We start from the raw sequence: 144179 nt of genomic DNA on the forward strand, positions 1-144179 counted from the left end.
TGGCGTGAAGGCTGCGCACTCTGTGCCTCACAGTCCTGCCTGCCCTACCCCCCGTGCCGGAGCGAGAGCCCAGCATTCAACTCCCCAGCCCGGGTGCAGGACGGACTCGTGAAGGCAATGCAGGCAACACGCTCCCATTGCCCTGGTGCAATTGCACTTGGCCCGCTGCTGCATACCAGGGACTGGAATGGAGAGCGCCCATTTCACCTTACGACTCTTTGAATCCTACCCTGCCCGCCACCCCCAGATTGCGCCCTCTCCCCCTTCTACACCCAAACCTGGTCGGCTTCCCTTCCCCTCCCCAGCCAAACCTGATCCTCCCAGACAGTGATCGAACCCTGTCTGCATTGTCTGCTCCCCTTGCACTCCCCAGCCAAACCTGAACCCCTACTGACCGAACCCAGTCTGCTTCCCAATTCCCCACCTAACCCGATACCCCACTGACTCAACCGGGTCTGCTTCACTTCCCCACCAAACCCAATCCCCCAGTATGACGGAGTATCTGCCATTCTAATTTTATAAAAACAACAAGGAGTCCAGTGGCACCTTAAAGACTAACAAATTTATTTGGGCATAAGCTTTTGTGGTAAAAAATCCACTTCTTCAGATACGTGGAGTGAAAGTTACAGATGCAGGCATTATATAATGACACATGAAGAGAAGGGAGTTACCTCACAAGTGGAAAACCAGTGTTGATAGGGCCAATTCGATCAAGGTGGATGTGGTCCACTCCCAATAATAGATGAGGAGGTGTCAATTCCAGGAGAGGCAAAGCTGTTTCTGTAATGAGCCAGCCACTCCCAGTCCCTATTCAAGCCCAAATTAATGGTGTTAAATTTGCAAATGAATTTTAGTTTTGCTGCTTCTCTTGGAAGTCTGTTTCTGAAGGTTTTTTTGGTTCAAGAACAGACTTTTAAATCTGTTATAGAATGTCCAGGGAAACTGACGTGTTCACCTACTGGCTTTTGTATGTTACCATTCCTGATGTCCGATTTGTGTCCATTTATTCTTTTACGTAGGGACTGTCCGGTTTGGCCAATGTACATGGCAGAGGGGCATTGCTGGCACATGATGCCATATATAAAATTAGTAGACGTGCAGGTGAGTGAGCCCTTGATGGTGTGGCTGATGTGGTTGGGTCTTCTGATGGTGTCCCCAGAGTAGATATGGGGACAGAGAGAAGGCAACGACCCAGGGATTGGTTCCTGGGTTAGTGTTTCTGTGGTGTGGTGTGTAGTTGCTAGCGGACTCCTTGTTGTTTTTGTGGATACAGACTAACACGGCTACCCCCTGATACTTGACACCATGCAAGGCTCTAATTTTATAAATTGTATTAATAACAATAATTGGATATTATAAAGGTAGAATAAAATGTAGTAGACTTTGATATGAAGGAAGAAAGTGACAATGTATTGTGTATAATGTATGTGATTTATTTTAAGATCCATGCTATGTTGTGCAAAGTGAAAACAATAACGATGTCAATACTGTCAGGTTATTCATTTATTTTCATTAAATATGTAGACTAATAAATTTTCAAGCCGAACATGTATTAATTCTAATGAACAATGCCACATTATGCAGTATTCATTTTTGAAAGTTTATAATAAGCAATGCTACGGGGAGGGGGGAGTGGGGCGCAAGGTGGAAGTTTTGCCTAGGGCGCAAAATATCCTTTCACCGGCCCTGATGGTGAATACATAAACACCAGCAGCAGACACAATTTTCTACACTCTGGGTCCTAGTGGTGGTGCCCCTCTCTCTCCCCTCTCCCCCTCCCCCCCAATCTGGCACCTGAGATGGCCGCCTTAGTTCGCCTCATGGTAAGGCCAGCCCTGACAGTACCTCGCACCAATTGGGCGTGATGTTAGGGGCAACTGTATCTGGTTAAAACTGGCTTAAGCTGGGCCATCATGAACTCCCTTTCTGTCATATACAAGAATTGTGCAGGCACTTCTGTACTGGGGGCAGGATCAAACCCAAAATCTTATTTTGCTCTTTGTTTGCTCACCATAACTTTACCAAGCAGAATTGATCCTTTATTACGTCTCTGAAAATATTTAATGCGAGGGCAGTAGAGTAGAGATCTGACAGGAGTGGACTGAAACTTTTTATTCTTTGGTCATATAGAATAAATGATGCAAATGTAATTACCTAGAACCTAAAAAGATTGAACAATCCCATTAAAGGAAAAAGTTTTAAATTTCTTATGCAAGGCTGATTGCAGAATGGCTCTCCTGGAAGAAATCCATTTATCAGAAATGAGCATAAGAAAAAATGGCAACATGAGTAAACCAGTAAAATCCAGTATTTTCCCTACATAAATGCAGTACCTTATTCAGAATAACTAGTGGCATAAGTATTATGCCACTATACTTTTTGATATAGCTTTTAATCTTCTTCCACTTACTAGGTTTAGCTAGATGCAATATTAGAATCATCACAGAATCATAAAAATGCAAGGCTGGAAGGGACCTTGGAGGTCACCTAATTCAGTGGTTCCCAAACAGCAGTTTGGGGCCCCCTGGGAGGACGCAGACAGGTTTCAGGTGGTCTGCCAAGCATGGCCGGTGTTAGACTCACTAGTGCCCAGGGCAGAAAGTCAAAGCTTCGCTGCATGGGACTGCAGCCCGGGGTTCTGAGCCCCACTACCTGGGGCTGAAGCCAAAGCCTGAGCAACTTAGCTTTGTGGTTCCCCCTTTTGGCATGGGGCCCCAGGCAATTGCCCTACTTGCTACCCCTTAATGCCGGCTCTAGCTCTTAAATGCAGAAAAACAGTTGTGGCACAGCTGGGCCATGGAGTTTTTATAGCATGTGGCGGGGGGGAAGGAGATCAGAAAGAAAAGAAGTTGAGAACCCCTGACCTAGTTCATAACCCACCACTGAGGCAGGACCAAGCAAACCTAGACCATTCCTGATGGGTTTGTTTAACTTTTTCTTTAAAAAATGCCAACAATGGCGATTCCACAATCCCCCTTGGTTCTTGCTCTTCTACTAATAACTATCATTATCGTTTATTTTTTCCCTAATATCTAACCTAAATCTTCCTTGCTGCATGATTACTTCTTATCCTACCTTCAGTGAACACAGAAAACAATTGATAAGTGCCCTCTTTATAACAATCTTTAACATATTTGAAGACTGTTATCAGGTCCATCTTGTCTTCTCTAATACTAAATATGCCCAGTTTTTAACCTTCCTAATAGATCAAGTTTTCTAAACCTTTTATCATTTTCGTTGCTCTCTTCTGGACTCTCTCCAATTTGTTCACATCTATCTTGAAGTGTGGTACCCAGAACTAGATACAATACAGTATTCCAACTGAGGCCTCAACTGTGTCAAGTAGAAAGGGATAATTACCTCCTGTGTCTGTCTTAGGATACTCATAGTATGCCCCAGAATGGTGGGTTTTTTTTGTTTTGTTTTTGTTTGTTTTGCAACTGCATCACATTGACTCATATTTCAATTTGTGATCCACTATAATCCCCAGATCTCTTAAGCAGTATAACTGCTATAAGCAGTTATTTCCCATTTTGTACTAGTACATTTGGTTTTTTCCTTCATAAATGTATTTTTGCACTTGTCTATATTCAATTTCATCTTGTTGATTTCAGATCAATTCCCCAATTAACAGACATTTTGAATTCTAATCCTATTCTCCAAAATGCTTTCAACCCCTTCCTAGCTTGATGTCCTCTGCAGACTTCATAAGCATACTCTCCACTCCATTATCCAAGTCATTCATGAAAATATTGAATTACACTGCACCCAGGATAGAGACCCCTGTGGAATCCCACTAAATACATCCTACCCACTTGACAGCAAACCACTGGTAACTACTCCGAGTATAGTTTTTCATCTGATTGTGTGCTGACATTACAGTAATTTTTGTCTAGACCACTTTTTCCCTATTTTATAAGAATGTCATGTAGGACTGCTAAAAGCCTCACTATGTTTTTAAATCTTAGATCTTTTTTGTGAATCTGTTAAATTCATTAGCTTATTTCTGTTTAAAATTGACCCACAAGTAGACTTCTAACAATATTATGGATGAAAGTTGTCAGTCAAATGTATTTTTATCAGTAGATTTTTTTTTCTGCAATTATTGGTATGAAAAACTAGCAAGACAGATCCTCAGCTTGTGTAAATTGTTAAAGGTCTATTGACTCTAGATTGGCCACCCTTAATTGTATTTTTAGGCTTCGTATCCCAAAATAGTGTGTGTTAGGTGCCCAATTCATAGTGAAAGTATGCTCCCTTAAGGCCTCTGAAAATCTCACCCTAAAACTGTCTAGGAATGGTCCCCAATCTTCAAGCCAATGTCTAATTTTAAATAAACTGATTAATAGTTGCTAGGTATTTTTATTACAGTTTGAGAGGCAAGGTGGGTGAGGTGATACCTTTTATTGGACCAATTTCTGCTGACAGAGACAAGCTTTCGAGCCACACAGAGCTCTTCAGGTCTGGGACAGGAACTCCCAACATCACAGCAAAATGCTGTGGGAACACACTGTTTAGCACAATTGCTGTCTCTCTCACCAACAGAAGTCGGTCCAATAAAAGATATTATCTTGTCCACATTGATTCTAATATTCTGGGACCAACATAGCTACAACTACAGTGCACATAGTAACTATTAATGAATAAGCACATAGTCATATTGTTACCAAAGGTACAATGTTCTGAAGCCTGTTAGTGCTGCTATTTTTAATGCTTTGACACCATTTTCATTATAAACCTTGTCTATAAATCAGAAACAATAAGGTAGCTTTTGGTTCTAGTTTTGGAAAGTGTATTTTTCAACTGATAAGAAAGCATTTAAAAAGAAGAATGCTGATCTTGCAGATGTTGCCTCTTAACCAGTAAAGCAGGCCTGCACAACATACGGCCTGCGGGGGGGTGAGTAGGTGGGCTCACTGTGCGGCCCGCATGGGGTGAGTAAGCAAGTCAACGGCTGGCTGGCGGGTGGGCGGGGTGGTGAAGGGGCCAGTGTCAGGCTGGACTCTGGAGAGTGAGGGTGAGCCAGTGGCAGGAGGCGGGGGCAGCGGCAGAAGGTAAGAGGCCAGTGAGCTGGCGGTGGGGGAGGAGGGCTGAGGAGGCGAGCGGAGGGGCGGGTGAGCCGGAGGGGGGGGGGAGGGGAAGGGGCTGAGGAGGCGAGTGGGTGGGGGGAGGCAGTGGTTGGAGGGCAATTAGGAGAGGGAAATGGCAGAATGCCACTGACGGTCCCAAATGTTCAAGTAACTGCCCCAGGGTGGTAAAGAAAACTGGGTCATTAAGGCTTGACAGTGTCTGGGGGGAATCACTGCTAATTCCAGGACCAGACAGGCTGCTGTGTTTGGATCAGGGGTTCATATGGCTGTCGTCACTGCAGGAACTGCTTCCATGGAAAAGCCACGTTAGGAGGACCCTTAAATGTATATTTAGCTTCTTTCTATCTCGCAGTCAGAAGAAGCTGGCCCCATGAGCACACACCTAGCTCTCTGGACTCACTCCCACCACACTTTGGGAACCTGTGCAGCTGAGTCTGTCTCCAGCAGTGCAAAGGCAAAGTGAGCGGCGAACAGCAGAGGCTAACAGAGGGAGTTTGCCTGGGAGCTGTCCGAGAGGAGGTACGCTAAGTGCTGCATTAGGGGGGCTGTGTTGGTGAGTATCTGAGTGTCTGTTGCTGGGACAGTTTGTCAGTTTGACCGTGTGCTTGATTGCTTGCTTGTTTGTTTGAAAAGTGTGAATTGGGAGTGCTTTGTTCCAGGTAGGCCTTGAGTGGGCCTGACTGGTATATAAGGGCAATCAGCAGCGAACCAGCTGAGCGGCGAACAGCAGAGGCTAACAGAGGGAGTTTGCCTGGGGAGAGCACACTGAGGCTTTCATCTGTGGGTTTCTCTGAGTAGTTACTGCAACAGCTGAGGAAGCTCTTAAGAGGAAGGTGATATGGAAAGTGAGCGATCAGCTGTTGTAACCTGCACAGGTTGTGCCATGTTTGTCTTTCTTCCACAGGACAGAAGCGACTGTCTGTACAAAGTGCAAGCTGGTCTCCGTATTTGGAAGAGAAGGTTCGAGGTCTGGAGAAACGAGTATCGACTCTGTGTTGCATAAGGGAAAATGAAGATTTCCTGGACAGACGTCAGGAGATGCTTCTATGGCCACAATGTTCTGAAGATTCAGAGCAGGCGCAGCAGGGACAGAAGGATGGTGAAGAAGTTTGGCAGCATATGACCTCCAGAAGGAGAAAGAGGAGCGTCCATGTACAAGCAATGGAGATACAGGTGAGCAATCGTTTCCATGTTCTCTCTACAGGTACTAATGCGGAGAGTGGACTAGATGACACATCTGAAGGAAGGGAGCAGAAGGAGACTCCACCGATTGGAAGGCAAAAGATGCACTGTCCTAGGGATGAGGGTTCCACAACCACCACTCCCAAGAGGAGGAGGAGGGTGGTGGTGGTCGGGGACTCCCTCCTCAGGGGGACTGAGTCATCTATCTGCCGCCCCGACCGGGAAAACTGAGAGGTCTGCTGCTTGCCAGGAGCTAGGATACATGATGTGACGGAGAGACTGCCGAGACTCATCAAGCCCTCAGATCGCTACCCCTTCCTGCTTCTTTATGTGGGAACCAATGATACTGCCAAGAATGACCTTGAGTGGATCACTGCAGACTACGTGGCTCTGGGAAGAAGGATAAAGGAGTTTGAGGCGCAAGTGGTGTTCTCATCCATCCTCCCTGTGCAAGGAAAAGGCCTGGGTAGAGACCATCGAATCGTGGAAGTCAACGAATGGCTACGCAGGTGGTGTCGGAGAGAAGACTTTGGATTCTTCGACCATGGGATGGTGTTCCAAGAAGGAGTGCTAGGCAGAGACGGGCTCCACCTAATGAAGAGAGGGAAGAGCATCTTCGCAAGCAGGCTGGCTAACCTAGTGAGGAGGGCTTTAAACTAGGTTCACTGGGGGAAGGAGACCAAAGCCCTGAGGTAAGTGGGGAAATGGGATCCTGGGAGGAAGCAAGAGCAGGAGAACGCAAGAGGGGACGACTCCTGTCTCATACTGAGAAAGAGGGACGATCGATGAGTTATCTTAAGTGCCTATACACAAATGCAAGAAGCCTGGGAAACAAGCAGGAAGAACTGGAAGTCCTGGCACAGTCAGGGAACTATGATGCGATTGGAATAACAGAAACTTGGTGGGATAACTTACATGACTGGAGTACTGTCATGGATGGATATAAACTGTTCAGGAAGGACAGGCAGGGCAGAAAAGGTCGGGGAGTTGATTGTATGTAAGAGAGGAGTATGACTGCTCAGAGCTCTGGTATGAAACTGCAGAAAAACCTGAGAGTCTCTGGATAAAGTTGTGAAGTGTGAGCAACAAGGGTGATGTCATGATCGGAGTCTGCTATAGACCACCAGACCAGGGGGATGAGGTGGATGAGGCGTTCTTCCGGCAACTAACAGAAGTTGCTAGATCGCAGGCCCTGGTTCTCATGGGAGACTTTAATCACCCTGATATCTGCTGGGAGAGCAATACAGCAGTTCCCAGAAAATCCAGGAAGTTTTTGGAAAGTGTAGGGGACAATTTCCTGGTGCAAGTGCTGGAGGAACCAACTAGGGGCAGAGCTTTTCTTGACCTGCTGCTCACAAACAGGGAAGAATTAGTAGGGAAAGCAAAAGTGGATGGGAACCTGGGAGGCAGTGACCATGAGATGGTCGAGTTCAGGATCCTGACACAAGGAAGAAAGGAGAGCAGCAGAATACGGACCCTGGACTTCAGAAAAGCAGACTTTGATTCCCTCAGGGAACTGATGGGCAGGATCCCCTGGGAGAATAACATGAGGGGGAAAGGAGTCCAGGAGAGATGGCTGTATTTTAAAGAATCCTTATTGAGGTTGCAGGAAAAAAACATCCCGACGTGTAGAAAGAATATTAAATATGGCAGGCAACCAGCTTGGCTTAACAGTGAAATCCTTGCTGACCTTAAACGCAAAAAAGAAGCTTACAAGAAGTGGAAGATTGGACAAATGACCAGGGAGGAGTATAAAAATATCACTCAGGCAGTGAAACTGGGAAGGCCAAATCGCACTTGGAGTTGCAGCTAGCAAGAGATGTTAAGAGTAACAAGAAGGGTTTCTTCGGGTATGTTAGCAACAAGAAGAAAGTCAAGGAAAGTGTGGGCCCCTTACTGAATGAGGGAGACAACCTAGTGACAGAGGATGTGGAAAAAGCTAATGTACTCAATGCTTTTTTTGCCTCTGTCTTCACAAACAAGGTCAGCTCCCAGGCTGCTGGACTGGGCAGCACAGTATGGGGAGGAGGTGACCAGCCCTCCGTGGAGAAAGAAGTGGTTCGGGACTATTTAGAAAAACTGGATGAGCACAAATCCATGGGGCCGGATGCGCTGCATCCGAGGGTGCTAAAGGAGTTGGCGGATGTGATTGCAGACCCATTGGCCATCATCATTGAAGACTCATGGCTATCGGGGGAGGTCCCAGATGACTGGAAAAAGGCTAATGTAGTGCCCATCTTTAAAAAAGGGAAGAAGGAGGATCCAGGGAACTACAGGCTAGTCAGCCTCACCTCAGTCCCTGGCAAAATCATGGAGCAGGTCCACAAGGAATCAATTATGAAACACTTAGAGGAGAGGAAAGTGATCAGGAACAGTCAGCATGGATTCACCAAGGGTAAGTCGTGCCTGACTAAACTAATTGCCTTCTATGAGGAGATAACTGGCTCTGTGGATGAGGGGAAAGCAGTGGATGTGTTATTCCTTGACTTTAGCAAAGCTTTTGATATGGTCTCCCACAATATTCTTGCCGCCAAGTTAAAGAAGTATGGGCTGGATGAATGGACTGTAAGGTGGATATAAAGCTGGCTAGATCGTTGGGCTCAACGGGTAGTGATCAATGGCTTCATGTCTAGTTGGCAGCTGGTTTCAAGCGGAGTGCCCCAAGGGTTGGTCCTGGGGCTGGCTTTGTTTAATATCTTTATTAATGATCTGGAGGATGGTGTGGACTGCACTCTCAGCAAGTTTGCAGATTACACTAAACTGGGGGCGTGGTAGATACGCTGGAGGGTAGGGATCAGATACAGAGAGACGTAGACAAATTAGAGGATTGGGCCAAAAGAAACCTGATGAGGTTCAACAAGGACAAGTGCAGAGTCCTGCACTTAGGCCGAAAGAATCCTATGCACTGCTACAGACTAGGGACCGAATGGCTAGGTAGCAGTTCTGCAGAAAAGGACCTAGGGGTCACAGTGGATGAGAAGCTGGATATGAGTCAACAGTGTGCTCTTGTTGCCAAGAAGGCTAATGGCATTTTGGGCTGTATAAGTAGGGGCATTGTCAGCAGATCGAGGGACATGATCATTCCCCTTTATGCGACATTGGTGAGGCCTCATCTGGAGTACTGTGTCCAGTTTTGGGCCCCACACTACAAGAAGGATGTGGAAATATTGGAAAGAGTCCAGTGGAGGGCAACAAAAATGATTAGGGGTCTGGAGCACATGACTTATGAGGAGAGGCTGAGGGAACTGGGATTGTTTAGTCTCCAGAAGAGAAGAATGAGGGGGTATTTGATAGCTGCTTTCAACTACCTGAAGGGGGGTTCCAAAGAGGATGGAGCTCGGCTGTTCTCAGTGGTGGCAGATGACAGAACAAGGAGCAATGGTCTGAAGTTGGAGTGGGGGAGGTCTAGGTTGGATATTAGGAAACACTATTTCACTAGGAGGGTGGTGAAGCACTGGAATGCTTTACCTAGGGAGGTGGTGGAATCTCCTTCCTTAGAGGTTTTTAAGGCCTGGCTTGACAAAGCCCTGGCTGGGATGATTTAGTTTGAATTGGTCCTGCTTTGAGAAGGGGGTTGGACTAGATGACCTCCTGAGGTCCCTTCCAACCCTGATATTCTATGAGGACAGGATCAAATCAAATATCCATCCCCTCATTAGAGAAGAGAGAATTATGACATACTACACATAAATCCGAACCACTTCGTTAGCTGAAGAGTTAAGCTGTAAATTTTAGAAGACTCCAGTTAGCCCATCAACAAATCTCACTTACAAATACTCGACAACTTCCCTAAAAACCTAAAGGCAGGACAGTCTAGAAATGAACAGTTCAGCTTAGGCTGCGTTTAACTAACTTCCACATTTGTGTAGAGTTGAATTTCTTCATAGATTTTTGTTAAAGCAGTTACAGGGATTGCTGTCCAGAATATGCCCGTAGCTATGCGCTAATGTCAATGTTTACCCCTTAAACTTCTCCAGTGACGCTGGTCATTCGCTTAGCTTTTGCCCCCTTTGGAGTCACATTGGGTGTCCCATTCTATTTTAATAGGGTTTGTGTCTAAACACTGGTCAAATCAACACATTGTGTATTGCAACATGAGTAGTAGAGGATAGAAAATGATTTATAGTCCATTCTGGTGGTTTTGTTTGTTAAGTAAATGAACTTGTTGAAGAACTTAATCTTAAAAATGCTGCTGTTAGGCAAGTACAGCTAGGGTTTTCAAAAGATCCTAAGGGAGTTAAGCACCAATTTGTTGCATTTCAGTAGGAGCTGAGCTCCTAACTCCTTTAGGTTCCTTTGAAAATCTCAACTTGAATAACTAAACTTGGAGGATTGTCCTAGTGCTGACATAACTGTCAATAGTAGGGAAGCTCATTTCTTTAGTAAATGAAGAGCTTTGTGGGAGGAAGGACGGCAATTAATGCGATGTGAAATTAATAGAGATGTATCCTTAATCCATACTGACATTCAAGTTTGCATTATCTGTGGAGACAACTATTCTATTGGAGTTGCTGATGGTTTGGAATGTTAGCATTGCCCTGGTCTGACACTTTCTCAAAACTAGAGATGAGGCCAAGCTATCCATCTTGGATCTGGATCCAAACTTCATCAGCATTCAGTGCCTCTGAATGTCGACAGTTCTGTTTCAGCCCATCTCTGCCCACCACTACAGCAAATGGCATGGTAAAAAATTAGAAAGAAAGAAAAAAAATAGAGAATAAATCTGTTCCATCTTGTTCTGCATCTACTCTGTTCTGCTTTTTGGTAATTTATTGATCTGTTAGTCTGACCATGCAAATTAATTTTTGCTATCAGAAGCTCCTGCCCTCTAGGAAACATGCTTACTAGCCAATAGTAATCATCTCTCTCAATATTTGGAATATATGGCATATGTGAAGTGATGGCTCTGACCTTCTGTGACTGCACATTCATTAGTGGTTCATTACATTGTGCCTTGTACTTACTGCAAATATCAGAAAAGATCAGTGTTGGTGCTTAAGAAATCTGTATAATTAGCAGTGGTTTCATTCATTTCAGACATTCAGCACAGACTGTTGCAGAGGCAAGTAAGCCCTGAAGGGGTGTGTTACTAAAATACTAATATCAAATGAGAAAAAATTAGCAAGATGCATATTGCCAAGTCAAACTTGACATTCAGCTATTGACCTAAAATGGGAAGAATAAATACTGGAAAATTAAAAGTTGGTTTTAATAATTAATCCATGGAGTGTCCAGGATGGGCAGCAAACATCTAGTAAAGGGGTGCGGATAATTTCAGAGAATGATACTAGAGGAATTGCTATATTAGAACAACCTGATGGCACATCTAGCCCAATATTCTGTCTCCTACAGGGACAGATCTTGTGTACTTCAGATGAAGCACTCTAATCTACAAAATGTACCTAGTAATACAGAACTATATCATAAGATGACATTTTTTCCAGATGCTAGCTGGTTAGTTTGCCATGAAGTATAAGAATTGCTAGCCTTAATCATATAGGTTTGACTGTTTTATACTTTATAATATATTTAATCAGATAGTATTGTAAATTTAAATTATTAATTTAGTGAAAATAGGATAATTGCTAAGGTATGGCCCCTATGAATAGGTATGTGGCACTCAAGGGGGTTAAAATATGGAAACATGAATTCTGGATTTATCTAGGTTAATAACTGCTATTACAGTATAGCTTATACTAAGCATTTAATTATTTCTAAAAAGTATTATCTGATGGACAGCCACTGACCATTCAAAGAACCTCCTTTAACAAATGGAAATTATTACAGAAGCTAGCCTAGGAGAGGGTTTGAAAACTTCTTGATTTCTTTTGGATATGATGAATAATAATTTAGAAACTGATCAGTGGCCATTCTACCTCTGTGGCCTTCCATGGCTCAGTGCATGTACAGCTGAATAACAATATTTTCTGCTATGTTCAAAGGACTATATAAAAATTCTCAACACTTAAAGTGAGCTAGAAAAGATTATCTTTTCATCAAGGTCTGGTAACTTTGACTCCAGTGTATACAATCACATATCCCCCAACTCACTAAATCCGCTATCTGCTCACATTCCTTTCCAGTGGACAAAAGCATGGCAAGCTTCTTCACACAGCAACATTAACATGCCTCCACTTTGTTCTGGAGGGACCATCTCTAGGAGCGGAGTAAAGTTACTCTGAGATTCCTTGGTCTCTAAGTTGCAGCTGTCATTCAGGATGCAGATTGATGCCAATTTAATGAAGTAAGAATTGAAACAAAACAACACAGGCCACTGATGAGTGGCTTCGGACAGTCACAATGTTTGGTCATTACTGATTTAGACTGAATTTGAACTAATGATGGCTAATTTTCATCATTAGACTCTAGTGATCATAGAGGACTCTGAGGCTTACGGACAGTGGGGACCGGTGACCATTTTACAAAGAACTCCTATTGAAACAGTTAAAAATTCAACCTGGTCAAAGTGTAAGCATTTAAAAAGTAGCATGTCAGGGAGCACTCTAATTTTGCCAGTCAGGGACTGGAACAATTTTGGTTATTTCTGGGTCTGGTGGGCAGGCAGTCTAGATGTTCACTTAATTCTCTGTTTGTTTGTTTTTAATTTACTTTTATGGAGTCAATTTTATGTATCTAATGAATAAAGGATAAGTTCCCTCGGGTGGTAAAGAAGGTTGACCTGGGTTAAAACACTGGATTGGGCTTAATAGACGTAGATTCAATTCCCGACTCTTCCACAGACTTCCTGCTTGACCTTGGGCAAGTTACTTAATATCTCAGTGTCTCGTTTTTTTCTGTCAAGTACATTAATACTTCTGTACCTCACAGGGGAAATGGGAGGCTAAAGGCATTGTCTGTAAGGTGCTTATACTACCTACAAGCCTCTAAGTATCTGCACAGGACTGCTGTCCTTTAATGACTCTCACTAGTTTACATTCCAGCCTTTGTTTTCTGTCAATAACAATTGGCCTACTGCTTCATTTAAACTTGTTGTGTACTTTACTTCTGTTATAATTCAGATAAAAGCCTAGTAAAAGATAGAGGTCCATTGAGTCCATCCAACTGATTATCTCTAAATCAAGAACTGTAAGCCATTTAGGTCAGAAAGCATGGTTCCTGAAACATTTATAATGTGACACGTGCATTCTGACCTAGTTTGAGAACACAAGGACTAAAAAGGAATATGGGCTTCAGTATCAGTCAAATGGAAAATAACTGAAAGTGTACTTCAGTATGAGAACACAATGAAAGGGTTTTACACTAAATGCCTCCTTTAATCAAAAGTTAAAGTAAAATGAAACTTAGAATCACTGTTTTCTTCACATGCGTTCTTTACTACTCATCCTAAAATTAGAAAAATATAAAACTGCATTCCGTGTTGTTTTTATTTATTATACTTCCTCCTAAGGGTGTCTTTAGCAGGGGTTCATGGGTTCAATAGCACCCACAGAAATCATTAAAGCAAGAGTGAAAATACATAATTCATGAGGGAGGTGAGACACTGTCTCCATTGCATGAGAAACCATGCATGGCTTCAGAGCTGGGCCCTCTGTCACACTGGCCCTGCTCCTGGCCACGTCACTGCACGATGAGATCACAGCTGTGCATGTTTACAGATGCCTGAAGGGCAAAATCTGTGAGGGGGAGGAACAACTGCTGCCTCTCCATGTCCTGATCTCCAGGAAACAGGAATATAGATATGGGGTGCTGGGCTCATGGCCACCATGAGTGACCAGGACCTGTCGCAGGATGGCTGCATGGAATGGAGCATGCCCTGAGATGAGGCTAGGCTGAGGCCCGGAACTCCCTTGACCCCCTCCCCTCCATGCTATCTTTGTATCATGTGTGACAGGTTGGATTGCAGAAACCCCCTTGGGGCTGCCAACTGATATGCTAAGACTACTTCTGCCCCTGCTTTCCCTGCCAGCTTGGGACTCCAGCACCCTGTCTTGTTGAGCCAGACATGCCAGTCTGCTCCAACACAGACCCAGGGTCTGAACCATGTCCCCTAACAGCTGTAGGCTTAAACTGAAAGCAGCTTAAGAAGTGCTCCTGTCTTTAACACTCAGATGCCCAACTCCCAATGGGGTCTAAACCCCAAATAAATCCATTTTACCTTGTATAAAGTTTATACAGGGTAAACTCATAAATTGTTCACCCTCTATAACACTGCTAAAGAGATATGCACAGCTGTTTGTCTCTCCCTCCCCCCCCCCAAGGTATTAATACATGCTCTGGGTTAATTAATAAGTAAAAAGTGATTTTATTAAATACAAAAAGAAGGATTTAAGTGGTTCCAAGTAGTAACAGACAGAACGAAGTGAATTACCAAGCAAAATAAAATAAAACATGCAAGTCTAAGACTAGTACAGTAATAAAAATGAATACCGAAAATCTCACCCTCAGAGATGTTTTAATAAGTTTTTCACAGACTGGACACCGTCCTAGTCTGGGCACAATCCTTTCCCCTGGTATAGCCCTTGTTCCAGCTCAGTTGGTAGCTAGGGGATTTTTCATGATGGCCGCCTTCTTTGTTCTGTTCCACCCACTTATATATTTTTGCATAAGGTGGGAATCCTTTGTGTCTCTCTGGGTTTCCATCCCTCCTTCTAGATGGAAAAACACCAGGTTAAAGATAGATTCCAGTGTAGGTGACATGATCACATGTCACCATAAGACTTCATTACTCACTTGCCAGCACATAGGTATACAGGAAGACTTATAAGTAAAACAGAGCCATCTGTAGTCAATTGTCCTGGTTAATGGGAGCCATCAAGATTCCAAACCACCATTAATGGCTCACTTTGTATAATTACAATAGGCCCTCAGTTATATTTCATTTTTCTAGTTTCAAGTACAAGAATGATACATTCATATAAATAGGATGAACACATTCAGTAGATTATCAGCTTTGTAATGATACCTTACAAGAGACCTTTTGCATGAAGCATATTCCAGTTACATTATATTCACACTGATTAGCATATTTTCATAAAATCATATAGTGTGACATCACGCCATGCTCTTAAATTTTTTCATACTGTAATTACAGTACAGTTTAGTGTAACTAATTTAATGGGACACTCATTGAATTGAGTAGCTACATCTGCCACTGCTTCCTACCTTTGGTATTTTGCTCAGCAGAAAAACTACCAGTGCACTATCAGTCTTAGATGTATATTAATTACTGTGGGTTAGATATTTTGGAGGGAGAAAAAACAAGCTAGAACCTCATGCCCAAGCACCAAACCAACCTAAGTCCAATTTTTCCATACTCATCTCATGTTACAGTCAAGCTAACCAAAAGAAGCAGTGTACATAACATAAGAACAGCCGTACTGGGTCAGACCAAAGGTCCATCCAGCCCAGTATCCTGTCTACCAACAGTGGCCAATGCCAGGTGCCCCAAAGAGAGTGAACCTAACAGGTAATGATCAAGTGATCTCTCTCCAGCCATCCATCTCCACCCTCTGACAAACAGAGTCTAGGGACACCATTCCTTACCCATCCTGGCTAGTAGCCAATGGACTTAACCTCCATGAATTTATCCAGTTCTCTTTTAAACACTGTTATAGTCCTAGCCTTCACAACCTCCTCAGGCAAGGAGTTCCACAAGTTGACTGTGCGCTGTGTGAAGAAGAACTTTCTTTTATTTGTTTTAAACCTGCTGTGGTCAAAGTGTGGTCTGGTGATAGCTGGGAGACTGAGTCAGGACCAAAAAATCTACATGTGCTGTGACAATGGGCCTCTCTGGGCTATATTTCTCTTCCTTGTAATAGTGGGATAACAATGCTTACCCATCTTGGACCACTTTGAGATCCTCAAATGGCAGGCACTTTACAAGTACAAATTTTCTACCCACACCCACAAACAGGCATCCCTCATTTATGTTAAGGTATCTGAAGGACAGGCAGTTTGCATCTGGCTGACTAGCATTATTAAAATTTTCATGCTTTGGAGTTTCCTTTGCGGGTCAAATGCATGCCATGCATTTTGCAGTGTGTCTGACCCAGGGAAGCACCAGGTCACATGCATTATGAAAAGTATCAACTGGTTGAGCAGCGATTGCATGACCTGCTTAGACCCACAATGAGACTTACAAAATATCAGCTGCACACTACTAGGTATCTGAAGGCTATCAGGGATCTCCTTTCTGTGCTCAAGTCCCAGTGTAATTCTTACCATTTTGGGGAGTCTTGCAAGAGAGAGGATGAGTAGTTGGTTTGTTGTTGTTTGTGTTCAACACTACAATACAGGAGTCTCTGGTCAATTTTTAGTTCCAGTTACAGCTCACCAGGTATGAACAAATTGAGACCTTACCCTCTTGTCACTAAAGAAACCTGAGTTAGTATTCAAGTTAGTTAGTGAGTTAGTATAGCCTCCTTGAGACTTTTATCTATCAGTAATTCAAAAACAACAATATAAATCACAGCCTGAGGTTCCTACAAGAATTAAGCTATTCCTAGTGTGGCCCTTTGGGACTCCCTCTGTCTCAACAACCTAACTCCCTTTTTCTAGAGAGCCATTCCTATCTCCCTTATATCAGAGGTGGTACGAATGAGTCAGTAGGACTTCATCAGTTTTATGTGAGGTTCTAGCATCTGCTGACAGAGTATGTCAACAAAGCGTTACTGCTAGAGCTGCCAAAAAAAAAAATTGGTGAACAATTCATTTGCCAAAAAATGTGGCTTTGGTCAACCCAAATCTATTCGTCACGTTTGCCAAATAGAATATTTTGATTTTAGTTTTGTTTAATTTTCTAATTTTGTCCCTTCTTCTACAAGCATGTAGGGAAGAAAATTAGAAAATGAGATTAAACTAGCTAGACATAAAGAGTAACAAAAAACATTCTACAAATACATTAGAAGCAAGAGGAAGACCCAGGATAGGATAGACCCATTACTCAATGGGGTGGGGGAAAGACAATCACAGAAAATGTGGAAGTGATGGAAGTGCTAAATGCATTTTTGTGTGTGTAAGTTTTCACCATTTGGATGTCTAATATAGTGAATGCCAGTGAAAATGAGGTAGGATCTGAGGTTAAAATAAGGAAAGAACAAGTTAAAATTCACTAAAACAAGTTAGGTGTCTTCAAGTCAGTAGGGCCAAATGAAATACATCCCAATTTGAGGAGCTGACTGAAGAGATATCTGAGCCATTAGCAATTATCTTTGAAAACTCATGGGAGATGGGCGAGATTCCAGAGGACTGCAAGAAGGCAAAGGTAATGCTGATCTATTAAAAGGGGAATAAAGACAACCTGGGGAATTACAATAAGTCATTTTAATTTCAGTACCTAGAAAGATAATAGCACAAATAATCAGGCAATCAATTTGCAAACACCTAGAATATAATGTGATAAGTAACTGTCAACATGAATTTCTCAAAAACAAATCATGTCAAACAAACCTAATAGCTTTCTTCTGACATGGTACAAGCCTTGTGGATAGAGGAGAAGCAGTAGATGTGGTAGTATCAAAAAGCCCTACAACATTCAAGATATGTCTTACATGACCTCAGAAACAAATGAGGGAAATATAGCCTAGGTGGAGCTTCTATAAGATGGGTGCATAATTGGTTGGAAAACTATTCCTAGAGAAGCGTTATCAGTGATTCATTGTCAAGCTGGAAGGGCATAACGAGTGGGGTCCTGCAAGAATCAGTCCTGGGTCCGGTTCTGTTCAATATCTTCATCAATGATTTAGATAATGGCAGAGAGAGTAGAGTAGACTCTCAAAGTTGCAAATGCCCCAGCAATAAAGTCTGTTCGTAACTCTGAACAAAAGTATATGGTAGTTCTTTCAAAAGTTTACAACTGAACATTGACTTAATGCAGTTTTGAAACTTTACTATGCAGAAAAAATGCTGCTTTCCCTTTATTTTTTTAGTAGGTTACATTTAATACAGTACAGTATTGTAATTGCTTTGTTTTTTGGTTTGTTGGTTTTTGTCTCTGCTGCTGCCTGATAGTGTACTTCTGGTTCCAAATGAGGTGTGTGGTGGACTAGTCAATTTGTAACTCTGGTGTTTGTAACTCTGAGGTTCTACTGTATAAAGTTTACAGATGATACAAAGCTTAGAGGGGTTGCAAGTGGTTTGGAGGACAGGATTAAAATTCAAAATGATCTGGAGAAACGGTCTGAAGTATAGGATGAAATTCAATAAGGACAAATGCAAAGTACTCCGCTTAAGAAAGACCAGTCAATAGCGCACGCACACACAAAATGGGAAATGACTGCCTAGGAAGGAGTACTGTGGAAAGGGATCTGGGGGTTATACTTATCACAAGCTAACTATGAGACAACAGTGTAATACTGTTGCAAAAAAAGAAAACTTCATTTTGGGGTGGATTAGCATGAGTATTGTAAGCAAAACATGAGAAGAAATTCTTCCAGTCTACTTCACACTGGTAAGGCCTGAACTGTAGTATTGTGTCCAGTTCTGGCTGTCACATTTCATGAAAGATGTGGACAAATTGGAGAAAGTCCAGAGGAGAGCTAAAAAAAATACTAAAGGTCTAGAAAGCATGCCCTATGAGGGAAAAATTGGTCTAAAAATTGTTTAGTCTGGAGAAAAGAAGACTTGGTGGAAGGGAGGGGGCACATAGCAGCTTTCAAGTACATAAAAGGTTGTTACAAGAAGGAAAGTGGAAAAAATGTTCTCCTTAACCTCTGAGGATAGGACAAGAAGCAATGGGCTTAAGTTGCAGCAATGGAGGCTCAGGTTGGACATTAGGAAATACTTCTTAACTCTCAGGATAGTTAAACACTAGAACAAATTGCCTAGGGAAGTTGTGGAATCTCTGTCATTTGAAGATTTATAAGAACAGATTAGACAAACCTGTCAAGAATGGTCTAGTTATTACATAGTCCTGTCTTTAGTGCAGGGGCCTTGACTAGATGACCTATTGACATCCCTTCCTGTCCTAGACTTCATTGAGTCTATGATTCTGGAAATGCTGAAAGAAAACACTGTCTTGAACTACTTCAAAAAATGTCATGTAAATGTTGGGCAGTTTGACAAAAGTGGAGGACTAGATTCACAAAAACAAGTATGGGGTCTGGGGTGGCGTGAAAATAGTAGGCAGCCTTCCTTATAACATTTAACCCAGTGGTTAGGGCACTCACCTGGAATATGGGAGACTCCACCGTGCTCAATGTGCAGAAAGGACTTGAACTTGGGTCTTGCACACAACAGGACACCACCATAGCCACTGGACTATGGACTATTCTGGGGTGCAGCTTTCTCATTCTCCTGTTGAAGCTCTTCCACTTTTTATAAATAAGTAATAGTTTGAGCAAGGACTTGAATTTGGTTCCTCCATAGCCTCAGTGCTCTAACCACCAGGCTAGAGTCTCTCACTTTTCCCGTGGCCCTATGACTATTCATTGTCATTTGTAGTTGCAATTCATATTTATTCTTAATGTTGACCTGTGCATACTGTTGCTGCAGCTGTTGTTCCACCATCCATTTGAGGACTTCCAGCATTTTCTCTTTTGTGGGATGAGCTGAGTCCCTACTTCATTCCCAATAAACCATACAGTCCTGAGTTAGGGTGGATCAGTAGAAGAGCCTACTACCTGTTGCATCAGGTTTGGAGTGATATGGAACACTTGGTGAAGGCAGAAGAGATCACTGAAGTGGTAATTGATAGGTCAATTGAGATTAGCCAGCAAGCTGTTTTTATGGTGACTCTCAAAACTCAGTACAAACATTTGGGGAGCGTGGTATTGTACCCAACCTCTGTCTATAATCCTAGAGTAACTATAAACTGTTAAGCTGGCTTGCAAATCTTGTGACTGCCTCTCATGCTGGTGTTCTGAACACCCAATTCTGTTCCCATTGGAAATTAACAACAAAACGTCCAGGATCAAGCCTCAGGCCAGGCCATGCCCTTAGGCCCTGTACCTACAATAATCTCTGCATGGAAAGCCCAGTGCCTGGTGGGGTTTTGGGTAGGCAGAGGGTTCTACCAGCATGGAGCTCTTTGCAAGATTGAAAGCTTAGTTATTTATGTGTATTATTGTAGCATCTTGGAGCCTGAGTCATGGATAGAGTTCATTTGTCAATAAGGAATCAGATTTTCTGAAGTCTAAATTGGAACTAAAATATTAACACATGAGGAGGGGGAGGGGGAAATATTGTCCCTGAAAAGTTACATGTTCAGTGAAGTATAATTTTTTTGTGAAGGGATTTAATACTTATTCAATTAGATCATTTGGTATTGGATCCCATGGAACATTGTCTGAGTGCTTGGGCCATTAAGTTTTTTGTTTGCTTTTTTCTTCTACTCCAGCCATTATATCACCATCTAAATTTCTCCAGTAACTTTAGTATGTTTTTTCTTTGACAACCATATCTACTAAGACCTTCCTTCAATGTTGAAGACTTTGTGTGAACAAGCAAACCTGAAGTCTGCTCTAAATTAGTTTTGATCTACTGTATTTTCCATTTATTACCACTGATTCTATCCTCTGTGATATGGTGAAAGGGCTAACTCAGAATAACATTATCTTTGCTATTTCAGATTTAATATTAATAATACATTCCCTTTCAGGGATTTGGAATCCATGTTATTTATACTTCAGTTGTCCTCAATGTTGATACATGTTTACCCTTGCTACAGTATTAATATTGTCAAGCTGTTTTTTTCTCCCCAAGAGTTCTGCAACATCTTTTATCATGCAGTGACCAGACATTAAACATTACCATGCAGAATCACCTGCTAACCCAACTGTAGTTGGTGCAGATTCTGACACAATATTTCACTAGGCAGTGAAAGAGTGTTCTGGACTGAAATGTAGTAAACAAGGTCTTGATTAGGAACAAGTGGGTCTTTTTAAAAAGTTTTGAAATAAATCAGTTTGATTGTTTCTCAATAATATGGAGCAAAAAAAGGATTTTTATCTTGTAACTTAAAATGGCTGTAGGATGGGATTTAGACCAAGTGGTTGTAGCACCTAACTTTTAGGTTTTAAGAAGAATTCATGATCCTGTTATGGATCCCTAGATACCCAGACTCCCTATATTATGTAGAGGAAGAGTTAGATGCCAAAAACTAGCACACTGAGCAGACAGACACCTAAGCCAGTAGGAAATGATGAGAAGAAGGTTGTGGCCTGTGCCCTAAACCTCAATGGGGAGTTAGGTGCACAACTGTAAACCAGAGGGAGACTCCCTTCACAACCGTGAATCTTCAAGTCCCTGCTTGACATCAGGCAGAGCGAGGGTTTGAACTCCATTTTCCCCCATATGCCGGATGACTGCTCCAACCACTGGCTATTAAACAAGGGGGTGGGGAGACACCAGTTCCTTCTCTGGCTGTGTTTTCTGATGGGACTGGTCTAGTGAATGTGCTATAAGATGGCCTCTGAGCACAGCTTTTAGATAGGTGCAGAAGTGCCTGTTTGTGAACTCCACTGGGATTTATGCATGAGTCTTAGGGGTTGAGCAGCTTAGTAGTGTCAGGACTAAGCTGTGCCAACTGGCAGAAATATAAGGGCCTAGGGCACTTTACAAATAGAAATTGAAGCCCCTCGGGAGTTGAGATGTTCACAGGGTAAGGCATCAGATAAGCAGTTTTGAGGATCTAAATCTTGGAATTCTAGTTTTCAACTTCCACTTTAGGTGCCCAAGTGCCCCTTGCAATCATACTTCTAGTGTTTTTACAAAGAAAGGGGAAGACAAGTGGCTTCCTCTTAATAGTTTAAGAGAGGGAATATCACCCTACAAAGTGATGCACAAGTTTTGAGTCCTACAAAACCCAGGAACTACATATATTTGAGTGCCAACTATTGACACTTATTGGCTATGTATGTACATTTATTATGGAGATCTGTAATACTTATACTAGTGTAAATCAATTGTAATGCCACCAAAGGGTAAAACCTGTATAAGCATGAGAAAAATCTGGCCCAATTAGTCCATAGCATCATGAAAGCTCCACTGGTATTTCTTTTAAAGATTAAATATCTGTTATTTAATTTAGAAAACTCATTGGTTCCCATGCAACAACCACAGTTCATAAAAAGTCATGTGACTTTTTTCAGCACAGAGCTATTGTACTTGTGAGAGGCATAGACTAAAGGTTCCTTCTGTAATCTTTGATATTATAGATCATAATAGCTCCTTTTGAATCTACTAAAAAGAGACACTGAGATAAATGGAGGTTTGAGAAAAGTTTTGCAATATTTCCCTTGAAGTATCCTCAAAGCACTTCAGACAAGATAGCGAATATGTTTCAAATGAGCTCTCCATTGCATAATAATATATATAATATCAAATTTGTTAATAGAGCTAGTTGCGAAATTTCTGTCTAAAAATATTTTGACATGGGAAAATTTCTATGAACACTTCTACACCTTTTTTCCAAGCTGCTTTTTGCTGCCTGCCAAAAGTGCTTAATCTACAAGAAGCAAGAAAGTTCTTTAGACCTTTAGTCTAAAATGTGGGTCTGAGTCTGATATCAATTACATTGGTGTAAATCAAGAGTTACTATTATTGCTGATGGGGTTATGAAAGGTAAAGCTAGTCAGATCAGAATCAATTCCCGTGACTACAATATTGCTGGGCAAGACATTTCTGAGGCGTTTTTAGTTGGCTCACATATGGTTTCAGCACTATCCAAAGAAGTACCCATCCCTTCCAGGAATGGATGAAGAAATTCCTTACGAGAGGCACAGATGCCCCAATAAGTAGTAGAGCAGTAAGGATTCCCATGCTATTTCCTCTGCTGACTTCAACAGGTGTCAATAACACTGAAACATCTTGTCATAACAGATAACTTTTGGGTACAAGAGACCTGTTGTACCAAGTCTAAGTAAATATCCTTTCCTCAATACAAATGTTTCTTAATATTGAAAAGCCCAATGAGGCCTAGCTTAATTTAACATCTACTACATGCACCTGGGAGCCTGCTAAAATTATTCTTCATAGCTAGCTCTCCACTAATACCTGTGTTTCTTTATCTGGCTTTTCATTTTCTTTTCTTTTCCTTTATCACCTGGAATTTAAGACTTACCTTTCCCCTTTTTCTTTTTCAATTTAGTCATTTCCTCTGGTTCCATTGAAGGCAATGACAAAACGCTATCTACTTCAGTGGGGCCAGGGTTACACACTTGGTCTGTTTTTCTTTTGACATCTGATTTTTAAGCTTTGCCTTTTCCTCCTTTTCTTTTTTCAGTTTGACTTTTTTTTCTTTTTCTATATTCTCTAATTTAGGATTCCTCTTAGGGACTGATTCAAAATGCATGGATCTGAGTAACCAGACAGGCAACTGCCACCTTCACAACCTAATCATCAGATTTTGCCAGAGTAAGCTCTAGTGCCCTCATTACAGCCTTTCCCAAATGCCCTGTATCCTTGTGTCTGTGGAAAGAAAGATCATTGTTATGAGCCATAGCAGTCTGTAAGCTTGCCAGTGAGGTCTCAAGTTACACCGATATTTTTGCTGAGTTTACAAATTCTGTCCTACCAGTGAACTAACTTTGCTTTCATCTGTCACAAATTTCATGCAGAGCTTAGATTTACTAAACTGTGATTATGATCTGCCATAACCTCTTTTTTGGATAGTGCTGGCAAAGGAAGCAGAACTTCATTTTCTGCACTGCAGGATCAGACCTCAGAAGTGCTATAAAAATTCATACTGTGATGTCTACACTTCATTGGTTCTTTTTTGCCATTCTCAGTATTCCCAATCACACTTCAGCAGCTTTTTCTCCATATTTACTGTGACCATTTCACCAAGGAATATAATCTCTGGTTCTTCCACTATTCTTTCTTGTGATGCTCTGCTGTGAAGATCTACAGTGTCCCTTTATTTGGCACTTGGATTCCTAGGCTATATATATTGTCCAGGAAAGCTGGGATGGTTTAACACATAATGCTCTTGCTTTCCAGCGTTGTTTATTTCTGAGCATTTTTGTTGAACTTCACTACTCAGTAATTTTCATTTTCATGTTTCCCTGTGTTATTCTGGAGTGCTCAGTTTTCCCAGCAACATAGACTTCAAGTAGTTTCTTTGTTTCATACACACTTTTCTGATCTGGAATTTAGGCCTGATGCCAAAAATCATCTAACTCACTTCCTTGGTGTATATAATGAAATGTCTTTGGTATTCCCCACTGCTACCTGGCACCACTGCCTTGATGCAACATGAAATAGCCTAACCATTTTGAGTAATCTGAAGCTATCTGCAAATGTAAAGCTCCTCAACGGGATCAAGGGAAATATTGGCTGTATTGTTCATGACAAAAATTCTTCAGTTCCTTTGCAAACTTCTAGTTTAACTCCCCCCACACCTCTCCCTGCTGTTTCTGTCCTACTACGGCACCTTGTCTTTCTCTTTGGGCTCCTGTAGAGATGACTCTTTCCCTTTGTTTCCGTGGGATCTAGCCTCCTTACTCTAGCTGCTCTACTTTTGGCCTGCAGCTCATTTTCTTAGCAGAGCTTCTTCTCAAAGGAGTTCATTTTCTTTTTGCTTCACTTTTAGGCATGGACTCTTCTTGGTTTCACAACACTTCTCGGAGCCTTTTGCTGCCCTCTGCTTTCTCTTTCTGTTCAGCCTGGACAGCACAGCCCAGACCAGGGCTGCTTTAGCACTTGAAAAGAGGGTGGTTGCCAACCAGACAAACCCTCCCATTTTTGCAGAGAAGTTCCACTTTCTTCATATATTCTTTTCCATTTGTTTTTTTTTCCTACCAAGGTTGGATCCAGCTAATACCTATGCATATATGAAAATCTCACTTAAGGCTCTTAGTTTTGATTGTTTAAGTCACACACTTGATTGTGATCTTTGTAAAGTATAACTTTACCAGAACCCATTAAGCCCTTTAGGAAAAATTTTCCATTTGCTCTGATGAAAAGCAAAAGTACAATCTTAAAACATGTGGAAGTAATTTAGTCAGTACCTTTTTGTTCTCTCTTATAGGTCAATAAGTACTGTATGCAGATGGCAGAGACTTCTGGAATGCAGAGAGCTTTAACTAAAATGTGCTTGTAAAACTTTGTTTGAAATTAGGTTACTGTGTTCTAATTGCAAAACAAGATCTCCATATGAAAATCCATTTATTGTAAGTTAATATGCATATGGAAACAAACTTTCTGATAAAGAACTAAAGATGCAGTAAGTGAATCTATCCTCTTTAAAAACTGGCTTTATGGGAAACACTGTAGCAAGCTATTTCTGAGGTTGATAAAAGTTAATCACTGAGGGAATATATTCGCATCTTTGCCCAAAACATTAACTTACTTCATCTAAGTAAATAAGTGATTTCAAAGCAAATCTCTGTGCATGGATATTCTTCCCAATTCATGTAAAAGTGGGCTCAAATTTAAAAGTTGGGATATAGATTTGATCAGAACTCTCCAAAAATTAAAGGAGATTTTGTCCCAGGGTTTTGATTTTGCCCAGTATGAAGCCTGAATTAAACTCATTCCATTTACATCAAAGGGCTTAAGTTCAGGGTCAGAAAGAAAGTACTGCAATAAAACTGATTCTAAAGCCCCTAAGTTTGAAGGTATTCATATATGGGGTTCTCTTCATTAATATTCTCCATATTTGTTTGCTGCTATAAATATTCAGTAAATATTGATGGGAAAATTTGAAAGCTCATTGTTCATAACCCTGAAGTACAGGTTCTTATTCAAATATCTAGACCTGACTAGAATCTGACTGGAACTGGCTCGCCTAAGATTCCAGAACTACTTGCTTTTACTTAGGCTGGACAAATTGAAAGAGGTGGCCTCTCTCGTACTTTACTTCTGCCTGGGAACAGGAAGTAGAGAGGCACAAAATAATTTTGAAAAAATCCAAACCTCAAAATAGTTCATATTGAAGTGTCAAGTGTTTGTCACTAGTGATAGGCCTAGGGCCCTGGGCCCTAAGTAATAGGTCTGTTGATTTAGGTTTCTAAATACCTAAATCACTTTTGAAAATGCCTCTTAAGCTGCAATGTAACCTAAACACTATTGAAAATTTTACCCCTGTTCTTCCAGTATTTGCAAAAATGCACGAGAAATTTTGTTAACTGTTACATTTGCTTATTTCCTTGCTTTATAAAATATTTATAAACTGAATGAGGTCATTAATCGTTGCTATTGTTTCATCTACTCTTGCCCACTTTTTTCCCCATTCAGTTGAAATGCAGGTGTGTTTTTGTGTGTTGTCTTTCTTTTTTTGGTATTTGTAATTCTTCTCCCCTCGTATTATATTCTTTTGGAAGCAAACGAGGAGTGGGAAGTGTCATTAAGAGCTGGCGCCCATACTGGGTGTGATTTAGGATATTGTAAGTTTCTGGCACTGCTGTGCCAAAATGGAATTGCTTTGCCTTTCAGTCATCCAAAATTCTTTCTCCAGATTGACCTCTAACTAAACAAAACAAAACAAAACAAAAAACCCTTAAATATAAGTGGCCAGATACACAGCTGGTGAAATCTGCACATAGCTCCATTAAAGTCAGAGCTGTGCTGATTTACACCACTTGAGGTTCTTTTCCTCTACATTTAAAAATAACACCTTTTTTTTTTAAACTAGACATCAGGGCCAGCTTCAGGCACCAGCCGAGCAAGCTGGTGCTTGGGGCGGCAGCTTGTAGGAGGCGGCATTCCTCCCAATCCTAGGGTGGCACGGACGCTTTTTTTCTGTTGTTGTTGTTCTGCTCCAGCCGCCCTGTAGGGGGCAGCAGCGTCCTTCCCGCCCAGCCAAGCGGAGAGGCGTGGAGCCCTCCCTCCCTGGCCGCCCCCCTTCTCTCTCTCCCCTCCGCTCCCTCCCCCTCCCCATGCTAGCCGGGCACATCTGCAGGGCAGGGAGTCCCCCTGCACCGCACCTCAGGTTGTTTTTGTTTGTTTGTTTGTTTTTTGTTTTTTTGCCACGTTTTTTTTTTTCTTGGGGCGGCCAGAAAGCCAGAGCTGGCCCTGCTGGACATTCATCACTTTTGGTTACCAGAATACAAGAAATATTGTACCACTGAGAAGCTCACATGCATTTCATTTGTTCATGTTTAGATTTAGCAATTATTTGTGTCCACAGTTTCTTTACCTGTTGCCTTATTAGAGAATGATCCTCTTATGTATCCTGCTGATCTCTGAGAGCTTTAAGGTTTGAATACTTGAGGAAAAAGGTAAAGCGATTGAATTTATAATGATACTTGTGATTCATTTGACACTTTACTTTTTGGGCGATGTCTTCAATGCATAAAAGATGTTTTTCCAGTGAAATGTCTCTCTCAATGTAAAAGCCTAGTGGGGACAAGGCACTGTAGTTTTACCTCAGTGTAGCTAGTTAAACACCAGATGGGGGGATAGGTTTGCTATCTTGATTTGAGAGGCAAGAGGATCAGACCCAAAAACCTATTGTGTAATGAGGAGAAAGGCTCAGTGGCTGCAACTCAGCAAAGCACTTAAGTATGTGCTTAAGTCATCTATATTCTGTTAACACTTAAGTCCCATTAAAATCTACGGGAATTAGGCATTTGCTTAAGTGCTTTGCAGTACAGGGGTAGTTTGCTGAATTGAGGCAAATACATCGTCTTTCTGAGTGCAGTTTTTCCTTTACTGTCATTATGGCAGGGTGAAATCTCACCAGCGTAGAAGATGCACACTGCACCTCATACATCATTTAAGCTCATGAATCAGGGCCTAAGACAAGTCTAGGTAAGCAATATATAGTGCTTAGTGAGGGCCTGCCATTCTTGGAGGGATTTTACCCTATGTATGAAATTTATCCTAGCCCCCTTTAAGTGAACAAAAGTTTTGCAACCATTTCAGTACCGTCAGAACTTCATTCATAGCATTTAAAAGATCATATGGTTCTTAAGAATGAGCTTGTGTATTTCAATTATTAGACCATTTCAGAAAGGATTCATTTATTGCCATTTCTTTCCATTCTGTTTGTGCTATTGAATATTTTAATATACAACCTTTTTCAATGAAATCCCATAGTATGCTATACTAAATTTGACTGTTTCATGATTGTGAACTTTGAACCACTATCCATTTCCACCATCTCATAAGTTAATGAGATGATATATGATGTAAGGAATGGAACAGCCAACCAAATGATTGAGTAAAGCCTGAGGATTTTAACATAAAGTCTGAAAAAGGATCACAGGCCTTATCCCTTTAGCAGTTTTTGGTTCATCCTTTATCTTCTTGTGAGGGGAAAAAAACCAGAGTCAAAGGTTCTGTTTTTTTTTAAATGAACATAAAAAGACTCGGACATGTGTTTGGGGGGAAAAATCTAAGTCTTGACTCTGAGTTAGGACTATCCTGAACAGTCTGTCTTGAAAGGGTTTTTTTTCCCCCCCAGTAATCTCTGGAGTTAAGCTAGACATAGCACCTGTCCAGCCACCAAACCTCTCCTCCTCCAAATCCTGAGCACCTGCTCAAAATCTTCTCCAGACTGCAGTCTAAACTCCACACCTCTTCTCCCATTACAAGCTCACTGAACATTGGTCTAAAGATTCCAAGTAGTCCAAAGGAATAGAGTCGTGCTGCCTGTTTCTCATCAGGGGAGATGGGGCTCTTTTAAAAGTTACCTCCAGGGAGATACTGACTCATCCTGCCTCATGTGCCTGAGGGGGGCCGGGAAGTGGCATCTTGGTGATCTATAGTTTGGAGTGCAGAGGGACCCTGATGGCTCATATACTGCTGCTGCTCCTCCATTCTCCTTATCATTGCCTCTCCCTCCTAAAGGGAACTGGGGCCTTTACAAATGACCATCTACTGAAAGAGGCTTAGAGGTTTCCTGCTCATGGAAGGAGAGGGGAGAGAAAGAAAACATCCTTTAAATCCTTTAACTCTATGTAACTTGCTATAAATATCTTTTGGGGACTAGTTCATGAAAAATGTGGTAATGTGCACAAGGCTCTCTTGTGGTTTTAATGCCACAGGTTGCAACAGATGGACAAGGAGGGGCTCCAACACAGCGACAGGGTTTATCACTGTCTCCTTTACAGGCCAAATAGATAGGGACTTTTGGAATGTAGCAACAGTTGAGAGATGATCGAAGGTAGAGAGTGAGTGGAGGCGGAAGGGAAGTTTCAAAAGCAGAATGCGGAGGATGTGAAAGTGAGCATGCATATGAAATCACAGTATAGCTTGTGGCCTGCACAATACAGAAGGCAGGGTTTCCTTAGTAGGGAAAGCCAATTAATAAGAAACTCCAGTAAGTCTCTGCTAAAGTTTCTTGCTGGGCTTTTTCCTCTGCTTCTTTAGACTTGCAAGCTATTCCCCTGTGGCACATCTAATCATGTCTCCACCTATCAGTTAAATGTCTCTGCTGAAAATGCTACTTTGAGTCAAATCCTACAGTTTTAAACAGTCAAAATCCCAAAATGCTTCCAATGGGAATTTTGCCTACAGAATTGATGTAGGCCCTGGCTTGAAGTCCAGATTCACATTTAATCTTTTACTTGACATCAGCCTAGTTTTATTTCACTACTTGTGATTGATTAATTTGGTTTAAGCCAACTTGGCTTTGATTAAGATCTCAGGGTACGTCTTCACTACCCGCCATATTGACGGGTAGCAATCGATTTATCCGGGATCGATATATCGTGTCTTGTTAAGACGCGATATATCGATCCCCGAACGCGCTCACCGTCGACTCTGGAACTCCACCAGAGTGAGCGGCGGCAGCGCAGTCGACGGGGGAGCCGCAGCCATCGATCCCGCGCCGTCTGGACCCCAGGTAATTCGATCCAAAATACTTCGACTTCAGCTACGCGAATAGCTAGATCTTGGATCTATTTCACACACACACCCCCAGTGTAGGCCAGCCTTCAACAAACCTAAATCCTTACAAATACATGCCTGTCCCTAACAATTAAGACCACGTTTGTAGAAGACCATAGAGAAATTTCCATTTTGATGTATCTGTTTTTATTTCCTGATCTCTTTTGTTTACTGATCTCTTTTGAAGTGTTTTTCTTCTTCCATTAATAAAAAGGCTGTTTTAATTTGCCTCAAGCAAACTGAACTATATGAAGCAATAATGATCTGACCCAATATTGAATGCCTAATAAGATTTCTTCAGCTAAGCCTGAAATCAGCCCTAAGTAAAGCAAGTACTTGAATGCAGTAATTAACATACCTCAGTGGGAACTTAGAAGCCTTAAAGGAAATCGTGTTCAACCTTTATTGATCATTGAAGCAGCTTTAATTATTTTTTTACCGTGTTTACATAGTTTCCAGCTGCTGCTCAGCAATTAAGCAAAGCAATTAACAACTTTCTTTGTTATTTAGAGATGTTAAAATAAATGGGAAGATGTGACAATGTTTGATGCACTTGCTTTCATTGAAAACAAATTGGACATCGGGAATGGTAACATACAAAAGCCAGTAAGTGAACACTTCAATCTCCCTGGTCATTCTATTACAGATTTAAAAGTCACTATCATTGAACAAAAAACTTCAGAAACAGACTTCAAAGAGAAACAGCAGAACTAAAATTCATTTGCAAATTTAACACCATTAATCTGGGCTTGAATAGGGACTGGGAAGGGCTGGCTCATTACAGAAGCAGCTTTTCCTCTCCTGGAATTAACACCTCCTCATCTATTATTGGGAGTGGACTACATCCACCCTGATTGAATTGGTCTTGTCAACACTGTTTCTCCACTTGCGAAGTAACTCCCTGCTCTCCATGTGTCAGTATATAATGCCTGCATCTGTAACTTTCACTCTATGCATCTGAAGAAGTGAGGTTTTTACCCACAAAAGCTTATGCCCAAATAAATCTGCCACCAGACTCCTTGTTGTTTTCACTGAAAACAAATGTGCCATATTGGCGAGACTGACTGTGACACTGCAACATGCTGTCATGCATGGGATTCAAATTAAGGTCCTGCTCCCCAGGGTTGGCAGGTGATACCATTTCACTTCTCCCAGCTCTGCTAACTCCTTAGGGATGGTGAAGGAAAGAATTCCTTTCAACTAGCTGCATCCTTGAACCCAACTGTGGTAGTTAAGCTTTGGAATAAAAGGAGGATCCATATCTGAGCATTGGACGATTGAAGGGGTGAACTACGGTAAGCCTTCTTCTGTTCCTTGATGTATACCAAAAAGACAAAGATATAAATATCATATTGATAAATATTAACACAGTATTTGAAAAGATGCAATATGGTATTAGTGCTCACACTAGATTTATAACCTTTGCCTATCCGAATTTGTCAAAAAAACGTTTGAACCAAAATTCTTCTGTTTTGGGTCCCCCAACCCTCTTAGAAGAATGTTCCCCTATAGCATCCACCTCATTACTAGACACTCAGAAAAATTACCAGGTAAGCTGTCCCTAAAGAGACTGCATATAGCTGGAAGATTACACCTCAGGATCAGGTCCTTTATAACACAGAACTGTAATCTGTTTATTGTGAAAACAAATAGAAGTTTATTAACAAAGAATAGAGATTCAAGTAAGAATAATGGAAACAAAAAATGTTGCAAATAAAACAAAAGTATGCTGCAAAAAGGGATGCTGCAAATCTAAATACATTAAAGATTGTGAGATACTGTGGTAATAGGGACTGTATATGTACTATAAATACAATTTAGCAACATTCAGAAAGGGATTGGACACTTAGGGGTAACGAGTTGTTATAGTTAAAGCTAACACATTTTGGAGGCGATACTAAATCTTATGCTTCAGGTTTAAACTAATCTCTACATTCTAGTGATTGGGGAGGAGATTTAATGTGAGAATCAGATTAGTCCATATCTGCCTAATGTGATGATTTTATACCTTTTTTTTTCCTGGCCACTATTGGAGACCAGATATTAGATTAGATGTATCATGGATCTGATCCAATATGGCAATCCCTACGTTCCCTAAACTGAACATATAGAAAGACCCTAAGAAGAGGTTGCTGGAGCTTGAAAGTTTGTTCCTTTCACCAACTGAAGTTGATCCAATAAAAGATGTTACCTCCCCCAACTTGTCTCTCTAATATAAAAAGGTATTTTGTAAAATATTTTTATTTTCCCAGATAAATAGTTTCCTTATTTAAAAATAGAATTTAAGTACATTCCTGATCCATAGAATGCTGCCTTTTCATTATTTAGATCAGGAGAATCCTTCCTACTGATGTTTATTTTTACTTAATATCATGCAGGCATATTCATATTGCATAACTAATGAATAAAATATAACCCATCACATGAATGTGCATTTCAAGCACCATTTGCTCTCAGGGCACTGGCATGTTAAAATCTCTAGCACCAGACTGTCGCACAAGCTGAAACACACTAATTCTCCAAAAGATCAGCTATAAATTAACATTTTATAGACTTCCTCATTTTTTATCTCTGATTGTGAAGGAACTGGCTTTCATGATGCAAACTGCCTGCTACAATCTGACGTGTGGTTCAAAATCACTAACAAATTGTCATCAATCATTTATATACAAGCCTATGTAGCATATGTCCAACCATAGTTTCATTCATACAAATCTTATCAACATTGTAACCACTGACTATGGTTCACCCCTAAATTGTAACCAAGGCTGCACCTATAGTTGAGGCTGCACTTATGAAATTTAAGCCATTTTGGAGAATGAGGTTAAAGAAAAATAGGTAGTCTTGCTAATGCCAAAACTATTGCCCATCCCTTTCTGTGAATCACTCTAATGCCTCCAGGACCTTGAAATTTGGCATGGAGATGGTCCTGGATTGGAAAGATGCTGTTTGCTCTCCTCTTGAAAATTCACCCAGATTTGGCATAGCTATAAGCACTGGAAAACTGCCATTTGCACTGGCTTACTAAAGCTTGGTAGAGACCCTGCAGTCATGGCTGGCTCCAGGCACCAGCCTAGCAAGCAGGTGCCTGGGGCGGCCAATGAAGACAGGGGCGGCACGTTCGGCGGTGGGACCGTCACTCCCTCTCGGAGCGAAGGACCTGCCGCCGAATTGCCGCCGTAGAATGAAGCGGTGGTAGAGCTGCCGCCACTTGCAATCGCAGCTTTCTTTTTTTTTTTTTTTTCCTTTCCTGCTTGGGGTGGCAAAAACACTAGAGCTGGCCCTGCCTGCAGTAAACATTGCTGAACATTCTGTTAGCAATGAGCATTCTCCAGAGAGCTCTCAACATGCATGCCAACTTCATTAAGCATTCTCCAGCCCTCGCTGATCTGCAGACATGGTAGTCTTAGGCCTAGAGCTCCAGACAGGGAAATGCTGCAGAGCAGACACCTTTTTTTTTTTTTTTTTAGCCTAGGAATTAGATCACTGGGTTGGGAGGTAGGAGGAGACCATGAATTTTAATTTTAGTTCTTTCACTGAATAGTGTTAAATCTGTGCACTTCACAGGATGTATAAATGAGCATTGCCTCATGCCTTAGAAATCAAGTAAGTATTATTACAAGTAACTAATGTTACTGAGGCGGTAACTGATGTTGCACAAGGTCACGTCTAGAAAAAAAATGAGAATATAATCCAGATCTGTAATATGGCCAGTTTCATTCACTTAGCCACACTACTTTATGAATGAATATACCACACTTGTGTGTTAGACTGCCTGTAATAGCTAGACCACACTCCACAAATGTACTCTTCTCTAGAGCCAGGAATAGAACTAGAACTGACAAACTGTTGCCTTCCCTTGTAGCATCTGGGCCATCAAAAGGATAGTCTACTTCTGCTACCACTTATTCCTTGTGATGAATTGGGAAAAGTTATCTGTACAGTCTATGTATTCTATGAGAGACTGTGAACTCTCCATATGTATCTTTACCAAGTTGCACACTCCATTTTGCCTATTGCCTTCTGTATTGTCTCTTTGCTTCCAGGTTGGGCTGAAATATCAAAGGCAGGTGTCAAAAGTATAACAAGAGTCATTGATGCTGTGTTCTATCACTGAAATGGAATAGCTCTAAACAACAGACTGGCTCCCAACCAGGAGAACTGGTTTAGCAAGGGAGCGGTCACCTTGGCAAAAAGTCGCCTGACAGGCTCTGTGATCATTTGGGGAAGATGATCAGGGAGTCTCTTGACATAGGAGAATGGAAGGTTATAAAAAGGGAGGAACTGATCTCTTTTGGGTCCCTGGTCATTTCCCCCCAGCTCAGGATTAGGGTGAAGCAACCTAACATGCAAGGGCCTGAATGAGCCAAGGAACCCTGCCTACCTTCCTAAACACAGATAGTCCTCCAAGGGAAGGGTAAATTAGTGATGCACATTGTAGCAAGGATGTTTATGACCTGTACTCTCCTGTCCTTTACATGAATAAGTAAAAGAACATTAAGGTGTTAGACTCTGTGCAAAGTGCATTAAGTGCTTCACAACTACCTCATGTCTCTGGAGAGAGTTAAACCGTAAACCAAAAGCTTCACACCTTTGGTGTGGAGTTCTGAGATAAGGTGTGTTTAAGCTATGAGGGTATTAGGTGGGGGTGCAACAGTAGTCCTGGGGCCCTAAGAGAGATGGTCTGAGAGGTTCATTTCCACAAAGGAGTAGCAAACTGAGTCAGTGCCCAGGAAATGTGCCAGAGAGGTCAAGGGAAGAACCAATGCTGCTCCCTACTGGGACGCCAGAAGCTTAAACCATTCAGGGACATACAGGCTTGGACCCCTCTCCAAGTAGTCCAGCGGCTGGCTGGAAGGGAGCATCCACCTGGATCTGTTACAGCGGGTCTGTACTCAGAATGGGCCTATGGACCCCAAAGATCTATGCACCATTTATACACTCAAATACTATTTTGAGGGCTTAAGTTAAAAGTAAGTATTGCACAGGCTTGTGCTGGCTGTGTACATGGGCTTATTTCTCCCCAGATATTTATAAAGTGTTTTAAGATTCTCTCATGGAAGGCACTACATAAGTGCAAAGTATTTTGTTTATAATATTGTGAAAATGCTTCAGAGTTAGTGGTTCCCTTAAGAACAAGCCAAATTAGGATGTTATGGTCCCAGTCCTGCAAAGATTTACATAGATGGTCAATTTTATGCACTTTGAGCAGTCCCATTCAAAGAATAGTCTCATTTAGGCACCTAGTGTCCATTGACTTTAATGGGAGTTAGGTGCCTAAATACACTTTGGCCAGATCCCCAAATGTATGAAATAGGCATGCACATAAGACTTTACAGGAATGGGACCCATGTCAGTGGTTGTAGAGTTATGAATATTTAAAATCAGCCTATTAACTTTGTTATTCAATTATCATTTTAAAAAATCCTCTCTAAAATAACTTGTCTAAAATATCACAAACATGATGGCATGCAGTGGTATATAGATTTTACTGGCATTCATATGGGATGACCTGCACAGCTCCACTAATTAGAATTTTCTAGGTCATTCTAAATAACAGACAAAAGAAAATGTGCATAGTGTAGTGTGACAGATATCCTGGACAAACCTTATTCAATTAAGTTTAAGAATTTGAGGAGTTCATTGTATTAAAAATACAAATGTTTATGTACTATTGGGGGTTTATATGTAGTTCCATAGGGGAGGGGAACCACAGCCCTCCATAAATTAAAACCTGGGGAAGGGGGATAAACAAATTCACTTAGGTTTTAATACCTCCAGAGAGCTACCACCACTTGGAGAGAGGCTCATATGTACATGTTCAAACTGGATTCTTCAGGGACCAATAGACAAAGGTTTTTGGTTAAATAGCCTGATTTAAAATTGACTCAGGTCCTTCTTTCAGATTGAGTAAACAGACAGGACCTTGGGGGGGACCTCACTCCTTAGGGAAAGGTCGGCAGGGACTTTGGCCTGCTGTGGTCTCATAAGACTGAGGGACTTGTTTTGAGCTGAAGCTGTGATGAATTTGGGACAACAGGAAAACCCTTACATGGGGTTTGAAGGACTAATTAAGGTCCTCCAAAAAAGAGATGAACCATGGTGAGATGCTTACTACTAGTGACTACTGGTACTAATACCATGAATAAGAGAAGCCCTGATTTCACTGCCACCACTAACCCTTAAATTTGGAAAAAATGTATAAAGGCTGTGTGATGGAGTGGATAACCCCTGCACTGCTACAACCCCTAAAGGGTTAATGAACAGAGCAGCTTCCTCACCTGCCACTAATCATCTGACCAGCAACACTTAGGATAAAAGGTTGATGCTCAGGCAGAGGGTAGTGGCTGCCAGAGGGGCTAGGTGTTTCCTCATGGAAGCTCCTTTGCAATGGACTGGCAAAGACCTCCCCCCCCCTCCTGGAATAGAACCAGAGATGAAGGTATGGGCTTGCTAGAGAACAGTTAAGCAAGTATTCCTTCTCTGCATTGCAATGGTGGGGGAGGACTAGACTCCCAAGGGCCTGACAGTTGGGCCCTGGGAAAGATTACCTTTGTCTTTAAAGACTAATGAGAATGGGTCAAAATGCTAGGAAGATGAGGTTTCATAGATCCAGCATGTTCTTAATGAGCACACAGGCTGGGAAGGGGACAAAACTACCTCATGCTCAAGCAATCCTTTTCTGTCTGAACGTTCTTCTGTCTGAATATCCTAACAAACGATAGAGCTGAAAAACCCTGAAACATGGCCTCTGTCCAGCCCCTGATAAGGATGACTTTTAAAAAAAATCAAGATTCTATCAGCAACTCTCTTTCTTAAGTCTGACTATCTTTTACAAATGTTTGCAATTAAACAGCTCTACCCTCTAACTGATGTATTTACTGACCAATACAAGCAAGGGTGCCAGGGGGGAGAATGTAATGAGGGGAATTTTCCACCAATGACTCTGTTGAGTGGGTGAAACTTGTCACCCCCTCTCTTGCAGAACAGGAAGCACCTGCATTACCAGGGGTTGTGAACTGTAGGATATCCACAGGAGGCAAGAGCCAGCTGCATGGCGGCCCTCTGCCTTCATGCTTGCTTGGGGCTTTCTGTTTAATCCCCTCCAATGGATCCATAGTATCACAGCTTCCCCAGCCACCATGGTCTTTGCAGGGTTTCCCAAATATAAGTTTTGCAGAAGAATCAGTGCAGCCTTATACAATTAGCTTTCTATGAGCCATCAGCCTGTAGCCCCAGTCTGATTCTTCACTTGCTGATCTCCAACCAGGGCTCTCTCAACAATGTATGGAGCATGTGGGGGTGATGCTAGGAATGTGATGTTCCCCTCTCCACTAATTTAGAAGGGGTGAGATCTATGTGGAGGATCCTCTGTGTGCTGGAAATTGTGGAGAAGTGATCAGTTGGCAGGCAACTTAGATTTTTGTCCCTTGACTGTAACATTTGTGAGAACCATAAGCTTATTAGGAGTGGCTCAGGCTTTTAGACTAATCAGTTCATTTCCGCCCCAGGCCATCAAAGAGGATCTGGACCAATGTTGCTTATTAAAAGAAAGGTGGCTCACAAACCATTTGGTTTGTAACTTTTTTAAATGCAAACTAAAATAAAAATAAGAGATCCCCAGACTAAGCTATCTATTATTAACGCTAACTAAAAACATGATGCTGTTAAATCAAGGTCAAATCAAACAAGTTAGTCTCGCTAATGGAGTGGAGTTAAACCATCAAGCTATACATTCCAAGGAAGGTGGCTGATCTAGTTATAAATACCAACTAGAATTTTTTTTTTTTACCAAAATCAGTCAAATCTCTAATTTGGTTAAAGACTTTCATTCTCCCCTCCCCCCACCCAGTACTATTTAATGTCTGAACCGCAACCTCCGTGCCAATTATAAAACTTCCTTCTATTCCAGACTTCAGTATAGTGAGTAACCTTTTTCTTCTTCCCCTGCCGCCGAATGGAAATATTATAATACAGATGTTAAGAGAAAATTCTTGATAGGCAGTAGTTTAACAAGTCTAATTTGCCAGAAATTACAGATGACAATCTCAAACCGCTCAGGCCCTTTAAACACAGAACACATTTTAATGTTTCCCTTTTGGGAGAACCTTAAGGGCCTGAGTTACTTTTCTTTCTGGCACCTTTTCCCTGTATGGATTTTATGGGTGCTCATAAACACATGCATGCACACAGCCACGCTTTCACATCCTAAAAATAAAGAAAATGAAAAGGCGGGGATATCTCCCATTTAGTAAAAACTAAAGACAAGAAGCAGAAAGGAAAAATAAGATACTCAAGATAATGGGAGATCCCAGATTCTTTAGTTCTCTCTTCTGGACTCTCATATGGTAGGAACAGGAATTGCAATTGGATCCAGATGGTGATGATCTGCTACAACAATACTTCTAGCACTAGCAGATCAACCTTCAGGGGCAGGGAGAGACTGGTCAAAAGCATGAGTGTCATGTCTGTTGCTGTTTTGAATTCCTCTCCCCCCAGTCTTTAAGATTCTGGAATGTGGGTCTTTCCTCAGGTGCTTGGTTGATTCAAAAGGTGAGGCTTCTCAGCCTTGCCCTTGAGTCTTATGGTTTGAGTTTTGCGTGCTTCACCTTGCAGCACCTTCCTCAAAGGTCATTGGACAAGTCAGGCACAAGGCCTACATTGAAGCCATGCAATTCAGTCCAATCAAGTTTTGATTAGGTTATAATTGGCAAGTATCAACTTGGGGGGGAAAAGTACCACTTAAGCCAGCAATAATAAAAATATCCAGTCTTTTTCACATTAAAAAACACTCAGCCCCTGAGAAAATAATAATAATAAAAAAAGACACGTAAGGCCACTTCTGAGAAAGATGATGTCTTACCTGGGTGAAGTGTCTTTAAACAACATCACTGGCTTATAGAAAATTCAGCTATAAAATTAAATTAAAAATAGTGAATGGGCAAATCCCTTGCACAACAAAGCCACCTTATCTTCTGAAGACTGACTCTCAGTAGAAACTGTCAAAGATATTGTGAAATGGGTTTCATCTTGATGAGCTTTAAACATGAAATTTTACAGGTCTGAATACCATACAAGCCAGTCGTCTTGCATTAATCTTATGTAATTAGTCAAGTCCTAAAAGTACAAATTTTAAAAGAAATTGTAGGGCTTTTTTTAATGAATAGCACATTATCCAAATGTAATGGCATTAGTTGGGTTCTACAGGTGTATCTGAGGACAGAATTTGGCCCTTAGAATGAACTCTAAGTTTATGTCTACAGTGCAATAAAAACACACACCAGCTGACTTGGGCTGCAGGGCTACGAAATTGTGTTATAGGTGTTTGGACTCAGGCTGGAGCCTGGGATCTGGGACCCTCCTCACTCATGGGCTGCAGCCCAAGCTCTAGGATCCCGAGTCCAAACATCTACACTGCAACTTTATAGTCCTGTGAGCCCCGGTCAGCTGACACAGACCTGCAGCAGGTCTGTATTATTGAAGTGAAGACATACCCTAAACTGTCCAAAATCTTAATGGTTAATGTTTGTATGCAGATTTAAATGTTTCAAAGCTTAACTTAAAGGTATGAGAGAAATTGTAAGTAGTAATATCCTATAATTTGGGGAAGGGTGGGATGGTGGTGGAAAGAGTTGGCTTCCTTAACTCACCCATATACAAATTATAAATTAAAAACAATTAAATTGCTCTAACCTATTCTTTCTGAAAACAGAGGGACTTTTGCCACAGAGGTCTATAGGACCATGTTAGAGGCCAAAATTAAGAGCAGCACTTCTAACTGAGTCCCCGCAGAACAAGTCATTTTGGAATAAATTTTTTTTTAAATGATTGTAGAATATGCCTATGCATATCTGGATTTTTGGCCCTGGATTTCAGCTCACTCAGGCAGTCATAATTCTGGTGTGATGGTAAGCTGTCAGCTTTCTTCTTCTTGAGGATGTCACTGTAGTCGCTATTCTTGCAGGACAATTCCAAAGTCAACTCTGGTGGTAATCCCACCTTACTCAGGGCCAGGGCCCGGGGAGAATGTCAGGCAATGACCATAGGCATACTTGCTGGAAGAACTTGGAGCGGAAGCTAACCTGGTACTCGCACTAAAGGAGGTGTTGATCATGAACCACCAGCCACAAAATTATGGGGAAGTGTGGCAAGCAGATCATCCCGAACTGAAGGACTTCCCAATGGTCCCAAATGGCAACTTCCAGAAGCACCGACTTCTGTGTCACTGGCCCCAACAATAGGAGTGAGCCATCTATAGTTTCCATTAGGTCAGGGGCTGTCTTTGGTTGACCCAGAATACCCAGGGCTTAGGTTATATTGGCATTTATGAAGTTGTCTGCTGCCACAGAATCCACCAGTGCCCACTGTGGGGGAATTCAGTAAGGCTCCCCTGGAACTCAGAGGCAGACACAGATTTTAAGGTGTGGCGACCACTTACCGTTCCTGGGATGTGCCTTGGTGAGGAGTAGAGGGGCTGTTATCTCAAGGCTTGCTTAGGTCAACTCCCTACCAGGTCTGGGCATGGTCATTTCCTAAACTGGCTCATGTTAGAGCTTGCGATGGGCAGTTGGCAAGAGTGTGGCCAGATGTTCCACAATAGAAACACCGCCTGTCGTGGCAACAGTGTTCTTTTTCCTCTGGGGTCACTTGGCAGTGGGCATTATCCAGCTACATGGGGGCAGGGGAGGTCTGGGTTGTAGACTGGTACCAAGGGGCACTGGTGAGGTGATGACCCAGACCCCTCCCTTTCCTCACATTGCTCACAAAGGTCAACAAAGGCATCGAGGTTGGTCAGGGTCCCCACGAGTAAGCTCATCCTTAATCTCCCCATGTAGTCCCCACCTGAATTGGGTAGAGCTGGGGCACCTCATTCTGCACAATGTCAGACTAATCACCAAAAGTGTGCAGCAGAAGATGAGGCCAGTCCCTGCCCCTAGTGGAATTTGCAGGAGGCCTCCTCCACTGAGCTGCATGGTGGGGATCATCAAGTATGGCAGAAAATGCCTGGAAAAAGGCATCCTAGTCAGATAACATTTTGGGTTGGCTCATTTGAGTGGGGGCAAGACCCAGTCCAATGCATCTCCTGTCAGGAGGCTAATAAGTCCTACTTCTTCCTTGTTTGATAGGGTAGGACCTGAGGCAGAGCAGAAACAGCAGGAGGAATTGGTTAATAACCCCACTGAATTATTAGTGGTCCCCACTAAAACATTTTGGAAGGTAGACTGGGGGCCCTGGATCTGGATACATGGCCTCAGTGCATGCCCGTAGTGCAATGTGCTCATCCTGTAGCTGGGCAGGCTGCTCTTATTGCATCTGGTTATCTGCAGCATGCTATGCCAGTTGAGGCTGCAGTGCCACATTTTCATCATGGAGCTGGGTGGATTGCCTGTGCAGAGCTTGCTTCTCTGCTGTGAGCTGTAACACTTGAGCTTGAAATGTGAGCGCTCCCAGGAGGAGTTCCCCAACCTGTTCAGGCATTGCCAGTACCCTCTGGAGCATGCTGGGCAGGGAGTGGCCCCCAGGGTAGGCCTTCACCACTGGCTAGGGTGGTGCAGGCAAAACTATCAGGTTCCAGACAAGGACAGTCAGGACCAAGAGTCAGAGCAGGGTCAAACCTGAGGCTGAGAGTAGCAGGAGAGTTCATGGTCAAGTTCCAGGCCAGGGCCAATACCCAGGATCAGAGTCAGATTTCAAGGTTCGGGTCAGGAGGTAAGGTACAAATTAAGCCAAGGTCAAAGCCAGGAGTTCAGGAGTAGGATTGGTCATGGCAACTACAAGAGATCCACACTTTTGCCTGGATACTTTCTGGAATGCCCCTTGGGTTTATACAGGGTGGGGAGCCAACCAGGAGCTACGAGGCTGTTGCCAGTCAGACCTTTAGAGGTGGGATTTTCCATGGTCTGTGTCCAGAGTGGGTCATGAGTAGTGGAGCACAAACTGGTTCTAGCTGCTGCTGAGTGGCAGTGCAAAGGTATCTGATGCTTGGCAGCTCTGCAGGCCCTGGTTTTGAGACCTACTGGGCCTCACAGTATGGGCCATTATACACATTCATTAATACTAGCTAATAAACTGTAGTAAGGAGTATTGATATACTTTGGATGCAGCTGGATATTATCTTAAAGGAACTTAACTTTTCATTCCTGAGCTGACCTTATTTCTCTACACCTCCTGGCAGACAGCATAGACCAGTATCAGGTTCACCTTTCTCTTACTGGTTAGACTTACCCAACAGCAAGCTTAGCAGTTAAGATGTGGGTTTTTTCCATAAACAAAATAGTGTAAGCAGGGTCTAAATGAGCTCTACCCTGCCATCTTGTGATGAACTGAGGAAAGACTTCAGGAGTAGTGTCTCTTTGCATAAACACACTTACTCTGCCTAGCCATTCAGCAGACAGAGCTGCTTTGTCAAGTGATCAGTTCTGGCTGTTGTGGGATAACATTCACTTTTGTATTGAATGCCAGGGTAATGAAATGTTAATCTTATTGTAGCAGGGCAGCAGAACTGTATTTACCCTGACCCCTCTATCAGGGAATGCTAACTTGAACCTCATTTGCTAAGCAGGAAGTAGGGATGCCAAATCCAAATGAAAGGGAGGGATAGGTATTCCTACCTTGTGGGGTGGACTCTGTTTAAAGAGCCCTCCAGACCAATTAACCCTCCCCTCTCCAGTGTTCAAAGACAGAGCTGATCAGACTCGATTGAGAATCCTTGTTTCTGTTCAGTGTAGGGTGACAGACTGTCCCGATATTTGCTTGTTTGTCCCGCGTCCCAACCGATGTTCGGTTGGGACACTGGACAAATAAGCAATTTTGTCCTCTGCTGCAGCACACAGGCGGCGCCCGGAGGGGCTCTCGCCCCCTTTCCCCCATTGGATCCCTCCCCAAATCCCTGGCCCCGCCCCCGGCCCCACCCCCTCACTGCCCCCATTGGATCCCTCCCCAAATCCCCGCCCTGGCCCCACCTCTTCCCCAAGCACGCCACATTCCTCCTCCCTCGCAGGCTTGTGCTGATCAGCTGTATGGCGGCGCAAGCCTGGAGGGAGGGGGTGGCCCCCAGCACTCACCCTGCAAACTGCTCCAGTCCAGCTTCTCCAGGAAGGTGAGCACGGCCAGGCAGAGATCCTGCAGCGGCTCCCTCTGCCCGAGCCCCCAGTAGAAGGCGAGGCAGCCTGGGCCTCCTGGGCCGCGCCCATGGCTCATGGAGCGGCCTGGGAAGCGAGCCAGGCTGCCTCGGGGATCTAGTGCAGCATGTGGGCTTGGCAGCTCTGGGCCAGGGCGTGCTCAGCTGTTGCAGACACCATAGAGTCGGGTGGAGACGGGGCTGTGCCACCTGGTGGCGGTGGTGGCAGCGGGGGGGGTGGGGGATGGGAGTGCTCCGGCGGCTTTTTTTCTTTTGCTCTGCCGCCGGCTTTCACCCCCCCCCCCCCCCCCCTGTGTCCTGATATTTCATCTTTGTCATCTGGTCACCCTAGTTCAGTGATTTAGCAAAGCTAAAATCACTGAGCAGGTCTAGGAACTGAGCCTCAATCTGGTGTATGGACAGTGTTGTAGTGAAAGACGTTGAGGCTGTAGTAGCAATGAGGTTCCCTGCTTTCCCAGTGACATCACTAAGAGCTGATGACATTAAGAACCGGGCTAAGTGGTGGAACCTCATAACACGGCATTGCAGAGGTGGCAGTGAGCAGCCTACAGAGGCAGAGATACCAGCGAGCAGAAAATGGCAGAAGAGCTAACAGTGGCAGTGGTAAGCAGTTACAGAGACAATCTCCCCCGCTGCTTTCAAGGCTGGGAGGTGAACCCGTGTGAATGCACCCCTGAATTCTAGGACTTCACTGACCTTAGAAAACCAACTGTGAGTGGGGTGTAGTGGAGAGAAAGGAAAGTGACATGTTAAAGAGCCATTCATTCATCAGACTTTCACACTGAGGCAGAGGACACTGCCAAATATATTGTAGGGTGGGTATTTATTTTTGGTTAACATGCTTTTTAATTATTGTTGCAGTGTTTTCCCAAATTAATGCTGGATTCCCTTTCCCTTTTATTAAGTTTTCTTTTGTTAGACGCAGACTCAGTGTTTGTGAGTGGGGAAGTATTGCTTCTAGAGGCAACTAAGGCTAATGTTCAGTTTTCCCAGATTACTGGGTGGGGGCTCAAGTCAGTTCTAATTTGCAATGTTAAGCAGAAACTCTAGATATTGAACCTGGTCTTTATTGCGGCAACACCACCTAGCAATTGTAACATTACACTCTTAGGCAGTAAATGACCGATGGTTTGATTTTTGTTGTAAATCTTGTACAGTAACAATAAATAGCATGTCTTACAAACATCTAGTAAAATCCAAGTGAGCAAGAGGATGAACGTTTGTGCCATTTGTTATTAACCAGAACTCCACATTCCAACACAGCAATCACCTTAACAACTTGCACTACAGTATGTATCTTTGTAAGTAGTCAACTTTTTATTGCAGTTTAGAATAAAATTGTTTTAACACTTGTGATTTCCCCCACAATACCTCAGCAGCCCCATTGCTTAAGTCTCCACAGAACAGATAATTGCTCTCATTTCTTCTTCCATGCTGAGTCAGTCTGCCTGACTTTATTGTGCACACAGTAACGGCTGTCTCAAACTGCATTTGGTGTCTTATGTTGTAGCTAACTTCTAAAGATTGAGATTAAATTAATCCTACTTGCAAGCACAGATTTCATTTAAAATAAAACAAACCCCAGTAGTGTGTGCACAGGAACAGTCATGAGCGGTGGGTACAATAGACCAGGGGAGGCTAAAGCTGCTGCCGACCCACCACCAGATGCCAGGGCCGTGGTGGCCCCACCTCTTCTCTTCCATGCTCCATCCCTTCCCTGAAGCCCCCACTGCCTGCTGCTGCCTGACTGAGTCCCTCCTCTTCTCCATTCCACTCCATCCCCCGACCCCTGCGAGGCCCCACTGCCTGCAGGGACGCAGTGAGCGGCAGGCAGGGGGGCCTCACGGGGAAGGGGGGTTGGAGGAGAGGAGGGATGCAGTGAGGGGAGGCAGAGCAGGGAGGGGGCCTTGTGGGAGGAGAGGTGGGGCATGGAGTGGAGTCTGGGCGAGGCGGGGCCCATGGACAGAAGAGGTAGGACAGGGAGCTAGTGTTCCCTAGGGGAAGCTTCCCTTGCTGCCCATGGGCACAGTGTAATCTTGCCCTCCGTATTTTCCCCTTCTTATTACAGATAGTTAAAGGATTAAAATTACATTTGTACCCTATAATTTGAAGATAAGACTTCATAAATGTTCTTGACAGACAGGCTGAACTGGCTCAAAAGTAGTGAGAGATCTCAACATGTGTATATCACCATAGCTCAAATGCAGTGAATGGAATTGTGGCATTTTACACCAGTTGTAGATCTGGTCCTAGTGTCGGCTGCAGCAAAACGTCCATTTCTGACTTTTTTTTTTTTTGGTAAAGTCTTAAGAAGGAGGATTTAAAAAAAAAACCTATTATGTAGGAAGGGATTAAACTATTGTAAATTTGAAGTCTGTAAAAAGGAAAATGAGAACTGTTTAGCATGTCTGAAATTTACTGGATATTTTTGTCTAATAAATTTAGTTTCATTAAATACATATGCCTACTGTATATTTTATATTATTTTTAGTTTACAAGGCGTTTATTCAAGAGATTCATATATCAACTGAAAGCTCGGTTTTGCCTTGCTTCGATCTGAGTGTCAGAGATAAGAATTTCATTTCAATCTGACCCAAATTCTTGTTTTTGATGTAAAAACCATGTACGCCACAAAAAAAGCATGCCAAACTGCAACAATTCATTAATTAAGAATACGATAAGAATATTTTTATCCTAATCAAGGATGATCTTAACTTGCTGTAGCTGATAAGCAAAATATTCCAGAAAGTCAATATTTCCTTTTGATGTACTGTAAAATTACTGAGACGATAAAAGATAAGGGAAAAGCTTTTTAAAACTTGGTGCTGCTAAAAACAAAAGTGGAGCAGAGCAACCTGATAGCAGCAGTATAATTCTAAAGTTCATCCCCCAATTTAAAATCTCTCCAACTTCATCAATATTACTATCAACTACAGTACAAGGGAATCTTACTATGGAAGTACCATATCATATTTGCTTTTCATGGGCAATCAGTCCACCACCAATTAACCTCAGAGCCTCAGTTCAGTTGTTTGGTTTGAAGACCGCTCTTCCTCCACTCCAAAAAGCAGGAAGAAAAGAAAACTATGCAGTTTGCAATTTCAAGTTAGAAGGTAGTTGCTTGGTGTGAAAGTTGCAAGCCCTGGTTTAGGAGACTGGGGAAGCACAGAGTCCAAAATAGTAGCAATTTATCCAAACAAAATTAAAACGTCATTAAGTATGAATACTAGGAGTCCAAGTAGTAAAATCAGTAACTGATCAATGAAGTGATAGGGAATGGGACTTTAGCTCGCATTGGTCATGGGTCCAGTAGAGGAGCAGATTCCTCTTGGCAATGAGGCAGGATAAATGAAGGATTGGGATTCCTTTTTGGTAAGCAGATGGCAAGGGGGAGGCTGTGGGTCCCATCTGACAGTGAGGGCAGGCTTTTCTCTCCCTATAGCAGCTGCTCCTCCATCAAGGAGGTGGCAGGGGAGGAGAAGAGACTGACACCTTTTCCTTGAGATTCCTAGAGGAGCAATAGGGGTTTTTTGCAGCAGCTGCTGCTTGTGCGACAACAGCTGATGTGTGGCTGTTCCCATGGTGGTGTCTCCAGGCTCATTTGAGCTCTGGCCCAAAATGATTAAATTCTCTAGTGGTCAGATGGTGATGTAAAATGATGAACCCCGATAGTGATTAAAGTAAAGAATGGGCATGGGTAGGGCGATGGAGAGCAATTCCTCCTTTAGCTCAACTGGAACAGGTTCCCCTAAGGCTACTGAAGTGTGCAGCTACATGTGTCAATGACAGGCTCTGTCAGGGAAGAGACAGCTGGGAAAAGCTTCAGCAGCTTCCCACTGCTGAGCCTTTCCTCACTGCCAGAGTCTTTCCCTTGTCAGGGAAGGCTCAATGAGCCTGTTCCTCTCTCACCTATTCACCTATTTTAGCATCCTGCTTGTCCTTTGATCTTTCCCATTACTATACACTCCCATGGATGACAATTAGGAGCCATCTCTAATTCACTCCTTGGTCTACCATGTCCCTTGTGCTCTTCCTTCATTGTAGACTTTTCACTTTGGCCTTCAGGTTGCCCATGTCATAATCTGTGAAAACACAGTTCATCTTAAACAGGTGGTAATTAAGAATATAATATGACTACAACTTGAATTATACCTTTTGCCTCATTTGTATCAGTAACCCCACAAGGCAGTAGCAGAGTTCCTAGCTAAGTTGTGCTGTTGCACAGATTAATTTGCAGGTCTGGCAGGGTCAATGAAATATCTGTGCCTGGGTGGGGTGAGGGTCATCTGAGCTGGGCCCTGCCCAGGGATAGGCTGCTATGGCATGCTTGATGGCTGAGTCAGTGCAGGCTCTGTTGGGGAGTAAGGCATGGCCCTATTGAGGGTCTGGTCTGGCTATGGGTTTGTCTCAGAGGAAGTCCAGGATGCACTTTATCTGTGATATCAACAAATTCTTGGGGATGAGGCTGAGAAGAGAGTCTCCTAACGTGCAGATTTCCCTCACAGACCAAACTGGCTTGGCCAGAGAAAGCAGAGAGAGAATCGTGCAGTGAGAAACAGTGTCAGCTGGTAAAACAATTGCCTTCAATCTGCTAAAAGAGAACATAAATAGAACAAAATAACTAAGCTGCAGATACATCTGTTTTCAAACAGTACTTGTAATCTTTTCAAACAAATTTGGAAAAATAAATTTGATGCTCATGGAAAGTGTTGAACTGAATCACTTCTTAACAATAGGTAGAAATCTGGGAATGGCAATCTAATCTTCCACCTACCAGTCTGCCTCGTACACTGCCTGAAGGGACTACCTCTAGGGCTGAGAAAGTAGTCAGTCCCCATATTCCATACTTACTAGCAACCTCAGTGGAGGTCAGGGTGCTGATTGAAGCCAGTTATGAGGATGTGATGTGGTTTATGAAGTTGACACCTTCCCACTACTACACTACACCATTTCAATTCTCCTGCAGTAGGGCACCAAACAGGCATCAGATGAAGTTTGATCTCTATTGGCCTATGCTGGATGTGGACCTCTGATTTAAAGGTAATGTGTTACCCGCATACTCTAGGGCACCCCAACTTTACCCTTCCATGGGCTTAAGGCCTAACCTAGTTAATATAGGCACTCCCACCCTTTCCCAGTTCTTAGGGCTCAGGGTGTAATCTTTTGTGGGTTTGCAGGGCCTTTTACTAGTGAAAGAGCCTTACACATTAATATCCTTGACAACTGTTAATAAATAGAGGTTAAAACAGAATACACATACTAAGCATACAATACTCACCACTCACAATAAGGCAGATGAACATTTCCTGGTGCCCAGTGAAGATCAGATCACATGGGGTTCCGGCTTCTGCATGGTATGATTGGCAGGGTGTTGAGGTCTGGCAGCTCTGATCTGGACTGTGTCCTGGAGTTAGGTTCCAAAGAACTTCTTTTTGGACCCCAGTTTATATAGCTAACACTTGGGTCCTACTTTGGTTAAGGTATAGCTATCATTGTACACTAAAGTACTACAAGACAGTATTTTTCACCAATCCTAGCCCATTATGAAACACTTCTTTAACCAATCAGACCCCACCACTTTAGTTGATTTTAAATCTTGCAAAATTAGTTATGCAACAGACAGAAACAATTAAAGAATCTGAGATCATACAGATAAACCATCAAGGCAAAACAATAGAAATATAGATTTCACAATCCCTTTATGCTTAAACATGTAGTATTGGAGGAAAAGATCCTTTTGATGGCATCATCCAACTGGCAGACAAGAGAAACAGTGACCATGTCTTTGGCCTTTAAGAGCATTTGAACCTGCACTGTACTACAGTTTGGTGTTCATTGCTAAATATGCTGGCATAGTAATTTAAAATGTGTTATCAGAAGAGTGATGAGGATTTATTGATTTGCTGCATAGTTTAACTTAAATTGAACAATATATAGGATAATTAGTGTGACACGGCACGCTTAAATGATTATCTGGAATCAGCCATTGTACTCTTCCACTCTTAAAATAAAGGGCAAAGAGGGTGTGGCTGAAAGGGGTAGTTTAAAAAAAGATTTACACTCTTTAGAGAGTTTTAGTTATAGAGCCTAAATCGTGTGTAAAGGGAGTGCTATCTGGTAACCGTCTATGTTGGTTGAATCTATCTTAAAGAAGGTGATAGTAGTAAGTTCTATTTTTGACTCAGTTTTATGCTGCTGTCAAAGATATTTTTTGAACTGGAAGCCGTTCATTATGTAGGTGGACTGATATCTTTCATGTCTCGGTATGACTTAGTTACTATCAAGGTTTAAGAGATCTGTGTGTTTTTAAATACACACGCTTTGTACCTGCTATATGAATATTCTGAGCTACATAATTAAGGTGAGAACAATGCTAAAATGAAAAATTGACTTTTTTAGGAAAACTAGTGCCATTAAAAGGGTAAGAGAAATGCACTGCAAGGGCCAGTTTAACATGATTATTTCTTACTTAGCATATGAATTTCTTTGTGGAGAGTAGATTTTCAGAAGTGACTACATTTACTGATTGAAAATGGGGAAAAGAGAGAGCTCTGAAAATGCAGAACAACTAAACACACAAGCTTAAACTGATGTGACTAGATTAGGCTCAAGTAGCTCATCCAGCTCAGCAGAGAGAAGTGCAAAGGAATCAAAATAATCAGACTCTACAGCCACAAAGGAAGCACAATACAGAATACTTGGTGTGGACATGATGCATGTAAAACTACAGGTAGGCAAACGAAGTGAACAAAGTTTCCCAATATTTTTTTCACCACTGCAATTTGCCCCCACAATTGCACTGTTCCTGAAATTTCAATAGCTTGTAAAATTTGCTTTTAGCACAAACTTTGTGATTTGACATTCTATCAGCCTCAACATTCTTCTACTATGTGAAAAAAACACACAGTAAACCAATCTCAGCAAAATCTGCAAATCTTTCAAAAGGTTCAGAGTTTGGATATTTAAATAAACTATCCAGATCTATGGAGGCAAAGTGGCTATCTGTCCCTACATAAGACAACTCTAGCCCCACTTGTTGTGCAGCAGAACTGGTAGCCTGCTTCCCTGTTCAGTGAGCCATCTACCAAAGTGACCACTATTTTGAGGGAGTCATCAGGCCACTGCACTCCTAAAATCCTGACTGGATTTGAAAGAGGGAAGAAGGATCTGTAAAGCAATTGTCTCCATCCACCATATTCTATGAGGGAACAGCACTAAACTGCCCAGTGTGGCCAACCTCTCTTTCTGACCAACTCTGAGTAAGTCTGGAAAATGTAGCCACTCCCTCTAAGAAAGCATCAAAATGGCTTCTGCTAACCCTCCTGGCCACATGAGTTAGGCTTAACCAATCAGGGGACCAAAACCAATCCCATGCAATGTGGAATCAATGAAAATCAATCAACATAGATAAAATTTAAAAAAACCCACAACATTTTGCCACATTATTTCTCAAGAAAAATTGATGAAATTAATCTAGTACTATAAGAACCTAGTCTAATCATGTGAAGAACACTGGCTCCATCTGCTATGGCCAAGGAAACTATAAGACCCTTCTCCTGCAGGCATCTATGCACATGATTATGTTTAAGTTCCTGAATAGTCCTAAACAACTTAACATGACTATTCACGGGTAAAATTACTCACATACATAAGTGTTTGCAGGGTCTATGTTAGCACTAGAGATGGATTGGAGATGTGACATTCATGTCCAGATTTAGATCAAAATTGGAATATTTCCAAAATAAAAGATTTTGGCTTTTTTAGTTTGATTGCATATCTTAGGCCTTGTCTACACTACTGGGGAAAGTCGACCTAAGTTACGCTACTCCAGCTATGTCAATAACGTAGCTGGAGTTGACGTAGCTTACATCAATTTACTGCAGTGTCTAAACCATGCTGTATTGACGGGAGACACTCTCCTGTTGACTTATCTTACTCTTCTCATTCTGGTGGGGTGCTGGAGTTGACTGGAGAGCGCTCTGCAGTCAATTTAGCAGGTCTTCACTAGACCCGCTAAATTGACCCCTGCAGCATCAATCACAGCAGTGTCAATCCCTGATAAGTGTAGACATGGTCTTATTAGTGCCTTTCTAGGTATCTGAGTTTATATGCCATTCTTGTGAGAAATGTGCTAATAAGACCTAGGTAGATGATCATTTTGAGTGAAACTGTTCAACAATTTTCACCTTCATCTTCAAATTATCAATGACCATAGTGCAGTTTTCTCATTTGTTTGAAATTCTCCACCCAATAATACCTATCTATTGGGTTGTAGTTCTATTGCAAGCCCGTTGTGGTTATTCAAAATTCAATCTGTTCTTATCAGATACATAGATCATAGAATGTTTCTGTTTCCAGGCTGAAGGAGTATAACTCTTAATTGCTAGCATAAATACTGGAATTCACTTTAAATGCCCTGTATAAGCAAGCATTCCAGCAAATGTGTTCATTAGAAGAGGGGTTTTCCATTTGGGGGTTGTTACCTTCCCTGTGGGGTTACAAACAGCTCCAGGGGATTTCTGAGGTGCTACCAGTATGGAAAGGAGACAAAGTCTGGGAAAAGTTGAGAATAGAGGTGGTAGGAAATTGGGGTGGCTTTCATGGAAAATTTTGAGTTTAAAACAAATCCTGACAAGTATTATGCCAGAAAAATAAATATTTGATTTGGAAGTGCTGCCACAGTGCCTTGTGCAGGCATTGTAGTTTGGGCCCTCACACCCCTATTCTCCTCTGCAGGTCTCACTAGCTGGCCAGGATATTTCTCTCATGATGCACCACAGTCTTCCCTCTTCATGGCGGGAGGCGATTCATCATGATAATTGCTTGGCCAGGGTGCATCATAGGAGATGTAGTCCAACCACAGATCGCAGCCTCTAGGAAAGAATGGGGACATAAAGCACCCAAACTGCACTTCCCATGAGATACCACAGAAACATTTCAGAATCAAAATATTTTAGTTTTCAGCTGAAATAATGTAGTTTTTAGTCAAAAACTGAAAATTTTTCAGTTTGCGAACATTCTGTTTTTCAATGAGAAAAAATAATCATTTTTTTCCTCATGGAAAGCAGACACCTTTACCAAAACATTAATTTGATCAACGAGCAATTTTCTGTGGAAAAAACAATTTTGACAAACTTTATAACCAGGCCTAACTGAGAACACTGGTGCTAATTGTGAATGCAAAGGGACATGAGTACACTGGTATTTGCAATGTGTTTGCTTTAAAATTATTCATATAATTTTTTCTTCAGTATTTGCCCAGCTCTAGGAGATAATGTGATTTCTGTGGCTAGAATAGAGGGAACATTGGCGTAGGATCAGTCACTCAATTAAAGGAAAGGGATTGCTCAGAATCAAAGACAGCAGAAAGCAAATAATTAATTCAGTTTGAGGTATTAGATATATGGAAGACTAGTGAGGTTTTGTACATCTTAAAAGGAGATGAACAAGAAACCCCTTAGTGGTATTTTGGGGTTCACGATATTTTTTATTTTAATTTGTCTGTAAAATAGGAAGTTACGGATGGACAGATGCAAGTGGTAAAACAGTAATATATGCCTGGATTTTAAAGATATTTACGTGCTGAGTGCTCAGCATCGCAAAGCCTAACTGACTTAGGAACCTACATCCCATTCCTAAAATCCCTTCTGAAAATGAGATTTGGGCTCTTAAATCAGTAAGGCATTGCAACGCTGAGCACTGCAGCACCTAAATTCCTTTAAAAATCTGGGCCATAGACAGTACAATGGAATAAACATTGTAAGCTAAGAACATAAGAACGGCTGTACCAGCTCAGACCAAAGGTCCATCTAGCCCAGTATCCTGTCTACCGACAGTGGCCAATGCCAGGTGCCCCAGAGGGAGTGGACCTAACAGGCAATGATCAAGTGATCTCTCTCCTCCCATCCATCTCCATCCTCTGACAAACAGAGGCTAGGGACACCATTCCTTACCCATCCTGGCTAATAGCCATTAATGGACTTAACTACCATGAATGTATCCAGTTCTCTTTTAAATCCTGTTATAGTCCTAGCCTTCACAACCTCCTCAGGTAAGGAGTTCCACAAGTTGACTGTGCGCTGCTTGAAGAAGAACTTCCTTGTATTTGTTTTAAACCTGCTGCCTATTAACTTCATTTGACCCCTAGTTCTTGTATTATGGGAAGTAAATAACTTTTCCTTTCTCCACTTTCTCCACATCGCTCATGATTTTATATACCTCTATCATATCCCCTCTTAGTCTCCTCTTTTCCAAGCTGAAGAGTCCTAGCCTCTTTAATCTCTCCTCATATGGGACCCGTTCCAAACTCCTAATCACTTTAGTTGCCCTTTTCTGAACCTTTTCTAGTGCCAGTATCTTTTTTTGAGATGAGGAGACCACTGTACACTGTATTCAAGATGTGGGCGTACCATCAATTTATATAAGGGCAATAATATATTCTCAGTCTTATTCTCTATCCCCTTTTTAATGATCCCTATCATCCTGTTTGCTTTTTTGACCGCCTCAGCACACTGCGTGGACATCTTCAGAAAACTATCCATGATGACTGCAAGATCTTTTTCCTGACTCGTTGTAGCTAAATTAGCCCTCATCATATTGTAGGGAACAGTGATTCTAGTAAGTAATTTTCAAATTACTTATTAAAAAATGGTACATCAGAAAGAATTCAGAAGGGGACTAATCCTGTAGGTTAGTTACATAACATTTGTAAACAAAGTGTGCTGGAAATTTAGAACCAACCATAAACTCCATAATAGAGCTGAGTAGCACAACAGTTCATGATGTGAACCGCAGCTGAGAAGTGACTTACAACAAAGAATAGACAAAAGCTAGAGGCTAAGAGGCTAAAATGATTACATTTCGGTAGACATGCATTTCTGAGGTGGCTAAATGGAAGAAAAGAACAAGTAGACTGTGACCAGGGTCTGAGGGGAGCCAAATGAGGTCACTCAATTAGGGTGAACTGCAAAGAATGGGGAAAACAATCCCCAAAGCTGGTGGATATTCCAATACTTAGATTTACCAAGCCAGCACAAAACAGCTTCTATAATACCTCACTGGTCACCCAGAAGCCAACAACACAGTTTCATCAAAGCAACCCCGCCTCCGGCCTCCACCGAGACACCCAAGTCAATTATGAGGATTACTGAAAATCTTATTTATCATATAAAAAAGTTCTACTGATCCCAAAGGATCAGACACATTACCTCCCAGGTTAATGAATATTTCAGATCTTGCCCAAATACACGCTTACAGCCAATTCTTATTAACTAAATTAAAATGTATTAAAAAAGCAAAGATAGAGATCATTGGTTAAAAGATCAGTATACATACAGACATGAGTACAATTCTTGAGATTCAAATTCATAGCAGCGATGGTGAGCTTTGTAGTGGCAAATCGTTCTTTCAGAAATATTTCATAGGTTATAGTCCAACGTTTACAATCAAGGTGGTCCAGTCAGGACTGGAATCTCCGTCCCTGTGGTTTAGACTTCCCCTGCATGACAGCTCGGCGTCCTTTGACAAACAGTAGGCACTCATGGGGACTTTGAAGTGGACCCATTTCCTAAGCCTTGCTGGTAATTATCCACACAGATTAACATAAGGTAAATGCCTGTTTTTTCCACCATTCGCAGATGATTTGCTATACATTTCAAAGAGAGATGAATATAGATATCCTATATTTACGGTTATAATGTCCTTTTGATCTCTGGATTAACAGAATAGAGCATAGACAATTTGATTACATTGTTGACCTCTACCAATATATATGTAAGCACACAAACATTATCTACCACTATGTCTTTAAGGGTTGAATTTTAGTTATTTATCCTGCAGGATGCTTAACCCTTCCTGGTCATGCGTCACATAGACCAAAGCACTTATTTGGATTATGTTGCTGGGTTCCCAAACTTCATTGACTAGTTGGCTAATTACACTTGAACTTCTTATTGGGAAAGCAAGGTATTCTCACGTGAAACAAGATCAGATGAAAAAGCAGTGGGTCCTTGCACACTGCAATAGCGAGCAGGGGAGCCACACATTCTTTTGACTAACTTCCCAGCAACCTCAATCTCAGATCCAGGATGAATTGACCAGTAATTTTTTAAATTTGATTTGGGGTTCAATTTCTTTGATGCCTTTACATAATTTCTACATATTTATGATACTTTTCACAGCATCTTATTTTAGTAGACACTAATGATATGCAGTGGGTACAATTAAATTTTGGTGGGCACATCCTCAGTTAATCTAAATGGATGTAGCTCCATTTGTGTCAATGCAGCTATACCAATTTACACCAGCTATAGATCTGTTCCTTTTTGTTTACTGCAATATTTGAGGCATTGCCCATTTCAAATAAAAACCATGAACACCGTGGATAAGATATTGTGACCCTAGGTACCCCTGTATTCACACCCTACACACTACTGCAATGATATTTGCACAGAATATGCCTTGTGAGATATCATATGAAAGCTAACAACAACATGCTGGTTATTAATATCATGTAAAATGCATGTTAATCTTATATGTGAAGTTATGAATTCCTAGTATGATGTTACTAGAATATGTTTAAGATAAGACAGTCTAGCCTAGGTAAAGGGGGTAAACAGGTCTGCATTAGACAAAGGAATGTGGGTTTCCCTCAATTTACAAATTAGCAGTAAACAAAGATCTCAAGATCAACCAGCTGGGGTTACCCTGTTTATGAACTCAGGAGACAGAATTAACCTGGCTCCTGCACCCCACAGAGAGACAGGAGACTGATTCCCCAAAAGGCCTGCCTGACTTGTAAGACTAAGACATCCCTTTGGGGATATATAATTATCCATCTTGATCCTTCACTTTAGGAAACAAAGAAACTAAGTGATTTGATCTCTGAGTCCTGGCCAGGCTGGCTACTAAAAATCTGGAAAGGAGAATGGGTAAAAGAAACCATATAGAACATATGTCTCTATATGTCTAGAATATATATGTCTTTCTAGATTGAGTTTTGAACTTTTAAAATCTAAATTTAGATGCATGTTTTCACTTTTATTTGCTTGTAACCATCTCTGCCTTTATATCTTGGTATTACTTAATCCCTGCTCTTTTGTTAATAAACATATTTTACTTTTACTATGAACCAATACAGTGTTGTGTTTGAAGTGAAGGATGTATTTGCTCCAGTTAAATTAAGATGTGATGTACTGACTGTCTAACTGAGCAGCAAATTTAATATCTTCTGTGAATGTATAGGATTAGGTGCTGTGCATTTTAGAGAAAATATCTCTGAGCTCAGGGGTGCAGTTCACTGATAGTCCTCTGCTAGGCAAGATTTGGGCTAGAAGACCATTGAGGAGTTTGCTGGTGAGGAAGACAGATTGGTGTGGTAAAGAGCTGACGTAGTCTAATCACCATCTTTCTTGCTGAGGCAGAGAGGTACCCAGTGTTTCACAGCTGTGGGTATCTCTAGCAGCATGTTACAGATATATACCATGGTACAGTAATGTCAGTTACAACCTCTGCAAATGCCACAATTAAAGATGCCTATTGTAAAGTAAACATGATCTTTCTTTTATACAGCTTGGGCCTTTGACCTTCAATTCCAGGAACAGGTGACCAATGGTCCTCTCCTTCGTATGTAGCTTCAAAATGGGGTTTTGTGTAACCAGAGATGCAAAACTTGCATTCACCTCCCCCTCAAGATATTATATATAATCCTGGACTATAATAATACAGAAGCCATTCATTTAATAGTATGGACCCTAAAGCTACTTATACTTAATTCAATAAGGTCTCTAAAGGATAGGGCAGAAAACTGCCCTGTTTGTCCAACTGGGCAAAGAACTGAGTTTTCAGTTCCCTGAAATTGGGGAAAAAAACACATGCGAGCGCACACACCCAAATCCACCTCAGTGCAATCCAAAACTGCAGTTCCAAAAAACAAACAAACCAAAAAAAAAAAAAAGCTACATAAAAAAATAATCACAATATTTCATTTCACCTGAAACTAGATGTTTCATTTCCTGCGTTTTTTTTTTTAACTTTTTCTTAAAATAAAAGCAAGAGGAATAAAGGGCTACATTTACAAAACCACTAGATGAAGATGTGGTGGTGTCTTCTTAACTTTTAATCTAGTGCTTAGGGCACTTAGAAAGTGGTAGACTGCAGGTTCAATTCCCCATTCTGCCTGATGTCAAACAATTCTCCAGAGAGTGGCCTAATCATAGGGCTACAGTGTATTCTGTGGGTGGAGTGGGGTGCTCTCAATCTCGCTGCTAGTGTATAAATTAGTCATTAGAGGATGGACTTGACACTCTTAGCTGAGTGTCTTAACCTCTAGGCTATAGACTCATTCTCTCACATGACTGAGAGAGAGTCACCCTAGAATAACTCAGGGTTTTAGGTATCAGAGGGGTAGCCGTGTTAGTCTGAATCTGTAAAAAGCAACAGAGGGTCCTGTGGCACCTTTGAGACTAACAGAAGTATTGGGAGCATAAGCTTTCGTGGGTAAGAACCTCACTTCTTCAGATGCAAGTCTGGGTTTTAGGGTACTCTTCTGTGAGGTGAGATATCCAAGTTCCAATCCCTGGTGCATATGATGCACAGCAGGAAACTGAAAATGGGTCCACAGCCCATGTACTCTAACCACTGGGGTAAAGGTTATGGGGCGAGGGCATGGATCAGTGTTCATGTGACGCTCCCCATCAGTATCCAGCTAATGAACCAAACAATGGACTAAATTTGGTGATGAATCCTGGTTACGTGCCACTTGAGGCACATTGCACATACATTCAGAAGAAGGTTATGGGGGGCACCACATCCTCCTCTGGCCATTCTGTGGATGGTCTTTAAGTCTCCTTGTGAATGTAGCCTAAGCTTTTTGGGGAGGACCGAAGGTATTTGACAAATGTATGTCAAATTTGCAAATAGTTTTGGGTTGAATGAAACTATTTTTTTTGTTGAATAAACCATATGTCTGAAAAATTTCACCTAGCTCTACTTAACAAACTTACAGTACATAACAAAAACACTGCAAAGCAATCTCAGCCGTATGCAAATCTTTTGATGGGGTGACATCAGAAGGTTCTGAGATGGATACTTAATTAACTGTCCAAATCTATGGAGGCAAAGCTGCCCTCTGTCCCCACTCAATCCAGCTAGCCACACCTATTGTGTAGAAAAAATGGTAACCTGCTTTCCCTCTGGTCACTTTGAAAGATAGACCACTCACCTCTTTTCTGTGAGCCATCACCCTCCTAAAATCTGGCTAGACTTGTAAGGGGAAGAAGAGTCTGAAAAGCAAATCTCTTCTTCCACTATGCTGCATTAGGAAGCAGCATGAAGCTGCCCACTGATGCCAGCCTTATCTTTTTGCATTACGTTGCTTCCAGGGGAGGTAATGTTGTAAGTCGTGGAAAATAATTGCAGGACATTTGTGCAAGTGAAAGAAAGCAATGCTAGTCATAGGGAAGTTATAGTTGTCTCCAAGAATTCAGCAAGGTCTCATAAGGGACTCGGGAACTCCCACATATACCTTTTGTGAGCTGCCATCTTGATTTTTTTGGTTTAGAGGAAGTAATTTTGTGGTTTTATTAATGCCTATAGTTAAACTAAAATACCATTTAAAAAAGACTTAGAAAGCAGCTGAAGAGCTGGCAGCTGCTATGCTGGCTTCCTTCCATCTAAGGAAGCAGTCATTGCTGTAGAAGCTAAAAGTTTTGTTTTAGTTTTAAAATAGCTCTTGGATCATTAGCAAAATTTAAGGCATTTGAAAAACAAAAGAAAACATGGGAAGATTATAAAGTAGCCATTAGAGCTGGATGCAAAACAGAATTTCTGTTCCATGCAAAGTTCTGACATTTAAAAAAAAAAAATTCCAAATGTGGAATGCAAAGCTCAAATTTGAAATTTCCTGTCCAATTAATTTTTTGGGGGGGGGAAGAGAGGGGTTATTTGGGACCATCAAAACATTTAATTTTGATATTGGATGGTTTTGTTTTTAATAATGTTCATAGATACTATCAAAAACTAGATGCAATATTTACATATATAAACATCAAACCTAATATTTTCATGCAAGTCAAAAGAAAATTAATTGAAATAGAAAAAATGATCAAAACAAAAAAATCAAAATTATTTATTTTGACTTTTTCCTCCCATCAAAATTTTCATCAGAAGTGACCTGTTCCCACAAAGTGTTTCAATTTTGACAAAACTTCATTTTTCAATTGAAACCTGTTCAGTCAAACATTTTACCAGCTCTTGCTTTCTTTAGAATGAGGGAATCTACAAGAGTTTCTGCAACATGCTACTCAGTCTTGTGAGACTCAAAATTTCTGAATTTTTATTTTTAAGATAATCTAATGCTATAAGTGTGTTGAGCGTTCAGCTAAGGGTTAAAAACAGTGGACCTGATCCCCTCAGTCTATTGAAAGTAAACACAGTAAATTGTCTTTGTGTTGTGCCATAGGGGCCATAAAGCTGTCCTAAATGGGCAGCTCAGAATTCAGCATAGGAAAACGTATCAGTTGGAGTAGAACTAATCTTCCATATCGCTGTATAGTTAGATATCCTACATTTTTTCAATGGCGTTGGAGTTCTGCTGTATGTGGTTGACCCCTGGGAATATCTGTGTATAAGTTACTGTGTCTTCATATATAAGTAATGCCTGTCAAGTTACTGGGTGCTATACCTTAGCAAATTTTTTCACATGAATAGTTTTTTTCTCCTTAAAAATACAGATTCAGGGTAACAAACTGTTGGCAAATTCAGGTTGATTTTGGGGACTAGTTTGGTCAAAAAGAAGTGTTTCAGAAATGTCACAATTGGTTCATTTTGGTATTTCTAAAATGAAACATTTTGATTTGGAAAGATTTTCATTTCTGATTTTCTCTACATTTCATTTTAAAATAGTAAATGATTAAAAAAAAATGAAATGTTGAGAAAATTTCACTTTGGATCAACCAAAACCTTTTATTTGACATGAAATTACCACTGTGACCCCCTGGCAAGGTAAATACGGATCTTTTATAAGAAATCATATGGGTGGCAAGGGTTTGCTGAGGCCAGAGGTGGTATCTCAAAAAAAATCCATAGTCTTTGGTGAGGTTTTCTTCAGATTAGATGTCCAGAATGTCCTAGAAGGCACTGTTTAAAATATGACCAGGCAGAATGCTACACTAGGGTCACTCTTGTGAGGGCAGAAAAGCTGAGCCAAGTCATATGTAAACTGGTAACTTGTAAAGCAGGCCAGAAAACTCCCACTGAAATGACTTTCTGATTGAAATTGCAGTTTCTATAAAACCAGTGTTGCTGACTTATGTCAGTTTTCCTGACTGAAAACTCAAGTGTTTCAAGTCAGTTTAACCCAAATCAAATTATTTCAATTTGTTGAACCCGAAATATTTATTCTAGGGTCAGTTCATGGGAATTGTAGTTCAGATGCCATTGTCTCTTATGGCTTGTGCTCCCTGGTTAGACTACATCTCCTATCATACAGTCTTTCCTCTAAGTGGCATGGTGCATCATGGGAGTCTATGGCTGTAGGTGCATCATGGGAGGTGTAGTCCAGCCCCATCAGACTCCAGAACTATGATCCCAGAAGGCAATGCAGCACTATAGGAGAACATAACTTAAATGTGGAACAGACTCAAAATGCTTAGCTTAAAGTCGGTTTAATATTCCCAAATCAAAACTTTTCATTTTGGATTATCAAAATATTTCATTTAAATTGAAAATGCCTCAATGAACATAAGAATAGCCATACTGGGTCAGACCAAGGGTCCATCCAGCCCAGTATCCTGTCTACCAACAGTGGCCAATGCCAGGTGCCCCAGAGGGAGTGAACCTAACAAGTGATCTCTCTCCTGCCATCCATCTCCACCCTCTGACAAACAGAGGCTAGGGACACCATTCCTTACCCATCCTGGCTAATAGCCATTAATGGACTTAACCACCATGAATGTATCTAGTTCTCTTTTAAACCCTGTTATAGTCCTAGCCTTCACAACCTCCTCAGGCAAGGAGTTCCACAGGTTGACTGTGCACTGTGTGAAGAAGAACTTTCTTTTATTTGTTTTAAAACCTGCTGCCCATTAATTTCATTTGGTGACCCCTAGTTCTTTTATTATGGAAACAAGTAAATAACTTTTCCTTATTCACTTTCTCCACACCACTCATGATTTTATATCCCTCTATCATATCCCCTTTTAGTCTCCTCTTTTCCAAGCTGAAGAGTCCTAGCCTCTTTAATCTCTCCTCATATGGGACCCATTCCAAACCTCTAATCATTTTAGTTGCCCTTTGAAATCAAACAGTTATAACCTATATTTGATGGAGACCATATCCTGAAAGAAATATTTCCCGAATCTCCTCTTCTGGCCTTCAGACAACCCAGCAACCTCACCAAGCTCATCAAAAACAAGCTTCCCACAGACCAGGATACACCAACTCTAAGCAGCACCAGGTCCTGTCAGAACAACAGATGCAAAACCTGCAGACATATCTCCACTGCTACGATGATAAATACCCCTCAGAACACACCTTTCAAGATCCCTGGGCCCTACACATGCCTATCACAACAGGTTGTGTACCTCATCCAATGCATCAAATGCCCCTCACCAACTCTGTGGGTGAAGCCAATCACTACACTCAAATGAACTTGCACAGAAAACAATAAGATAAAACCACCCTATCACCAATGGGTGAATACTTTTTACAGAGTGATTGCTCCATATCTGACCTAGCAGTCCTCGTCCTCAAAGGAAACCTCCACAACACCTTCAAAAGATGAGCGCAGGAACTTAAATTCATAACTGTGCTAGACACTAAAAATCATGGTCTCAGACAATGGTTTCATGACTCTGTGATGGGGCTTAACCCCCATCACTTGCAAGGCTAGTGAATGCACCCAATTCGGTAATCAAGCCTCTGTTTGCCAGAAGCTGAGAATGAGCAGCAGGGGATGGATCACTTGATGATTACCTGTTCTGTTCATTCCCTCTGGGGCACTGGCCACTGTTGGAAGACAGGATACTGGGCTAGATGGACCTTTGGTTTGACCCCGTAGGGCCGTTCTTATGCTCTGTACCTGGGCAGGTGAGTGGTTAATTGGCTCCTGGCCTGGGGGGGCGGGGGGGAGAATTGGGGTGGAGCTAAGCCACAGTAAGTAGGCTGATGGAGCTCAGTTGGGGAGGGGATGGACAGGATGAGATGAAACAGGTCTCTGGCTGAGACCCTAACCCTGGGTTTCTAACAGACTGATATAACAAGGGCACCTTAAGCTTCTGCCAGGGATGACCTGAGAAAGGGTATTGCAAGTAGAAGAACACAGCTTCAGTAGCTCAAGGAGGCAGAAGTATTATTCAGATTTATGACACTCTGGAAGGGGTTTGAACTTTGTGACTTGGCTGGAGGGCTGAGATACAAAAGACCTGGAGCCAGAGGCAGACAGGAGGAGCTCAGGATCCCTGTGACATATGCCCAGATGGAAGGGGGCACTCCAAGCTCGAGTGTACTCCCCCACAGGCTCATGACAATCTGTAACCTGCTAGCTCTCCTTTGTCCTATGAGTATAGAGGTGTTAATTGCCCACTTCATTTTAAGTGGTTTCTTGCAACATGTGTCAACTCCTTATGCTTATCAATCTGTCCCACCTTGTATTTAGCTGTGACACTCTCTGGTTACCTTTTCTAAACTTAAAGAAGAGCTCTGTGAAGCTCAAAAGCTTGTCTTCCACTAACAGAAGTTTGTTCAATAATTACCTCACATACATTGTCTCTCTAGATGAAATGTTTAATTTCTGAAAGGCTTTGATTCAGTATGTGGTGCTGGTAAACCAGATGCCAGCTCTTATCAAGTCTGTAGGCATCAGCGGAGCACTGACAAATACAACCAGACCAGCTCACCTGTAGGTTAATATTGTTCAAGATAGGTGTTAGACTTGTAAGAATGTGTTTAGACTCTATGAAATGCTTGTAAATTTCTGCATGCTTTAATCTTACTTGTAATGTCTGTATACTGTGCTATAAGGTAATATGTAAGTTTTGCTTCATAACTGTAAAAATGCCTGCTCTGAACTTGTGTACCTAGGCAGGAAAATCAGTTCCCCTGCCCATCCAGAAGAACTATCAAGACTAAGTGGGCCATTGTGGAATATCACTACATAAAGACAGGTTTAATGGCCCTCTTACACCTATTAACATGCTACGTGACAGAAAACATGTCCCATCAGCTTGAATTCTGGAAGAGGGAAATAAAGATAGCTGACATGAAAATTTTCCACCTCTGCTGTTTGGACTCTTACTAAGGCTTGAGCTAAGAGACAAAAAAAAAAAAAGCAGAGATCCCCAGGGTCAACCTAGGTTAGCCCTCAAAAAAAAGATTAATTGCTGACCGACTATTGTATCTCTACCTTTTAGAACCATAAACTGAACTCATTAGTGCATATATGTTGACTGCTTTAACCTGTACATAACTCTCTCATTTCTTTTTCCTAGTTAATAAATCCTTAGTTTACTATAGGATTGGCTAACAGCATTGGTTTTGGTGATCTAAGGTACAAATTGATCTCAGGTAAGTGACTGATCTCTTGGGACTAGGAGAAACCTGAATATTTTGTGATTTTTGGTGTAAGTGACCATTTATCACTAAGTCCAGCTTGCTTCGGTGGCAAGATAGATGGGAGTACCCAATGGGACTGTCTGTGACTCCATAGTAAAATTGTTCCAGTGATCCAGAAGTTTGCATTTGTTACTGGGTTGGTAAAATCTAATTATAGCATTATAATTATATTATGGCACTCTAGGTCATGAGCCATGCCAGACAGCATGACACAGTATTTTGCATTCTATGAAAAAATTCACTATTTCAATTAGCCGTCACCTATAGCCCCCAACTAAAACCTCTCCAGCACATCATCAAGGATCTACAACCTATCCTGAAGGATGATCCCTCACTCTCACAGACCTTGGAAGACAGGCTAGTCCTCGCCTACAGATGGTTTCCCCCAACCTGAAGCAAATACTCACCAGCAACTACACACCACACAACAAAAACACCAACCCAGGAACCAAACCCTGCTATAAACCCAGGTGCCAACACTGGCCACATATCTATTCAAGGGACATCATTACAGGACCTAACTACATCAGCCACACCATCCGGGGCTTGTTCACCTTCACATCTACCAATGTGATATATGCCATAATGTGCCAGCAATGCCCTTCTGCCATGTACATTGGCCAAACCGGACAGTCTCTACGCAAAAGAATAAATGGACACAAATCTGACATCAGGAATCATAACATTAAAAAACCAGTAGGAGAACACTTCAGTCTCTCTGGTCACTCAATAACAGACCTCAAAGTGGCAATACTTCAACAAAAAAAACTTCAAAAACAGACTCCAACGTGAAGCTGCAGAACTGGAATTAATTTGCAAACTGGATACCATCAGATTAGGCCTGAATAAAGACTAGGAGTGGTTGGGTCATTACAAAACCTAAACTTAATTTCCCCAATACTAATTTCTCCCTACTGGTACTCACACCTTCTTGTCACCTGTCTGTAATAGGCCACTCTCTTACCACTTCAGAAGTTATTTTTCCTCCCTTGGTATCCTGCTGTTAATAGATTTATCTTGTTAGACTGACCTCACACTTTGTAAAGCAACCATCCTTTCATGTATTTATACCTGCTCCTGTATTTTTCACTTCATGCATCTGATGAAGTGGGTTCTAGCCCACAAAAGCTTATGCCCAAATACATTTGTTAGTCTTTAAGGTGCCACAAGGACTCCTCGTTTTTGTAGAATTAATGGTTTTAATGGAGACAACTCCTTTTTGTAACAGTCACCTTAGTCTTTTCTGCTACCCAGACCATTTTTAAATACACTTGTGGGCATGCTTCTTGATCTTTCATAATATAGCATTTCAACTTTTTTCTTCTCATCTGCTCTGGCTTAACCCTTTGCAGACAGTAGATGTATATCATGTTGCTTCAAACATTCATTTAGCTAGCAGATTGGAAAAGTTGTAATACTTTGCAGACCTCCATTCTTGTTTTCCGTGCAGGAGAACATCAATTCAACCACCAGCAGGTATGATTTATGATCATAAAATCTAAAACTCATTTAGTGCTCATTTTTTGTAATGGCTGTAATGGAAGACATCGCATTAGCAAATGCAGCACAGCAATCTGCTGGAGTAGAGCATATAACCCTGGCTGGCACATCTTCAATCAGACTTCATTGCAAGACAGAATAAACAAACATTTCCAACTAGCTGTTGGGAAGTATGAACTGGAATATAAATGTATTCAAGCTCCACAACAGGGCAGAAACCACACAGGCTTAAGTTTGTTTTGTTCCTAATGTGAAAGGCAATAAGAGCTTCAGAGGAATGTCAAACAGGTCAGGGAAATACCAGGACCTGATGAGGTTCACTCACTGTACAGACTGGGAAATACTTGTCTTTAGAAAGAGTGATATGTAGTACACAGTAACCATTCATGAAAGAACCCAAGAAAATGCAATTACTTACTACCTAATAGTGTTTTTGTACCCTTGGATTTAATGTTTTAAAAATGGCAGTGGGCTAGTAAGCTTGTCTAAAAGCACTAAGTAGATCTCTGGCTTTATCATTAAACTGAATGCACTGAACTGGTTGGAAAACAATATTCAGAGTAGTTATCATTGGTTTACAGTCAAGCTGGAAGGACATATCAAGTGGGTCCCTACAGGGATCTGTCCTGGTTCTGGTTCTGCTCAATATCTTCATAAATGATTTGTATAATAGCATAGAGAGTACACTTATAAAGTTAGCAGATGATACCAAGCTGAAAGGGGTTGTAAGCACTTTGGGGGACAGGATTAGAATTCAAAATGATCTGGATAAACTGCATTTGTCCTTGTTGAATTTCTATTTATTTCATATTTCTGAAAAGTACTACGCTTAGGAAGGAATAATCAATTGCACAGATACAAAATGGGAAATGACTTAGGAAGGAGTACTGCAGAAAAATATCTGAGGGTTATAATGAATCGCAAACTAAATTTGAGTCAACAATGTAATACGGTTGCAAAAAAAGCAAACATCATTCTGGAATATATTTGCAGGAGTGTTGTAAGCCAGACACAGGAAGTAATTCTTCCACTCTACTCTGTGCTTATAAGGCCTCAGTTGGAGCACAGTGACCAGTTCTGGGCACCACACTTAGCAAAGATGTGGACAAATTGGAGAAAGTCCAGAGGAGAGCAACAAAAATGATTGAGGGTTTAGAAAACATGACCTATGATGTAAAATTGAAAAAACTGTTTATTTACTCTGAAGAAATGACTGGAGGCAGGGGGGACATAAGTCTTCCAGTATGTATGAGGTTTTTATAAAAAGGATGGTGATAAATTGTTCTCTTTAACCACAAGAAGTAAAGAGTTTTCATTGCAGTATGGGAGGTTTAGGTTAGGCATTAGGAAAAACTTCCTAACTGTCAGAGTAGTTAAACACTGGAACAAATGACCTAGGGAGGTTGTGGAATTTCCCTCATGGAAGTTTTTAATAGCAGATTAGACAAACACCTGTCAGGGATGGTCTAGATAATACTTAGTCCTGCCTCTGTGCAGGAGACTCGACTAACTCTTTAGGTCATTTCCAGTCCTAAATTTCTATGATTCTGTGTAACAAAATTAACAGAAAAGGCACTTTTTTATCTTTTTAATTGGATATATAGGCAAAAAGTTTATCTTTCAACAGAAGAAGCTTGCTAAAGAGAGAATATTTATTTACTATAAGTAGAAAAGATTTGTAGAAGGAAAAACATTTTTTTTTCATATTTTAATAATGTATAATTAGCCTTTTCTCTAACCGCCAGTAAAATTAGGTTTCCTCTACTATTGATTTTTTAGTGTTTATTAAATATTAAGTATCCATTCGTTGTTGAAAAAATAAGCTGCAAGCCGGATACCTGATGTTTGTCCAGTAACTTATTTATTTTATTTTATGGTATGTCAGTGACAAAGGATCACTCAGCTATGCTTTCAGAAATACTTAGGGTGAAATTCTTGCCCCATCTAAGTCAATGGAAAACTCCCACTAGCTTCAGTGGGACTATAATTTCACCCTTTAACTTTTCAGATGCTCTAATTGTGTGATTTGTGCTTATGAAATTATTTCTGTTTATTTATATTAAATGAGTAAATGCGTGCTTAAAAATCAGTCTTTAAATGTTTAATCTAAACCTCCAAAACTTTGGTCTAAGACCGCTAATTGAATAACAGATTGTGAGGAGGAAAAGAGACAGATCATCTATATCATTAGATCTAGTGCACCTCTCCTTGCTGCTTTCAAATTGTTTCCTGTGTTATATTTTCCAGTTCATTGTCCTTCAGTTCAGGAAATTCTAATCCAAATCTCTGCTACTGAAAGTAATATATTACATTTATGGTTTTTTTTTTTTTTTTTTTTTTTTAAACAATAGCAAAGGAACTAACAAGATATATAAAGGAGCTGATGATCTCTTGTAACTCTTCTCCCATACCCTCCTATTTTAACATTTTTTTCTTTCCAACCCCTGTTCTGTTAGGTCTTGTTTAGGCCCTATAATATGGTGCCCACCACCCCAGGCTCCCTTGTGGCCAAAGGTCACTCTGCAGCATCCTGCCTTTGTTTCCCCCCTCTTGACTGGGCAAAGATCCCCCTCACTCTTCCCTTTTAATGGGAGAAATAGAAATGCCTGCATTCTTCACCATATGTGATGCTGCAGGGCTTCTCCCCAGTTTAACAAGCACTCACTGGATTCCCAGTTTCCTTTAAGTAGGTTAATTTGTCCAAACATAAGCACATAATGAAAAAAACAATTCCTCAGCTCACCCTTTGTCATAGGGTTTCACAGCCTCCCCTCCGAGGGGTCTGTGGTAATCCTGTTTCTTGCAGCTTCCCTGTCCCAGCCAGTTTCCCTTCATTTAGCCAGCTCTGCTCCCTTTCTGGGGCATCAGCCCCAAGGCTACTTCCCTGAGCACCTGGTCCCTTCCCGCAAGGACATACCACCAGAGTTATTTTCACTCCTCAGTGGTTCCTTTCCCCAGCCGCTGCCTGTGACAATCACTCCTCCACTTCTTCTTTTTGTGATTTTTGGTGAAGTAGACTCACTTGCTGAGTCTGAGTGCTAAGTACTGGGCACCATGCCTAATTCAGGAATTAAAGTCTTTCACCTTTCCCAGTATTCTTAAAGAACTGCAATATTGCTTTTTTTATAGGTCCTGTTTGCCTGATGCTCTTACTAAGTGTTGCCGTGAAAATTTTGATGCTTTAAGGCCTCCAAGTTTTTCATATACATATCACCGTTTGATGGTACACTTGCAAAGGAGATGATCAACTGTTACATGGGATATGCAAGGTCCAGGAAATCTATTTTTATGTTTGGTTGTTAGAAACAAATTACTGTTTAACCAGACAACCACTGGGGTGATTTTTTTTTTTATTTTTTTTTCTTTTGCATCATTCTTCTTGTTTCTTTAGTTAGATGAACCCTGATAAGAGAAACATGGCTCACTGAAGCTGAGCAAGAAGTTTCCCTCTGCTTCCTATAATTATATCGCTGCTTCCCCATGGCTTAGTCATAGTGCTATATGCTGCTAGTCCAAAATCCGTTTCCTGTGCAGACCATGAGTCATCTTATATGGATGAAGGAGGCTGGGAACACCAATCTAGCAAACGTGAGCCTAGTGTGCTCATCTGTGACTCCTACTCATTGGAAGTCTCATGGTCAAGGCAGTATAAGGAGCTTTCCAACTTTTGTTTTGTGGTAAGGCGAAGCCACGTGAAGTCTGTATATTGAAAGAAGAGAAATGGTTAAAATAGACAAAAACAGACTCTCATGAGAATGCATAGGCCCAACCCAAGCAAACTAAAACCTAATCACCATCACACTGCCTAGACTCAACTTCCATGTGCTATATAGGACCCAATTTTACTCATTATGTTCACACAGGGAAGTAAATAGCCAGACTCTGCTCTCAGTTACAATGGTGTAGCTAAGAAAAGAATTGGACCCATTAAGACATAAGAATGGCCCTACTGGGCCAGATCAAAGGTCTAGCTAGCCCAGTATCCTGTCTTCCGACAGCAGTCAGTGCCAGGTGCCCCAGAGGGAATGAACAGAACAGGTAATCATCAAGTGATCCATCCCCTGTCGCTCATTCCCAGCTTCTGGCAAACAGAGGCTAGGGACACCAGTCCTGCCCATTCTGGCTAATAGCCATTGATGGACCTATCCTCCATGAATTTATCTAGTTCTTTTTTAACCCTGTTATGGTCTTGGCCTTCACAACATCCTTTGGCAAGGAGTTCCACAGGTTGACAGCTCATGTAAGGCAAACAGACTTTTGTCTCATGTCGGCTTCTTTGTGGAAAAAACTGCACCCTTGGAGCAAACTATAGGAGGATTTATCCAGGTGGAGTTTAGTGGTGTTGGAAAGGGTTTGCATGGAGGAGAAAGACAAAAATAGAAACATTGTATTCCATAAAGGGAAGAGATATTATTTTTCTCATAGTACGAGGCACCATAAAGTCACATCACAATGAGCAGTAAATCCAGCACATGGGCGTCATTGGCCAACACTTTTCCTCCACATTTCAGGGTCTTCGCACAGCCTCAAAGTTTCCCATACTGCATGCTGTCCATTCAGCCACAACGCTGAACCACACTTGCCACAGGCAGCAGTCCCTGCAAAACTGTCATCAGCAGTCTTCCTCCACTCATCCCACCCACATGTCTTGCAAATTCAAGTTTTCTCTGTCCGATCGTATTGATGATATCCGGTATCACGCCAGTTATACCATAATTTTGTCAATTTCCTCTTCATTAGTCATGTGTGGGAGGTATAACTATGGCACAGCAATCACCTCTAGCATTTCAGTTTGAAGGCAGAAAGCATCTTAATGTCCTAGTTCCTTAGTGTTCATACAAGATGCTGGAGAGAAAAGACTGCACAAATTTCAATTTATGCTTTATAGTGGCTGAGTGTCACTAAAGCAGCAGTCACAAGTCCCATTCTATGTCAGATATCTAAGTAATGCATAGCCTCCCTTGTAGTCATGCTACCTAGATGTGTGAAGTGCTCAACACACTCCAATGGCTCCTCAGATTTGTATAGGAATATCTTTGCATTTTCAACAGATTTAGATTTCACGAACAGGCAATAAGTATGGTTTTAAAACATAATGCAATATACTAAAACCAATCAGAAAACTGGGTTCACAATCTTCAACTCCCCGTGGGAGCAGAGGAGGGAGAGAAAGAAAGCACTGTCAGAACAAAAGGCATAGCTGGGTAAGAGTAGGTGATAGCTGGTTTGTAAATGGTATGGCAGTTGTGCCTTCAGCTCCTTCAACCTATAGAGAGAAAGACAAACAGTTCATTTCAGGTTCTAAAGCATTGTGATACAAGTTCCATAATGTGTTGAGTTAAGTTGCATCAAATAAAAGTACATAACCAGATGTGATCCAGCTCTAACTGATGTGCAAAACTCGTGCTTTTTCCCTAGAGGGCAAGAATAGTTTGGGTACCCATGAGAAATGCTAATACAATTGTGATTAGTTGATCATTTGAAGCAACAGACAGCCTAATGTCTTTACTGAATATTTCTCAATTCTTTTTGTATTAAACAGCATTATTGGAACTCAGCTATGAAAAAACCCTGATCAATCACATTTCAAAACATAATATATTTGTCTTGTATATATCTTTATTGCAGTTGTCACAAGTTACAATGGTGCAGAAACATGGGCAAAGAATATATGTACTCTTCTAGGGTCACCAAGAAAAGCAAGTCTACTGGTGAGTGTGAATTTTAATTATGAATTGCTATTCCCAGGGCAGAAAGGGGCATCCTCGTAAGTATCTATTCAACACCTCATGTAATCTGTTTACTCGTTGAAATTCAGTTGTAACACATTAAAATGCAATGCCTCCACAGGACTAGAACGGCTCTACAAAGTTAAAACGTACTCAGAATCTTAATAGATATTATGTAGGACAAAGATTTAGATTTTATACTAATGACAGGGTTGGACCCATTAACAAAAGTGAACTCAGTGGCTTATATTTACATAAATATATGTTCGTGTGTAATTCCCACTAGTAGTTTTCCCCCTTATATTGCCACCCCATCTATGTTTTAATATTTAATAATACATGTTTTATTATAATGTGTATTCTACAGGGTAGGTAAGTAAAATATTGCAAAACACAGCCAGATCTTAGTTTATGCCTATAAATAGGTTTACAGACTCCAGTTCTGGTCAGTGATGAGTGTGACATCAATTGCAAAGGGTATGTCAGGGCGTCACACTGCTTGAGAGCTGCTGGTTCCTTGTGGATTTTGCACTTCACAAAGTTGGAAATAAAATTACTAATGTTCATAAACCAAAACAATGACTTAAAATGCCCCGTTAGCTTGGTCATTTGGGGGCAGTCAGTACACAAACTTGTAACACTTTATTAAAAATTACATTTGCAGATCACTAAAATATCCTAGGATTTTTTTCCTCAATACTCAGTGTGCTCAGCTGAGGGATTAGAGGAGTTCGTTTTGGATAAAAAGGGTCATGGCAAGAAGGGCATAATTATATACTTAGTTAAGGCCATAGGCCTAGAAGCTAGAACTGCAGCAAGAGACAGGGAACAGCAAAGCTCCTGTGGCATTTTTCTCCAGGGTAGTTCAAGGCCATACGTTTCAAGTTTCTTAATTAACCATAGCACACTAACAGTACTTTAGTGTAAGTTCCTAAAAATAACAGTCACCTTTGCTGTATGCAGTATTTGCTGTCATAGAAAGATTGTTCAAACTAAGTGGCTGGTTTTAAATGTTTCTTCTGTACTGTTCATTGGTTATACAGATTTCACAGTAGAAATTTCCTCTGCATAAAAGTAGTACAGGAGCAAATGTAGAAAATGCATTAATTTCTCCACCAGACAACTGTTTATATCTTGTCATCAGACCCTGTTTTGATCTAGGGAAAGTAAAAAAGGTGAGTATGATGCCATAAATAGCAAAAATGGAGTTGAAGTGGGTCATGAGCTTAAAAGAAAAAAAAATAAAAACAGTGGTGAAGGATAATATTTTCTGATGCAAAGGATGTTTCAACCACTCTGATCTTTAAACAAAGTCAAGAAAGAAAAAAATAAAGTGTTTGAAAAGCAATTTTTTGCAATGAAAGCTGCTTATTTTCCATATTGAAAACCCCTCACCAGCCAGTAGAAAAACAATTCAAGGTTTAAGGTCTTCAGGATTTAAATCCCTATGAAGCCTGGGTCAATATCTATGTAAACATCTTGTGGGGAGAGAAGAGGAAAACTCACCTTTTTCTGCTCAGGTTCACCCTTGTGTTTTCACTGACCCTCGACTTGCTAGTCCAGGGTGGGCAAACTATGGCCTGGGGGCTACATCCAGCCCTTCAGACGTTTTATTCTGGCCCTCGAGCTCCAGCTGGGGAGCAGGGTCTGGGAGCTTGCCCGGCTCGGCATGTGCCGTGACTCCACGCAGCTCCCAGAAGCAGCGACATGTCCCCCCTCCGATTCCTACATGTAGGGCAGCCAAGGGGTTCCACACGCTGCCCCTGCCCCAAGCGCTATCTCCAGGAACCATGGGCAATGGGAGCTGCAGGGGCAGCACTTCCAGACAGGGCAGCACGCAGAGCCACCATGCCATGCTTCCGCAAAGGAGCCAGAGGAGGGCATGCCACTGCTTCCGGGAGCTGCTTGAGGTAAGCACCATCCAGAGCCTGCACCCCAACCCCCTGCCCCAGCCCTTATCCCCCTCCTGCTCTCCAAACCCTTCGGTCCCAGCCCGGAGCCCCTCCTGTACCCCCAACCTGTCATCCACAGCCCCACCCCAGAGCCCACACCCCCAGCCAGAGCACTCACTCCCTCCCACACCCCAACCCCCCAATTTCGTGAGCATTCATGGCCCACCATACAATTTCCAGACCCAGATGTGGCCCTCAGGCCAAAAAGTTTGCTCACCCCTGCATTAGTGGGTGTCGAAAGCATTCTCTCTGTTGGTGGCCTTTTCAAGGTTGAATGGAAATATAGGTCCCAGCAACCACCAACAACCAACCACCTTAATGAATATTACTGTAGAAGGCTGCAGTGGGGATGTTCTAAACCAGTGGTTCTCAACCTATTTACCATTATGGGCCGCATATGCAGCTCTCTGTGTTATGTATACATAATATATATTCTACCTGTTTGGCCCTGAGGATGTCACATGGGCTGCAGCTTTGTGCTGTTTGGGCCGCAAGTGGGCCATGGGTTGAGAACCACATGAAAGTAGGCTTCTATGTCACCTGGGGAGTCTCTGTATGTGAAGGGAATCCCCTGGTAGCCAGTTACACCAGCCTTACACCAGGCTGTTTATGGTAATGTTGAGACTATATACATGCAGTTGGTTTCAGATCAGCTCTTTCTTACTGCTATAATGGCATTGTTGTCAATCCTCACAATTTTAGCAAGCGTCTCACAATATTTAGTTTATTTTTTTTTTTTTAAAAAGCCCCAGCTCCTGGAAACCTGTGATTAAGTGAGAATCTCAGCTTTCTTTCTTTCTTTCCTTTTTTTTAAAAGTATTCCAGCTTTTTTCCACATCTGGAAGGGCCAGAAACATACGTGACCCAAGTGCACCCTAGAGGCTCATTAACCCAAAGGCAAATAAAAGGAACCCTCAATTTATTTTATTAAAATCTCATGATTATGAAGCCAATCTTCTTATTGTTTGGGGGGCTGACTCATGATTCTTGAACACTTAGGGCTGACAGTACTGGATACCTGAGGGGAGTTAGCCATCCACCCCAAAGATGTTGAAGGGTTGGCTGTTATCATGTAAAAATTCAAAAATACGTGTAAGATTTTAGAATGTCCAGAGAGAAAAGTCTGACTGAGATCTTTCAAGTGCTCTGCACTTTTTCCACTCCTGCAACATGAAGAATCTTCCATTAAGCCCTCAGTCTGTGAGTAATCCTAATCAGTTGTAAATGTCTAAAATGATAACATGTAAAATCTATGAAATGTAGTGCTGGATACAAAGTTTCTACCTGTTCCCACTTCTTACAGGCACTATGCTGAAGTATCAGAGAATCTCTCTATAGTCAAACACAAATAAAAGCATGAAGCTGGATTTAGATTTGAACTTAGAAAGCATGAGCAGCAGCTCTATGATTTCTTCTTATGCAGGTGCACTGCGGAAAGGGGAGAAGAAGGCTACTTTCACTCTTCCCCCTCAAAGCACACTAGTGCAGAGGTTGGCATAATTTGGCTTTTTATATGGGATAACTTTCCAAGTAAGTTGCAAGCACATATGGTTTTTGTGAATCCCCATTAAGGAAATAGGCCTAAAATTGCTACTATATAATAGATCATTGCCTTTGTAAATGAAGCTGAAGGAAGCTCATTCATTGCAAACTCCTCACATGGTTTGTGATTCTCCTTGTTCAATACAAACTCATCATATATAACTTGCAATTTATGGGCTTCAGTATCTATCAAAGCTCTGTGTTAGAAAACCAGGAAACTGTTTGCACCTGAGCCATTTTTGGAGCTTTGAAATATTGATGCTTTCATAGGCTCAGTCTTGCAAGGTGCTGAGTACCCTCTGTTCTTAGATACAATTTGCCCTGTGTGTAAGAGGCAATGCCCCAGGAGCACAACAGGGACAGAATTGTGCCTCAGAGACTTGAATCCTTCCCTGACTAGTATAAGATTACTACCACCCACTATGCCACTGGTTCTCAGCTGTGCTGGCTGGTGTGTTGTGCAGCAGAATCAATGTCCTACTCACCCTGCATAGGGGGTATGGGAGACAAGTGAATATCTAGGCCCAGATCCTCAAAAGTATTTAGACTTTTAACTTCCATTGATTTCAGTTGAATACCTTTCAGGATATGGGCCATATATTTCACTTACCTTACCATACCCAAACCAAAGGTCTGAGTAGACTGTGCAGGGCATAAAGCAGATGAATGGGCTTACTTCCCCTATGCTTCTGCATAGGTGCACAATGCCTATTTGATACATAGCTGGAAGAGTGATTTTCATCATTTGTTATTGTGACAAGTACAAGATTACTTCCCTCTCTGCAATAGCTCAGTAGAAATATCTTTGCACCAGAGAAAATATTGATCCACGCACACCGTGAATCTTATGGAAAGAACTCTGATGTGCTTTTGGATATTGCCGGATCATGAGACATATCTTATTCTACATAAACAGGAGTTCACACCATCTAATTTGATTAACACAATCTGACTAATTCCTTCCCTTTCCTTCAATTGTAAATCATGTTGGATTAGATATGTCTTTTGCAACAAGCAGGAGGTCATTGTTTTTCATAATGGTCTACATTAATTCTTAACATTCTATTGAGAGGAGTGCATTGTGGTGTTTTCTATATACTTTTTGTAGCTAACAAGTTTGGCATTTCATGCTTTTTTGCATTTACACTGATTCTTTTTATTTCAACACAAAGGGCTAGACTGGACCAAAGAGAGAGAGAGTAAGCTTGGCGATAGCAGATGTCAAGATGCTGGTGTGTTTTAAGCCCTGCCCCTCTCATGGAGTTAGGTGCCAAAGTTTGGATGGAGGGAGGTGACTATTTCTGTTTGGGATCCACAGCTGGGAAGCCTGTCCTGGAGTCAAGTGCCTAAACCATTTCTTGCCCTCTTAGACTACTGGTCTATAGAGTAAGTGTACATCAAGCTGGGCTGTAAATCTATGGCACGCTAGCATACCACACCCTACAGTATGTGTGGACCCTGCTACCACACACTAGAAGTTCTCTACTGTGCTTTAATCTACTCTGAATGGAAGGGAAGGTCAGTGTGTACTAGGGAACTTCCAGTGCACAGTAGCAGGATCCACGTGGACAGTTAGGGTGCATCATGCTAGTGTGCTGTAGATTTACACTCCAGCTTGCACTTGGCACTCACCGTTCATCTAGTCTATCCCAATTCTCACTCTTTCGCAGGGCCGGCTCCAGGCACCAGCTTCTCAAGCAGGTGCTTGAGGCGGCCGCTCTGGAGAGGGGCGGCACGTCCAGGTATTCGGCGGCAATTCGGCGGACGGTCCCTGATCGCGATCGCGGCTTTTTTTGTTTGTTTTTGTTTTGGCTGCTTGGGGCAGCCAAAACCCTGGACCTGGCCCTGCTCTTTCGTGCACAATGTGTATTTAATTATGTATATATATTATGCCTGAGGAGGTTGTGAAGGCCAAGGCTATAACAGGGTTTAAAAGAGAACTAGATAAATTCATGGAGGTTAAGTCCATTAATGGCTATTAGCCACGGTGGGTAAGAAATGGTGTCCCTAACCTCTGTTTGTCAGAGGGTGGAGATGGATGGCAGGATGGATGGCTTGATCATTGCCTGTTAGGTTCACTCCCTCTGGGGCACCTGGCATTGACCACTGTCGGCAGACAGGATGCTGGGCTGGATGGACCCTTGGTCTGACCCAGTATGGCCATTCTTATGTTCTTGTTATATACAGTGGAACACCTTCAACAGGGCAGATTCCCATATTAGAATATTGTTAAATTCATGGCATACAGAGAAGTTAGATAAAAACATAAAATGCTGTTTCTGGGAGGTTGCAATGTAACACTACTTTATTCCTTGAAATCCAGAATCTTAACACACAAGAACCAAAACCAGAGCGATAGACAAAGCAGGCAGAGAGGAATAACCTTGTTAGGCTGGCTCTTTGCAGGCTGACTGCTGAAAGACTCAGAGTTCCTACAGCGCCCTTAGCATGTAAACAGGACCAGGAAAAACCTGTGAGAATTTAAAGTGATAGCTTATAATGTTAACAGTTTTCAATACACTATCAATATCCCCCAAACAGATGTGGCTAGATCCAAAAGGGGTTTAGGTGCCTAATGCCATTTTAGGCCCCTCAGTACAAAATTGAAATCTTCAAAATCCCTGCTCAACTGCTGCCTATACTCGTAAGCACCTAACATCCCAGGAGCTTAATTTTCCCCTTCTAAATTCCCCTAGGTGCCTAAATTTCTCTTGGTGGACATGTGCAAAGCAACTTAAGTCATGACACCACTGAACTGGCAGGATTCTCAAACTAGCTGTTCCCCCACCAGGCTCACTAGTGGGGCCCGATCAGATAGGTGTGCTCAGAGGCACCCTAAGAGCACACCTACTAGATCCGACCCTGCACAAAACACAGCTGAGGCAGTGGTGTCCCCCTTATACCACATAGTCCAGTGGATAGAGCACTCCTCTACAAGATGGGAGACCCTCGTTCATGTCCCAAGTCTGCCTGATTCAGAGCAGGAACTTGAACCCAGGCCTCCCACCTCCCAGGTTAGTGCCCTGGCCACTGGGCTCTATCCTGTTAGAGCCGTTACACTTTGCATAAAGTACTTAAATATTCATTGGAGCAGAGTCTGCCTCTCCTAGGAAAGTGCACCAACCACTAGGTTATAGAGTCACTCATGCTCTTTCTGGCCCAATGAATATTTAAGTATTTCATACAAAGAGGAACAGCTTCAACAAAACATACGAGAGGCGCTGTCTTTCTGAGTTGATGGGGGTGCTCAAGACCTGCTCTGCCCCAGGCCCTGCCCCCATTCCATCCCTTCTCCTAAGCACCCACCTCTTCTTGCCCCTGCCCCACCCCATCTGGTCACCCTAATTTGAACCCAGTGTATCCTCTATGTTTTCCTAGACTTTCAATCCTTTTGGACTCTTGCTGAAAAAAGCATAAAATGAAGATATTAAACTTATAGCTTTTTAAATGCCTTTTGAAGATTCTGCAGCTCGTACTAGTGCTAGTTGGAGTAGATGGCATCTGCAGTGTGTATAGGAGAGATTAGGGTTACACTTTTCTCTGAGCAAAGCTTGTACTCCACTATGTCTTCCAGAGATCTTTGCAGCTCCATCAGATTCACAAGCAGCCATCTCTTTGGGGGTTCAATTTACAAGCATTTAACTCTTCTAAGATGTGGGTTGTCAGAGATGCAGCCGATGTGTTTTCTATAACCTGAACATCTAGAAATTCATCTACTGGCCTACCACTGACATCAAGATAACATACGCAGTGACTTAATACTTGACACCCATTTGCATCGGTTTATTCATCAGCCATATATGCACATTTTCCTAATGCAGTGAGAGAGTTCTTCACTTTTTCAACTGCTGAGTCTTTCACTGTTGCACTGCATGCTTCTAACCAGTCAGTTGAGTTTCTTACAGAAATATAGTGAGCATTTTCTGGTCTCATGGGTGGCGGGTATAAGAGGCCAGGAAAGGCTAAGCTGCTGATCCACCGCCAGACACCTGGGCTGTGGTTGTCCCACCACTTCCCCTCCCTGCTCTGCCCCTTCCCCGAGGCTCCCACACCTGCTGATGCTGCCTGCCTGGTAAGTCTTCCTCCTCTCCTCCATTCCACCCGTTCCCTCTCCAGAGGTCCCAGCTGCTTGCAGCATCCCTCCTCACTCCCCTTCCCCGTTTGGGTGGGGGAGTGAGGAGGGATGCGGCAAACCAGCAGCAGGTGAGGGAGTGAGGATGCCAGCAGGCATGCGGGGAGGGGGGGTGAGGAGGCCAGGGCGGGGCGTCTTCCTGCAGGCGGGGGGTGAGGAGGCGGGCAGGTGGGAGTCTCGCTGCAGGCAGGGAGGTCTGACAGGGGTGAAGAGGCGAGCGGCGGGCAGGTGCAGGGGTGAGGAGGCAAGCTGTAGGCGTGCGGCAGTCTTGTGGTGGATGGGGGACCGTGGTGGAGGAGTGAGGAGGCGAGCGGTGGTCTTACGGCGGTCAGGGGGCTCTGATGGGAGAGTGAGGAGGTGAGCAGCAGGCGGACAGAGGGTTGAGGAAGCGAATGGCAGGCGGGGGTTACATGGCCAGAGGGGGAGTGAGGAGGGATCCAGTGAGCCATCTGCAGGTGAAGGGGTCTTGCAGCGGGCTGGGGAGGTCTGGGAGGGGAGTGAAAAGGTGAGCAGCAGGCAGGCAGGGGCGAGCTGCAGGTGGGGGTGTCACGGCTGGTGGGGGAGTGAGGAGGGTTGTGGTGAATGGTAAGCAGGGGGATCTCATGGTGCAGGGAGAGGTGTGAAGAGGGATGCGGCAGGTGGGGGGGTCTCGCTGCAAGTGGATGGGGTAAGGAGGGACTTGGTGGCGGGGGGGGGGGGGACCGAGCAGGAAGTGGGCTGAGTGGAGGCAGGGTGGGGTTGGAGTCTGGGCGGAGCCAAGGGCAGAAGAGGTGGGATAGGGATCTAGCCTCCCCTCGGTGAAGTTTCACCCGCCACCCCTGGCTGGTCTTGGTCAGAACCAGTGTCCAACTTCAGGATTAATAAATAACAATGCATTTAACATTGGCCTCCAGTTTGTAGTGTATGCTATCTCTTAAAGATAAAGTATGCTTAAAGAGAAAGTATGATGTGACTGCCATGTTTATTTGAATAAACTGTGTTGAGTCTCCAGCATTTTTAACAGCCTCATTAAGTACTTCTAAAATTGGCTTTGACAATGACTGGCTTATAAGGTGTTCTACATGTCGATGCAGTCCAGAGGCTTGGTGTTTTGCAGTCTTTTCACATAGTTTGTCAGCATTGGCTTTGCTCATCAGTTTGGCAAACCAAGCTCCTCCACTTTTACTATATAAATTCATGGTATGCTCACATCTTGAATACTGTGTGCAGTTCTGGTTGCGCTCTCTCTCTCTCTCTATATATATATATATATATGGATTGGAAAAGCTAGAGAAAAGGGCAACTAAAATTATTAGGGTTATGGAACAGCTTTCATATGAGGAGAGATTAAAAAGACTGGGACTTTTCAGCTTGGAAAAGAGAGGACTAAGAGGGAATACGATAGAGGTCTATAAAATCTTGACTGGTGTGGAGAAAGTGAATAAGCTTCTTCACCTAACACAAGAACTAGGGGTCACATAATGAAATTAATAGGCAGCAGGTTTAAAACAAACAAAAGGAAGTACTTCTTCACAAACACACATTCAACCTGTGGAACTTTTTGCCAGGGGATGTTGTGAAGGCCAAGAGTATAACAGGGTTCAAAAAAGACCTAGATAAGTTCACGGAGGATATGTCCATCAATAGCTATTAGCCAGGATGGGCAGGGATGCAACACCATCCTCTGAGAGCCTCTGTTTGCCAGAAGCTAGGAGTGGACAACAGGGGATGGATCTCTCAATAATTGCCCTGTTCTGTTCATTCCCTCTGAAGCACCTGGCATTGGCCACTGTTGGAAGACAGAGTACTGGGCTAGATGGACCATTAGTCTGACCCAATATGGCCATTCTTATGTAAAAATTAATTATAATATAATAAAAATGTTTAGTACAGAAACTCCCCAAGATGATAACCTCTTGAGCTAGCACCAATGTGAGATAATTACCTTGGCAAATAATGCATTTTAAAATTCTTGGCCTACTAGGAAATGTATATTTATATAAGTTTCTGTGTCACAAATCTAGCATTCTGGAGAAAAGTCACTAAAACATAGTCCAACAAACAAATGTTCCTTTAATGTCTCCCTCCCTTCTCCCTCCACCACATCCCACTCATAGTTGTTGTCCTTGGTCAGTGAAGACCCAGAGTTCAGAGGTGCTTTCACATGAGTTCATCTCCCACCTGGTGGGGTGTGGGGGAGAAGTCACCTTGCTCGTTCCTCTAGCTGCTTGCTACTCACTCTGGCCGCTATTGTTTGTCGTGCCACTGTTCACTCCAGCACTCCATCGCCGATGGCCCTAAGCCATCCCCTTCTGCTGCCACCTGCTACTGTGACTCTGCAAGTGGGTCTCTTGAGGTTTCACCCAGATCTCAGGGATTTCCGCTCTCAGTGGGGGAACCTCGCAGTGAGTGCAGGCTGGGCTGTCTCTTCCACAGAAATGCTGCCCTGCAGCAGGTCTAAGCACTAAGACCTGATTATTAGTGATTTCAGCTCTAGTGGTCACATACCAAAACAAAATAATCTCTATGGAGCCTAATAAGCTCCATCTTTAAACAGGGGAGAGGGGCAGGTCAAATAGTGCCTGTGACTCTTAGGCACAGCCCACACCACCAAGCAAAACCCCTATTTCCTCCACCCCGCTCCACTGGGATCTGCCATGCAAACCCCTTGCTTAGTGCGTGCAGTTCAGTTGAGGGTGACCAGTGCTTAATTTGTAAAGAAAGAGGTACCGGGACTCAAGCAAGATTTTTTACTTTCATAACTGACGTGGCAAGCCCAGAGGTCCTGGGGCTATGAACTGCCAAGCCCAGAGGTCCCGGGGCTATGAACTGCCAAGCCTAGAGGTGCCGGGGCTGAGCCCTGGCAAAAATTTAGCATTGAGGGCGACCCCCCTCAATCAGGACAGGCTAAGTACAGTTCTGCTGCCCTTTATTCAGACAATAATGATAGCAACATTTCATGACCCCCACATTCAAATTTAAAATTTGTATTAAAGCTAATGTTGAAAAAAAGTATATAATACATAGGTTGAGAAAAGAGTTTTTCTACATCTGGGTATAGTGCTTAGATTATCTATAAATACAAAGTTTGTTTTTAAAGTCATGTCATGAGATACATATAATGCATAATCAGCAATAACCCAAATTTAGGTGAATGAATTTAAGAATACAGTTTAGATATTTAGCATCCATGCATTTGGATATATTACTCATGGAAAAAAGTTTTTTTTTAAATTGATTTATAACCCAACAACAGCCAAAATTGATCACTTGGGCATCACAGCTCTGTCTGCTGGATAACGAGGCATAGTAGGTGAGTTCATGTAAATACAGTCTGGTCCTGAAGCCTCCTCCCCCATCTCCCGGCTCATCACTAGATGTCAGGGGAGAGCTCATTTAGACCTTGCTTACAAATCAGAATTTGAAATTATAAGTTTGGCCAACATTGTCAGAAAAAAACAGCTGTGGGAAGAAACTTGTCTTTGTTCATACTTTTCAAACCTATTATACTTTTTCAGGTACAAGTATTTTATCCTACACTGTATATGCTTTTAAAGTGTGTATTAATGTTTCAATTTCAATTCAAATTTCCAACCAATGACTAAATTGGCATCACTGCATGTAACTAGTTGACCCCTGAGGAGGTGGTGGGGTATACAAAAAGCCATGGCCCTTGCTGCTCCTTCTCTCCCCCAGCTCCTCTTGCACGTCACAGAACAGCTGATCACTGGCGGGTGGGAGGTGTTGGCAGGAAGGGGTGGAGTTGATCAACAGGGCCAATTGGTGGATGGGCAGGAGGCGCTGGGGTAGGAGCTGATTCGGGGGGGCTGCTGATGGGTGCTGAGCACCCACCATTTTTTTTTCTATGGTGCTCCAGCTCTGGCGCACCCACAGAGTTGGCGTCTATGAAACATACCCAGCCTAGAGCAGTGTTTTTTCAAAGTTCTGGTCATGACCCAGTACTGGGTCATGGCATGTAAGACACTGGGTCACCTTGCTCAGCGATCCAGCGTCTCTGGTCAGCATCACGGACCGGGACATTAAAAGTCGCATCGGCGATGCTGCCCGGCTAAGGCAGGCTAATGCCTACCTGCTCTGACACCACGCTATGGAGGTGGCCAGCAGTGGGTCCAACTTCTAGGCAGGGGGGCCACGGAGCTCCGCACACTGCCCCGGGCACCAGCTCTGTATTGGAAACCAGCCAATGGGAGCTGGGGGGGATGGTGCCTGAGGACAAGAGCCATGCCAAGCCGCTTGTGCGCCTCTGCCTAGGAGCCATACCTGCTGCTGGCCCCTTCCCAGGCACAGCGCAATTTGCAGTGCCAGGACCGGTGGGAAGCCTGCCTCTGCACCCTAGCTGCACCGCTGACTGGGAGCTACCGGAGGTAACTCCATGACCCAACATCGCACCACAATCCCCTGCCCCAGCCCTGAGCCCCCCAAAGCCAGAGCCCCTTCTGCACCCCAAACCACTCATCCCCCACCCCAGACCCTGCTCCCCCCAGCCCAGAGTCCTGACCCCCTCCCACACCCCAACCCTCTGCTCCAGCCCTGAGTCCCTCCCACATCCCAAACCCCTCATCCCCAGCTCCGTTGGGTCGTGGGCATCAATAATTTTCTTCAACTGGGTCCCCAGAAAAAAAGTTTGAAAACCACTGCCTAGAGTACTCCATAGCTCAGTGTTTAGGGCACTCACCAGGGAGACTTGGGTACAAGTCCCTTCCCTGAATCAAGTAGAGTTGGAAAGTGATACTGGGTCTTCCACAGCCTGCCTGAGTGCAGGGATATTAGGTATAAGGGGACCACCACTATCTCCTCCTTGATCCTTTGTGAGAAAGGGCTGACCTGGCTTAGGGGCCTAACTTCAGGAGGGGATTCCTGGCTGTGAATCCCAAATGGAGATAGGCACCTAGGTCCTAGCCTGTGCCCCTCTCCTGTGCATTTCCTACTGGCTAGTTTAGGCTGTTAAGCACTCAGTTTGCCGGCTTCTGAAAATTTCACTCTTAGGCACCTAGCTCTACCCATGCATTGTATAGGGAGTCTGGGTGTCTACGAGGTGTTCAGAATTCCATTGGAAAGTTAGGCATTGCAACCGTGAATGAATGAATGAATTTAAGGAGAACACTTCAACCTCCCTGGCCACACAATAGCAGATGTAAAGGTAGCCATCTTACAGCAAAAAAACTTCAGGACCAGACTCCAAAGAGAAACTGCTGAGCTCCAGTTCATTTGCAAATTTGACACCATCAGATCAGGATTAAACAAAGACTGTGAATGGCTATCCAACTACAGAAACAGTTTCTCCTCCCTTGGTGTTCACACCTCAACTGCTAGCAGAGCACCTCACCCTCCCTGATTGAACTAACCTCGTTATCTCCACACTGATTTATACCTGCCTCTGGAGATTTCCATTACTTGCATCTGAAGAAGTGAGGTTCTTACCCACGAAAGCTTATGCTCCCAGTACTTCTGGTAGTCTCAAAGGTGCCACAGGACCCTCTGTTGCTTTTTACAGATTCAGACTAACACGGCAACCCCTCTGATACTTAAGTCCCTTTTGTGTATCTAGCCAATGAGTTTGTTGCATTAGTGAGGCATGTAGCACTTGTCAGACTGCTCCATTCCATTTCACCCTCTATTCCTGAGTCACTCTTAGTTCACTCCCAATGTGTCTAGCCCCCATCATCCCACTGAAGCCTCAGTGTCTCCCTCCCTCTCTTCTACCCCTGGTTCACAGTCTAACTCTGTTCTCCCAGCCCACCAGAGCAACCCTCTACGCTTTGTATAACAGAAAAAGGCTGGATTCTGGGATGCTGAAGGACCGCACAGACTTTGTGTCCTAGAAGCCAATGGCTGCCAGGAGCGTAGAGGAGATTTTTGTGGCTGGAGGAGAGTGGAAAATGGGAGTCAGGACTGATGTGCATTCTACCTCACTTGTTATGTGTATCTTTCTGTCTCTGAAGTAATATACAATATTTCTGCACAAAGGGCTTTTTAACAGGGCTGTCAAGTGCTTTAAAAAAATTAATCATGATTAATCGCAGTTTTAATCGCACTGTTCAATAATTATAGAATAGCATTTATTTAAATATTTTGGATGTTTTCTATATTTTCAACTATAGGCTTGGGGCTCTGGGCTTCATCCCTGCTTGGGGCTTGGGCCTTCAGCTACCCCTCAGGGCATGGGAGTCCTGGCTCCAGACCCCCTCTGGACTTCAGCCCTCTTGGTGCATGTGGTTCAGCCTGGCACTTCAGGCCCCTGCTCCCCCCCTCCACCTGCAGATCTGGATGCTGAGGCTTCAGCCCCCTGCCACTTTAGAAGTTCCATGCTGAGGCTCCCCCGCCCGCCACCAGTGCCTCCTTCCCTACCCAGAAGTATGAAATTAACACGTTCATTTGTTTTCAGTTAATTGATTTTTAATGTATGTGCCTCATTTAATGGATCAAATAAAACCAACCCCAATCTTTCAATTGCACTAGAACCCATGTATTTGGCATTTTATATTGACCAGAATACTCAACTAATTAGAAAACATTTGGGAATATTGACCCAATCAAATCCCATGATTGAAAGAATATTCCTATCCTGCTAGATTTAAATAGATGGTGAGTCACTGGAACAGTAGCCATAGCAACAGACTGACTGTAGGGGAGGGATGTGGAAAAATGTTGCTCTTCAAATGTGCCTATGCCCATATAAATAAGTGTGCTATGAGAGCTTCATAATACATGTACAAACTGTTACACGCTTCATTTCAGTGCACATTGGGAATACATTTGAGAGTACAGACATCAGGAAAGAACCAGGCTGTTTTGCTGTTTTGTTTGTATGGTGTTTTATTGTGATGTTTGCCCTGCTCAGTAAACACCCTTTAAATCAAATGGAGATTAATTTTGGAACAGTATAAACAAAGTATTATGACAAATGGTTTAATATAGGTTAAAAGTATAATTCATAAAAGTGAGATCCAAATGCTAATAGAACTCAATTCCAATTTAATTTAAAAAAAAAAGAAAACCGGAAGGGTTAGGGATGTAAAACGTCACATGCCAATATGATACCCACACAATGATATTTTTAAACACTATCACCACAGAAACCTGATGCTCTCTTCACCTGCTGGTTTCCTGGTGTAAACTGACTCCTGAGGTTTAAATCACAAGTCAAAATATTATTTTTCACGTTAAAGTAAAAGCAATGAATAATGAAAAGGTCCCCATTTTGGTGAGCATGCCCATGAAAATGAATGATTAGATCATTTTGTATACCAGTCTTTGAAAACAAAATACATACATTTAAAAACCAAAATGCTGGAGGGAATGCCATGTCTTTATGGAACAATGTTCATATCTCCTGGGAATGCTCCCCAAATAAATTTTTCTGCTCTCTCTATCTAAGGTATTTATATAGCCCCCATTCCTGTGCTATCTGAGCACCTCACAATTGTTAATATATTTATTCTCACAACATCCCTTTGAAGTAGGCAAGTATTATTAGCCCCCTTTTTACAGGAAAACTGAGGTACAGTGACTTGTCTAAGATCACACAGGAAGGTGTGCTAGAGTGAACCTAAGTGGCAAGGGTTCTAGGCTAGTGCCTTAACAATTGGACCATCCTTACTCTCTACAATAAGTAGAGAACATAGATGCAAGAGTTATTTCAGGAAGCTAGGGCCTGCTCCTGCAAACCCTAACTCCCTTGACTTGTCTTGTTTACTTAACTTGACCTACTCATGTACGTGTCTACAGGATCAGGCCCACATTCCCCAAATCCATCTTTTTAAAACAATGATTAATATGACCAAAAAAAAAAAACCCTCACCCTGCAACAGCAGTTTCTGCAGCTCCTGTCCACAGACTGGGCTCAGCACCCCACTGCAGCTCACTTCCCCTCCGTCATCATGACAGAGGGGCATCTGGGCCAAATGTGAGTGAGCCGCACTGCCATCCCATGGGCCAGGTCACAATGCCGCTCGCTCAAATTTGCTCTTAGAGTTCCCAATTGCACTCCCATATTTGAGCCTAAAGTAACCAATGCATTGATCACCGAGATTGCGAGTCATCTTCTATCAACATGGAGAACAGTCTCCTGGCTGCTGTGGATATAAGATGACATCCTTTGTGGCTGATTTCAGAGTAGCAGCTGTGTTAGTCTGTATCCGCAAAAAGAACAGGAGTACTTGTGGCACCTTAGAGACTAACACATTTATGATGCATCCGAAGAAGTGGGCTGTAGTCCACGAAAGCTTATGCTCTAATAAATGTGTTAGTCTCTAAGGTGCCACAAGTATCCGAAGAAGTGGGCTGTAGTCCACGAAAGCTTATGCTCTAGTAAATGTGTTAGTCTCTAAGGTGCCACAAGTATCCGAAGAAGTGGGCTGTAGTCCACGAAAGCTTATGCTCTAATAAATGTGTTAGTCTCTAAGGTGCCACAAGCACTCCTGTTCTTTTTGTGGCTGATGCTATTTCGGTATCTAGCAGTAAGAAATCCAGGAGAATTTGGAGAATGCATACTGTTTGAAAGATAATGGGGTGCCACAGACATGAAACTGGAAGGTGGAAAGCACCCACCAGCAAAAACAAAAGTCAGCACCTGTGCTTCAGACTCACTGGAATTGGTGCAGTTCTGCTATGCAGGGTTGCGGGACAGGATTTGGGGATTACGTGCAGAACTTTGCACACTATGGAACACAGCAGCACAGAGGGTTTTTCTTCCCAAACATGTCGGGGTGATTTGGGAGCAGGATAGAGGAAAGGCAGGGTAACAGTCACTGGATCCATGGCTACAATGATTCATTAGCTATTTCTCACCAGGGATGCAAGCGCTTTGGCTTCAGGGGCTATGATGTTCCAGTATGGTAGCAACTACAGAGGTATTTTGTTGTGATTCCACAGCCTGGGGGAGATTCCAGCACATAGCCCACTTAGTCAGGCTTTGCATAAGGTATAGGATTTGGCATAGAGAGAGAAGACATGCTGAGTAAGAAGGTGCCACTTATTGCACGAGTCACTTTAGTGATTGTAATAATCGTTTATGGCCGTGAAACTAGATTAACATTAGTGGCCAGAGAACCACTTACGTGCCATAAATGTTTGAATAAGAAATAAGCGCTCACTTTTTCCTTGTGGGATTTTTAGATAGTTTTAAGGAATTTAAAACATCATCTTCCCCTGTAAGGTTAGAGCATCAGCAGAGATGTTGCTAGCTAGTTTCCCCGCATGTTTTCTGGTCCTTAAAACTTTTTCAGTTGTTCATCATCAATGGACAAAAATGGTGACTGACACGGGAGCTTAATGTTCAGAAATACTGAATTTTAAAGCGAGAGAAAGAGCTTCATGTTTCTCCTGTTAAATTCTTCATTTCAGCCTTCTTAAATAAGGGAAGGATTGAGAGCTTGATCTTGATTTCCAATATCTGACGGCACCTTCCTATGCATTTTGTAAAATCATCTCCACTAGATTCTCATTAAAAGCATATTAAGAGATTCATGGAAATGCAGTCTCATGTGTCAGAGGGCAGGTTTAAGCCTTTATTTGAAAACATGTTTTGCAATTTAGTGTTGGTTCCCTGCTTTTGATAGAAGCAGTAGTGTTCCGACCTTCTAAAAACAGCTGTCACATCCTTTGGTATCTATATTTACACATCCAGAACTGGTAAATTCCAACATCATTACCAATGGCAATCTCTAGGGTGCCCATGACATTCAAACCAATAGCTTTCAAGGCTCTCAGTAACAGCCGTAAACAACTGCAAAGCATTCAAAGTCTTCTCTCACCTTACAAATCCCATTGTAAAAGAAGCATCCTCTCTTCACCAGACACATTTCAAATCATTTAACTTGTAAAAGGCTACATCATTACTTGTGATAATGCAGTAAAACTTTCTCTTCAACAATGTAAACAGCCATATTGCTATCGGGCTCTTTAGTGTTATAAATTGCTCTCAACAAAAGCCCATGTATAAGCTTTTTTTAATGGACTGTTTTTATATCCTCAAAAGAGCTGCAGTGCTATATTTCTTAGGGTATATCTGCACAGCACTATCTGTGGGACCCAGACTTGTGGACTCGTGTTTCCAAGCCTGTGCTTGATCGTCCACACTGCAATGGAGACTCAGGCCTCATAACCATGTGATATATCTGTACTGTATGCAGACCTGAGTCTGAACATCAGCTTCTATTGGATGTGTACTATCATATCCCAGGGTTCCTAGTGCCCTCTCCAACTGAAGCTGCTCCAGGGCTCTCTCCCAGGGCTGTCCCTACCCATACGCAAACTACACAGTCACAAATTTCCTGGTGCCCTACACAGCTGCGTGCTGCATCCAGCTCCAGCAGCCAGCCTGATCCCCCGGACGGCTGAGCTGGCCCCTCGTGGGCTGCACACAGCAGGGCCCAGGAAAGCTGCCTCTGTCCCTGCAGGTCCGACCCCTGCTGCCTTCCTGCACTGGCTGCTCCTGCCTCCCAAAGCCCTTGGGCGCAGCCTGGGATGTCCCACAGCCCCCGCAGAGGCCAGGGACGCCCTCCCCCTCGGAGGCCCGGGGTTGGCCAGGTACCACAATCTCTAGGGTAGACCCTGCTCTCTCCATAGTGGGTTGTGGGAGAAGTTGTCTGTCAATCCCATGAGAGTTGACTAGAAGTGTTTTGGGTGGTTTTAGCCCAACAAAACATCCAGCCAAGCCATTTTGTGTCCACACGCTCCCTGCAGCCAGAGACAATGTGGATCCCACCCCGGTGAAGAACTTCTCTACCTCATGCTCTGTCCTATTTCAGGACATTGGTGGAGCATCTGCAAAACACCGGTGGACATTTCAGGGGCAGTTTTTGAACTGCCGAAGGCACCTCTCAGAGCACAATACAGACATGCCAGCTGTGAACCAACTGAGACTGCTCATATCTCTTGTTGCCTTATGTGCAGATTCCCCCTGTACAGACTGGTACTTCTGGAGCAGGACCCCAATGGGATTACATGGTCATGAGGACCTGGGACAACCAGGAGGGTCCAGAACTATCACATGAAGAAGGAGATGTTCCTGGAAGTTTGTGATCAGCTTGCAAGTACTCTCTAGTATTAGGACACTCATATGAGGGCAGCCATACCAATTCAGAAGCACGTCGCTATAGCCATCTCAATCTTTTTTTTTTTTTTTTTTGTAGGGGAAAGAGGAAGGGAAGATTTGGTGGGAGTATAGGTGGGCAAATGGATTCTTCCTAAAAGTGGGGGAGGGGGCACAAGGCCCCGATCCCTCTGTGGTCCCACCCCTGCCCCTCCTCTTCTCCCCAACGTCTCGCTCCTTGGCCAAGCCAGTAGCTGGAGATGGGCTGGGGATCCCGGGCCCCTCCAACTACCTGGGGTCGGGGAGCCTGAGAACAGCTCCCCACCTGTGTTCCTGCACACACCCAGATCCCCCCTCAAGGGCAGGTCGAGGGTCCGCAGCTACCCACAGCTGCCCAGGCAGCTCTTACCCCAACCCGGCTCCAGCTTTCAGCCTGGCTGGGGGGCGGGGCCTCAGGGGAAAGAGGAATGGCAGTGGGCGGGGCCCGTGTTAAGAAGTGGACAGGACAGGCCCATTCACTTTCAAAAGTGGAAGGGCCATGGCCCTTTGACACCTCCCTCCCCCTCCCCATTCTGGCACCCCTGAGTGTAGGAACTTATTAATGGTCTAGTAAGAAGCCGTGGTTGTTCAATCCCATCAGACAGGGCAAGCTCTGAAGAACGTTGATATTCTGGAGGTCTACGAGTGGAAGTGTGAACTTCTGTTCCAGACCAGTGGAGGACAGCCATCTGAGTATACTAAGGAGCTATTTCAGCATCTATGTCCAAACAGCACATTGAGGAAAGGAGGGGGCTTGTGAGTTATCTACGTTCTTCTTATAATTTAAAAAAATCCATTGCAGTGGTCCCCAATCTTTTTTGTCTGGTGGGCGCCAGACGACGAGCCATGGATGACCGTGGCGGTGGATGAGCATCCGCCGAAATGCCGCCGACAAGCGGCAACGTCAATAGGCGTTGCCGCCAAAATGCCGCCGATAAGCAGTGTCATCCAGAGGTGTTGCCGCCGAAAATCAGTGGCATTTTGGTGGCGACATCTCTGGATGACGCTGCTTGTCGGTGGCATTTCGACGGATGCTTGTCCGCCAGCCAGTATGCGGGTGCACTTAGACACCCCGGCGGGTGCCAGGGCGCCCGCGGGCACCACATTGGGGATCCCTGCATTAAAGCATCATAAAATTCTCTCTTTTTTCATGAGGATACCTCAAACATTCTTCAAGTCTCTATCTTTAGTGCCTGCATTATTGTAGCCTTTTGTGATTGCCAGTCTGCGTTAGTGAGTTGCTCTTTCAGATAGATATTCATTCTTATTACCACATGACATCCTTCTTGAATTAGATTTATATCTTGTAATTTAATACAGTAGTCATTTTCATTTCCTGATGTAGCCAAATCTTGTTTACACCAAAATATCATATTTCTCTTGAAATGCATATACTTGCAATCCTTCTATCTTGTTGGTAATGCTCCTTGCTTTTATGAAGGGGAATTCATAATATACATTTGTATGCTTTGTTTCTTTTTTTTTTTTTTTAAATGAACTGTTCTAGCCTTCCACATTCTCTTCATTATTCTTTTCTAGTTTAAGAACAGTTATCTACCAGTAACTTCCTTTTAATTTTCACAATCTACTACTATCCTGAACTCATTTAGTCTAGTCCAGTGGTTCTCAACTTATTTACCATTATGGGCCACATATGCAGCTCTCTATATGTTATGTGGGCTGAATCCATACAAGTAATCACAAGATGTCTGTGTGACTGAGAACAGGCTTGTAAATGCAAATAACGCCTCTTACCTCAAGTGGGCTGATCTCTGTGTGAAGTAACATTCCCATCAGTGGAACAGTAGCTGTTCCTAGAGGTCATGCATTCAACTGATGCATAAGGCATTTGGGATTGGTCCTGCTTTGAGCAGGTGGTTGGACTAGATGACCTCCTGAGGTCCCTTCCAACCCTGATATTCTATGATTCTAATATATATACTAGCTGTATGGTCCTGAGGCTATCACATGGACCACAGCTGTATGCTGATTTGGCCACAAGCATGCCATGGGTTGAGAAAGAAGTCTGTTCTTTACACCAACCCTCTATACCAGTAGTTCTCAACCTGTGGTCCTCGGACCCCTGGGAGGTCCATGGACTATGTCTAAGGGGTCTGTGAACGATTTAGACTGAAAACTGACTAAACAGAATTCAACTATATATATATAGACAATAGATTTCCAAAGGGGTCTGCACCTCCATTTGAAATTGTTTTAGGGTCAGTAAGTGAAAAAAAGGTTGAGAACCACTGCTCTGTACATCCCAAATGTAACAATTGCAGACTTGAAGAATTTAAATAACCAGTCTTTTACTCCCCTTCCTCAACTTCTCACCAACTCATGCTTTGTGTCTTGTTTTTGTGACTCTGAAAAAGAATGTACCTTTCTTTCCTTCACAATTACAAGTTTTTGTTCTCTAAATACTCATATAACCAAATTGCAATTTCCCTACTCTCTCATTTGGCATATTATCTATCTCATTTCTCTATTGCCCCTAATTTTGATACACATTTTTCCCCCTTTTTCTTTTAATTGACTCTGATTCTGGTCTCACTGACAAGATTTTTATTCTGGTGTAACTCCATTTACTTCAGTTGAGTTACTTTTGATTTACATCTGGCCCAGTACATGGATCAGCCCCATTTTCTACAAATCATAGCATGAAGTTTACATCAATAGACTTGTGTACAGAACTCTAAATTTTCTCTTGTTTTGTCATCAACAATCATTTTAGCATTTCACATGTGTTGTATGTTTTGTCCACTCTTTGCTTACTGTATGTTTTTCCTGCACTTATTTGTTTACATAGGCTGTTTATTAGGGTGGCTTGCCTTGGCCTGGGGAGTCTGAAGCTAAGCCAGCCTGACTGCAAGATGAGCCCCACCTGAGAGGGATCAGGTGATCTCAATAGAAAAGGCTGAAGTGCAGAGGGGTGTAGTTGAGAGAGACTAGCTGAGAGTGTCAGAGGTAGGAAGTGAATTGGGGGAAAACCTAAGGAAATGGGTGAGTGACTGCTGAGTGTGTGAAAGGCTCCTGCAGGGAAGACCCCGGAGACCAAGGGAGCTTCTAACAGAAAGGAGCTGCAGTGAGTAGAAGGCTCCTGTTAAATAACCTCATGGGGGTCCCACAGTATGCCAACATTTTTATGGCTGACTTAGAACAATGCTTCCTCAGCTCTCGTCCCCTAGTGTCCCTCCTCTACTTGCGCTACATTGATGACATCTTGAAGAATTCCACCTGGGCTTCAACAATTTCCACCCCACCATCAACCTCAGCCTGGACCAGTCCACACAAGAGATCCACTTCCTGGACACTACAGTGCAAATAAGTGATGGTCACATAAACACCACCCTATACCGGAAACCTACTGACCACTATACGTACCTATATGCCTCCAGCTTCCATCCAAGACACATCACATGATCCATTGTCTACAGCCAAGCCCTAAGATACAACCGAATTTGCTCCAACCCCTCAGACAGAGACAAACACCTACAAGATCTTTATTAAGCATTCGTAAAACTACAATACCCACCGGGGGAAGTGAGGAAACAGATTGACAGAGCAGACGGGTACCCAGAAATCACCTACTACAGGATAGGCCAACAAGGACAATAACAGAACACCACTGGCCATCACATACAGCCTCCAGCTAAAACCTCTCCAGCGCATTATCCACAATCTACAACCTATCCTGGAAAATGATCCCTCACTCTCACAGACCTTGGGAGGCAAGCCAGTCCTCGCTTACAGACAACCCCCCAACCTGAAGCAAATACTCACCAGCAACTACACACCACACCACAGAAACACCAACCCAGGAACCAATCCCTGTAGCAAACCTCATTGCCTACTCTGTCCCCATATCTACTCTAGCGCCACCATCAGAGGACCCAACCACATCAGCCACACCATCAAGGGCTCATTCACCTGCACATCCACTAATGTTATATATGCCATCATGTGCCAGCAATGCCCCTCTGCCATGCACATTGGCCAAACCGGACAGTCCCTCCGCAAAAGAATAAATGGACACAAATCGGACATCAGGAATGGTAACATACATAAGCCAGTAAGTGAACACTTCAATCTCCCTGGTCATTCTATTACAGATTTAAAAGTCACTATCATTGAACAAAAAAACTTCAGAAACAGACTTCCAAGAGAAACAGCAGAACTAAAATTCATTTGCAAATTTAACACCATTAATCTGGGCTTGAATAGGGACTGGGAGTGGCTGGCTCATTACAGAAGCAGCTTTTCCTCTCCTGGAATTGACACCTCCTCATCTATTATTGGGAGTGGACTACATCCACCCTGATTGAATTGGCCCTGTCAACACTGGTTCTCCACTTGCGAAGTAACTCCCTGCTCTCCATGTGTCAGTATATAATGCCTGCATCTGTAACTTTCACTCTGCATCTGAAGAAGTGAGGTTTTTACCCACGAAAGCTTATGCCCAAATAAATCTGTTAGTCTTTAAGGTGCCACCAGACTCCTTGTTGTTTTCATGGGGGCCTAGAATACAGAGGGCTGAAGAAGGCTGAGCTGCAGCCATGTAAAACCCCTGAGACTTTGTATTGGGACTTAACTGAGGGAAGAAGGGCTGGGGTTTCTTTATCTTAAGGGTGAGGGTGACTGAACTGAACAGTTGGGGCCTGGAGGGCTTGTATGTATGGGCTCAATAAATGGTACCTCCCCAGGAGGGGAGTGCTGTCAGGGCCGGCTCTGGCTTTTTGGCCACCCCAAGCCAAAAAAAAAACCCCTGTGGCGCGGCCGCAGCGTGGGTGCAGGGGGACCGGCTGAGGGAGGAGAAGGGAGTGGGCAGGAGAGAGAGAGAAGGGGGCGGCCAGGGCTACAGCAGGGGCGCTGCCACGCGGCCCCTCTTGCTGCGCCGCCTCCTGCCGCCTGCCACGAGGGCTCCACTCCGGTCGGCGGGGAGGGAAGGAAGAGCTGCACTGCAGGGTGCTCCGGTCCTCCGCGCCGCCGCCCTCTACAGGGCGGCCAGACCGGAACAAAAAAAGTGCCTGTGCCGCCCTAGGATTGGGCAGAATGCCTCCAACAATCTGCCGCCCCAAGCACCAGCTTGCTCAGCTGGTGCCTGGAGCCGGCCCTGAGTGCTGTAATTACCTGTGAGCTATGAGTTAGGGGGAGGAATGTGTAGCAGTGCAGCCCAGAGTGATCTCTAGTTGTGAGGAGGTGCTTGGGAGGCAGTAAGCAGCTGTGGTGCTACAGGCTGGCATTTTCTTCTCTACTTATTTGGTCTCATCTCCTCAAGATTTTTCTGTCTTTGTGTTGTGCCTCAACTATTTAATATTTACAGATTTTTTTTTTCTAGGAGATATGACCCTGTTAAGGAATTCTGTGCTTTCATAAGTGACACACACATATGCAGTTCCTCTCTGCATCCTGTATAACAACCCACACTATTGAGCATCTACACTCAGATTAAGTCAGTCTGGAGCCTTCGGGGTCCTTTTGGACACAATGCTATAAGACTCCCATACAGCACGATGGTTAAAAAAAAAAAAATACACTTCCATGTCAGTGGCCAGAAAATTATATCCCATCCTAACAGACTCAAATCAGACCACAGTGATCTATGCATTCATGATCTCCATCTTTCACTGTTGCAACTCATATCTGGCCATACACAACTGAAAAAGCTCCAGCTAGCAAAAAATGTAGCAGTCTGCCTGCTTAGAAACATGAGTCACTAGGGGGGAACGTCACCACAGTGTTCTACTCTCTAATAGGTTCCCCACTGTGTACAGCACATGTGTCAAACTCAAGGCCCGCGGGCCACATCCGGCCCGCCATACAATTATATCCGGCCCGCGAAATCGTTTTATATATCTGTTTTTAATGGCCCTGTGATATGACGCCCCAATAACACACACTACAAATCCCATGATGCAGTGCAATTGCCGCCAACGGCAAGCCGCGGTTCAAGTTCGCGGTCTGTTGATGTATACAACGCTAATATCAAATCAAAGCTAGACCCCAACAATGGCCAAGAGAAAAATTGATTCTGAAAACCGAGGCTTTCAAAGCCGGTGGGAGAATGAGTATATGTTTACTGAAATTGCAGGTAAACCAGTGTGTCTCCTTTGCGGGAGTAATATCGCTGTAATGAAGGAGTATAACCTAAGACGGCACTACGAGACGAAACATGAGAACAAATTCAAAAACCTGAGCGCAGGACAGAAGCTACAAAAGGTAGAGGAGTTGAAGAAGAATTTGACATCCCAGCAGACGTTTTTCACCAAAGCAAAATCACAAAGTGAAGCTGCTGTGAAAGCAAGTTTCATTGTGGCCGAAGAGATCGCCAAATCAGGACGGCCGTTTACCGAGGGGGAATTCGTAAAGAATTGTATGATGAAAGTGTGCGACGTCCTTTGTCCAGATAAAACGCGAGCGTTTGCAAATGTAAGCCTCAGCAGAAACACTGTTGCTAATCGGGTTTGTGAGATGGCGACTGATTTGAAAACACAGTTGATTGAAAGAGCAAAAGATTTTGTTGCATACTCCCTTGCCGTGGATGAAACTACTGACGCGACTGACACTGCACAGCTGGCGATATTTATCCGTGGTGTGGATTCCAATTTGTGCGTAACAGAGGAAATACTGGACATTAAATCGATGCATGGGACAACGAAAGGAGAAGACATCTTTGGAAATGTATTTCAAAGTGTAACCGACATGAAACTGCCGTGGGAAAAACTCGTTGGACTTACAACAGATGGCGCACCTGCTATGTGTGGTGAAAAAAATGGACTGGTGGGAAGGATGCGCTCAAAGATGCGGGAGGAGAACTGTGCCGGTGAGTTGACAGTGTATCACTGCATCATACACCAGGAATCGCTGAGTGCTAAAGTCCTAAAAATGGATCATGTGATGAACACTGTAACACAAACCGTCAACTTTATCAGAGCCCACGGTTTAAATCACCGCCAATTCCAGTCTTTTCTGCGGGAAATAGATAGCGAGTTTGGCGATATGCCATATCATACGGAGGTCCGGTGGCTAAGTCGGGGAAAAGTTCTCAAAAGACACTTTGAGCTGCGAGAGGAAATCTGCCAGTTCATGGACAGTAAGGGGAAAGACTGCACAGTTCTGCGGGATGAAAAGTGGAAATGTGAGTTGGCGTTCCTGGCTGACATAACGTCGCATCTTAGCGCTTTAAACCTTCAACTCCAGGGACGGGAGCACATAATAACCGATATGCATGATGCAGTGAAGGCATTTCAAGTGAAGCTGCGCTTATGGGAGACACAAATGCACCAATGCAACTTGTCTCACTTTCCCTGTTGCCAAGTAATACGGAACCAAGAAAGTGCCACAGTTTTCCCAAATGCCACCTTTGCTGAAAAACTCAGCGCGCTGCGCACTGAGTTCGCACGGCGCTTCAGTGACTTTGAGGCACAGAAAAGTAACTTCGAGCTGCTTCGCAACCCATTTGCAGTCGATGTGGAAACCGCACCTGTAGAAATGCAGATGGAGCTGATAGAACTGCAATGTAACGGGACACTGAAGGCAAAGTACGACACTGCGGGGCCAGCACAGTTCACTCGCTTCATTCCTGAAGCGATGCCGCAGCTCCGCCAACATGCGGCTCGAATCCTGTCCATGTTTGGCAGCACATATCTGTGCGAGCAGCTGTTCTCTGTGATGAAAATTAACAAAACGTCACACAGGAGTCGCCTCACTGATGAACACCTGCAATCGATCCTGAGAATCTTCACAACACAGAACCTAACCCCAAACATAAACGAACTTGTTGCAAAGAAAAGACTCCAAGTATCAGGCTCTGACTAAATAGGACAAGAAAATGGAATGTTATGATTTGTTATGATTATACTTTTGCTTTAAATTCAATTTTTTATTTATATTTTCAGATTTTTTAATATTCCAGCATGTACAGATTTTGAATGTATTGTATTGACAGGATATTTTTTTATGAAGAGCAAAATATTTTAAGTTGAAATGTATTTATTTTGGAATGATATCCTGTATTTTGGTTCATATTAATGGTTAAAAAACATAAATATTTAGTCTGTTAAATAAATGGTTATACTGTTCGGCCCGCGAGTTTTGAGTTTTGGCCCCCTGTGCAATTGAGTTTGACACCCCTGGTGTACAGGATCTAGTCTCAGGGACTCTGTCCTGACATTCAAAGCCCTCTTTAGAACTGAGCAAGGTTCTAGCCCCATATGTAACTATGAGTTCCCATAACAGCTGTGTTCAACTGAAACAATTGAACTGTCAGACAATAGGGGAAGGCTCTTGAGTGTGAACAAGCTTTCATAGGAGCAGGACCTAGATTATGGAGCTTAATCCTTCAGGAGATGAGTCTCACGTGCCCTGGAGTTGCCTGAGAGTGTGGCTGGGGAATATGCTGGTTGGCGTGGTGGGGCAGTTTGCATTCCTTCCCTCCCAGGAAAGGTTCCCATGCTTGCTGGGAGCCCCTAACCCCACTTGCTATGGGTCCCTGTACTTTATCCTCCACTGCAGCCCTGCACACCATGTCCTCAAAGGGGCCATCCGAGCCAGTGTATTCGTGCTGCCATAGGAGCTGCCTCTTCAGAGCCGGGTGACAGACTTGTGGTATCTGGATCCCCTTTTTGACCAGACATTCCAGTTGAAAACCAGACACCTCACAATGCTAATTAAAATGCATATTGTTTGCTTGTGTCCAGGAAAACCCACAAATTGTGATGTGTGAAGCACAAAGGAAATGCCCTGTTTATTCTCTAGAGTTGCTCAGTGAAGCAAACTGTCATTCTGATTGGGCCACCTCAGCTTGCTGATGTTAGGACTGTATTCTGATTGGTTCACAATGCTTTTTGAAAATAGAACTAGTCAACAGGCCACCCACCAAAACAGAATAAAAGAAGCATAATACTTTCAACAAATGGCTTTCTACAAGCCAAAAACACTGCATGAGACATCAAGGAGAGCTACAGCCACTGGCCTACTGACTAGCTATCTACCAAGGATGACCCCTAGTGGTAGTAACTTCCTTCTTCTGCCCTATAGGAAGACTAGTGTGACAACAGAGCTAGAGTACATCAGTAGCACCTACTTGAATTGAAATTAAGTTTCTGCCTATTTGGGAGAAAACCATCAATCTGTCCTACAAAAATACAGATAAACACCTATTTTGCATAAGAAATAAGATTTGATTATTCAAAATTAAATACATCTCTGGGAGCATGTAATTTAATTATAAAAAGCTTTTAGATTACTTAAGTGCATGACATGTACTTGTGCTTCCCTAATAAGTCTCACCACAGATGTCTAGAAATAGTCAATAAGTAAAGATTGTTGAGACTAGAAATTTTATTAGTTCAGCATAGCACTATTTTAACAAGAACATGTATTTACATGCATTGAAAAGATGAAAGAAAAGCAGGCCAGTTGCATTCTAGAGATTCTTCTGATAACACAATTTGGAATATCACCTGTAACTGACAGCTTTTAAGAGATGGGAAACTTGAATTAATGAATTCTGAACTAAAGATTTATCATTATTTTAACATTTGATTAGAGTTAAGAGTTTATAGTAAACTAAAATTAGTATTACAAATATCTGTGATCACAGCTACTTAAGAATTTCTAGAAGTAGCTTTGAATCAACTAGTACATATGTGTGGGTATTTGTGTTTGTTTGAAGGAAAAAGACAGCTATTTATCTGGGAAGTCAATTTTTAATGGAATTGGCAGTAATTAAGTAGTTGTTTACATTTCTAAAATGTCTAATTTCAGAATTATTTTTGGTTGAAATGGTCAATACGGAATTAGGAGAAAATTGCTATTGTGTGATTAGATATTGTGATTAAACTTTGATTTTTTTTGTTAAGCTTTAACATTATGTATTAAACTCATTCATTTGAACTTTGTAAAAACTCATGTATCTTTCTTTATGTAATTGTACTAATCAAAATAGAATTGAAATTTAAATGTGTACAGATTTACAAGAATTCTTGAGTCTATACTTTAGCTAAATATACTTTACCTAGCCTGAAAAGTAAAAAAAATGAGACATGGTAAGGATAACTTAATTAAAACCAATATGCATTGTATATGGTATTTACTCCAATGTTCTCACAAAATCCAAATAAAAGGAAACTAAATATAGTCTCTTTTCTCATCACCACAGAAATATTAGGACTGATGAGATGAGTCACCCATTAGGTCCACTGCCAAAATATTTTCCTTCACCTCTAACTGAAAGAATGTAATGGGATCCATGTATATCCACTAGAATTACAGCCAGTTTCCTTCTGTTTGTTTTGGCATGGTATCTCCACACTCTGCAGCTGCAAACACTTTGTCTCTCACAGCTTGATCCTTTTGAGAGCCAGGTGTGCCCCAGAAGTCTCTTCACCCAATGCCATGTCATGCCCTTTGGAGTATTGCAACAGTTGGCACTAAGAATTCTGACCTATGTGAAAACCAAAGGTGACAGCTGCACATATATGGGCTGTAAACAGGGACACCGTTTCTGAAATGGTACCAGTATAGCTGAGGGACTAAGTATCCTGACAAACTGGATAGAGGGCAAGAAAATATCAAATAAATGGAGCCTTGAAAGCCTGATTTATCACTGTTGCAAGAGACTTCCCCAAAACATTTTTTGCATGTTTGGGATGCAGCAATACCTGAACTTCTGAAATGGACAATTGACCACATTCACAGTATTATAACACACACAACCCATGTCAAAAGCTTAAGCTATAATCAAGGGTTTTACTTGTCGGAAAAGATCTTGTTGGCATGCAGTAGCTATTTTTGACCTAATAAAGAGTTGATCTCAGGAAATGGTCTGTGGTGTTAAACAACAAATCAAAAGTGCGGCTAGGATTTGATGTAGCCTTATTTTGGAATGAGCTCACATGTGAGCTATGAAAGCCATGTGACTTCATTAAGCAGTGTTAGAATCTTTGCTCAGCAACATCAGGAGAGCATTTTTGCATCAAATATTTTGTTTTAATATTTACAGTAGGATTTTCTATCATTTCACAGTGGAATATTTTTAGCTCCTTCAAAAGCCAGTACCTGAAAAGTGAGATGACTTTTACAGAAAATAGAGATGCTACCCAACTCTAATTTGAGATAAATTTTCCTGTTAACAGAAGCCAGCATGACTCAGGGAGTATCTGGAACAATATGTAAAGCAATTTGATTTCAATGTGGCTCTGCACACATACAGGAATCCACCCAGAAAGACCAACATGCATGATTGCAGCTATAAACTTTGCAGAGTCCAGTGGAGCATTGCTTTAAAGCTATATGCCACACAATCTAATTTAGTTTTGTATAGTGTGCAAGAAAGTTTGTCAAGAAAGGGGGAATAAGTTAATAAGTAGAGTGAATGGGTTAATCTAAATAACTGATCTAGAGCAGAGGATTTAGAAAGATCACGTGGGTCCAGGGTGGATTTTATTTATTTTTACTGTAAGCAGAGTCAGGATGAGCTCTACCCTGACATCTGGTGGTGAATTATGGCAAGTGTGGAAAAGAACTTCAGGGGCTGATCTTGTTTGCATAGGCACACCCACCCGCCTGGCATGAAACAACAGCAACTGAAAGTGGTTACTTTGGCTGGTGTGGGATCCCCAGTTTCTCTGTTATTGGGACAGGAAGAATAAAGTTTTGTTACCCTGATTCTGTGAATCAAGGCCAGTGGAACTGTTGTATGACAGAAGGACTCACCATTACCTAAGTAGCACTTGCTTGACAAGGGGCATGGGTTACAAAACCCAGTGAATTGAGAGAGGATGCGGACAGACATTTGTACTTAATGCTATGGATCTTCTTTGAGGGCTTGAAACATGAATTGCACCACCTTCTTTCTCTACTGTTGAACGTCAGAGCTAACTTTGATTCTATTAGGATGTCTAGTTACAGGCTGCTGAGCTTTGGGCCAATGGTGCACCAGTACTGGGGCTCCCCTACTATGAGCTGAAATCACTAAGAGCTGAAGTTATTAAGAGCTGAGATCACTGAGTGCTGTAGTAACTAGTGGGGGAGCCTGAAGCTATATTGCTAAGCAGCTGGCAGAGCAATTTGCGGGGACGACTGGAGGAGTAGCGAGTGGCGCGGAGCCTTGAGGGGACAGTTGGAGCAGCCCAAGGAACAGTGAGCAGAGCTGTTTGCGGGGACGGCTGGAGCGGCTCACAGGTTGGTGAGCGGAGAAGCTCATAGAGCAGAGCAGTTCGTGGGACAGCAGGAAGTGGACTGGCTCATGGTGAAGGCCACGGCGGAACCCCACGGAGAGATGGCTGGCCGGCCTCGGATCATGTAAGGTGCCCCTTAACACCCTGCGTGCCCCCCTTATACTCTGGGGCTGCACTGACCAGGGACAGAGACTTTGGGGGTTGTTGGACTTTTGGGACTTTGGGTGGTTGCTGGACCCAAGAGACTTTGGGGGTGTTGGACTTGGGGGACTCTGGGTGATTTTTGGGTTGCTGGATTCAAGAACCAAAGGGAAAGGACACAACCCAATTTGCTGGGGTGGGTCTTTTGCTCATGGTTTGTGTTATGAATCCTGTTTGTGGTGTTTTTCCAATTTAATGCTGATGTCGTTTACCTCATGTTATTAAACATTTTCTGCTACACTCAGACTCCGTGCTTGCGAGAGGGGAAGTATTGCCTCTTAGAGGCACCCAGGGGGTGGTATGTAATTGTCCCAGATCTCTGGGTGGGGGCTCGAGCCTGTTTTGCATTGCGTTATTGAAACGGAACCCCTAGATACAGAACCCGGCCCTTGTTGCTGCCAACTTAGATGGGCAGAAGGGTTACATATTATATCCACTTTGTTTTAAAACAAACCTGTTTAAAATGAAATCTGAAGTTAATACAGAATATGTTAAGGCCTAAAATTATCTCTTAAAACATTTAAATAAAAATATCAATGCTGAATCCGTAAGCCTCTTTCCAAATATGTTAGAGGCTATTTTACTATATAAATGTTTTCTCCCTGGTTCTAACTTTTGAGGTTAAGATTTATAAATATGGAACGAGAGGTCTATAATAAGAGCATGATCCTATGGGGGACCCAGGGCTATGCTATGGGTGGAATAGACTGGCAAAGTCATCATAGGCAGTGGGACCATCCACTGAGCCCATTTGACTCATCTTGCATTCCTTTTTATAGCTCCTTCCTATGTGAGCTCTGATTGTCTCAGATCTCAAATTATGAATATTTGACTCCACCCATCAGAAAACTTACTCTCCAAGTCATGGAAAAATACTGATCTGCCCCTTTACCTGTGCTTGCTTCTGGATGGTTCTGGGCACTTCAGGTAAAGGGACTTGCTCTGTCCTCTTACATGTACACAGACAGATACAAAGATACAGAAATCCATTAATTTCTCAACTGCATCTCTCTGTCTCTAAGCAAATAAAATAGTGCAGTGTGAAAGGTGTGTGGGTTACATGAGCAGATACTTTGGATTGTAGTTCATTCTTTTGTTTTTTCTGGGGGTGGGGTTGGAGTGGGGGAATTCTGTAACAAGGGTGAAGTAGTAGTGTGTACAACCAGAAAAGAGCAAACTGGTGTCAAAGCAGGCCACTGTGGAAAGAAAGGACAACATTCTTCAGAGTGCAGCCTCCAGTGTTGATTGCAACACCTGGGGGCTGGGGGAAAAAGACCCTATTTGGGAATATTTTCAGGAAATTTTTACCTTTGGGTAAAAAAGGAACACATGCCAAATGCAAGAAGTGCAACAAAGAGACACAAGGCCTGGATGTCAGAATGAAACAACATTATGAAAAATGCTCCTTAGAAGGAAATGATTCTGAAGATGATGATGTAGACATGTCTGAACTATCTGGATTAGCTGACCAGTAAACTTATTTTTGCAGCATTCTTCAGTAGTGCCTACCATGTCTCACTATTCTATTACATAACTTGTCATAAATTGGTTTTGGATGGATTACTTACAAATTTTGAAATATATTTTGAACACAAACAATTTAGGTTGTGGGAGTATTTATCAATTACATTTTTTACTGTTGCATAAGAATGGCCATACAGGGGTCAAAACAATGGGCATCTAGCTTAGGGTTACCATTCGTCTGGATTCTGCCGGACATGTCCGGCTTTTTTGAGTTAAAAATAGCGTCCGGGGGGAATTTGTAAATGTCCAGATTTCCCCCCCATTCAGAACGCGCGCGGCTGACAGGGCAGCCGGCTGGATCGTGCCACTCGCACGGGGCTCCGGCAGCCAGAGACCTCCTCCACTTCCCCCTCCTCTCCCCTGCAGCTGAGCTCACTCCCCTCCTCTCTCTCTCTCCCTCCCCCTCCCTGCATTCGCAGATCGCCGGCCGGCCATTCGCATCGGGCCTCCGGCAGTCTGGAGCTCCACCCCCTGCTCCCCCTCCCCCTGCTGCCGAGCGCGCTGCTCTGCAGCACTCTGTTCTGAGCGGCACGGTTAGGGGGCCAGGGGGTCAGAGAAGCAGCAGGGAGGTTCTGGAGGGGGTAGTCAAGAGACAGGGAGCAGGGGGAGGGTTGGATGGGTCAGGAGTTCGGGGGTGGCTGTCTGGGGGTTGGGGGTGTAAGGTTTTGGGCAGTCAGAGTACAGGTGGGGGGGGTCTCAGGAGGGGGCAGTTAGGGGACAAGGAGTGGGGGGGGAGTTCTGAGGGGGCTGTCAGGGGGCAGGAGTGGGGAGAGGAATCGGAGCAGTCAGGGGACAGAGAGCAGAGGGGTTTAGATGGGTCGGGAGTTCTGGGGGGGGGCTGTCAGGGGGTGGTGAGTGGTTGGATGGGGCGTGGGAGTCCCTGGTGTCTGTCTGGGGGTGGGGGTGTGGATAAGGGTTGGGGCAGTCAGGGGACAGGTAGGGGGTAGGGTCCTAGGGGGCCAGTTAGGATGGGGGGAAGGTCTCAGGAGGGGGCAGTCAGGGGACAAGGAGTGGGGGGGAGGGTTGGGGGTTCTGAGGGGGCGGGAAGTGGGATGGAGTGGAAGGGGCAGGGCGGGGCTAGGGCAGAACGGGGGCAGGGCTAGGGCGGGGCTCCTCCCATCCTATTTTTTGATTGTTGAAATATGGTAACCCTAATCTAGCTCAGAATCTTGTCTTTTGACTGTGGCCAGTGCTAGATACTTCAGAACGAATGAACAGAACAGGCTGAAATTCTGGAGTACCAGAGCATGGGGTTGCATCCCTGACCATCTTGACCATAGCCATTGATGGATCTATGGTCCATGAACTTATCTATTGCTTTTTTAACCCAATTATACATTTTGGCCTTCACAACATCCTCCGACAATGAGTTACACAGGTTGACTGTGCTTTATGTTACGGCTGGACCTCTGAAAAAAATATTTTTATTGTTCATGTAATCAAACATCCTAAGTGAAGATGTCCTGTGTAAGGGTAAATATTTATTTATTAGGCATTTATGAATTGCAACATTTTACATTTTTTTCCCAAGCTGTTTTAAATGTTGCTAAAGATACGGTTTTAAATAGATTTAGATAATCGTTATGACTTACTAATTTTCCCTAAGAACTGGGCTTATAATAAAATCATCATTTAAACAGTACAAGAAACAGCTGTAGCAGGAGGAATCTTTCATTTATGATTTTTTTTAAAAGCCGTGTAGTGAGTAATATTTAATGAGCTTTTGTTTTAGGATCCAGCTTAGACAGAAGGGGTTATGTGAATGTTCCTCACATAGGCAACATGTGGTGGGGCATGCAAGGTCAAGTGCCTCCCCGATTTCTGTGGGCCTGCTGACCCCCAGCACGCTTGGCCCCTGTCCCTGGCAACTGGGCCAAGTGGGGAGTGAAAGGGACAGGACCAGCCATTTCTCATGCTGGCCACTCAGGGCCTCTTCTCTTTGAAGCATGGTAACTGGCTGAGAGAGCCTGGTTGGGGCAGTGATGGCAGGCTGTCCCCTGCCCAGCCCGTCTGCCAGGGACAGAGGCTGAGCAAACTGGAGTCCCCTCTCCTCCCTGGCACGTTTCTGGCTCGCTCAGACCCTGTCCCTGGCCGCTGGGCTTGGGCAGGGAGTGGACCGCCTCTGCCACCTTCCTAGTCAACTGCCACCACCTCTCTCAGGCAGCTGTGGAATCTCCATCATTGGAAATTTTTAAGAGCAGGTTAGACAACACCTGTCAGGGATGATCTAGAAAATATATAGCACTGCCATGAGTGCAGGGGACTGGACTAGATGACCTCTCAAGGTCTCTTCCAGTTCTATGATTCTATGATAAACATAAACAACAAGGAGTCTGGTGGTACTTTAAAAACATGTAACAATTACCCACCAGCATGCTGTCCATAATAAATGTCAGGGCTGGAGGTGAATCATTCAAACTGTAGGTGTCTGCTGATGACTTAAAGAAAGTCACCCCACTGAACTGGTAGTAGTCACTATGATGCTGTCTGAAAAGGAAGATGACCATTATATCATTGTTGCACAATTGCACTAAATTTGATACAAAATATATCATGTGAAGTGTCAATGGAAAGGTTACAGTCTTTCAAGTATGATTATCCCGGTTAAATCCATGTATCATCAATTTATCTGACATTATGAATATTGGCTATGTATTTGTATCTCCTACATGTGTTTTTTTCTTGTGGTGACACCCACAAGGTAGTTTACATGCAATCTTCCCAGCCCATTGTGAATGGACTATTGAAGCTTGATGGGCCATTAAGAATAATCAGCTCTCCAGATAGCTCTTCCTGAGAATGCCACAGACAGCAAGGAAAGAATTAATGGACACAAATCTGACATCAGGAATCAAAATACTCAAAAACCAGTGGGAGAACACTTTAACCTGTCTGGTCATTCAGTGACAGACCTGCGGGTGGCTATATTACAACAGAAAAACTTCAAAAACAGACTCCAACGAGAGACTGCTGAGCTGGAATTGATATGCAAACTAGACACAATCAACTCTGGATTGAATAAGGACTGGGAATGGCTGAGCCATTACAAACATTGAATCTATCTCCCCTTGTAAGTATTCTCACACTTCTTATCAAACTGTCTGTACTGGGCTATCTTGATTATAACTTCAAAAATTTTTTTTCTCTTAATTAATTGGCCTCTCAGAGTTGGTAAGACAAGTCCCACCTGTTTATGCTCTCTGTATGTGTGTATATATATCTCCTCAATATATGTTCCATTCTATATGCATCCGAAGAAGTGGGCTGTAGTCCACGAAAGCTTATGCTCTAATAAATTTGTTAGTCTCTAAGGTGCCACAAGTACTCCTGTTCTTTTTAATGACTACCCCTGTGATTCTGCAAAACATGCAAGTGCTTGTGATGTGAACATGTTGTTATACCAATAGAATAAAAATCATCAGGATCTTATTAAGAGGGATAACGCAAAGATGCCACATTTATTGTAAATATAATGATAAAGCAAAAGAGAAAAGTAAACAATGTTGTTTTGACTACTTATTCATATCACTACTTATTCCTTATACACACACACACACACACACACACACACATATAGAGAGATTCATTCACACAATCATTCATTTAAGTTCTGTATAGGTGTTATAGTTACCAGCCTAGAAGTTGCTCATGCCAAGTTACTGGCCAGGTATCTTGGTCATGAGGATGGAGCCGAGTCTGTGTCAGGTGCACCTGATGCTCCTGGAGGCTGGCAGCAGAACCAGAGACTCAAAATCCTCAGTCTTGAGAGTCCATTCTTATAGGAATTAATTCCTAGGTTGGTCTATGGGAGCTGTTTCATCCTGTTGTTGCTGACTCAATCAGCGGATGGCACATTCCTGGGCACATTCCTGGTGGCTCCAAACTGTCCAAAGTTTGTGTTTCTCATTCTTCCAGGTGATAGGGTGGATCCCATTTTACCCTCCGGGGGTTGTCTGGTCATCCACTTGACACATTCTTCGGCCGATGGATACTCCCTTTCTAGGCTGGAACCTCCCTAACCATTCACGTATATCAAGCATTTATCAGCATACATTCCATATCTTAACCATATTTTAATTTACTGTCTCCACCACTTTCAGAGTGTGTGCTAATTCATTTGAGACTCCTGGCCCTTTAATCACAGAGGGTGGGGGTCTGTCCTAGGAGCTTCGGGGTGTGTGCTAATTCATTTGAGACTCCCGGCCCTTTAATCACAGAGGATGGGGGTCTGTCCTAGGAGCGGTTGAATGAAGTGAAAGTCACTTAACGGCTTATAGGTTTTTTTTACATTGTATCAATTACTTCAAGAACAAAGTCAATTAACTTGTTTGTAAGTTTTACGTAGTAATAAAGTATCTTTCACAGGATAGATACAATCAATGGTTTCTACAGACAGTAGCTTACAAGTTTTAACAGAAGACCCAAGAGATTTTTGTACTTGGTGAAACTGTTGGATTTTAAAGTGTGGGGGACAAATTATGAGGGGGTCACTGTCACTTGGGGGAATCACTGTTAGTACCTTCTTTAATATCCCTACAATGTGACCTCAGACTCCATCTTTGTCAGTAACTTTCCATACACAGGGGCTGTGGGTTTTGTTTGGGACAGTAAATTTCCATGCACATAGCAGAGGATATAAAAGACACCCGAGCCACACCGCCAGAGGCCTGGGGCTCCCCACATCACCCCCCATGGGGGGGGGGAGATGTTTAGGACCCCAAAATAGCTAGAGACAGCCCTGCTTAGGCATATTTGGAAATTTTCCCAGGTGGACCTGAAATAATCAGTTTAATTTACTGACTACAGTTAATCCCTCTGTTCCATTAGGGAGTCATTTAGTTGTAAATGTGAAACATGTCTTGATAAGAGAAGGTTATGTATCCAAAATACTTAAGGTTGGTTTTGTTTAATATAAATTTATATGCTGTTTTATGTGTTTAATTAACCTAACACAGCTTCACATAAATCATGAACAAAAAGTTTATTATCTAGTAAATAAGCAAGATATCATTCACCATTTTCCTAAGATACTAAAAACGTACAATTAATAAGAATTTGAAAATGTTAAGCTATATAATTGTTTAAATAAATGTGTATAGTTACCATCAGAGGCAGCAAAAAGATGTACCAAATCTAATATAAAAGCTCTATTTAGTTGTAAATCAACTTTTTTTAATGGTTGTATCAACTATGAGAATACACCTTTTTTTAGAAAATAACTGAAGTACAAATGGAAAAGTTGCTTAAAATAGAGTATGTATGGGATGCTGGAAAACCATTTGCAAGCTCTGGCCAAGGCTGTAGATGTGAACTAAGAACTGACAAACATATAGATGGAAACCAAACCAGCTCACCTGTATGTTAGTTTTCTTCAAAATAGGTATTAGTCTTATAAGAATGTTTTTAGTGTTTAGATTCTATGAAATGCTTGTATGTTGCTGCATGCCTTAATCTCACTTCTAATGCCTATAATCTATGTTATAAGTAAATATGTAAGTTTTGCTTTATAACTTTGAAAATGTTTGCTCTGGACTTGTGAGCCCGGGCCCAGGAATCATTTCCCCCCTCCCCGACCATTAAGGAGGCCTACCAAGATTAAATGGGCCATTAAGAGACACCGCAATACAAAGGATTGGTGAATGGCTCTACCACACCTTAGAAATGTAAAAGGTACAACAGGGTCTCAAGAAAATTTGTCATCGCTTTGCCATTTGAACAGGGCTAGAGACAGGCAGAGATCTTTAGGGGTTACGCCTAGATCTGCCCTGAAAGACACCTTGAACTGACAGATTACCTCATCTGTCATCTTTAGGAATCATAGATGGTAACTCATTTGTGTATATATGCTTGCTTGCTTTAACCTGTAAATAACACTCTTACTAGTTTTTCCTAGTTATATCTTTGGCTTATTACAGAATTGGCTACAGGTGTTGTCCTTGGTGTGAGATCTGGGGTAAATGACTGGTCTCTTGGGACTGAAAGCAACCTCATTGACTAGTTTGTGATTTTTGGTGTAAGTGACCATTTATCACTAAATCCAGCTTGCCTGGGTGGCAAGATAGACTGGAGAGTCTAATGCAAATGTCTGACTCCATGGTAAGACTGTTACAGTGATCCAGGGGTTCATGTTTGTTACTGGGTTGGTGAAATTTAATTAAAAAACATACCACTGGTTTGGGGTGTGTACCCTGTTTTTGACAGTCTGCCTGAGCTAGATACTCCAGCATAACAATTCAAACCAAAGGTTTGCACTTGGTGTTTTAAATCAATCCACCCTGCCTGGGCCTGCAGATGTGTGCACAATATACCAAGATGTAGGTTGCGATTGTATAAACCACTGATTGCAAGGCATCTGACAGTGTAAAACCATATGGTTTGGGAAAGCAGCAACCGAAGACAATAGGCAGGAGAGAGGGTGGGTAGACTAAGTAAGTTAATATTTTTTGTCTCTAGATGAATCCTATCCTTTCCCTTCCTCCCTCTAAGTCCCTGCCTCACTTGCCTGGAAAAGTGTCCTTGAACATTATTAGTGGTCCTTTCATGTTATTGTTGTTTTTCATGTTCCGAAGCAGGAACATTTAAAGGGGCAGAAGGATACAATGAAGGAGGTAACTTAAAATATGTCTATCTAAGCAGGGTCTGAATGAGCTCTCCGCTCAACCCCTAGTTGAGAATCTAGTGATAAGCTGTGGAAGAAGACTTTTGCATAGGCACGCACACCTTGCCTAAGTGCTCAGCATGATGGGATTTCTTGCCCAAATGATCACTTTTGGCTGGTGTTGGATCCCTAGTCTCCTTGTTCCTGGGGCAGGAGTAATAAAGGGTTGTTTTCCTTGTAGTGTGAATCAAGGGCAGCAGAACTGAACTTGGCATACCCTTATTGAGGGACTCGCCTTCAACTAAATGACACTCACTAGGCAGGGGACATGGGTTCCAAAGCCCAGGTTGAGAGAGGGCAGGGGTAGGTACTTGTACTGGGTGGTGTGGGCGCTAAACATCATATGATCCTTCTTCTTTTCCCCTGTGTAATAACAGCTAATTTAGATTCAATTGAGAGTCTTGTTCTTAGGGTATGTCTTCACTACCCGGATCGGCGGGTAGTAATCAATCTATTGGGCATTGATTTATTGTGTCTCGTGTAGATGTGATAAATCGATCCCCAAATATGCTCCCTGTCGACTCAGGAACTCCACCAGGGCGAGAGGCGGAAGCGGAGTCGATGGGGGAGCTGCAGCCATCGATCCCGCACCATGAGGATGTGAGGTAAGTCGATCTAAGATACGCCGACTTCAGCTATGCTATTCTCGTAGCTGAAGTTGCGTATCTTAGATCGATTCCCTCCCCCCCCCCCCGTGTAGACCAGCCCTTCGGGCTGTTAATTAATTGCAGTTAACTTGTGATTAATTCAAAAAATAATTGTGATTAAAAAAATAATTGTGATTAATTGCATTGTAAAACAATAGAATACCAAATGAAATTTATTAAATATTTTGGGATATTTTTCTACATTTTCAAATATATTGATTTCTATTGCACCACAGAATACAAAGTGTATAGTGCTCACTTTAATTATTATATTTGATTATAAATATTTGCACTGTAAAAATGATAAACAAAAGAAATAGTATTTTTCAATTCACCTTATATAAGTACTGAAGTGCAATCTCTTTATCATGCAGGTGTGACTTACAAATGTAGATTTTTTTTGTTATATAACTGCACTCAAAAACTTGTTTGTTTGAGTGATTGGCTGAACAAGAAGTAGGACTGAGTGGACTTGTGGGCTCTAAAGTTTTATATTGTTTTATTTTTGACTGCACTTATTTTTGTACATAATTCTACATTTGTAAGTTCATTGAGTGAATTGAAAAATACTATTGCTTTTGTTTTTTACAGTACAAATATTTGTAATAAAAGTAAAGTGAGCACTGTACACTTTGTATTCTGTGTTGTAATTGAAATCAAAATATTTTAAAATGTAGGAAACATCCAAAAATATTTAAATAAATGGTATTCTATTATTGTGTGATTAATAGTGATTAATTTTTTAAATCACTTGACAGCCTTACTTGTTATACACCGCAGAGCTGAAATCACTGATCCCTAGGTCTAAGCATTAAACCTGCTTTGGGGCAGTGTCTCTGATGCAAGAGACTGCCCAGTGTGCACCAGCAGTGAGGGTCCCCCTCTAACAGCTGAAATCACTGAGAACTGTGAGACCTGAAGACATCTAGGTAGATTGGTGTTTGGCTGGAAGGGAAGCAGGCAGAGAGTCATGGTGATTGGCCAGCAGGGCGGCTGGTGGAGAAGTGCAGCAATTGGCCAGCAGGGTGGATGGCGAAGAGGAGTGGAGAGGAGCTCCACAGAGAGGTGCGGCAATTTGCCAGCAGAGCGACTGGCAGAAAGGATCATGCCAATTGCCTGGCAGTGCAGCTGGCGGAGAGGAGCAGAGTGGATCCCCGCAGAGGGCAGCTGGCAAACAGGAATGGCGAGTGAGTGCCCAGGCAGCAGAGCAAGTGAGGTGCCTTCTTACTGCCCGCCCCCACCCAGGGTGGGAGGTGAACACTGCAGATGCACCTCTGAACTCTGGGTCTGCTCTGAGCAAGGACAACCACTGTGAGTGGGGTGCAGTGGGCATGTTAAAGGAACTTTTGGTTGCTGGACTTAAGAACCTGAGGGGAAAAGGACACTGCTCAACTTACTTGGGGGTGGGTCTTTTGCTCATGGTTTATGTTTATAAACCCTCTTTGCAGTGTTTTCCCAGGTTTTACCGGGTTACTTCCCTCCTTTTATTAAAAGTTTCTTTGCTATATTCAGATTCTGTGCTTGTGAGAGGGGAAGTATTGCCTCTTAGAGGAGACTAGGGGGTGGTGTGTAATTGTCCCAGGCCATTGGGTAGGGGCTCTAGTGGTTTCATTTTGTATAGTTGAAAAGGAACCCCTAGATACTGAACCCAGCCCTTATTACTGCCAACTCTGCCTGGCAGAAGGGTTACATCTATAATTAAATATATTTTCAATGATATTTTTTGTCTTCTCTCAATTTTGCATAATGTTAAGTTGGGTTTTTTTTAAAATGTTTTCATCTCCAAAGTTGTTGCTATGGACTTTGAATAAGCCAACTGCATTTTGAATCTAGATGAGCTCTGACCTATTTTTTTCCTTGTGCCAAAAGCATTGCCTTTTAAAACAAACTATAAAAATCAAAGACTTGCTGAAATATATTAGGATAAAGTGTTCACTTCTAGTCCGTCAATACAAACACAGTACATTGGATTACAATAATGAATGTGCTGCAGCTCATGTAAGCCTGATCAATGAGTTCAGTGGAGTTTTGCCCAAGTGATGAATTCATAATCTCGTGCTGTATGAGATCATCACTCTGATGTTTCTTGTTACAGAATCCTTGGCTGCTGCACTGAAGCACAACCTCCATGCTCCCACCTCCAACCCCTAGCTTTTGTCCTTTGTCTGTTTATCTATTTAGATTGTAAGTTCTTGGGACAGGGACTCTTATTATGTATTAGTATAGGACCTAGCAAAATGGGGCCCTGATCTATGCTGGGGCTTCTGGGTGCAACCATAATATAAGTTATTAATAAAAAAAATTCCCATATTAAAATTTCCCTTTGGATCCAGTATCATCAACCATTAAAATGCTTATACAACATGAAAATAGAACTTCAATTTCACTTCCAGTGGTGCTAGTGGCATTTCAGTTACATAATAGCAAGAAACGGTACTGTGCAAGGGAAGGAAGGTGTATTGAGACACTGAGCAGACTGCTCTGAAGTGGTTCAACCATTGCATTTCCCATCCCTTGGGACTTAGAGAAAGTGGTAGCAGCTACCTTAATGGTGGCTCTGAATGTCCCTTTCAGAGCATCTGCAGAGTACTTACATCCTTTGCTTTCTTAGCTAATGGATTTCCTCACACACAGGACTGTGTATGGGTGACAGAAGTAGAAGGGCTCCTTTGCCTATAAGTGCCAACAATCTAAGGCAGTGGTTCTCAACCTTTCCAGACTGCTGTACACCTTGCAGGAATCTGATGTGTCTTGTGTGCCCCAAGATTCACCTCACTTAAAAACTACTTGCTTACAAAATCAGACATAAAAATACAGACGTGTTACAGCACACATTACTGAAAAATTGCTTGCTCTCTCATTTTTATTTTATAAAATAAATCAAATGGAATATAAAAATTGTACTTATAGTTCAGTGTGATACTTGAGCCTGTTTTTCACTTATAAGCCTTCTCTGAAGCCTGAGCCCCAGGTGATGGGGCTGAAGCATGTAACTTCACTTCACGGGACCCCCTATGGCATCAGTCCTTGGGCAATTGCCCTGCTACTTGTCCTCCTAATGCCAGCCCTGCACCTTCAATCCCTTAACCTCATCCTGTGACTCTGATGGGGGCTGCAACCCTCAGGTTGAGAAACACTGATCTAGATGAGTTGATGTACATCCTGGAAGATCTCTGTGTACCCCCAGGGGTACACGTACCCCTGATTGAAAACCACTGATCTAAGGAATAGGGAGTCAGCACAAGACAAATCAAGCTCAGTCAGTTACTCACAGCTTAAAACCCTTTGGGTTAAATTCTGCTGTCAGTTACATGTATGCAGCCCCAGTGGATTTGGCCACTTTTTTCAGTTCTTCTAACCCCACCCTGTTCCCCCAGGGTATGCTCTATCTGCATCTGTTTGTGTTTTAAAGAACACACATGAGACATGAAATTCTTGTGCAGTCTCAGGACTTCCCTTAATTTCCCTCTTCCCTAGTCTCAAACTGTAACCCAAAATTTCTTTCCCCTGGGAAAGTTTCCATCCACATGGCATCCTTGGGATTAACACTTCAGTCATGATTTCAGTTTCTGTTCATAACTTTACATGTAATGTTGTTATATGCATTTTACCATGATATTATTGATCAGCAAGTTATGAATTTTCAAATGATACCTTACCAGGCATGTCTTCTAAAAAGATTATTACTATAGGGTGTATGGTGTGAATACAGGGATGCATTCATTCACACACAGATTCTAATTTTAAATCTCCAATGCACTTTTTCATATGCTCTGATTTGCAATGTAGACACAAGGTTTCTACAGTTAATCAGATAAGTATTTTTAATATAAATTATCACATCCAAAATGGAGCTTGTAATACACTCTTTAAAGGTAGACTTGTATGTTTAACTACAGTATTAGTATTTAAAGTGACTGCCTTCCCTTTTTCAGAGACTAAACTGAAGTTTCCTTGATTTTGTTAGCAATTGCTTACCACATTCTTATCTCTTTTAGATTAAATTTATGCTTTAAAAGATGGCTTGTGTGACCGATTCTTTAATTAACTTTCTGATCCAAATTGATCAACTACTTAACTGTTTTCACTGATTTATATAGATCATAAATATTAAGCACATTTGTGCATATGCAGAAGCATGTATCTATTTCCCTCTTATCACAAATCTCACACAAGCAATGGTAATGATAATTACTTTATTATGGAAACTTGCATGTTAATAAAATGAGTAGTTTATTTAATATTTGATAGGCAAGAAATTTGTTTGAATGCACAATCGTGCACAAAAGCAGCTACACTGTTGTATTGCACTTCCATGCTTTAACCTCCAGAGCCACTACCCTCCAATCAACTGCAGATGAAACCTGTTGGATGTCAGTCTAGAGGTCCAGCCAATTAACAGACTTTATGGGATTTATTAAAGATCACCTTCTGATGTAGTTTGTTGGAATTCTAGTATCCCATACTAGGCAAAGGTCATACAGGACACAAAGTGTGACAAACAATGTTTGTACCACTACTCGCTCATTAAAGAAACACACACACACACACAAATAGATGTAACAAAGCAGGTATTCAGCTAGAGTGGGAAACAGTTTTTTCACAAAGATATTTGCATAGCAGAGGGTTTATTGAAGGAAGTTCTATATCAAGATTCCAATCACAGTGAGTGGTTCTTAAAACAGATCCCTTGGCCCTTTTTTGCAATAATTCTGCAACAGTTGAGTGCTTGACTTTGCAACCTTAACGTTGTTTTAATGTAGTTTTTTGGTTATAATATTTACAGAAAATGAGGAAGCTAATATAATCCAAAGAATTTTTCTGTTTGGATTTTAAGTATTCCTCTTTCATAAAAACTTGAGACAGCTGCTTGGATTTATTACAACACACTTATGAAGGCAATTCTGCTAAACAGCTGTAACTGACGGCAGAATTTGAAGACACTTAGGTTGCTCAAGCTTTGAATACAGAATTCTGAAGATAGATATTGCCTTCTGGAATTTATATTCGTGATGATGGTGCAAAAATAGGAAAGATCACAGCTTGACTTCGAGATTCCAGTCTGAGATTGCAGGAATGACAGTTAGAAAAATACTTTTTTTACTTGTAAAAAGAGTAAATTTGGCATGCAAATCAGAGAGACAGCAGAAATCTGCAAAAACAATGAGGAGTCCTTGTGGCACCTTAGATAATCCCATAATGACATTGTCACAGAGTTATTTCTTATAGCAGGCTTAATTTCTCTAAGGACTTGAGTCTGCTCCCACTGAATCAATGGGAAGGATCACCCTCAGGACATTATCATTCCAAAATATTGGGATCCAAGGTCTGATAGGTGTCTCAAGGCAGAATGACGACTGACATGCTAGAAGGCTCGTATAAGGTCTCCTATTTTTAAATTTGTAATAATTCTGATATGATTATTTAAAGCCCAGGAACCCATCAGCATTCTGGTCTTTCACTTCACTGTATCAAGTGCTTTGGTGGGAGTTAGTCTGAACTGAAATACCATTGTTCTATAATACCTAATAACAAAAACACATTTCACAATCATTCTTCGGAACATCCATCAAGAACAATCTTGCTCTCTCAGGTTAAACAAGATTGGAGCCAGACTGTATCCAATTGTAGGTAGTGTGGAGCCAGCTGTAAAAGTGCCTCCCAAGGCCCCATTGCAAGCCTTGGCATAGTGGGTGAGTGGAAGGCAGGGCTGTGATCAGAGTTTTGTGTTGGAGGTGGGGCTTGGGTGAGAAGACTGTTTAAAGGATGGAGCTGCAGCATGCAATACTGAAGAAATTCTGGGCAGTGCTGCAGGGCAAGGAGGCTGCTGTACCATATGAGGTCTCTCCAGTCCTTGGAACACGGCTTGAGAGGGTGCAAAGGTGACTTAAAGCCTCCTTTGGCTGTGAATTTTGTGCTGCACTTCATAGAAGCACAGCACAGAATCTCTCCCCATGTAGCTGGAATTCTTTTTGTTGTTAATCTTAGGAGAAACAAGGTGATCACTTAAAAGAATCTTTGAACTAAGATGTTTTTGACATGGAATTTTTATCTGCCTGACTAAATTTTTAAATATATTTAACTGGGAATTTATATGTAGCTTTTTGTTGCCCAAAATGTCAAAATCAGATATTTGCATTAATATAAAATAAAGATGCAAATCCTTCAAAAACTTCTGCACATGCTTTGCTTTAGGCACATAATAGTCCCATTGACTTTAGTGGGGCTAGTGATGTACATGCTTACATCTTTGCAATAGTGAGGCTACAATTATTCCTCACTTTAGAAATATTTTTTTGGTTGCAATTCTATTGTTTCTTATAACAAGTCAAAATCTATTTTTCTCAAAGGTTCCCTTCTTAGTCATGGCTTCTAGATAAAACACTTCCTGGTGTAAATTAACCAGCAGGGTATAAACTCTTTCTATTTTTTCCTACACTATAGAAAATAACGGTGCCTTCCAAGATAAGCTTTAGCTGATTCAATAAACAAACTAGGATTTTCGTAGTTCTCCTCATTCGTTTCATTTTAAATACTCCAGCCTTAAATCAAATGTTTTTTATCTATATGACGCTGCAAACTTGTGTATGACCCATAACAATTTAACAAGAGATATTACAATTGTAATCAAGACAATTTACTTATATGTGAATTTCAAAGACATGTACTAGACTAACAGTCATTAACCCATTCATTTGTAGTAATAGAAATCAAGGGAGAGGCTAAGTGTATTTGTTTGTGTTTACCTAAAACTTCTAACAAGATAAACTTTGGCCTTGGCTACACTGGCAATTCACAGCGCTGCACTTGCTGCGCTCAGGGGTGTGAAAAAACACCCCCTCTGAGCGCAGCGAGTGCAGCGCTGTAAAGCGCCAGTGTAATCAGCGCCTGCAGCGCTGCACGCTGTCTCGCAGCGCTGCAAGCTATTCCCCTCAGAGAGGTGGAGTACTTGCAGTGCTGCAAGAGAGCTCTCGCAGCGCTGGCGGCATGACTACACTTGGGCTTCACAGCGCTGCTGCGGCAGCGCTGTGAATCCGCGAGTGTAGCCAAGGCCACTGTAACCAGATAAGCTTGTAGATGCTAATTCCTGTTCAGGTCTTAATTGCTTTACATTATGTATGCAAATTGTTCAGTTAACTTTAAACTCAAAGATGTGAGATACTGCAGGAAACTAATAAGAGTATCTACATTGTCTTCTGTTTAACTATCTCTGTTATAATGACCAGCTGTTGTTTTATAGTGTACCTGGCTTACCAGTGTATGCATAGTAAGTAGGATGTTAACTTCAAAGTGATGAACAGCTTGTTTCAGCTATACAAGTGAAACCTCAGGCCTGATCCTTTCATCTCTGGTCTGCTTAATCCTTACCAGGAAAAGTCTAAAGCATAGATACCTGGATTACCTTGAAATTCTCATGGAAAAACTCTAACAGATTATTAGAACTATAGCCCTTTGAATGTATTCCAGAAAGACTTTTACAAATCAGCAGCCTCACCATCTCTGCTATGAAATTGACCTAAGGCCTTTACACACATTTATATGTATATTGATCTCTTAACCATTTATAACTTTCTTCTTTCTTTTTTCTTTTATTAATCTTAAAGTTAGTTATTAAGGATTAGCTGATTAGTTATTAAGGATTAGTGTGATATTTGGGTAAGATCTGAGATTCATATTAACCTGGGTATAAGTGTCTGATCCAGGGGTCGGCAACGTTCGGCACATGGCTCGCCAGGGTAAGCACCCTGGCGGGCCGGGCCAGTTTTATTTACCTGCTGACGCGGCAGGTTCGGTCGATCGCGGCCCTCACTGGCCGCGGTTCACTGTCCTGGGCCAATGGGGACGGCGAGAAGTGGCGCGGGCAAGTGATGTGCTGGCCGTGGCTTCTCGCCGCCCCCATTGGCCCGGGACGGCGAACCGCGGCCAGTGGGTGCCACGATCGTCCGAATCTGCCGCGTCAGCAGGTAAATAAAACTGGCCCGGCCCGCCAGGGTGCTTAATCCTGGTGAGCCGCGTGCCAATGTTGCCGACCCCTGGTCTGGTCCTTTGGGATTGGTGAACCTTAAATATGGTGAATCAGGTTTTCAGTAGCTTCTCACTATATTATTCTTGGTTGTCTAAATTGGCTAGAATGCCTAAAGGGGTTCTTGTTAACCAGAAGCTTTTTTTTACTGGCTTGGTGAATTTAACTATAGAATAAACCACCAATTTTGGATTGTCTGCCACATCTCTTGCAGTCTGCCACCAGTGTGGCATCCTCGGTGTGGCCCATCCAGGCACTCGGTCACAAATTATCTTTAAACAAACAAATGAATTCATGATTTTCCAAGCTCTCTCTACCGGTCTCCAGCATCATCATGTGGCTTTTAATTCAACCTTTGAAATCCGATGATAGCCCAAGATATGCTATAGATTGTATATATAGCTGGCAGTGTTTAGGATCTTTTTGATGACAAAACAAGATCCTTTAGCTAATCTGAGAAAGCCCTGAATAGGTTTAACTTATATTTTGTGTTTTATTAGTTGGTAAGTTAATAAATTCTATGGTATGCATGATGATAATGTAATAAGTAGAGGGAAAAGAAACTATAAGAATTATTTTCTTGAAAGAAATCTTTCCCCCCCTTTTTTTATTAATTCTAGGTAAAATTCATCCAAGTGCAGAATCCTTGCTACTTCCAATAACAAAACACAATGACATGCTGAACACCCCTCTGCACTGGCAGACTAGAAGACTGTACTGGCTATACATGGTCTGGGGATTCTCCACACGAGGGACAGCAGAGACGTAATGTTGAGCTCCTACTCCAGCTCCATGATAATTCTATGCTACCTGCACTTGGAAGTATCCTCAGGAAGCCACTGATGATAGCTTTGTGTTGTCACAGCAGCTTAAGAGAGTGGAGTACTACAGCAAGGCCAAGTATTTGGACCCAAGTTTAAATATGGAATTATTCTTAAAACCTGTGGTATCATGAATACTACAATCTGTGTATAATTTAATTTAAGAAGGCATATGAGATGGGGGATGCCTAGTATCTCTACTTTTCTATACTCCTGATATTGAATATTTGAACTATTGAATTAGGTAATATCCAATTTTCATTATCTTGTAAATATAACATTTCTACATTCTATATAAATTTATTTTTATACTTGTGAAACTTATTCTATTGCACATCAGCGATGTCCTTCGCTATGTGGTGAACGTTCTTGTTGGAAAGTTAACTTAGAGTCAGTACCAGTAGGAGATATATATCAAAGGATTCCATGATTTTCAGTTAAATTGGTCTCTGCTATATTTCTAATACCTTAGCATGAAATTATTAATTTAAGATATTTGTAATAAAAATATATCCCCATTAATACAAAATATTACTATATGTCTAATTTGGAACAAAATGGTAAGATCATCCTCTTTTATTGGGAGGATGAATATGTTTTATTAAAATAAATATCCCATCTTACTTACTGTACTCTTTTCAGGTTTTTGTAATCTCACAACTAAGAAGAGAAGTTAGATCAGATGTACAAATTTTATACTGAGAAGGGAAAAACAACGATAACCCTAGACAAAATGCAATTATCCAAAACAGATGGTGGCCTAGTATTCCCTCGTTGACAAACATATAATTCATCATGTTCCTTTTGTAATGTATGATAATTGCTCCATTATAATCCATTTGTAAACTTTTATCAAACTCACATGCAGTCAGGAATGATATGCTTCATCTTAGATATCCATATAATCTCCCTATTACTACAAATTACATCCAAATTGTCACTTACTAAAAAAACAGCCTGTCAGAGCAATTACCAGTCACACATGGCATAAAAGACAAGAAAACATCTTAAAATAACTCTTGTGTGTTTAAATTTGAAATGATTTGAGATTGTCAAATAACAGGCTCAAATGGAATTATTTAATCAAAGTTGATCCAATTAATACAGCACTATACATAATACAGAAAGAATAGACACATTACCATCATTGGTGAAGGTAAAGAGCTAGTCTCTGTTTCTGTCTCCTCCGGCTCTGGTGGGATGATGGCAGTTTCCATTCCCCAACCTACCTTTCAAGTCCTCTGTCTTTTATAGAGTGTGAGACAAAGGTCTTGTCTTCACTACCGAGGAGATCGACGCTGCTGCAATTGATGCAGAGGGTGTCGATCTAGTGGGTCTAGTGAAAACCTGTTAAATCAATGGCAGTGCGCTCTCCGATTGATGCCAGCACTCCACCTCTCCAAGAAGAGTAAGGTAAGTCTCCCATCCACGCAGTGCAGTGAAGACATTGGGGTAAGTTGACCTAAGTTAAGTCAACTCCAGCTACGTTATTCATGTAGCTAGAGCAACATAATTTAGGTCGACTTATCCTGGTAGTGAAGACAAGCCCAAAGAAACTCCTTTCTGGAGGGAAGATTACTTTCCCATGTTTAATTACACAGTGTGTTTTGTTTTTGACATTTTCAATTAACCTAATTACTCATGGAATTTCTTTTATGGTATCTTTAGGTTACATGATTGATAAACTAAAGGGAATTCTACTCCGGTCATTACTACTGACAGCTGTGACTACTGGAAGTTCTTGATGCGTTAAAAATCATCTGTCAATGGATCCTTTTTCTATGCATTACAGAAAACATCTGCAATAACAAGGACCTCTTATCAATCATAGAGCATAATTAAATCATAGGTGCCCCTTATCAAACACCCAGTCTTGTTAATACCATATGGCTGTAGACACTTTTTGTCAGTTTGAAGGGTCTTTTTCTTAGACATCTATATTGCCACAGATGTGGCGGCACCAGCCATAATGAACTACAGTCCAACACTTGATCACATGAAGTTCCTGAATACAGGTCACTCAAAGGTTAAGAACCAATAGTCTGGCCTTAGAATTCAAGCACACTTTTTTTCAAATTTCATAAAGATTCTGAAAGAATAGTTAATATGTGAATGAGTTTAATGTACAATAAAAGATGACTAAAAAGGTTAATATTTACTAACAGGTACTAATATAACACATTACAAATAATCAGTCTTAAGCTTTTATAATGGGTTCAGAACAGTTTTCAACAACAGTACTCAATAACATACATAAATTATGTGTAAACAAAGGGTTAAAGTACATGAAAGATCATCCAAAATTAAAACATATGCTCATCTGAATAAACACAATTCTGGAATTACTAATAAACAGCTTTACATAAGCCTCCAAATTCTGTTCATTCAGTAAAGACCTGCTAGTTGTTGTCAGTTCAGCTTCAGCAAGTATTAGAATACTTAATCACCCCCTTCCCCCCCCAAAAAAAACCTATCCATGCAAATTTAGGGCCTGATCCAAGTCCTGTGAAAGCTGGATTGAACCCTGAAAGATGATGGCTTGAAAAGGAAAATAATTTTTAACATTCAAACAACAATCTTAATTTCATGCCTTCTTCCCTCCTGCCCATTCTCCACATATGGCCCATGGAAACCCCTACCTGGATCTACACAAAATCTTTCTTTGTCTCTTACACATATTAGTTACAATATTGTGTATTTGCTGCATAATTTAAACTTCAGCCACCCTATTGTACTGTATATTTAGAAGGCTGGGCACAGTTATTGCCTCATGTGTAATCTCACATTAAATCCCATCAGTATCAATGCTGGATGCTGAGTAAAATGATATGATTGATATCTAGTGGACTACGTTAATGAGTAGAAGTTATGTTCATATTTATGTGTCTTCAAAACAAACAAACAAAAAAGGGCAGTGGTATAAGAATAGCCAGCTGAGAAACTGCACATTTTGTGAAATTAAAAGAACAAGTGGGCAAGATCACATGAGTGGAAGCAGGGCCGGCTCCAGGCACCAACCCAGCAAGCAGGTGCTTGGGGCGGCCAAGGGAGAGGGGCGGCACATCCGGCTCTTCAGCGGCAATTCAGCGGCAGGTCCCTCACTCCCTCTCGGAGCGAAGGACCAGCTGCCAAAGAATGAAGCGGCAGCAGCAGAGCTGATCGCAATCGCGGCTTTTTTTTTTTTTTTGCTGCTTGGGGCGGCAAAAACCCTGGAGCCGGCCCTGAGTGGAAGTATGAATAAGCAATAGGAAATTCAATTCTTTTTGTATCCTAAGGGACACTATCACCGAGGCAAAATGGATAATAAGTCTACTACAAAAGAAAGACATAAGTAAAAAGAAGAGGCCAATGTGAAGCAACAAGATAATTATAAAACAAAGAAGGAATCTCTGGCAAGAATATGAGACAAAACACAATATTTTAATATATTAAATACAAACTGTAAAATAAAATATAGCCGTATAGGGAGTCAATGAAAATGTTTTGTAATTGCATCCAGGGTAAAGGAAAAACTAGGAAGGAGACTATTACAAAATAAGCTTAATAGCATGGTACAGGTACTCAGATATGGATGAAATACTCCATTTTTGTTTCCTTCTGTCTTTAAATAAGATACATTGAGACATATGCAGGAAATTAATAGCTAATGAGGATTTGAGCAAGACAATGTAGGTATTTGTAGGTTTCTTATCCATCCTTTCCAATCAACAGCATCATTGGATATTCATTGTAGGTCTTTGAAGAACTGCTCATGAAAATGCAGTCAGAAATAGTCCTCTTTGACAACTCACTAAATACAAGAGAAGGGGAATATAGTAACCGTGTTTAGAATAGAAAAGAAGGGAGAGTGAGGAAAATGAAGATCAGCTAGACTAACTCCAATGCCAATTAAAATACAGGAATAAGTAATAAAGAAATTGATCTTCAAGCTCTTCATTGAGCAGCCTGACTAATACTAAATAACAATAAGCAGAATGAGCTTATAAAGAATAAATCAAGCCAGACAAACCAAATAGTGGCATTATGCTGTTACTGAAATGCAAATTGTGTAGTTTTAAGGCATTGCTGTGTTGGGGTAAGTGGGTGTGTGTGGAGAAAAGACTGAACCATGGTAGCAACTTCCAGAGGCACTGCACTGTAGGTAAGTGTACCTTTTTCCAGGAGTCCTGGGGAAATGCAGGCTGGAGAAGCCCTTGTTATATCTCAACAGTGAATGTAGAGAGTTTTCCCTCCCATTCCAGCCTAGCCTCACTATACCCTGCTCTCACCAGCAAGTTGAGCTCCGTAGCCTGCACTAAACTTCCCTTGTTGTTGTGAAGCAGAAACTAAAGAACTGAGATTGTCTCTGGCCTCTGTACATGCTCACAGTCTAGGTTCCGTGGTGGGCACATTTATTAGGTTCCGTGGTGGGCACATTTATTAACATGAATACAAGGTATCTCTCCTCTCTCCCTTCTCCTACTCCACTCTGTACGGATTTACTTTTAAGTGTGTGATTCTGTGGGGTTACTGAGGGAAGGCTAAGTGAAAAATCACAGAGCAGGTCCTCAAGGAATCCATTTAGAAGCACTTGGAGGAGAGGAAATTGCTCAGGAACAGTCAACATGGATTCACCAAGGGCAAGTCATGCCTGACCAACCTGATTGACTTCTATGATTCGATAACTGGCTCTGTGCATATGGAGAAAATGGTGGACATGGTATACCTTGACTTTAGCAAACCTTTTGATATGGTCTCCCACAGTATTCTTGCCAGCAAGTTAAAGAAGTATGGATTGCATGAATGGACTATAAGGTGGATAGAAAGCTGGCTAGATCGTCGGGCTCAATGGATAGTGATCAATGGTTCAATGTCTAGTTGGCAGCCGATATCAAGCGGAGGGCCACAGGAATTGGTCCTAGGGCCAGTTTTGTTCAACATCTCCATTAATGATCTGGATGAGGGGATGGATTGAACCCTCAGCAAGTTTGCGGATGACACTAAGCTGGGGAGAGAGGTAGATACACTGGAGGGTAGGGATAGGGTCCAGGGTGACCTAGATAAATTGGAGGATTGGTCCAAAAGAAATCTGATGATGTTCAACAAGGACAAGTGCAGAGTCCTGCACTTAGGATGGCATATTGGGCTGCATTAGTAGGAGCATTGCCAGCAGATCATGGGAATTGATCATTTCCTTCTATTCGGCACTGGTGAAGCCACATCTGGAGTATTGCATCCAGTTTTGGATTCCCCACTACAGAAAGGATGTGGACAAATTGGAGAGGGCAATAAAAATTATTAGGAGGTTGGGGCACATGACTTATGAGGTGAGGCTGAGAGAACTGAGCTTATTTAGTCTGCAGAAAAGAAGAGTGAGGGGGAATTTGATAGCTGCCTTCAACTACCTGAAGGGAAGTTCCAAAGAGCATGGAGCTAGGCTGTTCTCAGTGGTGGCAGATGACAGAACAAGGAACAATGGTCTGAAGTTGTAGTGTGGGAGGTCTAGGATGGATATTAGGAAAAATGATTTCACTAGGAGGGTGGTGAAGTACTGCATTGGGTTACCTAGGGAGGTGGTGGAATCTCCATCCTTATAGGTTTTTAAGTACCGACTTGACAAAGCCCTGGCTGGGATGATTTAGTTGGGGTTGTTCCTGCTTTGAGCAAGGGTTGGACTAGATGACCTCCTGTGGTCTCTTCCAACCCTAATCTTCTATGATTTTATGTGAAAGGAGTGGGTTTAAGGTGTGTTCTGAAGGAGCTAAAAATCATTGCCATTCTGCTCTTTTCTGACTGAGTTCAACACTCGTAAGTCAGTTACTGAAAATATCTCTGAATCTCTCTCTCTTGTGTTCATAAATCTCACTGTTGAAGTCCAATTGCTGTAGTGGAAAGAACTGACATTGGAGGTTACATGCAGTGTTGTTGTAGCTGTGTCTGTCCCAGACATTTGCGAAACAAGGTTGGGGAGGTTACAGTAATATCTTTTATTGGATCATAAGAACATAAGAACGGCCGTACCGGGTCAGACCAAAGGTCCATCTAGCCCGGTATCCTGTCTACCGACTGTGGCCAATGCCAGGTGCACCAGAGGGAGTGGACCAAACACGCAATGATCAAGTTATCTCTCTCCTGCCATCCATCTCCATCCTCTGACAAACAGAGGCTAGGGACACCATTCCTTACTCATCGTGGCTAATAGCCACTAATGGACTTCACCACCATGAATTTATCCAGTTCTCTTTTAAACGCTTTTATAGTCCTAGCCTTCACAACCTCCTCAGGAAAGGAGTTCCACAAGTTGACTGTGCACTGTGTGAAGAAGAACTTCCTTGTATTTATTTTAAACCTGCTACCTATTAATTTCATTTGGTGACCCCCTAGTTCTTGTATTATGGGAATAAGTAAATAACTTTTCCTTATCCACTTTCTCCACATCACTCATGATTTTATATACCTCTATCATATCCCGCTTAGTCTCCTCTTTTCCAAGCTGAAGAGTCCTAGCCTCTTTAATCTCTCCTCATATGGGACCCATTCCAAACCCCTAATATTTTAGTTGCCCTTTTCTGAACCTTTTCTAGTGCCAGTATATCTTTTTTGAGATGAGGAAACCACATCTGTATGCAGTATTCGAGATGTGGGCGTACCATCAATTTATATAAGGGCAATAATATATTCTCAGTCTTATTCTCTATCCCCTTTTTAATAATTCCTAACATCCTGTTTGCTTTTTTGACTGCCTCTGCACACTGCGTGGACATCTTCAGAGAACTATCCACGATGACTCCAAGATCTTTTTCCTGACTTGTTGTAGCTAAATTAGCCCCCATCATATTGTATGTATAGTTGGGGTTATTTTTTCCAATGTGCATTACTTTACATTTATCAACATTAAATTTCATTTGCCATTTTGTTGCCCAATCACTTACTTTTGTGAGATCTTTTTGAAGTTCGCACAGTCTGCTTTGGTCTTAACTATCTTGAGCAATTTAGTATCATCTGCAAACTTTGCCACCTCACTGTTTACCCCTTTCTCCAGATCATTTATGAATAAGTTGAAGAGGATTGGTCCGAGGACTGACCCTTGGGGAACACCACTAGTTACCCCTTTCCATTCTGAGAATTTACCATTAATTCCTACCCTTTGTTCCTGGTCTTTTAACCAGTTCTCAATCCATGAAAGGACCTTCCCTTTTATCCCATGGCAGCTTAATTTACATAAGAGCCTTTGGTGAGGGACCTTGTCAAAGGCTTTCTGGAAATCTAAGTACACTATGTCCACTGCATCCCCCTTGTCCACATGTTTGTTGACCCCTTCAAAGAACTCTAATAGATTAGTAAGACACGATTTCCCTTTGCAGAAACCATGTTGACTATTGCTCAACAGTTTATGTTTTTCTATGTGTCTGACAATTTTATTCTTAACTATTGTTTCGACTAATTTGCTCAGTACCGACATTAGACTTACCGGTCTGTAATTGCCGGGATCACCCCTGGAGCCCTTTTTAAATATTGGTGTTACATTAGCTAACTTCCAGCCATTGGGTACAGAAGCCGATTTAAAGGACAGGTTACAAAAGTTAATAGTTCCACAACTTCACATTTGAGTTCTTTCAGAACTCTTGGGTGAATGCCATCTGGTCCCGGTGACTTGTTAATGTTAAGTTTATCAATTAATTCCAAAACCTCCTCTAGTGACACTTCAATCTGTGACAGTTCCTCAGATTTGTCACCTACAAAAGCCGGCTCAGGTTTGGGAATCTCCCTAACATCTTCAGCCGTGAAGACTGAAGCAAAGAATCCATTTAGTTTCTCCGCAATGACCTTATCGTCTTTAAGCGCTCCTTTTGTATCTCGATCATCAAGGGGCGCCACTGGTTGTTTAGCAGGCTTTCTGCTTCTGATGTACTTAAAAAATATTTTGTTATTATCTTTGGAGTTTTTGGCCAGCCGTTCTTCAAACTCCTCTTTGGCTTTTCTTATTACATTCTTGCACTTAATTTGGCAGCGTTTATGCTCCTTTCTATTTGCCTCACTAGGATTTGACTTCCACTTTTTAAAGGACATATTTTTATCTCTACTGCTTCTTTTACGTGGTTGTTAAGCCACGGTGGCTCTTTTTTAGTTCTTTTACTGTGTTTTTTAATTTGGGGTATACATTGAAGTTGGGCCTCTATTATGGTGTCTTTAAAAAGGGCCCATGCAGCTTGCAGGGATTTCACTTTAGTCACTGTACTTTTTAACTTCTGTTTAACTAACCACCTCGTTTTTGCATAGTTCCCCATTTTAAATTTAAATGCCACAGTGTTGGGCTGTTGAGATGTTCCTTCCACCACAGGGATGTTGAATGCTATTGTATTATGGTCACTATTTCCAAGCGGTCCTGTTATAGTTATCTCTTGGACCAGCTCCTGCGCTCCACTCAGGACTAAATCTAGAGTTGCCTCTCCCCTTGTGGGTTCCCGTACCAGTTGCTCAATGAAGCAGTCATTTAAAGTATCGAGAAATTTTATCTCTGCATTTCGTCCTGAAGTGAAATGTTTCCAGTCAATATGGGGATAATTGAAATCCCCCATTATTATTGAGTTCTTAATTTTGATAGCCTCTCTAATAGCCCCTTAGCATTTCATCAACTTCTGTTATTCAGTGAGACAAGTTTTCAAGCTACACAGAGCTCTTCTTCTGGTCTGGGAAAGGTACTAAGAGTGTCACAACTAAATATAAGATCAAAGAGATAGTTTAGCATAAGTAGTTAGCATATATTTTAAGGGACAATTAGAGGTTATGATCACACAGGGTGAGGCAGTCTCCAAGGTATCTTGAGCCAATATCTTACAGCAGTGGTTCTCAACCTTTCCAGACTACTGTACCCCTTTCAGGAGTCTGATTTGTCTTACATACCCCAAGTTTCACCTCACTTAAAAACTACTTGCTTACAAATTCAGACATCAAAATACAAAAGTGTCACAGCCACACTATTACTGAAAAATTGCTTATGTTCTCATTTTGTCTCTATGAAATTTTAGTTTGTACTGACTTTGCTAGTGCATTTTAAGTAACCTGTTGTAAAACTAGGCAAATATCTAGAGGAGTTGATGTACCCACTGGAAGAGCTCTGCGTACCTCTAGTGGTACATGTACCCCTGGTTGAGAACCACTGCCTTAGAGCGGTGTTTCTCAATGACCAGTCCGTGGACTGGCACCAGTCCCTGAGATCTCCCTGACACGGTTTAGAAAGGCAGCAAGCTGATCCCTGGTATCAAAAAGGTTGAGAAACAGTGCTTTAGAGTACTTTATATTCAAGATTTCTTTCCTATATTTCAGCTGATATTAGCCAGGGAACAGTGATGTGCTCCCAGAGGCTTATATTGATTAAAGAGATCTGCAGTTTCAAAGGGGGCTGTTTTTTGTTTGTTTGTTTGTTTGTTTGTTTGTTTTTGAAGGCCAGGGTTTGTATCCTAGGTACAGTGCATTGCAGTAATCAAACCTAGAGTTCGTACAGCAACCACAGGGGGACCCAGACACTGGAACTGTGCTATAGACCTAGTAGACTTTTTTCCAGGTTTCACTGAAAAATGAAGTCTCTCAAAGAATATTTTTTTCATTTCTCAAAACAAACAAATTGAAACAAAATGTTTAGGAAAAGTTACATATTTTTAATAATTCTCAATTTGAAATTGTAGGAAAATGCCCATCTTCTCTCAATTTTTAACTTCCCGTGGATCCTTTTTCCACTGGAAAAGTTCTTTAAAAGTTTTTGCTAAATTTTTCTTCCTGTGATGGAGTATATATCTCACCCTGGCTCTGAAAGAGTTAATTGGCACAGGAGAGATTAATTAGGGCACCTGGTTGCATGTGGAGGCTGGTCCACGCCCAGCTTAAAATGAGTCCCATGTGAGGGAGGAACTGAGTGATTACTATGCAGAGAGGAACCCCAGAACAAGAGGAGGCTGAAGGGAGAGCAGGAAAGAATTCTGCAGTCTCTCTCTTGGCAATAGAGAATGGCAAGAGAGTGGCAGGGTTAAAACAATGAGGAATCCTTGTGGCACCTTAGAGACTAACACATTTATTTGGGACCCTCTCTTGAGTAGAAAACTTGGCAAGAAGTCAGGACAGAGACAGAAAAGCCCCCAGGGTAGAGCAAGCTCTAGTGGTGAGTCCTGGCAAAAGGACAGGATCTGGACTTACAGGGAGAGAGCCCTGGGAGGTGTTCAATTCAGGGATGGAGCAGCTGATGTTAGGAGAGAAGAAGTTAGAGTCTGAGGAGGGCAAAAGTGGCTTACATTTGTCGTTTCATATGGGATTTGTTAGATTGCAGGAAAAAGTTCTCCCTAGAGATGCAGTAGAGGCCTGGAAGATAGAGATGGCGTGTAGCCTGAGAAGAACACAGGGTACACAATGACCCCAGGAAGGGGCTGTGGTAAGGAAGGGCCTGATGACAGGCTGAGGTAGGAAGAAGGCAAGGGAGGTAGTGGGGGCATGTGTGAATAGACAGACTTTGCCTGCTCACTACAGGGTCCCTGGGCTGGAATCTAGAGGACAGGGTTAGCCTGGGTTCCCTATAAGCTATTGGGAAAGGTGGTGTGAAGCTCTGATATAAAGGGATAAAGACTTCTGAAAGCCCTAAGACAAGAGGGTGAAGGATCCTGGGGCCCAGAATTGGGAGCTGAAGACCTGATGTAAGGATATTGAAATGGTGGTGGTGGGACTATTGCCCTGGAATGAGAGAACTCATAATGATCAGGCTGGATGGTTGAATCATGAGAAGAAGCAGACCACTACAGAGCTCCAGCAGCTGTCAACAGGGGCTGTCACAGGGGGAAAAGGTTTATGCCAGCCATAAAGGAGTGTGCCAGCAGTGTGTGCACTCTTCTAGATCCCTCTTTTCCAGTACAATGTGAAAAGCTAAACAAGTTGGGGAACGTGAGGTTTTTCCTATTTTCTTTCACTTTTCTGTTGGAAAAAGTGTGAAAGGTTTAAAAAAAATCCTCCACTCTTCTTCACCAGCTTAAAATAACAAAAAAACTTTTCTCTTTACTTTCCAGAAAGGAACAAAGGCAGAAAGTAAATAAGTGAGAGAAGGGAAGGTGGGGGAGAATCTGAAAACTGAAAGGTATTTTGGTTTACAACAAAAAAGAAATAACAAATTTCATTTTGAAAGCAACCAAATGAGTATTTTTGTTTGTTTTTTGAAAAAGAATAATTTTTTTCTCAGAACTAAAAGAGGATTTTTCAGCTAGGAATAATGTGCTGCCAGGAAATTTTGGCCAGAGGCAGCAGAATATGGTCATGCAGAAGGACAGAGCAGAAGGGAAATTCACAAATTCCACTAGAAAATTCTCTCAGAATTTCACAACCTCTCTGGTTTTCACCATGACTTCCATGCAGGAATTCGGATACTGTGATGTCCTCCTGCTCCACCTCCAGCAAATCTCACACCCTCCCCAAAACTTTGCAGAGCTCCTTCTGTGCACAGGAGCAGCTCACTTGTGGGATCTTGGGAGAAGTGTTCCCCCAGACAACCAATCTCTTCCTCCCCACTTCAGCATTGACAGAGAGGTACATCCTCAAAAGGGAATTTCCATTCCTATAAAAACATATCAGTGAGAATGTATCCAGAGAAGGGAAACAAAAGTAATTAAAGAGTTATTCTCTATCGTAGAGCACCTAGCACAATGTGATCCTGATCTTGATTGTGGCTTCTTGGTTCTACCATTGTATATACTACGGAGTAACAATGACTAGGACAGATGATACCTTGAGCTAGATGAATAATTCAAAGTGAGTAACTTAATCAACTAATTTTTCCTGTTTTTCTGCTAGAAACTTGTCCATGAACAGATTGTGATTTTTCTCTCTCGTGCGTTTATTGCTTTTTCAAAACTACCTACTTATTTCTGTGAGTAATCCTTGGGCTGGAGCTTGCTTGTGGGCACTTTATTATGAATATTCAGTATTTGAAATTCAAATAAGTTTGATTGGATTGGTCATAGATAAAATAGTGCGTTTCTGTTCTGAGAGTATTTTTAGAATCAGGTTACTGGAGCATATATGAACATAAAATGAGATTTCATGCTTGTAGCCTCTCTGACTTCTGAATCAAATGTGCCCAGTACTGTACAAATATTATAATACAAAATAAACCTCCATAAGTAGATAAATAGTCAACGATGCCAAAGCATTTCACAGATGAGGAATATGAGGCTGAGTTGGAGAAACTGAAGCACACAGGGGTCACTTGCTCAAAATCACAAATCAAGTCAGTACAGAGTCAGGAATAGAATCTAGCTGTCCTGACTTTGCTGATGAGATTCTCAACCCCTATTCTGCCTGTGTTGTGCTGCCTTAATGAGACAAAACAGACAGAAAACTAAATGGACAGTTGAGGATTCCACTGACAGCTCTGTATGTGTCAGAGGCCTGGTCTACACTGACGGGGAGAGGGAGGGATCGATCTAAGATACGCAACTTCAGCTATGAGAATAGCGTAGCTGAAGTTGACGTATCTTAGATTGAATTAAAATCATTTACTTTGTGTCCTTGTGGCGCTGGATCAATGGCCTCCCCCGTCGACTTTGCTTCTGCCTCTCGCACTGCTGAAGTTCAGCAGTCGATGGGAGAGCGATCGGGGATCGTCTACACTACACGCGATAAACTGATACCAGATAGATCGATCACTGATCCGGCGGGTAGTGTTGATGTACCCATAGACCTGACATAGCTGAATTTGTCCCATTGTGACTTTTACCTCAATCAGGTAGGTGGCGGCAATACAGAGCAGTGCTAATGTGTGAAAATATGAACTATTTGCTTTGTAAAATGTTGGTGTTAAAAAGATTATAGAAATCTGGGAGACTGTTATAAAGGTATCACTCATCCAGCAATAGAGGTATGCCAGGTGCTTTACAAAAGGTATAGCAAAGCTCCCTGCTGCAAAGAATTTGGAATCTAAATTGGACATATGATAAAACAATAAATAGATTAAGCAAGATGGTGAGAGCAGACTATCAGCAAAAGAAAGGTACATTAAATAAGAAGGATTTAAGGAGAGATTTTCAGAGAAATATTAAAACAAAGAGTGGAAAAGACTGGCTTAATTTGCCTTCGGAGCTGAAGTGTGTAAACAAAAATATGGACAACTACAGAAACAAGAAATGCTGAAAATTGTTATGAAGCCCATGGTATTTTGATTTAAAAAAACAAAACTCTAGAATATAAAATTAACATGGCACCCATTTTAATAAATTAAAAACTTGCTAACTGATAGGTCTCAAAATGTAATTCTAAAGGGGGAAATGCCATGTAAGTGAGGTTCTGTAGGGATCAGTTCTTGGCCCTAGGCTAGTTAATATTTTTTATCAATGACCTGGAAGAAAACAAAATCACTGATATCTTTTGCAGATGACAAAAATGGGATTAGTGGTAAATAGTGAAGAGGACAGGTCACTGACCTAGAGCAGCAGTTCTCAAACTATGGGGTGGGCCTCCCAAGGGAGGTGTGAGAATGTGTCAAGGGAGGCATGAGCTGTGTGCTTTTTTGGGTTATATATATATTTTTTTAAGAGCTCTGGCTGTCAGCCCCGGGTGGCTGGTGCTCATGCAGAGGAGTCGTGCACATCTAGGAAGCAGGGAAAAAGGGGACTGATGGAGCCCCACTGCCTCAGGGCTGATGGAGCCCCCCGACCTGGGCTCAGGCTCTCCTCCCCACCTGCACCCCATCCCTCACTTGGAGGTGGTGGAGCTCCAGCTGTCAGCCCCAGGGTGGCACCAGCAGCACACAGAAGTAAGGGTGGCAATGGGATTCTAAGTCTGTTGTGAACAGTGATATTGAGACGTATCAATTTTCACATTGCCTTCCTTACTTCTGTGGTGCTGCTGGCACAGTGCTGCTGGCACAACGCTGCCTTCAGAGCTGGGTGCCCGGCCAGCAGCTCCTGCTCTCTGTTCTGCCTTCAGAGCTGGATGGTGGTATATATACAGGGTCAGCTCCAGGCACCAGACGAGAAAGCACGTGCCTGGGGCGGCACATTGTAAGGGGCGGCATTCCGGCCAATCTTCGGGCGGCACATTCTGCCTGCCCTGCCAGCCTGGTCCACAGCTCCAGCTCCCCACGCTCTGCCAGTCCCAGCCCAGCCCTGCAGGGGAATGGACCCCAGCCTGGGGGGTGGGGGCGCGCAGGAATTAGCGATCCCTGCCACTCACTGTGCCACTGGGCTCCCCGGGACGCTCCACTCCCCGCCACCTGCACCGGCCTCCGCCTTCCGCACCGCTCTGAGCCCGGCCCAGCCAAGCCGCCTTTAAAGGAGCAGCTGAGCCAGCACCTCCTGCAGCCCCCGGGGGCTCTGCCAGCCCGGCTGGGAGAGGCACCCCAAGGCCGGAGGGGAGGGCCCCTCTTGCCCAGCTGTGAGGTGCTGCCCTTCACCCCCCTGCAAGCCGCCTTGATTGCCCTCCACACGCTCCCTGCAGCTGCTGCGTTTTTTTGCTTCGGCAGTCCGGCCGCCCTTTTTTTTTTTGCTTGGGGTGGCAAAAAAGCTAGACCCGGCCCTGTATATATACTTCGGGGGCATAAATAATGGGGCCGTGATCAACTAAGTTTGAGAAGCACCGATTTAGAGCAATCTGGATTGCTTGGTAAATTGGGTGCAAATAAACAGGGGGGTAGGGATAGCTCAGTGGTTTAAGCATTGGCCTCCTAAACCTGGGGTTATGAGTTCAATCCTTGAGGGGGCCATTTAGGGATCTGCAGCAAAGATCTGTTAGAGGGTTGGACTAGATAAGGTCCCATCCAACCCTAGTATTCTATGATTTTATTATGGCTAAATAGAAATTAATACATCTAAGAACAAAAAATGTAAGCTATACATACAGAATGGGGGACTGAATCCTGGGAAGCAGCAACTCTGAAAAAAGATTTGGGGGTCATCGTGGATAATAAGCTGATCTCCCAGTCTGATGCTGTGGCCAAAAGAGCTAATGAGATCCTGTGATGCATAAACAGGAGAATCTCAAACAGGAGTAGAGAGATTATTTGGCAGTGGTATGAACGCTACCGGAATGCTGGGCCCAGTTTGATGCCCACAATTCAAGAAGGATATTGATAAATTGGAGAGGAGTGAGAAGAGCCACAATAATGATTAACAGATTAGAAAGCATGCCTTATAGTAATTGAGCTCCTTGAGTCTATCTAGCTATCTTACTAAAGAGAAGGTTAAGGGGTGAGTTGAATGGGGAACAAATATCTGATAATGTGTTTTTCAATCTTGTAGAGGAAGGCATAACACAATCCAGTGGATGGAAGTTGAAACTAGACAAATTCAGTCTGGAATTAAGATATAAATTTTTAACAGCGAGTAATTATCCACTGGAAAAATTTACCAAGAATTGTGATGGATTCACTGACAATTTTTAAATCAAGATTGGATAGTTTTGCTAAGAGATCTGCTCTAGGAATTATTTTGGGGAAGTTCTAGGGCCTGTGTTATACAGGAGGTCAATTTAGATGATCACAGTGATCCCTTCTGGCCTTGGAATCTATGAATCCCTCAGGTAGATTTTAAGTTGCCAGTATTGCTAGAACAGTAGTGTATGCTTGTAAATTATACACAGGAAAGATAACAAGCTCAACTGAGGAAACTGAGTACACTGTATATAATGAGAGACTCTGTTTCCCAGCTAATGATGCTGCAGCCCCATTGTTCTTGCACACCCAAGTCTTATGGATAATATACAGGAAAGACAATCTATTCAATACAGGAGACAAGTTTCAACAAGCATACCTGGAGAAAGCAACCCTCAGCCTAGAATATTCTAATCTGTGTTACTGCTATGACACACAACACATCTTATCTCCTGAATGTATGGCCAGAAAGGACAAGTTAAATATCTAGCAAAGGAACCCATTCCGTAATGTATTTGGATTGGCACTTACTTTCCTCCCTCTTCCCTTTGTGTATGTTTTCTTTTGTTACATTTTGTACAATCCAAGCAGGTATCATCAGATGGGAGACAATATGAATTGGGGAGATAATTAGGGGCACAAAAGCATGTGCAGTTTATTGCCCTCAGCACAAGTAAGATATAAAACCCAGCTAGTTCCCTTTGTGGGTACAACATCTGTTTCTTTTAACATGTCATACGAGAGGGGTCACTCACCTCAAGTGCCTCCGTGAGGCTGGGTGCAGTATTGCAGTTCTTTTCCTGCTCCTGGTGCCCCCAGTAGGCCATTGCCAGTCTTCTGTGGTTTGGATTTTGGCAGATCACATAGTCAAAAATGAATCCCCTTCTGATGTAGCACTGATTCCAATAACTCAGCAGTCTATCTCCCTCACCAGTGTCTTCAGGACTTTGATCAGGCTTCCAAATGAGCTGTGCCCTTTGGGTTATGGTTAGGCCTGTCCCCACCTTCTCAGGGTTTACATGACTTAGCTGGTGGGGGAACTCTGGCCCATCCACTACTCCAGGTTCTAACCCAGGGACCCTATAAATAGCATATTTATATGCCATATTCCATGTCCTTTAAGAACAGTTGGATGGAGTAAACTTTAATTGTACCTGCTGTTATGGATGCAACCCTGTGCCCAGTTTAGTGGTACAAACTCTGTGAAAATGTGGCCATCTGCAAATACTGGATTTTTTAACTAGTCATTAAATGTTAGAGCACGTAGTCCTACCAGCTGAATTTTTAAGCAAGTTCACTTATATAATAGTATTTTCCACTCTTTAGACTCTGGCCATAGTATCAGCCTATTTGATACCCTCAAAGCAAGGCTAGTGTTCAAGAAATGGCTCGAGAAATGTTGGTGAAAATCTTCTAGATAACTCTCAGACAAAAAACAGAGTGAAATTTGCTTGTGGCTATAATCCCTTTATAATCTGACTGCAGCTTCCCAAGTTAGCACATAAGAACATAGGACCAGAAAAGACCTCCAGGATTAGTGAGTCCAGCTCCCTGCTTTTGTAGGTAGTCCTATTCATAAACTTAGAATCATAGATTGGGTTGGAAGGGATTGCAGGTTATCTAGTCCAACCCCCTGCTCAGAACGAGAGCAAGACCAATCCTGAGATAGATTTTTGCCCCCGATCCCTAAATGGCCCCCTCAAGAATTGAACTCACAACCCTAGGGTTAGCAGGCCAATGCTTAAACCACTGAGCTATCCCTCCCCTGCTTATCAAGTTGCCTCTTAAAACTAGTTAGGTTTCTTGCCCTCACTGCTCCTTCTGGGAGGCTGTTCCAGAACCTCACTCCTCTGATGGTTAGAAACCTTCTTCTAACTTCCATCCTAAATTTATTCATGTACAGGTTATACTCATTTGTTCTTGTGCCAACAATGTAATTTAGCTTAAACAGCTCTTTTCCCTCCCTCATATTTACTACCCCACCCTCCGATGTATTTATAGAGAACGATCAGTAAAATACCTACCTCAAAGACTTTAATAATTAGGTTAGAAATTTTAAATCATCAGTACAAATTTAAAGTTCACGTTTAAGGCACCACTTTCCTAATGGATACTTGATTATTAAGTATTAATAATATGTGGTCACAAACAGACAGTATGCAACAGCCTCAAATCCCAGTATCCAACCAGATAACCAACCAGAGGCTCTAAACCAGATGAAAATAATATGAAATGTACCATATGCAAGCCAATGGAAAGTTTGGACAGGAGTATCTGACCTCCTTGGGTTTATGGAGGATTAAATCCTGCATAATCTTCTTAAATTACATATCAGAGAAACACCTGCATATGGAGATGAAGAATATAGGAGCCCAATGGGAGGGGAAAAGGACAACTAGTAACTCCATCATTGTGACATTTTCTGACATAAGGAACAAGAAAAGCATCTGAAGAGAGATGAAGAAACTATAGGGAATTTTTTCTTTCTTTTGAGACTTGTGATCGAGGCAAGAAAATACTTTGTTTGTCTTAAAAGAAGGTTTTTATGCAGTTAGGTTCAGAAGTCATTTAATTTAATCCCAGTGAATCTGCATGCTACACTTGGGCAATATAAATAGTGCTAAATCTTTGTTAGAGAAGGTGTCTCCTTGCAGTGATGAAGATGGGACTCTGTCACATTATTTGCTTAGTTTTTCTACTTGGCTCCCTTAAATTTTTATACAGTGGGGGAGGAAAAGGGGGACAGCTTTTAAAGTTAAATCTCCTCCTTTACAGAACTGGATGCTGCATGTGCTGTATTAGCAGTATACATACTTTCCGTTCATCTCTTGTTCTGTTTGGGGTTCTTTGTTCAAATGCTGAAAAAATCCTATTTAATTGTGATTAAAGATTTCATGCTGATTGTTACAGATTTAATTAGTTTTTCTGGTTTCATACATGGATGACTAAGCTTCCTCCACTCCCAAAACTTTGTATGGACTGTATTCAGATGGAGTCCTTTAGAGGGAATATTAGTTAGCTATTTTAAACCTTGTGTGTTGAGAAATAGGCTTAGCCACCCTCAAACAGCTGTATCTGGGTATGCTTCTGAGCATTTATCACACTAAACTGAGGGTTTTTTGGAATATTTCCATTTTAAAGGGTAAGCTGTCTCATTTAAATGTGTGTGCTCAGCTATAACACTAGCAAATATCTATTTGCTAAAATTTGGCAGTATGGTTGAAGCAATGGATCTATGTTATAGTTTAGTTTTGGGGAGGGTGGCTTTTTTTTAAAAAAGCCTCAATGCTTTGGATGAAATGGGAGCCCTACAAATAAAATATCACTGTATATGCTGTTTATATCTATACAACCAACAATTAAAAAAAAGTATTCTATGAATGGAGAGCAAGGAAAATTACATGTACAAGCATGGAAAAGAACAGTTAAGGGAAGATTGAAGGTATTTTAATATTTTTCTCAGTTCACAACTTCCCAGTGAAATGTATATGTGTAAAATTTCACATGCATATCTATCCAGAATGCCCATCACCATGGTATTTGAGTTCCACTCAAGCAAGGACGCCAATAATCATATTTCTCTTCCTTCCTTGTCAGCAAGAGATTACAATTTATTAATATTAAATAACAGTGTGAGAATGTTTGATGTGTAAGAGCCCCGTTGAGCTTAAGCTTGAGCGAAGAGATAGGTGGTCATTCTTATTTCTTCTGACAGCAAGTTCCAGAGTCTTGGTCTGGCTCCTGTAGTCACAGATATCTCTCTCTATTAGTTGATACGAGGAAAGTAACTGTCATGGGACAGTGTGGTTGCACAGAGAAGCACAATCTCTTAGGGCTTCTCTCCACTTACCGGGGGATCAATGTGCAGTGATCAATCCACCGGGGGTTGATTTAGAGGGTCTAGTGAAGATCCACTAAATTGACTGCCGATCACTCTCTCATCGACTCCAGTACTCCACCAGAATGAGAACCATCAACTTACCTTATGCAAGAGTTTCTCCCAATGACCCAGCACAGTGTAGACACCACAATAAGTCGACCTAAGATACATCGACTCCAGCTATGTTATTCATGTAGCTGGAATTGTGTAACTTAGGTCAACTTTACCCTGTAGTGTAGACCTGCCCTAGAGATCCCTGTTCTATCCCTTGGACAGATTTCAAAAATGAAAACAGAAGCATTGAAATAGATTGCCTGGTATGCAGTTAGAATGAAAAAATTCAAATGTCATTGTGGTGGGGTGGCCGTCCCACCCCCATGCGAGAGGGGGCTAGAGTAGGCCAGAGCAGCTGCGCAGGCCGGCAGCCAATCAGAGAGGGCCTACTGACACCCAATCAGGGCTGAGATTAGAGCCAGCCAATCAGGGCTAGGCTAGGTCCTATATAAAGGCTGCCTAGGAACAGAGCAGGTAGTTTCTCCCAGGCCTTCAAAGGGTGAAGGTCTGTCTCCTGCATGAAGAGACTAGCACCTTGGACAGCGCAGTGCTGGGCAGGCTCGGGTGAGCCAAAGGGAACTCCAGCCTGCTACCTGCAAGGCTGCAGGCCCTGAGGGAAGGGCCTAGCCAGTGCAAAGGGGCAGAAGGGGAAACAGCCCAGGGAGAGAGATGCACAAGGGGAGAGGAGGAGGGCAGGAAGGCTGCTGCTAAAGGGTCCCTGGGTTGGGACCCAGTGTAGAGGGTGAGCCTGGGTCCCCCCCCACCCCCTTCCTCCTTGCACGGACACCCAGCCATAGAACGTGGCAGTAGCAGACTGCACCAGACCCCTGACACAAGGGGTTAGACTTTGGGGTGTGATTGACCGCTGGGGTGCAGAGAAAGACTGCTGTTAACCCCACCCCAAAGGGGCTGAGGATGGACTAGGGGGCACTGCCAGAGGGCAATGTCCTGAAGTGGACGCTGCTGAGTGGGGAGCAACATGGGTCCAGACACCAGCGAGGAACAGATGATAGACAGGACAGCACCAGCAGAGGGTGCTCCCCATGGACTGAGCTAATTCCCGGAGCAACCAGCAGGAGGCGCCCTGGTGGTGAGTCCCAACACTGTCACAGTCATGTATAAATACCATAAAAATTGAGAGCATTTAGCAACTTAAAAAGAAAGAGAAATAAAACTGACAGCATTAAAGTTTTGTCTTTTTGTTTCCTTCCATATATAAAAAAAAAGTCAATGGAGAGTTTAGGATCCTTACCTAATCTCCAGCCCCATACTGCAATGTGAAGTTTAGGATCTTCACACAGTCCATCTCTACTCTAATTTCATTGATGCTCTGAAAAGCATGTGAGCTTTTGTCCCTGGCTCCCTCTGCATCTCTTTACCCTGCCAAGCTTCAGAGACCCACAAGCTCCCCAAATCTCCCCCACTGTATGCTACTGTGGGGAGCAGTTTGCAGGGTTCTCATTACTTGCCAGGTTCTCCTGCATTGACTTTAAAAAATACCCACCACACAGACTTTATACAATGAACATCAGTATAGAGTATCATAAGGCCTGTTTTTGTAAAGTAGTATTTTGGTTTTCTCTCTCTAATTTTCAAATGATGGCCTCAGCCCTTGATTTTTTTAGGGATCATGAAGTTTTACACTCCAGCTGTATTTTAGCTAGTTAACTCCTCAAATGCGTTACAGAAACAAGGTGGTGGGATGTAATATCTTTTATTGGACCAACTTCTGTTGGTGAAAGAGACAAGCTTTCACAGCACACAGAGCTCTTCCTCAGGTCAACCTTGCAAAGTCCAATGTTAGACAATTAAAGAATTCCAGTAGTATACTTTCTAAGCATCTCCAATTTAAAGATCCACTTAAGCCCCTCAAAGTTGGCATGTGCCCTAGTACTAAAGACCTTCAGAGGAGAGTTCCACCTTCAGTGCATTGCTATAAACAAAACAATTACTGCTACATTACACACCTGTGACCAAGCTGTAGTACCATGGCCCTTTAACTCCAGATCATCAGGTCGCAGGTCCCTACCACTTGAGGTAATGGAAACTAGTTGCTGTGGTGCTGAAATATATACTATGGTGAAGCATAATAGAAGAGGCACTATGTTAAGCTTCAGCCACGTACAAGAGGGCAGACTGTTCATACAGAGGTACGCAATCACCTTTACACTTAGTTACAACTGTCATTAATATCCTGGTTTGATTACAGCCTATTTTCTTCAAATAGCACATACACAAACTTTCAAGAGATTTACATGGAAAATTTGAAAGGCTACCAACAACCTGCTTTTGGACTACAGTGACACAAAGAAACATGATATGGGAGTAGAGCTAGGTAAATGAATATTTGAGACATCTAGAAATCTAATTTTCTTGTGTGCAAACTTTCCTCAAAGAAACAGACCATGATTTTTCCTGAATGTGTGAGCTCCTCCTAATTGTTCAGCCTATCATGTACCTGAATTAATGGCTATGGATTAGCCACACACTGAGCAGTATGATTCGTTACTTGTTATGTGTGATTGGCTGCCTAACTCACATAGTATCATTTATTTATTCCTTGGTGGGATTAATGTTTTTAACCTAGGAAAAAAGTGACAAATAGAGAATAGCAACAACAAATATTCTTGTTTGCATGTGCCTACTCTCTGAGGTGACATCTACACCGCAGCTCGGGGTGTGATTACAGCTTGTGTAGATGACAGATTATATGGCAAGTTTCAGAGTAACAGCCGTGTTAGTCTGTATCCGCAAAAAGAAGAACAGGAGTACTTGTGGCACCTTAGAGACTAACACATCCGAAGAAGTGGGCTGTAGTCCACGAAAGCTTATGCTCTAATAAATTTGTTAGTCTCTAAGATTATATGGGTACATCTAGCTAGCTCACTAAAAATAGCAGTTGAGGATGCAGCAGTTTGAACTAACAATGCATGTACATGCTCAGGGGGACTTGTACAGCCTCCCCTGAAGTCCACACCTCCACAGCCTCACTACCATTTTACTGAGCTAGCTAGTTTAAAGCAAATTAAATCCCCAGTTGCAGTATAGATATAGCTGTAGATACCTTGGGACAAGGACTGTATTTACCTTTATGTACAACACCTACCAGAACAGGACCTTGTCGTGATCAGTGCCTCTGGGAGTTACCATAGAATAAATACTAAATAATAATACCCATATTTGCTTTCAAATGTATCCCTAATTTAAAAAGTTTTAAAATTAAAGTTTAGAATGGGGTAGATCACTCCAACTGCCCTGTTCTGTACTCTCCCCTGAAGCTCTGGTACTGGCCATTGTCAGTGACAGGATACTGGGCTGGCTGGACCATTGGTCTGACCGATTGTGGCTGATCTTATGTAAATAAAACCTAACACTTGGAATTTATTCAATTGTCAGACAAAGCTGTTCTTTGGGATACGCAAACAGTGCACTCACACTTCTTGTCCCTTTGTCCATGGTAGCTAAAACTCTGGGATTGGTGATTTAAATGTCTATATTTTTTTCTGTTTACATAAGGTGGAAGGCATAAGATTGATAAGATTTATGTAGAGGTGGGGTAAGTAGTAGGAACTTCCCGCTGTAAGGAAAAGGGGGAAATGTACCAGTTTCTTTAATAGCCAGTTCTTGTGCTCTCTCTAAAAATGTGCACGACCAGTACCATAGCCACAAGTGGATGTGTTTGAGTTATGGGGATTTAATTCTCTGGTTATTCACTGGATTATTTCCATTTCAATATCTGGCAGTTCCAGTCTTGTTTGTTTGTTTTTTGTTTTTTATTTTTTGCTTTGTGTGCAAAATGTTTTGCAAAGCTCTAATTCAGAATCATTGCCTGATCAATAATGCAGAGAGAGAAAAGGGGAATGTAAATTTTACACTCACATTTCACTTCCAAACTACATGGGTGACCTTGGTATATTGGAAACACTTCAAATGGAGGCATGTACTTTAAATAGCATTTAAATTTTGATTTTAAAACTCCTGGCTTCTGAGGCTGTTATCAGATATGACCACACTGGCTGACGTTTTATTTGTTAAAATACTATATTGTTAATACCACACCATCTTTAAACTGACCTTCATCCTTATTCATCAAGATACATGCCTGGGGAGCATGGATCAGTGTTCACATCATGTCATGCTCCCTGTCCCTTCCCCTGGCCTGGGCTGGGGAAGCTAATGATCCAACCAGCGGACCAAATGCAGTGGTGAATCCTGGTCACGTGCCCCGTGAGGCCTGTTGCTCATATGTGAAGAAGTACATGTCTACATTCAGCAAAATACATATTAAGCATGTACCTAACTTTGTATTTGAGAAGTGCCATTGACTTCTATGGAACTAGTCACATAACTTAAAGCGGTGTTTTTTTGTTTTGTTTTTTAAAGGCTCTCATAATAAATGTAGAAAACTGGAGTGTGGGGGTGGGGAACAAAACAGTATGGTCTTTGAGGATCTTCATCAAAGGTATTTAGGTGCCAAAACCCCCAGGCACCTAAATATATTTTGAGGATCTAGGTCTTTGTGTCACAAACTTATCTCACTCACTGGTTTCACTATTAAAAACAAACAAAACATCCCCAAAAAACTATGAATCTTACCATTACACAAGTCTTAATGAAAATTAGACCTGAGGCAGCATGAATCTAATCTTCTGCGTGCAAGTTGTCTGTGAAGTGACTTCATTTTTTTTCTAATTCCCTTGTTGTTCAAAGTTGCTAGGCACTTTTTAATGAATACATTTCAACATGTAGCTTGCTGAATCACATAGTATTGTTTCTCTTCCTTAATGGATAACCATGACTGACTTTTTAAAGGGTGTGAAAAACTAACTGGGGTTTTGATTTAGTTAGGGAGAGGGTGGGGTCAGTTCAGGGAAAACAAAGCAGGTCTAGAGGATTTAAAACTTTTCCCCCCTTTTCTACAAGAAAGAACATTCTGATTATATAGGTAGACCCTAATTTAAAAATACCTGGATTTATTCCTGGATGAGGTTGAGAAAGGTCAAAATCTATAAACTCCAAAGCTAGAAGGCTTAATGGAGAGAGCCTGTCTACACCACCTCTTGGTGAAAGAAGAAAATCCAGCTGCTGGCCAGTTTAATTTAAACATTATAAAATCCATTTCTTG

General features: G+C 42.3%; 1 protein-coding gene across 2 annotated transcripts; it reads left to right on the forward strand.

Moving 5' to 3' along the window:
* The first annotated feature begins 4871 nt into the window (after positions 1-4871).
* Positions 4872-97766, forward strand: LOC135983705 (general transcription factor II-I repeat domain-containing protein 2A-like). Of its 2 annotated transcripts, XM_065596804.1 has the most exons (2): positions 4872-4934; positions 95777-97766. In XM_065596804.1, the coding sequence occupies exon 2, from the start codon at positions 95818-95820 to the stop codon at positions 97501-97503; it is 1686 nt and encodes a 561-aa protein (XP_065452876.1). In that variant the 5' UTR covers positions 4872-4934; positions 95777-95817; the 3' UTR covers positions 97504-97766. The 2 variants fall into 2 exon arrangements, with proteins under 2 accessions (XP_065452876.1, XP_065452875.1); XM_065596803.1 differs by lacking the exon at positions 4872-4934 and having other exon boundaries at positions 95565-97628.
* Positions 97767-144179: the final 46413 nt, after the last annotated feature.

Source organism: Chrysemys picta, chromosome 5, assembly GCF_011386835.1.
Source record: "Chrysemys picta bellii isolate R12L10 chromosome 5, ASM1138683v2, whole genome shotgun sequence".
NCBI classification, from domain to species: domain Eukaryota; kingdom Metazoa; phylum Chordata; order Testudines; family Emydidae; genus Chrysemys; species Chrysemys picta.

Bases quoted from the DNA above. Each gene is read 5' to 3' on its own strand.
- LOC135983705 (XM_065596803.1), top strand. From the start codon at position 95,695: ATGGCCAAGAGAAAAATTGATTCTGAAAACCGAGGCTTTCAAAGCCGG.